Source organism: Artemia franciscana, chromosome 20 (assembly GCF_032884065.1).
Source record: "Artemia franciscana chromosome 20, ASM3288406v1, whole genome shotgun sequence".
Lineage (NCBI taxonomy): Eukaryota > Metazoa > Arthropoda > Branchiopoda > Anostraca > Artemiidae > Artemia > Artemia franciscana.
Window position 1 is genome coordinate 6485965 of NC_088882.1, and position 143809 is coordinate 6629773.

The window sequence follows — 143809 nt, forward strand, 5'->3', positions numbered from 1 at the left end:
CCCCTTAATGCCTAAATATAGCTCCTAAGTCATGTAAAAGATGGCTGTTTTTTTTCTTCGAATAGCTTGGTCTGGTATTATGAACCAAATATTGGTGTAAATAAAGCAGAATTAAGGCCAAACCAACAAAATTAGAAAATTTTCGAACATAATCTAGAGCTATATCTACATAATCTAGGCACTAAGGAGGCTGGGATGCAATTGTGACGGTAGAAATAACCATGTTTTGAGAGAACGTTGAGTGGGTAATCAAAGGGTATATTTATTTTTCCGCTAGCAAATTTTTGTGTCACACTACAATTTCACAGAAGATTTTGGAATCCTTCTCCTAGTGTGCATAACTCCCCTTAGACGGGGAAGGGGGGCGTCTTCATAGTTTCGATATCCCAGTTAGCAAGTACATAGAAGTTGAGATCGAAATAAAACTAGATAAACACTGCATAAGCACAATTTTCACTGGGTTTCGTCAACAAGAATACGCTTTTTTGCTGGGGAGCCTTCCTCTACTAAACTCTTGTCATTTTTTACAGGCGTCCTTTTGATTGGCTGCTTCGGTGGAGTAGGAGGGGCATGGTAACAAGATCGGCAAACTGCCATGTAGATATCAGATCCACCAATTACTTCCAACTAAACAAAAAAAAATTATATCACTTCATGGAACATAGGGCATCCTTAACAGGAACGTTTGAAATGTCCTACCACCCAAAGCGAAGCTCAAATTAATTGAAGAGCCCCAGGCAAAAATTCATAGTAGGAAATTATGTTTAAGGTTTCTAAAAACAGATTTTTGTGCTTCCCCTAGATATTGAAAATACTTTTTTGAGTGGTATCTTCATAGAAAAATGCCTTTTTTGTTTTTTCAATGAAAAATCCCAACATCTAGTGAGTTAATTATGTGTTTTAACCTAACGCTCGTGTTTTAACGACTTAACCACTAGTCGCCCGGCTTTCGAGCCAGTCTCGAAGTAGTTATCCTATTACCTGCACCCCCCCCCCCCGAAATCCCTGTATTCATTTGTATAATTCTAGAAAGGTTTGTCGTGCCAAGTTTTACGTCGAATCATACCCCACCAGGAATTGCTTTGCCATGGAAAAGTGTGTTTATAGTAGGAAGTGGTTGTCAATAGTTACCCGAAATTTTTTCAGTAGAAATGGAAAAACAAAAGAAAAGTAAACTAACTCAATGGGAAAGTCGTCAAACACATTTTGTTTACTAAGAGATGAATTGTAAAAGGGAAAAATATTTTCATTGACATTAAAATAAAACATGTAGCAATTGTAGGATGTAGCCTTACATGACTTTCCAGCATCAAGGAAAAAAGTCAAAATGTCAAGAAAAAGTCACAGAACCTATCCACAAGATTTTGCTAAATTCCAGAACTAGCTAGCTAGCTTTTCCAAAACTCTGGACAAAGAAAATAAGACAAAATCGCAAACAACGGGGAAGCAAAGAAGAATCTCAAACTAAATATTAGGAGACATAAATATAAATATTTAAGAGATATTTGAGATATCACATAAATATAAATAATTTATTTATAGAAAACAATTATTATATAATAATTTATATAGAATAGGAAAGATTTACTCTTTGCGAATTGATTCTTCTTATATTTTCCAGAATAATTCGTTTCTACGCTTTAATTCAGTGAAAAAATAGAACAAGATACTCTATAGAGGCGCACTATTTCTTTGCAAAACAAAGCATGTTGAGATGTAGAGTAAGTCAAAATCCCTTGTATCGGACTTAAAACGACTGCATTCATCCCGATGACAAATCAAATAGTAGTTTTTTGTTTTTTAGCAAAAATCTGAATTGATAGGCAGAATGCCTTGCTTTACTTACATGTCTACAAAACATGCCTGACTGTAGAATGTTGAAAGGGAAACATGTGCATCTACAGTCAGGCAAGGGAGAGCAGGGCGCCGCTATTTTACTGGCTCGATTTTTTGTTTTTTTATTCGAGTAAACGGCCTTATAGAAAACCAAAGAAAATGAAGGAAAATCAGGGATAGAAGGTCAGTCTCAGTCGGTCCAAATAAAAATAAAGTAATTTCCAGCAGTAATATCGTCCGAACAGCTGGTAAAAATGACCAGCCAGTCAGTAAGATCAAATACCCCTCCTCCCCCCAAAAAATCACAGTTAGTGACACCACTGCCTACAGACCTCAGTTTTACATCATTTTCTTATAAAAATCCTTAAAAACGTCTCATTTTTAACAGTTACATCCCTTTGAACATAACCTTCGACACAAATGTAAGTAAAATCGTAAATAATGTATAAAATAACATCAGTATAAAATAAAATCAGTAGCCAATCAAAATGAACACGTATCTAAAAGATATACAAGATTAACTGTAAAAACAGCAAATATTGCTGTAAGAAATTGTTCCAGTTTTAATCAATTCGAATAGTATGAATGGATAATCCTTTTTTTTGTTTCAATCTTCTTTCAAAATTTATTGTGTGATTTTAGTTTAAGTTTTCTCATTGTTATGTTTTGAGAAAGTTATTTTTTTATGTGTTTTATAATTATAATTCGCTGATGATTGCTGTTGGTTATATAGCCGAAATATTCGTTTGAGTTGTATTCACTGTGAGACCTATCGTATTCTTAATAATTTAATGGAGAAACATCGACCTAAAAAAAAATTCCGATGTCCAAGAATTCGTGTTGAAAGCAGACTCACGAGTAATCATTCACATTTAAGAGAGGATCTCTCCCTAAATTTATTCCTAATTGACATTCTCCACTGAAAAGTAAAAAAAAAACGAGCTCATTACACACTTTTCCAGGGATTTGACTGACCCCGTCATCCCTTTAACCCCCCCCCCCCCTAAGAGTTTTGCTCTTTACATATTTATGACCCTTTAAGATATCAAAGATTTGCTATTATCCATAATAGGTAAAATCTAAGGGTAGAGGATTTTTTTCAGTGAGAGAGGATTTAATGCATAAATAGATTCGTTTTATGCGAAAAATCGAATTTTGCATATTTTAACACTTTTTTCCTGCGAAGCCTCCTTAAAGCGTGGAGGAACCTTTGGATACTATAACCATGTTTATAATCATTAGATTTCAAAGGGTCAATAATAAACAATAGCAATGGCAAAAACCTTAAATATTTCACACACCTCTGTCTGGGCACCTTTCCTCTTCGTAAAAGAGTCTTCACCATAGCAGTGCATATTTTAACACTTTTTTCATACGAAGCCTCCTTAAAGCGTGGAGGAGCCTTTGGATACTATAACCGTTTTTGTAATAATTAGATTTCAAAAGGATCAATAATAAAACATTAGCAATGGCAAAAACCTCAAATATTTCACACACCTCAGTCTGGGCACCTTTCCTCTTCGTAAAAGAGGCTTCACCATAGCAGTGCATACAGACTGCATTTAACTTGACAACGCTTTCAGCCAATGGCACGAGATTTAAAATATCGCCAAAGCCTTGACGCTGATATGTGCCATCTAATGCCGCAACTATGACTGTCTTTCCAGCGTTTGCCATCTGCTCACAGAACGACACAGTGTCAGGAAACTAAAAGAAGAAGTTTACTCACAGTACCAAAGAAAATCTGCAGCATGAAATAGAGTGAATAGGTGGATATAAAATAGGGTGAATCCAGAAAGAGTAAGTTACGAATTATAGGGATTGCCATATACGTTCATAGAAGAAGCACTTTTCAGTTTTTGGTAATTAAACGAAACACACTCATGAATTACGCTTAGGTTAGATCTCAGAAAACCGGTTTCATAGCAAGAAAGACAAGTGACGGGTAATAGAAACTTCCCTTCTTGAGTGTGTTCCGTTTAATTAACAAGTACCAACATTTCTTGTAGAGGGTTTTTATCAATGGAAGGTCTCCAAAATCTACCATAGAATCGGTGCAGGTCAAATGACCTCAATCTGCAGTTTCTCAAATCAAACCCAAACTAAACTGGACCCACGCCTTCGTCCCCATATTTCAGATTCTGTTTTGACAACACTGACATTAAGTGACAAAAGTTTGATCTTATTCCACTTGGGATTAGAGGTTTGACAAACTTAAGAGTTTGATATTATCATGAATTAAAATTATTGGCCTAGGCTGTATTTCACATGTCTATACATATCCCTGTACAGTACAGGAGGTGTTTACTGCCTCTTCTTTACCAACCACTCCAGGAACGGGATCACTAGCAAAGGTCTTTTTAACGTGTTTGAACTATGCAAAACAAATCATAAGTAGGCAAGTCAGAAGCAGACGAATCAAAATTAACATAGAATCTGGAACATGAGCCGAATTTTGTTTTGAGAGGCGAAAGTTCGGGGTCGACACCAAAAACAAGGACATTAAAAAAACTAAGAGATTTTGAGAAACATCACGAGGTTAGACAGAGGAATTTGGGGCAATAGTGAAGATTCTTTAGCCATCCCAGAAGCAAACAACAACTAAATTTACTAATAAAGCAAAAAAGCTTAAATAAAAATTTGAGTTTATTTTACTAAAATTTAAGTGAACCAGAATAAGTATAAAATAAATAAATATTAATAAGTAAGATGAGTTTTCTTATATAAATAAGCAAGGCCGTATTCAGGTGCTAGGGGTAGGGGGTTTGAACCCCCCTCAAAAGGTGTGTGCTTCCTGCCAACCCCCCCCCCCCCCCCAGAAAAAGAGAGTTATTAGTGTTTTGCTGAAAACTATCTCCGACTCCTAAAAAACGTAACAAGAATGAATATAAACAAATTGTGGATGCGTTTAAGTTTTTTTTTGTAAAACCCCCAGAATTTTTTTTTAACCCCCCCCCCAAAACAAAATCCTGGATATGGCCCTGGAAATCAGTAAAAGAAAATAATTAATGAAATAACAATAAGTAAAAACAAAATATTTTTTGAACTTAAATTTAAAGTTTAATTTACTAATTATAAGCAAGATAAAACTAAATACTTACAAACTGTCCCTCATCAATCCCGATAACACTGTAATTTAAAGCTGTGTCAACTAAATCCGAGAGAACTGTGCTACAAGATGTGGCGGCCAGTGTTTGTCTATCATGAGTTGACAGGTTTTCAGTCGCTTCATAACGTGTATCTCGTGCATATTTTACGATCAGACATTTGTGGTTTGCCACTTGATATCTCTTCATACGTCTGATTAATTCAGTTGTCTTTCCAGAAAACATTGGGCCGAAAATCACCTGATAAATTGAATATGTAAATGCAGAAGTATAGTAGTTGGATATAATAAGTAACAATTAAGAATGGAAAAAAATAGAAATAAGCTTTTTAATGCTAGGGTTCTAGAAACAAAAATTGGCTTGGAGCCAGAGAATTGCAAGGAGAGGGTAAATTTCATCCTATTATTTCATGGTTCCACGAATGCTTATAGCCATACCTGAACCTTTTTACATAGAAGCCACTTACCCAAAGCAATATTTTGAAAGAAACATGAAAAAGTGAAAAATCGAATTGGAAAATTTAAAAAAGTAAAAATTGAGAAAAATCTATAAAACTTGGAAATCTAAAATCATGATATTTAGGCAAGAAGCCAAAATACTCAGTATCAATTCTCCAGGATATCGGGTATCAATTCTCCTGATGCCCCCTACCCAAGACCCAGACAGGTTTGCGTCATGTATATCTCCGAGCCCCCCTCCTCCTTTGCCGTACTTTTATACCCCTAATACTGATTAAAATAGCCCGAAATCGATTGTAATTATTACTAGGCTAAAGTATTTATTTTTTGAGCTAATGTAGGTGCCCATTGTAGGTGCGCATATACTGGAGCCCTTCCGTGCCTTTTTTGTCATAGAGCTACATTCCAACTCGCTGAACATCCATAGGAGGCAGATCTGCATCTGTCTCCCTATGAATCTGCACATTCATAGGAGGCAAACCTGCAGATTCATAGGAGGCATCTGCTGGAAGCAGAGCCAACAAACAGCTCTAGCCACGGAGGATAGTGTACTATCCCTTGCCTGCCCATCCCCCTCGAAGCCAGAAAACACAAAGCGGTCAATTACACTACCCTTTGAAATATTTGCAACATTTTTGATTTGTAGTATGAAAAAAGTAATGAGGCATGTTGTATCGACATGTTTTGGAAGCATACTGGCGTAAAGGAGGATGGTAGGATTGATCCATGATGCGGGTCCAAAAGGCCCACTAAACAACTTAAAAATTTCAAGGCAAAATATTCACCATTTCTACTTCCACCTGACCCTCCTCCCTCAGAAGTAATTTGATTTCCTTCCTCAAGGTTCGTGACAACGTGTACCTATATTTGGGAAGTTAGTGGAGTTTTTGAAACGAGAAGATCAGAAGAATAGCAAACACCAAAAAGTTTGAGAGTTTCAAATTAAAAACAAGGATCCGATCGGCATATTTTAGAAACGACTGTCGCCTGTCCTGCTTCTTTTTGATCACTACTGACAACAAAAAACTGAAATTTGTTAGAAGATTTACTGGCGAGAATGAACCAAATTAAAGAGCCAAATCACTCCTTCTTTTATTATTTCAATGTTATTTAATATAAAAATTGAAAAGGAGATTAAAAAGATTAAATTCTTTTCATTTTTCCTTTATCCGCAGACACAGGTATACACAGTCAAAAATCTACGAATGAAGGGCAAAGCATAGTATATCATACTATGCTTTGCCACAGCAAATGGGGCCAAAGACACAGCAAATTGTATTTTAAGATTGGAATTCCCAAGTTATTGGATCAAGATTAGGTAAAATTATAGCAAATCGTATAACTGGCTTTCGTAAAAAGTGAATATACCACTCGATGCCTTTTTTTATGCTCTTTACGAATATAATAATTGCTCCTACCTTAAATTTAAGCACTTTTTAAACTAGCCTAACCTAAACTAAACTTATTATAAAAAATTTTAGCACTGAGTACAAGTAGTATTATTTTGTCGAAAACGACGGAAAACTCGTACTTTGACTGAAAATTCGTCATTTTTAAGAGCTTAAAAAGTGCTTAAATTTGAACTTGTAGTAGAAGCGATTATTATATTCGTAAAGAACATAAAAAAAGGCATCAGTGGTATGTTTGCTTTATTGGTAAGTCAGTTATATGAACTGTCATAATTTTTTGAAAATTCATCATTTTTAAGAGCTAAAAAGAGCTTAAATTTAAATTTAAGGTAGAAGCGACTATTATATTCGTAAAGAGCATAAAAAAGGCATCAAGTGGTATATTCACTTTATACGAAAGCCAGTATTACGATTTGCTATAATTTAACCCAAGATTAAAGTTTGTGGGATACTGTGATGTGTACATCGGTACTGTGACGGATCGGAATAACACCAGCTTTCGGGGTTTGATCGCGCAATAAATTTTAATTTCATTCATTGCAGAAATAGCTGACAACGTTCGCTGCCTAAATTCAAAATAATTATTCATGTGGGTGCGTAAATATGGATGTGCTGCTACACAGATTAGTGGATTATATACAAGCAAAATATCCATTGATTTTCAATCAAATCCTAGAAGAACACTGGCATATATACGTTAGTAAGCCAGAGATAGAGGAACTCTCAGAACTAAGTAATATAGTATCTAAGATACTAATTTTAGATAACTCAGGGGCAATTCATACATTCAGTGAAGAGACATGTGGATATACTGATAAAAATTTTGACTTCAAATCATGCAGCATTGAATCAGAAGAAAAATATTATGTCAATGATGGGCAGCATTGCTCATTTATTTTTCTTCATTTAAATAGTGTCAGTGTAAACAGCAGTGAATTGGATGACCCAGCAGAGCGGTCTGAGATCCAAAACTCCATTTTTAGTAATAAGAAGATAAGAGCTAAAGTTTGTGGTTTTAAGAAAAAATTAGAGTCAGGGAATTCATCATTTACTGAAACATATGTTTTAGTTCAAGAATATGTTAACACAGTGGCCTTTAGTTTGAAAATTCTTGAAGCAAAACTAAGAAAGAATAAATGTGAATTATCATATAATGAGAAATTGAGGTTGGAAAAGACAATTTACAAGCTATTGCAACCAGAACTATTTGATAGTATTGTAGTTATCAACTCCAGAAAAGAAGAGTTACTTAACAAGATGAGAAAAAGTATATCACACCTAGATTTGGAACAAGTGCATGTGCAAGAAGAACTACATCAGAGAATAATACCAACAAGAAGCATATTGAATAAACTTCAAAATGCAGACAGTCCATTCAACAAAATTGCTATAATTTGTCAAGCTCTCAAATTGCTTACATCTTCCATTTTGCCTTTGCACAAGAATGCATTAACTGATGACATTTTAGCAGCATTTATATTTTGCATCCAATCCTCCAGTATAGTAAATTGGGCATCACAATTTGAAACTATGAGACACTTTATAACTGTTGAACTAGATAGCGAACAAGAGTATTATTTGTCAACCCTTGAAGCTTCCTTAGAATACCTAAATAACATACCAACAACATTGGTATCAACATTACCAAAAGAGCTCTTGAACTTTCAAGCTGAATGGTCTGGATGTGAAGAGTGTCATCCTCTATGTGTGTGTGAACTGAAGAGAAATGAAATGGAATTAATTATTCACTCCTTTCTAGGAAATGTTGAAAAAGTGCAAAACATGCTCATTAACAAGCAGCTTAATGTAAGATTTAGTGACAGCTGTGCAAGAACAGCTCTTCATTATGCTGCAAAAATGGGACATCAAAATGTTTTACTTATGCTTGCCTATGCAAGTTTTGACATAAATGCACTGGATGCAGAAAGATGGACTCCTCTCCATTATGCATCTGATATGGGGCATAAAAGTTGTGTTAAAGCACTTATTTACTATGCTGAAAGTGCTGCAAATCCTTTACAAGTAAATGTTATGACATATCAAGGGGAAACACCCTTACATTTAGCTGCAAAAGGGGGTTACACATCAATAGTGGAATGTTTATTGAAGCATGGCGCAAGCAACAAACTAAGAAATAGATCTGGAAAAACTGCAAGTGATCTTACTGTCTTTCCACACTTAAAACAGATATTAAAGACTCATGATCAAAAACAGTGCAGTCTTGAAAATTTTGAAATCATTTCTTACAATAAAAAACAAGACTTGCAAGTGATGCATGAACCTGACATAGAATCCAATGGAGATCAATTAAGCCAGGACAATCATGGTGAATTACATGCTTTAGATCATTGTGTCAAGAAAGCAATAAAAGATAATGATACCAATTTGTTGAAATATTACCTAAGCATTGATTGTGAAATTGAAACAGAATACCTGTGTGACAAAGAGCTAAAAGAGAAGAATAAATGTCATCCTTTGTGCCTCTGCCAAAATTGTTATGACCTTACTGTAGTTAGTAGATTAAGAGTGACCAGAAAACCAAATTACACTTTGTCTCAATCAAAAATAAATGAATGGATAGAATTTTGCAGACAGCTTGGAAAAAAAGACTTTGAATTGCTATTTCTCCAACTGTTGTGACAACAAACCATATTACAAATTTTCAATAACAATAAATGAATAATAACAATAACAATACATGAATGGATAGAATTTTGCAGACAGCTTAGAAAAAAAAGACTTTGAATTGCTATTTCTCCAACTGTTGTGACAACAAACCATATTACAAATTTTCAATAACAATAAATGAATAATAACAATAACAATAAATGAATGGGTAGAATTTTGCAGACAGCTTAGAAAAAAAGACTTTGAATTGCTATTTCTCCAACTGTTGTGACAACAAACCATATTACAAATTTTCAATAACAATAAATGAATAATAACAATAAATGAATGGATAGAATTTTGCAGACAGCTTGGAAAAAAAGACTTTGAACTGCTATTTCTCCAACTGTTGTGACAACAAACCATATTACAAATTTTCAATAACAATAAATGAATGGATAGAATTTTGCAGACAGCTTGGAAAAAAAGACTTTGAACTGCTATTTCTCCAACTGTTGTGACAACAAACCATATTACAAATTTTCAATAACAATAAATGAATAATAACAATAAATGAATGGATAGAATTTTGCAGACAGCTTGGAAAAAAAGACTTTGAATTGCTATTTCTCCAACTGTTGTGACAACAAACCATATTACAAATTTTCAATAACAATAAATGAATAATAACAATAACAATAAATGAATGGGTAGAATTTTGCAGACAGCTTAGAAAAAAAGACTTTGAATTGCTATTTCTCCAACTGTTGTGACAACAAACCATATTACAAGTTTTCCAAGTATTGCCATAAACATCTTAGGAATTTTTTTAGTAGCAGTTGCATTGTTTTTACTTTACCTGAACTGAATTTTTGGCAGCATTTTAACTGAAATTTTGTATTTTTTAGTCTCAAGTTGCATATCAGTTTAATTTCACTCATTACATAAAAAAAGACTTTGAACTTCTATTTCTCCAACTGTTGTGACAACAAACCATATTACAAGTTTTCCAAGTATTGCCATAAACATCTTAGGAATTTTTTTAGTAGCAGTTGCATTGTTTTTACTTTACCTGAACTGAATTTTTGGCAGCATTTTAACTGAATTTTTGGCAGCATTTTAACTGAAATTTTGTATTTTTTAGTCTCAAGTTGCATATCAGTTTAATTTCACTCATTACAGAAAAAAAGACTTTGAACTGCTATTTCTCCAACTGTTGTGACAACAAACCATATTACAAGTTTTCCAAGTATTGCCATAAACATCTTAGGAATTTTTTTAGTAGCAGTTGCATTGTTTTTACTTTACCTGAACTGAATTTTTGGCAGCATTTTAACTGAAATTTTGTATTTTTTAGTCTCAAGTTGCATATCAGTTTAATTTCACTCATTACCTTATATACGTGTTTGTTTTGTTTTTACATGGGTGCCATTTATTAAAAATTTTTAAGATTCCTTGCTATTGTGTTCAGACTATACAATTAGACACTCCTCTTTCAATTACAATTACTGACTCTCCCTTCCTTAATATTCAACATTCTTCTTTTCCCTTATACTAATCAGCAGAAAATTGAGACACAGTATATATATTTTTAACCTGAGGGATATGGTAATATTCTTTGTCTCTAGGTCCTTAGGCTCAAATATTTGTACTGAAAATTTTAATGTTATTTTGGAAATGATCTGTTCCACTAGGCTTTTAGAGAAGCAAGATATTATTTGGTATACATATGTAACTCAATAAAAACAGCAGTGGTTTAGAGTTGTACTGATAGCATTTGAATGTGCAGTAATGGTTGTACCCTCATGAATGTGGGATTCTGAGAGGAACCTTTAGGCTAGTGGATACTATAGAAAGCAGAAGTTTTTTTTTATATGCTAAAAATGGAAACTTCGAGATTCTTTACAAATTGGCATTCTCAATTTTTAATGCAGCTTCTATGACCTTACCAGTTTTATACCCATCAAGAATATATCCATGATACCCATTTTTATCCAGGAAAATACGCATGAGGTTAGTAATATAAATGAGTTTTATTTGGATACTGTAAGAAGCAATTAAATTTGCTAGATATAAAGCATAATATCCATAAGTATTTGGCGTGCTTAAGAAACCAAGAGCAGACACAGGTGTACTTTGACTATTGTAAATCCTACCATGGATGTAAACAACTGAATATGCTTGTTATATATCTAAAATTATGTTAGGACTGATTTTCATAGAATACTTTACACATTAGAAATGGGAGGGATTTAGATGTAAGAGCTGAGAAATGTAGATATGTTGCCTCTCTCCCTTGTTCTGGTCCTCATGTTTGGGTAGGTTCAACGTTTTGGAATTAATTACAAATAATCATTCTTTTGCCTTGTCTGAATTCCAGAAATATCCCCAACCATTTGAAGAATTTTGGCTTAAAATATGCTCTCTGGTACTTCAGAAAATGGCCATGCCTTCAAAATTCTGATAATCCCCTCTCCCATGATTTTAACAATGTGCATAAATAATAATAATATGTCCTCCATTTCCTGTTTATTAGCCAGTCGTGGGTATGCCAGTGTACTGTTCCTCTTCAATTTAGTATGCATAAATCCTCCATATATCTTTTTTTTTTAATCAACTCCAAACAATACTGAGTCCAAAGGTTTATGCTGCCTATATCTTCCTAAGATTCCCTGACAGAAAAATCTTTAATGTACTGAACTTGATTAGCTTTCTGCAGAAGATGGACATCTATAAATGTTACTGCCCTTTTACCTGTAGCCGCAGGATATCTTCCATGGATTTGAGTTTTTGTATTGACTAAAAAGTAAATTATAGGGGGTTTCTTGCTGCCCAATTGTTAGATAACAAATATTTGTTCAGATGGCAGGAACAGAATTGTTAGCTAACAGAAATAGTTGGCTAACAATTCACAAAAACATGATATTGGGCAGGAAATTCAAAGAAAAATTCTGACTGAGATAGTGTTGCAGCGAGTTTATCTTAGCTTAATAATACCCAACTGACGCCAAAGTTTTGAAATTCAAATAATATAATATTTCAAAGTGCTCATATCTTATAGAGAATAAAATGTAACTATTAATGCCATCAAGTGAAACAAAGCCACAAAGCATTTTATTAATTGGCAAAGTATAATGAATTTAGGCGAAAGTTAAAACACCAGTGCATAAGCTTTACTAAAGTACCTTTTTAAAGCATTTACATAAATTATCCACGTATGGAGGAAGTAGATCAACTTAGTAAAAGATTATAATTTGGTTGCATGAGCAAAATCGTCAGATTTTTGATCATATCAAATTGCTATGACTAGGTGTCAATTTTGCTCTTTTTCTAATTTTTCAAAGGAAGAATAGTTCTTGTTTTTTAATGACATTACCAGAAAAGATATGTCTAAAGAACTAGAAGGGGAAAGGAAGAAAAATACGAAATAGTAGCCGTCTTTGCTTCTCTATCAATATTGTGAGCATAAAAAGTTATTTTTGCTTATTTTTGAAAAAATTTGAAAAATTTTTGAAAAATTATTTTTGAAAAATTTATTATTGCTGCTTATTTTTGAATATTTCGCTTTAAATTTCCCAACAATTTCCTTCGCCAAGTATTTGATTTGTTAGAGAAAGCATCTAACAATGTTAGTTAACAGTTTTCTGTTGGACGGTGGAAAAAGCCCTTATCTAGCTACCTATGTCCCATCTGCCTTCTCAAAGGATATTACCCAACTTAACCCTTGATGTGAAGGCCTTCTATAAAACAAAAACTAGCCTAAAACCCTCCGAGGAGTATCATTATACACTTCAAATCACATAAATAATATCTAATGCCCCACTGCCTTTCCACTTACAAATAAAACAAATACATTACAAAATAAAAATAATTTTTCAGGTAAGAGAGTGGAAAAACCTTTTACCATTTTTTTTATATGTTCAGTTTAATCTAATTTTTTTCCATTGATAAAGACTTACAGACATGAAGCCAAAATATTTGGACCTACATTATTACTAAAAGTTTGTTGTTGCTACTGTCAGTGTTCTATTTGAAATATTATACCCAAATCACAAGTTTAAGTGATAAATGAATTTGTATGAAATTATTAAGACTATGCCATGTGGCTAGAAAAGGTCAAAATCCTATTTATAAGTAAAATGCAACAAGTCTTAATTACAACTTTTAGAAACAGCATCACCAAATTGGTCGGAATTCAAGGAAATTCACTCTGTGGGCTGCATCAGGAAAAAAAAATGTATGTATACTATATAATTAGCTATTTTGGTGAAGCCCTCAGATATACTAGACACCTAGACCAAAAATCCATTTTTAAATCCGGCTTTTTAAAATTTAAGTTAAACATAAAAATAACAATAATAAAACAAATATTCTTTTTTAATCAAAAATAGAGTAAGGTGAGACCTGTGTTGTTCTTAAAAAATTAAAAACAAAACAGAAATAAACTATAAATTCTACAGTCCAACACAGTTGTTGTATATCACTAAATATGATGTTGTCAATAAATACAGTAATTCTGATAACAACCTAAAAACAAACTTCACAATAAACAGAAAAAAGACAATCAAGAATTCGCTATCTATTTACCATTTGGTTAGATTATACCATTACAGTGGTTTGATGAATAAGATAGTTGTTCTAATAACACTCATGGGTAGAGTAGCTATTACAACTTGAAGTTCTGGGTAATTTAATATTCAGGTTGAGTGCCAATAAAACTTCAATGGACAACTTGGCATCAACACTTTCTATGAATGATCTTCATACGTTTGGTAAGAATCTAATAGTCACGGTGAAGATTATTTGACCCACACGGAGAACTTAATATTTTCAGAATTGAATTAGAACATCTTGGGTTTACCCTCTAAGGCCATATATCAAGGTTGGGCTATTTGGTTTTGTGAGCTGGAAAATTGGGTCACATGATTTTTCAGTTATCTCCCAACACGAGTGTTACAACAATCTGCTCAATTAAACCCCAATTAAATATTAGAGTGACTAATCATTCTAATTTGCACTTTGATGCAGACTATGGTCCTAAAGGATCTGTATGATGCTTGGTGACATTTGATTACACAATTGTAATTAAGTGTGAGGGCTTAATGAAATACCAAAATGCACCTCATAGCTAAATCAGTTGAAAATCAAAATCGATAAGTGAAATATTTTGAAAAAATTCAGTGGGTCAGGAAGGAGTCCTAATCACACTTGAAAAAAAATATCATTCTGCTCCTCATCAGGTCTTCTGTCAAAGACCTCAGCATTGAATTTTGTTGTTACTTAGTTATTGAGAATTTGTTATTGGTTTTCAGAATTTTGTTTGTTTTCAGTCGGACCCCAGTTATTGATGAAGTAAACTTGCCTGACTTTGGTTTTAACTGAGGATTTGTACAGTTCCCAACAATTTCCTCTACGATAATATTATTGGAAAAGGTCACAGAGCTAACTGTATTTTACAGTCTTTTCATGCAAGCATAGCATAGTGGGCCTTTGGCCAATCAGGCCACTGTCTACCAGGCTATATCTTATCAGTACTCTAATAGCTAAGTATCTTTTTGATTTTTTCACCTTTTAGAAAGGTGCTACAAATTTTGTTTATTTTCCTCGATTTCACAATTTGATAGACTTCTTTCATGAAATAACATCAGTCCTGGAATCTTGTCAATGTCTAAAATCATTCCCATAAAATCAAGTGTCAAGTAGTTAGAACCTAGCAAAAAAACAAGGCTAGTTTTAAATTTTTCAGGTATTTTTCTCGTTTTAATTAAATTATTGCTCAGACACCATAAATATTGTGCAGTTTATATAATAACTTTAGCAATCCTGAACTGAAAACTGAAATAAAAACAATTAATCTTTTTTATGAAAATCAACATTAAATCACACGCGAGGTAATTAGAACCTAACAAAAAATAAAACTAATATTGAAATTTTCAGGTATTTTCCTAGTTTTAATTAAAAAAATCAAAATTATTGCTGACACCACAAATATTTTAGCAGTTTACATAATAATTTTAGAAATTCTGAACTGAGAACTAAAATAAATGATCCTGTCAAAAGATAAACGAGAATAAATTTTCCATTCACTTATTATGTCGTATATGGTTACAACCTACAATTATAATCATCATTCATCAAGCTTGTACATAGAAGTGCAGTTTTTCCGTAAAAAGTGATTCTATTTTACAAACTATTTGTTTTTTTAATTACAAAAGGCACTAGATGTAGCAATTCCCTTTAAGATGAGTCATTAAACAGCTTTCTACGATTTTTCAGTGCCCAGCTATCTGAGTTAAAAAAAAAAGGAAAAAAGATACCCTTGATACAGAATATTGTGGTTTCAGCCACTTTTCTTGACTCTCAAACAAATATATGTTCCTTGTTACTCAAGCCAAGGGACACTTAGTTTCCTATACAGGGGTAATGGGTAAGACGTTCTACCAGTGAACTTCTTTTTTTGATCTGACTCTAGTTTTAGGAGTAATGGGCTATTTTGTTTTTTACTATGGGATGTGATCATCTCTTACTGGGTTTCTAGCTACTGCTGCAACCCTGATTAGAGCAATGTGAAGTATATGATGGAACTTCAAATGTGAATGTCGTAAATTTACAATTTTCTCAATGCTTAAACTTTGAAATGGTATTTTCTTGAACGGTAAATTTAATTTCATAGGATGGTAAATAGAAATAGTAAGTTTCTTGAATTTTAGTAGGCTATGAATTAACATATGTTAGATTAACAAGCTTCTTACTGCCCAGTAGCTGGTACACTACCTTTTGTCAAATTCCTGTTTCTACGTGATCCAATTAAGCAAGAGAGCGAGGGCCTTACTACCTTGATTCAGTCAAGGCAGAGGTGTCTTGCATGAGTAATATTTTCATACATTTGGTGTAAAATTGAGTCAGTAAAATTATGGTGCAAAGCTGCATCATTTTACATGTTTAATTTTTAATTAGGGAAATAGCCTGATGAAAGCAAATGACATAAAATCAATGGAAAGATTGGTAATAAAAATAGCAATAATAAAAAGGCAGTTTTAATAGCAAAATTGCTCAAGTCAGTCAATAAAAATTACCATCCAGTTGTGATGCCTCTGGGTCAAAACCCAAATGATTCAGAGTCAGTATTGAACAGTTGGTAATAAATAAATTGAAAAGTTGATTGTCAAAGAATTATATATTCTAGAGCATCAGTAAGGACAGATACATAGAACTATGTTCTTCTAAAGAAGAAACTACATTGAAGGTTCTCAGAAAGGAAGCAGGGGTGTAATTTGCTATTGGGAAAAGGCCCTAAGACCTCAGTTTGCCCCATCCCCCATGCAAAGTTTCCTCCAAGCTGAACTTAGGTTTCTACGGAAATCTTCTCATATATAAGGTTCCATAATTCAAGCACCTATGGAAACGGGTAAGTTTTTTTTAGTATATCTTAATCTTAGCCTTTTTGTTACAAAATGGCTCAGTTTTAAATTTTTGCTGTTATTTTCACTTGATTTGGAAAAATTGGCTCCATCTTTGCCCTTCCCCTCACACCTAGGATTGTGACGAAACAACACCAATGAGAGGAAGCAAGGCATTCACAAGATGACTCATAGAAACAGTTTGTAAGAACTCTAGTTTTTATTTTGCTAAAATACACAAAAGCAAAAATACAATATGCTAAGGGCTCTAGAAGCTTGTGCTTGTCTAAGGATGTTCATGAGGACACTAAAACAAATCCTACGAGTTACATAAAATGCAGAATGAAAAAAATTAAAAACGATCCTACTACTACTAACAACTCACTTGAGTACCAAGCCTCCTGAAGAGAAAAAGCAGCATATTCTCTTCCTCCATCACCCCAATCTATTCACTACTTTTCTCTTTCTCCCAAGAAGCTCTAATTTCTTTGAATGCTTACTTATGGCCCCTTCTCACTCAATTCAGGGACAACCTCCCTTTTGCTTGGCCCTTGTTGGATTGCCAAAATACAATCCAACTTCTTTGTTTACCTTCCAAGACCCAAATATACACAATCACAAAACTACACGTATTGGTTATAATACAATGATTTTGTAGTGGTTTTAAATAAAAAAAAGTATTGCCAAGGTTATATAAAAATTATAAAATTTACTGTCACAGAAATGAGTAGAGTCACAAATGAAATAGTTGGTTCTGTTCAGCTCATTGATTTAAAAAAGCTAGTTTTTTCAACTGAAAGTAAAGAGCAAAATTAAGAATTAAACGAACTGAAATTATAATGTATATTAGGGGGTTGTCCCCTCCTCAATACCTCACTCTGAAGTTTTTTAGTACTTTGATAAAAGCTTCTCATGGTTCAAAGTAAACAGCTCTTGTGTTTCAGGGGCTGTTCTAAAAAATTGGGACAAGAAGTCAGAATTTGAACAAGCATAGTGCTAAGAGGGAACCCTCCCCCCTTATTCATAATAATTTCTGTTCATTTCAAGTTTTAATGTTGCTCCTTATGCTCAAATGAAAACGCTCTTTTTTTATTCAGTTTCTGATTGTTTTTTGAACAATTTTGGTAAATCTAGGTCCCCCTTCAAGGAATTCCCTTCTCTTACAAAATATCCCACCATGGAAAGTTCCTCTTACATAAAATACCCCCTCTTACGTGAAGTATTCCCCCAGACTATTCAAATCTTACCAAAACAAATCCTTTGGAAAATTTCTTGTAGACAATTCTGTTTGAAAAATTCTTCTTAGCACACATTCATTTGAAAAAAAAAACTTTAATTTCTGATTGTTTATTAAATGATGCAAGAGGTTTCCCCTCCATGGAAAATTCCTCCCCAACCCAATGAGAAGATGCTCCGGCAGAAAATTCCCCCATGGAGAATTTCTCCCTTGGAAAATCCTACCCCTCCCCTGGACACATCCTCTAGAAAATTCCAATGAAAATTTCAACTGGACAATAACTTTTAAAATCTCCACATGTAGAACAGAGTTGGCAAAGAGAAAGCAAGACAAATAAAAAGAATTGTGTATAACAATTCTGGCAAATTCCTCCAGTGTACAATTTCCCCAAGAAAGTCAACCCCCCTCCCTGAGAACTCTCCCCTTGATAAATCCCCTAAGGAGAAAATTCTTCCCCCATGCCAAAAACTCCTGTATACTTGCCAATAACACAACAAATACAACACATAAACAATAGACAAATTTCATAACTGACAAACCATTCCTGGTAGTCTGTTAGAGGTCATGTTACCCCTAAAGTCACAGTTATTGGACCTTTCAACTATCCTGAACAAAATGCTTATCTCAAAGTTTTCATTGGGTGACTTTGGGGAATCTGCTTATACTACTACTTCTATGATGTGTACCCAAACTCCCAGTTGCAAATGCACAATGGAAAACAAAGCTGGCTTAGAAGGCCAAGAAGTAAAAATTGTTAAAAATATTGACTAATAAAGCAAGTTTTTAAGAGAGTCGAACCTTTTTTTTGTCCTAATCTATTCTCACAATAACTGGAGCTCAGTTGATTAACTGAAGTTCAGTTACAATTCTGCAGGCTATTCAAAAAATACTCTTTCATGAAGTTTCAATTATGTTTGAAAGCCACAGTGCAATATTTAAATTTTGGGGCTAAAAACTACTAGCCAGGAACATTTACTGCTAGCAGCTAGGATTTACTCTCCATGTCAAACCAATGTTCATCTTCCTACAAATATTAATCGAGAAAAGTCTAGTAGCTTTCTGCTAATTAATAAATATCAAGAAAAAAATAGGACAGCTTGCCAATACCACTTCATAGTATTGATCTCAAGGCTTGGAGGTTCTGCTAAATTTAATTAAGGTACTTGTATGATAAACCTCCTACCACTCAAGTTGTTAATTCATTAATGCATTGCAGAATTATTATTATTATTTTTTTTTTGTTAATTTCTTTCACTTAGCATGAGACAAGAGAAAGAGAAGTGACAGAATATATGAAAAAATATAAAACTTGGGCTATATATTTGCACATTGAGGAAGGGGGTAATTTATTTTAACAATATGAAGTTAGAAAACAATTCTTGCTACATAATGGAGAATAAATATACCTAAAACACTATGCATGCAGACCTGCTACACTTTTCTCTCCCCCCCCTAATTTGCAAATACATTGCCCAAATTTGTTTCTAAAGTATTATATTTTATCATATTTAGGCATATTACATTAGGATTGAGCTTAAGAGAAATGCATTTGAAGAATATCAGGTAGGGGTTATATCATGCAAGTACCTTAATTAACTAAAGAGGAGTAGGCAAACTTTTCCTGTTTTATTAACATCATTACCAAAAAGCTTGCCTACTCCTTTTTAATTAACTAAAGATAAAATAATTTCTAAACAAAACATAGAAAGTAAGGAAGCAAGTGAATAGGTTGCTTCTACTTTAGAAACTCCTTATCACTTTTTAACTTGCTTGGATAGGGATGGAATTGTTCTTTCATAAAACAAGATAAATTTGTCTATTACTATTAAGTTAACTAACGTTGATATTATTCCTTAATAGAAAATAAAATAAAAAGTAAATTGGAATGATACTTTTTTAATAATTTAGGTCTTCAGGTCATTGAATAAAACAAATGTCTGTCATTTTTCACATCCCTACTTGCCCTTTGTTCTGCTGCTTAACATTGAATAAAACAAATGTCTGTCATTTTTCACATCCCTACTTGCCCTTTGTTCTGCTGCTTAACCCAATCCTTTTAAGCTTTCCAACAAGATGTATATGTTGGTTGACATCTGGTCTGTTTTTTTTTTTTTTTTTTTTTTTTTTTTTTTTTTTTTTTTTTTTTTTTTTTTTTTTTTTTTTTTTTTTTTTTTAAGAAAACCTCATTCTGTGCTTTCTATGTTTTATCAAAGATTGATGTTACCTTTAATGAAATAAAAGTAAATAGAGAAACTTGCCTTGTTTTATTAAGAAACTATTCCTTTGCTGTCATGCCAAGTTGAGAAATGATTAGAACCTACAACAGTAGCAAGTTCTTATCAATCATTAACTTGGCTAGACAGGGAAAGAATCATTCCTTATTAAACAAAAAAGGTCTGCCTATCCTTCTTTAGTTAACTAAAGCTAATATTATTCTCTAATGCAACACAGATGGTGATAGGCTCTTAAATAATATAAAACAGGTCTTAAGCATTCCAATGGTGCTAATACTTCAGTATGGAACAATCAGGGTTGTCACACAAAAATTATACCTTATCTTGCTATTCACCCTGTTCTTTCTAGGTATTCTGAAAAGATGGATGTATTGCTATGGTTAACAATCTGATACAAGGCAATTGTCAGGATACAGATCAGATAGTGTGCTGCACAATGTTTCAACAACTTTTCTAACTCAGAACTATGGAATCTTGACATTTCCTTTTCCTTAAAAAAATATCACCATTTCATCTGCTGCATAAGAAACACCAAAAAATTCCCTGCAAGGCTGAAAAGTAATCCCACATCCTTAGGTAAAATTTTTGATGAGGGATTTTTGTCTATTGTGGAAAGTCATTCAGTTATGCAAAATAATTTCAGGACTGGAAGTAGAACTTAAATTATTCCCCTGGAAGATATTCTGCAGCTCCTAGTTCAACCCTCTCTTACTCCAAAAGTAGGTTCATTGCTGAAATAAAAATTATAAATGAAACTATCAGAGATATGACAAAACACAAATAAGGTCCAAAAGAAGCCTTATAAATCTTGTAGCTTTTTTAAAATCTGATTTATAAGGTTTTGAATAATTTGGAAAAATGTGCCCTTAAAAAAAAAGAAAAGAAACATGACTTAAAATCCCACTCAAACCATTGAAACTGAATTTTCAAAACCTACAGTCAAAGAAAAAGTACATCAAAACCAAAAGTAATGAAAAAAACACAGACTACTTATTTTCCCCCAAAGTCAAGATGGGTCTTCAGTGCAAATTTTTAAGCTTTAGAAATAGAGGAGTAAGGAATAGGAGGCAAAAATTTTCCTTCAACACTATAATAACAAAAGAGTAGGGTAGTTGGCAATGATTCTAAAAAAAAAAAAAAAATCAGCAAATTTAGTGTTTATCTAATACTAGGCTATTTCAAGGGATTAGGGGAGTAGGTGGGGCTTGGAAGAAGTTGAAACAAAGTGAAGAGGCTGTGAAAATCAATTAAAAGGGTTACTTCCAGATGAAGCAAGGATTTTTGGTAAATTTGCAGTTTACAACATAGACCAATTTAGCTGAAACAAAAGTGAATATATCACTAGATACCTTTTTTATTCTTTTCATAATTTGATAATTCCTTCTGGGGTACAGTACATTACATTGTGAGCCCTTAAGAGGCTAAAAGCCACCCATAGTAACCAAAATTTTAAAAACATGTTCTAAAAAAAGGCAAGAGAGAAAAAAATTGACATTTGTAGCTGACTCATGAACAGTAATTATTGTTTTCCATTTGATCAATAGTAAAATGTTATTTTGCAAACAAATTTGCAGGAATTTTAAGAGATAAAGCCCCCCACCCAAAAAAATGACTGCAGTTTCACTGCAATACCATCATCAAGGGATTTCAGGCTCTTTTTAGAAAATTCTTGCAAATTTGTTTTCAAAATAACACATTACTATTAAACCTAAAAAGAATAATTACCAGAGACATTTTTTGCAGGGGTGAAGAAGGGGGGGGGGGGCAATTGCCCCTAATAATTTGAAGAAACATTATCATATAGCCTAGGCTAGCCCATGCCCTTGATAATCTGGATATGGACTGCTCTTAACCCCCAATAAAAATGCTGGAGATTCACCCCTGATAACTAGAAGTTTTAACAGAAACATGTTTTTTTTAACTTTGGTTAGTACAGACTGTTTTAACTTTTAGAGCTAGTGTAAGGGTATAAGGTGGAATTTACTCAAAATGACTATAGAATTGTGACAGAGCATAAGAAAAGGTATCAAGTGATGGACTATATTTAATTTCCTCCAAGGCTAGCTAAATTAAGTTGAAAGCTGTATATTTGCTGAACCTTCTATTATAGAAGCTAGTTCAGACGAAATATTCTCTGGATAATATCACAATCGATTACGAAGGAGGAAGAGACAAATAGGCATTTTTAACCTGGCTAAAAGTAAAAATTACTAAGTGGCTTAGTTCAGTCCTAATAGTCAACTGGTTGCTATGAGCAATAAAATTTACCTGAATTTGGCCTTTCAGGTGAGAGTCAAACAGAGGAAGTGGTACAAAATGCATTTCAAAAACCAATAAGGTCTGCTTTTAAATCTATTGCAATTTTCTTTCCTTCGAAAGGAATATCGCGCCAAAATTATATTTTCAAAATTCACGGGTTCAAGTTTGCCACATAAATATAATCAACCATCAACATATCCTTCTAAAGGGTTTTGAAATATCGGCTACACCTGAAGAATGACAATAATTTTTAATTGTAGGAAAGTAATTCTGTAATCAACCAGGATTACGACCCATGATTATAGTTATTGATAGATATTGAGTAGCTCACATAAATAACCTAGGAATAAAGTGAACATATCACTCGATGTTTTTTCATGCTTTTTCCAATAATAATAATCATTTTTGTCGCAAATTCAATTTTAAGCCCTTTATGAACCCTCAAAGATGTAACCTTTTTCTGTTATTTTAGATACGGCTAATATACCTATGTTAGCATCAATGTTGTTAAACCGGTTTACTTCTAAATTGAATCGACGGCGACAAAATGGAAAATCAATAAATTTATGGAAATACATAATATGGGCTATATATGTGGGTAAGGCTAGAAAAGCTAGTTTAAAAGTGCATTTTTGAGAATAACGGTTATTTTATGAAAGAGTATAAAAAAATTAATTGGTCCAGTCACTTTATTCAAAGACCATTTATGTGAACTAATCAATGCTTACCTAGTTACGTAGCTGAATAATACATTAAGCTGCATTAAAGAATTCATTATGCTAATGATTTAATATAGTAACCTACGTTGAGTAGCTCACATGACAGGGTTTGTGAAACATGATGGGTCAACTAAAGGAATATAACAATCAGAGACTTGTTACAATTCATCGGACCTTGTATTAGTCAGCGCGATTGTTTCCTTTGAATTAGAAGGAAAAAAAACATCTGTAGGTGTTGCTTCACCGTCTGACTTGTTTCCTCAAAGTTGTCAATCCGGTTTCACTCTATGGATTTTCCCTTTTAATGACATTGTAAACTTCAATTTTTAAGCTATGAATAAAAAATACAAATTTGAACTTTAAAAACGACAAAAAAGCGATATTGATATTCCTTTAAATGCATCGAAAGTATGAGCATTGTCTATGCTATACTAAAAGCGAAATATTCCCCACTGTTCCTCTTTTAAAACTTAATATACATCATCCAAAAATATAAAAAGTATCATTGCACTAACAAGTTTGCTTCCTACAGAAACCGAGCTAATGACTCTATAGTTACCGCACTCACTCTTATCATCTTTCTTATAGAGGAGTTTAGTTAAAGTTTTTCTAAAATCAATAGGTACTTCCTCTTTTTCAAAAATCACTAGAATAATCTCAGTAATTCATTCTCAACTTCACATCCCTCCCTTCTGAAAAACTCACTTACCTCACTATCAGCCTCTGGGGCCTTATTATTTTTTATTCTTTTTAGTGCTGCCACTAATTTTTCCTCGCAAAATAAGTTTTCATTCACTTCAAAGTGTTACAAATGATTTTAGTTATATTCTTTATTTTCCTTGCTCTCAAAGAATTAACGTAAATATAATCATATTAAACATAAGCATATTAGATTAGTAAATAAATAATTTATGAGACCATACTGGCTAATCATGATAAAACGTAAAATTACGAAGAAATGAGAAAACGAGGACAATAACAGCCAATGCAAAAATTAAAAAATTATGCAAATATTTCTGTCAAGACCTTTACTTAACCGTCCTTATTGCAGAATAAAACCGATAAGAATATAAACAACAAACCTTAAAACAAAACACAAGATTAAAATAAAATGACCCTTTCTGAGTAACAGACCAAAAATTGTTGGCCAGAAGATTGCAAAATACGATCTTTGGTAGCCTGTGATCCTTCATCTCTAGAACATGTCTCAGTCATCTCAAATGTTCTCTCGTTATAGCCCTAAAAAGGGCTAACAGCGATGAATTATGACCAGGTATTTAAGTAACCAGATCTAATAAATTTAGCAAATGATTTACGTTAGTGAATTATTTTATGTTTATTTACTTGTGTAATTGATGCAATCTTGTATAATGCGTGGTGATTGTAAATGCCATGTTCCATATGGCCTGACTAGGGACACACGCAAATTCTGTACTTCAAAAGAAAAAGATAAAAATTTTAACCTGAGCCGGGCGAGATTGAAAAATTTCAAAGCGGGAAATTTGAAAACGCTTCTTTTAAAAATGTAAATGGCGATCCTTATAGTTTACAATTTGACTTTTAGATCAATGTTATGGCGCAATGCGTTTTTCATAAATAAAAAGGATTGTAAGAACAAGAAGTTTCATTTTTCAACAAAACTCCTCACGCACAACAGTCATAGCAAAAAATAAAGGTTTTTATATCACATTGGTTAAATCTACATGTTAAAGCAAAATCAGCAAAACTAGAAACACGGAATCGAATAGAATCATAGATTTATAAATTTAAATACTCTTGTATGAAACCGTTTGCTAAATCTGAGCGCGTCGGAAACAATCTTTGGTGGCAAAAACAACCGGGCACGTAGACATGACAGGGGTTGTGGTGATTTCTTCTTTGAAAAACGCATTGGCAATAGCAGTAATTTCTGCAATCTGGGTTTATACGAATAAAAGGGTAATGATGGTCTAGTCACAGATTTGGTTTCCTTGATGAAGTGCCAAAACTGTGTTTCTCTCAATATACTCCTAAAATCTCACTAAAGCTGCTCTGCACTGCTCTCCATTTTCTTTGGTTTCTCCCCTTAAAATATTTTTCAAGGATTATCAGTGACGAATGTCTTACATCCCTTTGTCGGCTTTACCAGCAAAAATGTCCGAAATACCTTCTTTTCTCCTTTGAGTGAGTCACTGTTACCAGTCAGCTTTTTCAGTTTAATGCAAGGTTTCTAATCCTTACAATCACGGTTTTTAAGTTAGGTTTTTAATCCATTTGTCGTAGTTATAATAATGTTTAGCCTAATTTAACCAAACCTAAATTAGCATAGCCAACCCAAACGCCGGGGGGGAGGGGTTAACGCCTAAAACCGGTAAAGAGTATGCGTAACTTATAAGAGTGGGAACTGGCACTAGTGTCGACAACAAAACTACGACATTTAGCGTTTGGCGACTCTTGAAATTTTTCCACCATAATAGCAAGAGTAATTAATTTAATTGTGCCATTGGTAAATAAGGGTCTAATCTCAGTACCAGACAGAAAAAAAAAAATAAAGCTAGAAAAAATGCCAAGTATCGCCAAACACTAGATGGTGCTGATAGTTTTTTATTCTTACTGTAATAACAACTCTTTACTGTAATAATTGCGAAATTATGTCACTCTGATACATTTTTGTTTATAATAGCGGTGTAACCGCAGTTTCAAAAATCTCCTTAGCCTCAAATGTATCAGAGTCGAATAATACGTACGTCACGCACCAGAGACTGCAAATACCTCATCGCTAAGAAGACATCGCTAATAATCAATTATTACTTATAAGTACTCACTTGCCTCAAAATTTGAACATGATCTTTTTTAAATGTGTGCCACAACACTAAAGTTGTCAGCTCCTCAATTTGTTAAAATGATGTATCACTTAAAGTTCCTCAATCTGGATGGCATTACCGTTGATAAGGCCCCCCTCATAGCTGCAGTTTAATCCCCCTGGAGGAGTAAATTTATGGTACTTTCTACGCCGCCGACCATGCGACAGGAGTCTTAAAATCAATTAAATCATGTCAAGCATCGCTTGAATAAATCTGTGTATGAAAAAACTAATCTCATATACTTTGATAAGAACCATCAATGACTTGAAATCAGCAAAAAAATTCTACTTGTCTTGATTCAAAAATTGATTTTCCTGCCACGAGCCAACTTTCTAATATATCCACTTTGAAAGCAGCAAAGGAAATCTTCAATTTCTTTGTGGAGTTGACCAGATAACGGTCATGCATCTAAAACACTTTTCAACTTGAAAAGAGAGCTTTTCGCTCGATAGAAAGGCTTTCGAGGTGAAAGCTTTCGAAAGAAAGCTTGTTGACGCATATATTCCTTCTGCCAAATAACTCCAATCCAACCGTAAAAGTGACTCAACCAAGACTTGGAAATCTACTGCCAAATTACAGACGAAACGTGTTGACTTTGGCTTAAAAAATGTCATTGCCCTTGACATATTGGCTTGTTTTGGCCAATAGCATTTCAAGACTCGAAAATCTGCATTAGACTTAAGTGTCTAAGATCTTAAGATCTATCATCATATCATAAGATAATATCATAAGATATTTATCATAAGACCGAAGATCTTCAGGACCCAGCTAGTCACAAATTACAAAAGAATCTCTTCCGTATTCGTCTACATGGCGTAAATGGAAACTGATTTTGGAGGAGCCCCAACTCACCTTATTTTTTTTTGGCTGGGGGGGGGGTAGCATTTTCTTCTCTGTAAATAAAAGATCCAAATATTACTTTGAACACTTTCTAGTTAAATAAATAATTTATGTTTTGGTTTTATTAAGATATGAGTTTTCTACCGTTTATGCTTTCGTTTTGTTTTTTCCTTTACTTTGATTTGCTTAATTATTTTTTTTCAGTGGTAGGCATGTTTTTGAATCGTATTTTGGTTTCCCACTATATTCAAAGGGCTTACATATCAGATAGACTATCCGATACAGCCTTACTGTATACTTATCTGCCTTAGGATGATAGACTATCACAAAAGTGAAATTAATCCTTTTGTATACCACTCTGAAAAAGTTATGCCAGGTTTCCCTCTCGTATAGACTAAATATCTTGACTTTACTCTAATTACATTTTGAAGTCTTTTATTACTTCGATTAACCTCTTACCTCTTTTACCTCTGACCTCTTTAATTACCTCGACAAAGCTGACACGAAGCTGAAATATTCGGACTTTTACAATTATTCGTGAAAAAGTTTTATTTGTTATTTTCCGCTTTCTTATTTGAAATGTTATTCCCATTTTCCATATTTTCATTTATTTTAGTGAAATCGGACCCACAATCATGTATCTTACCCATCAAAATGCACATACACGAAGACCTTCAGGAGCAGAACTCCGCCAATATAGCTTGATTTTTACGATAAATGCTATAATCATATATAGCTCTCATGTATTTTCTAAATTTTGATAGCCCCCCCCCCCCTAGGCAAACACAGAAAAACAAGAAAAAACACATAAAACCTACATAATACTCGAAATAATCGCTTTAATAGAGGAAACTCCGTCTATAAAAAATAGTACAAATGAGGAATAAGTTACAAAGAATCACAGCAAAACAAATAAACTATTACAAAGTATATTACACCCCAAATAGTACATACACCCCAAAAATATCCACAAAAAAACCCAAAGTTTTTAACAGCACAGGAACAAATATGGGTGTTTCCGTTAATATACTTCAGTAAATCTAAGAAAAAAGCGTAGAAATGACATTTTCATAACTTTATATTGAAGCATTTTTGTTGAAAAATAATTGGTGAACCTAGTTTTAGACAAGGAATTTGAAAGGTGATTGTTAAAATCGTGAAGGAATGAGAAAGGCTATATTCAAAGTATGATTTTGCTTCACAGAAAAAAAAATTGAAAAGTGACTCCCAGTAAATTATTGATTCAAACTGCAGTCGTATTTTGGAAAAAAGGAAACATAACAACATCAATTGATTCTGCGTAAAATGTTGCGAAAGAATAAAACAGCAATTTAGTTTAAGAACAAAATGACAATTAAATCATGAAATAATTAAAGAATCAAATAGCTTAAATAATGTAACTTCAATTCTTAGTTAGAACGAAAAGATTGTAACTTAGTGACCCAACCCAAAATCCCACAGAAGAAGCATATTTAAATAGGTACCAGCTTCAAAACAGACAGGAAGGGGGTCTAATCTTCCACCCCCCCCCATAATAATGCCGATGCATTTACGTTTCCTATAAAGACGTAAAAAGTGAAAAATACATGAACCCATTTGGTGAGAAATTTTATATTTATTATAATATTTTCTCAGTTCCTAAAAACGACCCTTTTTCAAGTTTACGATTGCAGTCATCACTAAAATAACACAGACCCACGAACTAATAGCAGCAATTGTGCATTTTGAACATTTTTATGCATTCTGTGCATTTTTATACACCACCAGCTCAAGGTTTTTAGATAATTATATTTCCCATGGGTTATATTGAAAAAAAAAATCCGAAATTAGTCAAGACAATACCCAAAGAAAAACTTAATTCTAAAATGGACTTATTTTAGTCAAATAAACCCCCAAAATAAACCTCATTTTAAACCCTAATAATGGCCATTCACAGCTTTCCCCTAAATCAGACCTCTGACGAAAAATGGTTATATGTAACTATGCCAATGCAAGCAGTAGCCCAAGCAATAACAAAAATAATCCAAAAATTCCCTCCAAACGGAGATCTGTATTTATTATCAACAATCTCCAAACGCAGCTTTCGTGAAAGAGTTCTCCTAGCAGAAAATACAAGAAAAGCGGGGATGAAATATTGAATCCCTGAACCTGCATAAGACCCAGTAATACCAATTAGTGTTTGCAGATTATGACTGCAAAAAGCGAGCATTAAAGGCGGCAAAAGGGCTAGCAAAGGAAAAAAATAAGTAACAAAGCCCTTGTTATAATGAATATCAGGTTTTTGCAAAAATAGCGACCTTAAATTATTTCTAAGCGTAATGGCAATAATAGGAAAACTTGCAGATAATGTAAACACTGGAAATAATGCCAGAAAATATCGAAAAACTTGATCGGCAACACTGGACGATCCAATATCACAACGACTAGGAATAAAATTCAACGTATACAAATCTTCAACAAACGGAAATGCAAATATCCCAGTTAAGGATAAAAGTAAATAAAAAAGCAAGATTAGCATATAGTCTATAGATAATAGAGAAAATATATGTTTTTTGTTTGAGATCGGAGTCACCAGAGAGGGTAGGCTATGGTGACACATGAAAGAGTAGACACAAACTCCAAATAAATTTGGGAGACCTTCCCAATTCACCATAGTGGGAGTGGGAGGTTTCTCTCCGGTTGGAGTATGAATTAATCGACGGATTGCCAAGACAATCATGCTGGCGAAAGCTATAATCAAAATAACAAAAATTAAAATAATACGCGATCCAGGAAAAAACTAAATGCAGAACAATGACTAAAGGCTATTACACTGTTAAGAAAAGAAACAATAACCAACTGTTTACTACGATTGAATTAATTGATTATAATAACCAAAAGCATGAAGCACAGTAAAATAATTAAATAGTAATTTATTCTTTCTACGCGTAATCTTATCTTGTTAAACGGACAATAACTACATATATGTAAATTTATCGATTTATCTGAAAAATTTCCTCGAATACAGAATAAAAATTTTTTCTGATAATTTTCACAATATGGCTTTTCGGTTGAAACAATCAAGATAGACCATAATTTAAAGAAAACTCTTTTAGGACCTTATTTTTGGAAGAATCTATTTGCTTTAATTTTTGGAACCAATAAATTCTTTTATAAATATAATCTTATCACCAGGCCAGGATTTACTAATATGCCCACAATACCCGAGCCTAAGGGTGCACAATGTCGGGGGGGGGAATAAATTATTCCTGAGTGATTTTTTCCTAACAAAAACTGAACTGATGTGATTTAGCACCAAAGTTCGCCACCGTGCTGCCTTCGCCACCGTGCTGCCTTCGTGCAGCACGAACCGTGCAGCACTTCGCCACCGTGCTGCCTATTCACATAAAAGGGATTTAAAAACAACACACGAATTTAGTGGCCACTTATAAACTATCAGATGTCTCCCAAGAATGGCAATTGACAATTTTGGTACCACCTCCCTCTTTCATTACTATTGGTTCATCAGTTATGTTCCCTTCACATCTTCAGCTACACCTGAATTTCGGGGATTTCCCCAAAAATTTCGCTAAAGGAAGCAGCAAATACGCTTGGGCCTAAAAGTGTCAAAGCTTTAAATCCGTCCGTGCTTATTACATATCACATAAATCAGATTGTTTCCAAACTGAACAATACTGCGACAGAATGCTAGGCCCAAAGGTCCGGTCAGCTTGGCTCAGCTTTAATTCCTGCCAAGATTAAATTATCCAGGAGTCCAAAAACTATTTTGACAGAATGCTGTGTTGTAAACAATTTTTCATAAGGATGTCACAAATGCTTGGAATAATTATAATAAATTTTTACTGAAGATCAGTATCTATGCCAATTATTTTAAATATTATTTAATTTGATTTAATTATTATTATTATTATTTAATATTATTTAATTTGATTATATAAAGATATAGATATAGAAAATTTTACTGAATGGCTACAATTTTACTGAATGAAATATATAGACAATTTTACTGAAGATCAGTATCTGTGCCAAATATTTTAAATATTATTTAATTTGGTTTAACTATTATTATTATTATTTTTTTATATTATTTAATTTGATTATATAAAGATATAGATATAGAAAATCTGTGCCAAATATTTTAAATATTATTTAATTTATTTAATTATTATTATTATTATTATTATTATTTAATTTGATTATATAAAGATATAGATATAGAAAATTTTACTGAATGGCTACAATTTTACTGAATGAAAGATATAGAAAATTTTACTAAAGATCAGTATCTGTGCCAAATATTTTAAATATTATTATTTATTATTATTTAATTTGATTGTCAAATATTATTTAATTTGTTGTTTCAAACATTTTCTTTTGGTTGTTTCAAAATTATGATTTCTACGGCAGTGTCACATTTTTGTCAGTCACCGCGCTAAACTGTGGACCTAAATAAGCTCAATTAGTTGTTCTAATTTGAGAAATATTATTTAATTTGATTGTCGATAGAACAGAATAATTTGTCGATATGGATATGCAAAAAGGCTTGCAAAATAAAATAAAGCAGAATTTAAGTGGTTTCGCGAAAGAAATTAAAAAAGTGTGTTTTCTTTTCATCGAGCGAAGCTCGGTTCCCTGGTACTTATACTAATCAAAACCATAAACACGACAAAATAATAAAATAAGGAATAATTAATTATTTCTAAGGGCATTAGCAATAATGGGATAAAATCATAGAACATAACTAACATACTAATATTCAACAACTTCATATACCACATACTTCTGATAATTTCATTTATTCTGATACCTTTATCTGTGTCAGGGGTATCGATTAATTTTTTTTAAAGGACAGAATATTCTTATTTTAAAGGGTAGAATATTCTTTGAAAATAGATTTGTAGCCCATAATTTAATTAGATATTTATAGCATCGATTTAAATCTAAAACATTAAAAATCAAATGACGATGATATTTAGTAACGATAAATTAGACCAGATGAAATTTAGTAACGATAAATTAGACCAGATGATATAAATTGCAGTCACTATTTATGTCACTTGGTAAATACCAAGTTCCATAAAAACTGGTCATTACAACATCCTAATACTTGCAATCTTTTCAAAGTACCAAGAAAATGGCCGTATCCGGAGGGGGGGGGTTACACAGTTTGATCTCCCTCCCCCCAAAATTCTTGTCCGACACATCGAAATTTACGAAAATGCATGGTAAGAAATTGTTGTTGCGCTTCGTAAAACGTATTTCTCTCCCCCCTCCCGGAACGAAAACAACCCTCCACCACTCCCAACAAAGTCTCGGATACGGTCCCGAACAAGGAAACGATAATAGAGCATTTTTTATCCCTTATAGCAATCTAAGGTTTATTCATGTCTGATAATGAAAAAAATGGCTAAGATTTTTCTTTTGGTTGTTGCAAAATTATGATTTCTACGGCAGTATCACACTTTCGTCAGTCACCGCGCTAAACTGTGGACATAAATTATCAAAATTAATTGTTCGATTTTGACAACGCCGTCCATAGAAATTCAAACACAAGCAACCTGTTGATTCCCACAGACAACTAAACCTTCAAAGGAAACTGCAACTTTTTAACCTGTTTGGTACCATACATTTTTAGCTAATTTTTTGCCGATTTTTCACCCGAGTATTTGGCACCTATTACCACCAGAAACAGCATAACTTCATGTGCAGCTCTTTATTAGTAAACATTGAATTTCTGATTTGTTCCTATTTTTAAAGATACATAGAAAAAAAGTTCCGGTACCGGGATTTGAAGGGAAGGTCTCTTTTTAGTACACACTGAATTTCCTAATTGTTCCTATTTTTAAAGATATATAGAAAAAAAAAGTTCCGGCGCGAATGGTCTTTATTTTTTGGAATGGTCTCATTCGAAGGAATGGTGTTTATTTTTCGTAAAAATTTGAATTTCCGGTTTGTTCCTAATTTTTATAGATATATAGAAAAAAAGTTCCGGTAACGGAATTCAAATGAAATGTCTTTTTCAGTTAACATTGAATTTCCGAAATATTTAAAATAAATTTTTGAGATACTATTTTTAAGATACATATGGCTATGTGAGTTTTCCTTTAACTAGTCTAAATAATTACACTCATTTTCATTGTACATAGTACTTTAAGCTTCCATGGGTCATCTGCAATATATTTATAATATCTTTTCAACAGCTAAGCGACATTATTTAATAAAATAATCATTAAAATAATTAGAAATAGATAAACAATTTTTAGCAGAACGCTGAGTAACAGAATACTGTTACAATTCCATAGCCTTATAGCTTTATATACTCTATCTATCTATTTATATATTTTATTTATACTGCACATATACTCTATATTTTATTATTCTGACATATGCTATTATACCTCCATAGCCTTATAGCTTTACATACTCTATCTATAATCCATATATACTCTATATTTTGTTATTCCGACATATGCTATTATACCTCCGTAACCTTAACAACATATACATTTCAATAGCCTTATCAGACATTTACTAGGATGAATAAATCATGTTTTATGATGCTGACATAGTTTCATTGGCAGAATGTAGCAATGCTGAGACTAACGCTGAATGATAACATAGTTGCATCGTGACATAATTGCAATGTTAAAACACTACCAAATCTTTATAATCATGTCGCATGCAAATGTCATTTTGGCCCCTCCTTTGACAATTTCATGCTGAATTTTTTAAGCCAAAAAGAAGCTCTAACACTTCTCTAATATTTATGGGCGAGTCTTGCAAAGAATAATAGACCCTACAAGTTAGCTACCGACCTCGTAAGGTTTGGCAGAATTAAGTAATTTTATGAAGCTGGCATATTTCCAACCTTAAAATACTATCATACCTTTAAACCATATCGCATGTAACACTTCGTTTTGTCACCTCCTTTTGAGTGAATAATGCAAATGAGTCACTCAAAAGAAGGAGACAATAAGGAGCGACTCGTGCAAAAGGAGGGCAGATAAGGAGTGACTCAACCAAAAGGAGGGGATAAAGGGAGTGACTCATGCGAATGAGCCACTCGACTTTATGAGTGATTCATACAAAGAACAGTAAGCCCTATCAATTAGTAACCAACCATACAAGGTTTGATAGATATTTGATAAAAAGCATGAGGTTTCACACTGTTGTCACATGTGCCAAAACCCTTTTCAGCCTCCATGAACAAATTGCAAATTATTTTTGATAAATTGAACATTTTTTTTCGACCCAAAAAGGAGACTTAAAACATCTCTAACGGTTTTAAGCGACTCTTACGAAGAATTATATACAAAATTAATTACCTGACCACCTCATGAGAAGCGTCATAACTTGTAGATATTTGGTTTTCTGCACATTGAAAAAAACAAATGGACCAAGAAGACCAACAAAAACTCCCTGAAAATATTTAGCAAAAATAAAATTTTGAGGCAAAAATGACAAAGAGTCTACCTAGAAAACATGGAGGTAGATTTGGTGGGGGGAGGGGTCAGAATACTGAAGAACACTTAAGGTCACGAACAAAAACAATACCCTTCTGATTTAGTCGCATTTATAGTCATTCATGAAAAACTCTAAAGGGCCATTTACACGAAGTCACGCCGAAATTCGAACCAAATATCTCAGGAGCGAAACTTAAATTTAAAAGAAAACAAAAGTCAAAATTTTCAGATGTTCAGATCAAAGCAGAAAAGGCCGTAACTCTATTCTTTTGTTTTCTATTTTTGTTATTTGTTATTCTTTTTTCTATTCTATTCTTTTTCTTACTCTATTATTCTTTAGAATATTTCAGTCAATTGCCTGAACATCAAACAATCCGTTTAAATCATCAACTTTGCACATATTTGCAAAACTCTTCTTTCTAAAATTTGTTTCTTTGAATTTGACATGGCCCAATAGCACTAATATTAAAATTCGATTTAAATATAAATACAAGAATAAATGCCCAATTAAATCAAGAAATGGAAAAACAGCCATTTTAAATAATTTATAGGTAAAATGTATTCCATTGGATTTGATTTTTCCCTGTTTTTAAATAGCTGTAACAAAAATAAGCATTTGATTTCAAGTATACTAGAGTGTTTGTTAAGTCGGGCGATCAAACGAGGAACGGGTAACCACCAATTTCAAATTATTTATTTACCAAATTCAATATTTGTACTAATATTAAAGCGTGGTTAATCTTTTAAACTGTTTGGCAAAATGACTGATCAAAACAAAGGTAAAATATTTTTTTTATTACATACTAATAAAATTTATATCTTTGAATATTATACAACCCATTTTGTCAAATAATACCAATATTAAATCTGTTTAAAACACTGTATCTATGCCATTTGGCAAAATGGCCGGCCAAGTCTATTAAAACATGGTCCATAAAAGGTCCTTAAAATATTAGTCGAGGGGGTATTCAAGTTCCTTTTAAATTAGTAATTACATGAACAGAGTGTATTTTGTTCTTTAACTATTTTCATAATTATTCTTTGAATTGGTGTTTTAATCAATTGGCTGAAGACAAATCCCTGATCGCCCTGACAAAAATAATTGCCATATCCCATAACACTGTTTGATATAGCACAGATAAAGCTATGCGATAAAGCAATATAGTTGATTAATGATAAAGCAAATGGTTGATAAAGCTGTGCGATAAAGCAAATGGTTGATTAGCAATAAAGCAAATGGTTGATAAAGCTGTACGATAAAGCAAATGGTTGACAAAGCTGTGCGATAAAGCAAATGGTTGATAAATTTGTGCGATAAAGCCAATGGTGAATTAACGATAAAGCAAATGGTTGATAAAGCTGTGCGATAAAGCAAATGGTTGATAAAGTTGTGCAATAAAGCAAATGGTTGATAAAGCTGTGCGATAAAACAAATGGTAGATTCAGGGCTAAATATTAGCCCTTAAAAATGCTCGTAATGAATGCGAGGGGTAACATTGAAGCTTTTCCTGAATTTTTACAAATTTCCCATAATTTTCGGTCATCCATTGTCTTGGAGCAATATTTATACCAAATAATTATTATTAATGATAATTGAGCAACAATAAACGTAATTTTAGCTTATTCGTGAGATTCTACAGACGTCCAATTTGTGTCTGTGTTCCAGAACTTAATCATAATTAATTCTGATATTACATTCAGCATAAAATGGCAGACAAGAATACATTCAGCCCTTCGAATACTTAGATACATAAAAAGGGGCTAGCATCACAGCCCCTTCTGAATTTATAGCAATGCAAATTTCCCATATTTTTGGTCATCCATTGTCTTGGAGCAATATTAATACCAAATAATTATTATTAATAATAATTAAGCAACAATAAACGTAAGTTTAGCATATTAGTGAGATTCTACAGACGTCCAATTGCGGGAAATTTGTACCAGTGTTCCAAAACTTAATCATAATTAATTCTGTCATTACATTGAGCATAAAATGGCAGATAACAATAAATTTAGCCCTTAAAATACTTGAGATGCATAAAAAGAGGCAAGCATCACAGCCCATTTTGACTTAATAGTAATACAAATTTCTTCTGTCATCTATTGTTTTGGATCGAAAACAATAGCAAATAATAATCATTAGTGATCGTTGAATTCTAGAACATACCCTATGTCTGGTGAAGTCACATTAAAGACAATCTTACTCGTAATTTAGCTCACTAGCCAGATTCCATAAATGTTAAATATTGTGAAATTTGCAGCTGCGTTCCAGGACTCAATTATTATTAATTATGTTATTATTCTCAGCACAAAATGGCAGATAACAAGAAATTTAGCCCTTAAAATACTTGAGATGCATAAAAAGGGGCTAGCATCATAGCCATTTTCAGCACAAAATGGGAAATAACAATAAATGTAGCCCCTATAATAGTTGGAATACATAAAGGGGATTGAGATTGCAGCTCGTTCTACATTTATAGTAACATAAATGTATGCTATATGTAATAAGTAATATGTAAATAAGGGGCTAAAATTGTCCCCCGTTCTGCATTATAGTATGTTAAGTTCCTACATTTTTTGTCTTCCATCGTCTTGGAACAAAAATAATAATAGATGATAAAAACTAATTTTGCGATTTTATTAATTATGATTAAGTTCCGGAATATACCCTATGTCTTGTGAAGTCACATAGAAAACCAATTCCCTATAATTCTCTCTCGCCCATTGTCTTTTAGGAAAAAGAATAGCAAAGGATAATTAATGATAATTTATTGCTTTCATCTGTAAGAACCTTAGTCCCTTTTCTACCTTCTTAACGAGATCATTATTTACTATTAGTCGCTGGATAATATTCATTTTTTTTTCATTTATTTATTCGTTTCTTTTCATTTTTACTACTTTCATTATTTACTATTATTATAATAGTGAGTAGTTTTATGCTTTTTCGGCTGTTTTTTAGGGCTTTTAATGTTTTCAATTTTTTAAATTCTGACTTTATCGGTTGTTATATTATTTTTTCCACATTGCAAGGTTGTTTCTTTATTCTTTCAATGTTTTTTGTTCTCCATGTTTTTTTTGTCTTTTTATTTTTATCTGGCTTCTATCGTTCGCCTTTTTCACTCAGAAAACGTCAACATGTTTCTTTGAGACTTTCTATTATGGCGCTGAAGAAGAGAAGCGGTTGTCCTCCCAAACCATCCGTTTTGTTTCATCCAGTAGCTTCTTTAACCTTGTAAAAGCCAATTCTGCTTGTTTTTCTCTTTTGCTTTTTATTCTTTGTCACGGCAGGCAAATACGAAATTACGGTTACGGTTTACGAAATTATCTGGATGATTTTGAGTTTGAATTATAAAAGCAGTTTAGCTTACCTGTGAGGTTCTATAAACATCATATCTAATGAAGCTAGTATGCTTGAAGCATCATCATTAGCAAATGCGTCATTATCACAGAAATCATTACCAAAATTAACTTACTTTTTAACGCAATTTAACTAGCCAATACATGGTATGTTGAAGAATAGGTAAAATCTTGTGAAGTAAGTATGTCTGAAGCATAGGGTATCATCTGACAGTTACATTGCAGGACCCAATCATCATATGTCAAACACAAATGTGCCATTATCACAGAAATTGTTAGGAAAATTAACTTACTATTTAACGCAATTTAACTTACCAGTGTATGGTATGGTGAAGAATAGGTCAAATCTTATGAAGCTAGTATGTTTGAAACATAGGTTATCATCAGACATAGTTACATTGCAGGACCATGTGTCATTTTCATAGAAATTGTTACCAAAATTAACTTACTATTTAACGCAATTTAACTTACCAGTGTATGGTATAGTGAAGAATAGATCAAATCTTATGAAGCTAGTATGTTTGAAGCATAGGTCATCATCAGACATAGTTACATTGCAGGACCCAATCGTTATATGTCAAACACAAATGTGCCATTATCACAGAAATTGTTAGAAAAATTAACTTACTATTTAACGCAATTTAACTTACCAGTGTATGGTATGGTGAAGAATAGGTCAAATCTTATGAAGCTAGTATGTTTGAAACATAGGTCATCATCAGACATAGTTACATTGCAGGACCCAATCGTTATATGTCAAACACAAATGTGCCATTATCACAGAAATTGTTAGGAAAATTAACTTACTATTTAACGCAATTTAACTTACCAGTGTATGGTATGGTGAAGAATAGGTCAAATCTTATGAAGCTAGTATGTTTGAAACATAGGTTATCATCAGACATAGTTACATTGCAGGACCATGTGTCATTTTCATAGAAATTGTTACCAAAATTAACTTACTATTTAACGCAATTTAACTTACCAGTGTATGGTATAGTGAAGAATAGATCAAATCTTATGAAGCTAGTATGTTTGAAGCATAGGTCATCATCAGACATAGTTACATTGCAGGACCCAATCGTTATATGTCAAACACAAATGTGTACCATTTGTGTTTGACTTACCATTTGTATTTGTGTAACTTACCAGTGTATGGTATGGTGAAGAATAGGTCATATCTTACGAAGCTAGTATGTTTGAAGCATAGGTCATCATCAGACATGTAACTTGCCGTTTTCATCTTCAACGGACGTACTAGTAGGCTTATATGGTTTATCCCTTTTTCTTTTTAGGAGCTGATACATCTTCCCGGTGTCGCATCTGGAGACAGTAGCTTCCATGTCTTCAGCGATTATCTCCCAGTACTGGTTCTTATCATTCTTAGCCGACTAGTGGCATTCTCTTCTCAGACGCTAGAACAACTCTGATTTTCTGTCTGATATCTCTTGCTTGTGCTCAGGCAGATGAACTGTGCACATTGACATCCATTGCATTTGGACGTTTCGTGGAAATACATTCAACCATACAGGTCTCCACTCCCTGGTGGCACCACCTGCGGTTTGGCCTAGCAAGAATTGGGATAGGCCATTCCGGTCGTTTCCACCTGACTACCACGATGAGGAGATCTCAGTAGGATTTCTCCTATGTTTAACTAAGGACTGAAGACTAGACAAACCCGATGGGGGAATCACGCCTTCCGAACCATCAGGTCCATCCGGTCTTTTCAAAAAATATCGTGATAAAGAGATATCGTGAAGAATAGGTCAAATCTTATGAAGCTAGTATGTTTGAAGCATAGGTCATCATCAGACATAGTTACATTGCAGGACCCAATCGTCATAAGTCAAACACAAATGTGTCGTTATCAAAAAAATTGTTACCAAAATTAATTTACTTTTTAACGCAATTTAACTTACCAGTGAGATTCTATAGACGTCGAACCTTGTTAAGCTAGTATGGTTGAAGCATAGTTCATCATCGGACATGGTTGCATTACAAGATCCATTTGTCATATGTGTGCTGTCACAGAAAAAGTTACTATAAGCTAGAGTATATCTTAATCACATAAAATTTAAATCTATAAAAGAAATTCATCTAGTGGTAGTATCTAGATATCAAAATCTGGTTCAGAGCAGTTTTATTTAATAATTTAATGAGCAATACTATACAGAATCTTAGAATTGATTTTGTGGCTGATCTAAGAAAGGTGCACCCTGTGAAACTTTAAATTTAACGTTATAAAACAGGGTAGGAAGGTGGCCAGAAAAGTTTTATATGAAGAAAGAATTTCTCAAAATGAGAGTCAAGACTTAAGCTCCAAATCGGGCGAAGAGAGGGGGAGTACAAAAAGCAGCATTGGTAAAAGACAGTACGAAGCTATAATGAGTAATTACAAGTAGTAGTACTAGTATGTCATAGTGAAGTTGTCTACCTCAACCAGGAAATTTTGTACATAATCCGTGACATAAAAACGTGGGGGGGATCTCACCCCTCTTTCCGAAATACTAGCCCTTTGTGAATTTCTGGGTAATTCTATTTTAAACTATCTTTTTTTTATTATTATCAACCTTCACCCCCCAAATAAAATCTTGCATGTAACTATGTATTTAGAATTAGTTTCCTATCTTAACTTGGACAAAAAATTAAAACATTTGTTATTACTTCAAGAAATAATAATTGCTTCTTATAGAACTTATTACGCTAAAATTCGAAAACACATTCGGAATTTTTCAATTAGCTTCATTTTTGCAGAACTAGCTCCAAAAAAAGCAATATTAGCTTCAATTAGCTCCAAAAAAATATTTTTTTGAAAAAATTTAGATTTTTCGAATTGATTATAGTAATGAATATTTATCTAGTAGAAAGGTTTTTCAGCAAAGTACCATATGCTGGATTCCAAAATGTAGTCGTATGTTTTAAGAATTCAAGGTTCTTTGCAAAATTGTTTGAATTCCATTTCGACTGAAATATCAAAAATTCATAGCATGGATATCATGGGTAAGAGAAGATAATCTAATTAAATTTTCCAACTCAGTATACAAAACTCCACAAGAAATTATTTCTAATTTATTTCATTTTGTTTTTATCCAAAACATCCAAATTTCACAACATAGAGCGAATTTTTATCATGATCTCTCAATCTCTCAACAGGGAGGTGGGAGAGATGGATGAACGTCAGCAAGGGACACTCCCTCTCCCCGGAAAAAGAAGGCATTAGAAAAAGAATTAAAACGGGAAAGTCAAATTTAAATCTCGGTAAAAAAACAAACAAGTTCATTGTAGCCCTTCGCAGTCCTCTCCCATTTCTGGCAAATTACCCAAGCGTTCCTCATAGATAGAACCACTGATTTTCAGCCCTAACACTATCATTGTAGTACAGTCAATCAGAAAAAACTTTCAATTATAAAAGACATCCTTCCTATTGAAAGTGATTCACTTTAAGAAACTTAGGAAGGAATTAAGATACATCTTTAAGGACTTAGGCATCAGAGCTTCGGGAGAATTTGCCCCCCCCCTTTCCGCTTCTCTTAATTCAATGCCTGTTACCCTGTCTAAGAAACGACACAAACTAACACTGAAGAAGGCAATTTTTAGTACTTTTGTTAAGGATTGTAGATATTTTTAAGTTTGTAAGTCGAGGGTCCCGGGGAGAATTTTTCATCTGGATGTCCTTGGTAGATTAAGAGACAAACAGAAAACTGTAACCAATCATAAAGGTCATTGATAACTACAGGACCTATGAGATTTGAAATGAAGACACACGCAGCTAGACACACTCCCCCTCTACCCACTTCTATTTAAAGCTTCATTATTTACACGTACCATGAAGGTTTAATTTCTTTTAAATCCTTCCTAATGACCCCTTCTCACTCTATTCAGGGACGACGTGCTTTTCGTTTGGCCCTAGATGGATGACCAACAAGGACGATCTTTGGCAATCTGCATTTTCGTATATAAAACAGGGCTTAGCTATCTTAATCTGTCTTGCTAAATAGCCATGGAAAACCAGGATTGAACAACATATTTCGTAGAGGTTATTGCTTGATATACGGTTAGTCAAAATGAGTCTAAAAAACAATCATTGGAAAATTCTTCCGGAACACGCTTAATAAATTTTTCTCATCCTTTTGAAGCACCCATCTTTTAGAACCATATTACCGTAGCTTTATTACCGTAGCTTTATCACCTAGTAGTGATAAAGTGATAAAGATACCACTTAGTAGTAGCTTTATCACTTGTAGCTTTATCATATTACCGTAGCTTTTACACTCTTATTACCGTAGCTTTCAATGTTCCGATCTTAGTTTGCGAACTTGTCTTACTACCCTTCTAGAATTTTTCAACTCTTAAAAAAACACTACGCCTTGGTTATTCTACTTTTTACATCTCCACGGCATTAACAACCCTTGGTAATAATACTACCCAGACAAGTAAATCCACTTCACCAATTTTTTCGTTACCCAAAATCATCTTTTCCCCCTCTTTTATTCCTAGTTTAAGCGACATAAGTTTCCTAACAATAATTTTCAAACCCTTCTTGCACAATGAACTCTCAAAATCTCCAGTCTGTTATAATAGAATTCGCCTTTTTCCTTAAGACAAATTAATAAAAATAATCCACATAAACTGGGATAGGACACAAACCTGCTCAACTCCTGATTACACACCAAACCAACAACTAAACTCACTTCCTACCTTAACCCATATTCTTGTATATCACAATGATTATCACAATGAAAAGTAGCTGGTACAAAACTGACACAGTCCACAAAAATTCGGTTCCTTAACTTAGGATTTTTGAACATATCTTCGTTTTTTGAATATATTTCAAATTTTTAAATCATAAACTTAGGAATTTTGAACATGATTCTGAAATTTCAGGTAGTAATTTTTATAGCGGACAGCAGCAGTGTTGAAAATTTGAAGGTAATTCTCCCCCTTCTTTTAGGATATAAGAGAAAAACTGATACAAAGTAAAGATAACGAAACTCACTAAAAAATAGCGGACAGCAGCAGTGTCCGCATCAGTGACAAACTGAGTATCAGTGACAAACTTTGTATTAGTGACAAACTGATACAAAGTAAAGATAAAGAAACTCACTAAAAAATAGCGGACAGCAGCAGTGTCCGCATCAGTGACAAACTGAGTATCAGTGACAAACTTTGACAAACTTTGTATTAGTGACAAACTGATACAAAGTAAAGATAACGAAACTCACTAAAAAATAGCGGACAGCAGCAGTGTTGAAAATTTTCTCTTATATCTTTTAGGATATAAGAGAAAAACTGATACAAAGTAAAGATAACGAAACTCACTAAAAAATAGCGGACAGCAGCAGTGTCCGCATCAGTGACAAACTGAGTATCAGTGACAATCAGTGACAAACTTTGTATCAGTGACAAACTGATACAAAGTAAAGATAACGAAACTCACTAAAAAATAGCGGACAGCAGCAGTGTCCGCATCAGTGACAAACTTTGTATCAGTGACAAACTGATACAAAGTAAAGATAACGAAACTCACTAAAAAATAGCGGACAGCAGCAGTGTTGAAAATTTTCTCTTATATCTTTTAGGATATAAGAGAAAAACTGATACAAAGTAAAGATAACGAAACTCACTAAAAAATAGCGGACAGCAGCAGTGTCCGCATCAGTGACAAACTGAGTATCAGTGACAATCAGTGACAAACTTTGTATCAGTGACAAACTGATACAAAGTAAAGATAACGAAACTCACTAAAAAATAGCGGACAGCAGCAGTGTCCGCATCAGTGACAAACTGAGCATCAGTGACAATCAGTGACAAACTTTTGTATCAGTGACAAACTGATACAAAGTAAAGATAACGAAACTCACTAAAAAATAGCGGACAGCAGCAGTGTCCGCATCAGTGACAAACTGAGTATCAGTGACAAACTTTGACAAACTTTGTATTAGTGACAAACTGATACAAAGTAAAGATAACGAAACTCACTAAAAAATAGCGGACAGCAGCAGTGTCCGCATCAGTGACAAACTGAGCATCAGTGACAATCAGTGACAAACTTTGTATCAGTGACAAACTGATACAAAGTAAAGATAACGAAACTCACTAAAAAATAGCGGACAGCAGCAGTGTCCGCATCAGTGACAAACTGAGTATCAGTGACAATCAGTGACAAACTTTGTATCAGTGACAAACTGACAACGATAACGAAACTCACTAAAAAATAGCGGACAGCAGCAGTGTCCGCATCAGTGACAAACTTTGTATCAGTGACAAACTGATACAAAGTAAAGATAACGAAACTCACTAAAAAATAGCGGACAGCAGCAGTGTCCGCATCAGTGACAAACTGAGTATCAGTGACAATCAGTGACAAACTTTGTATCAGTGACAAACTGACAACGATAACGAAACTCACTAAAAAATAGCGGACAGCAGCAGTGTTGAAAATTTGAAGGTAATTCTCCCCCTTCTTTTAGGATATAAGAGAAAAACTGATACAAAGTAAAGATAACGAAACTCACTAAAAAATAGGGGAAACTTTAAGATTCTATAGGTAAAGATAGGGATTTTGATGGAGGACGAATAGGATCTCTTTAACCTCCATTCAATGAAAAGAAATAGCATTCACCGCGTTCCTTAAGATAAATTAATAAAAATAATCCAGATGGGACAGAACACAACCCTGGTCAATTCCTGATTCCACACCAAACTAACAACTAGCCTCACTTCCTACCTTAACCATATTCTTGTATATCACAATGATAATCATGATAATCACAATCAAAACTGTAAGCTGGTACAAAACTGACATAGTCCACAGAAAATTCGGTTCCTTAACTTAGGATTTTTGAACATATCTTTGCTTTTTGAATATATTTCGAATTTTGAAAACATTAACTTAGGAATTTTGAACATGATTCTGGAAGTTCAGGTAGATTTTTATAGCAGAGAGCAGGAACGCTGAAAATTTGAAGGTAACCCTCCTCCCTCTTTTAGAATATAAGGGAAAAACTAATATACAGTAAAGATAACAAAACTCCCTAGAAAATAGAGGAAATATTAAGATTCTATAAGAAAAAGACAGGGATTTTTCTGGAAGACGAATAGGATCTTTCCGGATTGGACACGCTATTCTTGCCCGCCTGTTCTAGGTAATTTAGAGAGAAACTTAATAATGACCAAAGAAAATACAGCTCAATGAAAAATAGGCGAATTTTAGAGATTTTTACTAGTGATTTTCAAGAAGTAAAATAGGAATTAACACATTTTGGAAGTAAAGCGACTTTTCCTTCTCCTCCCAAAACTAGAAAATAAGAAGAAATTCAATATTAAGCAAAAAAATGGACTGACTGAAAAAAAGTGATTTAGCAATCTTAAAAGTAGAGACAGTATACAAAATTGCCTCCTCTCCTCCCTCCAATTTAGAAATAAGAAAAAAACTGATAATAATCAAACACAGTTCAACCCATCATAAACACAGGAAAATGTAGGAATTTTAGAAGTAAATATAGAGATTTTTCTGGCGGACAAATGGAATCTCTTAAATTCTGAAGTGTGAACACAGTTCCCTCTCCGTTTCGTAGAACAAACTCGAAAAAAGTGATACAAACCATATGACGTCTGTAATGGTTCTTGACATTGCTGCTCCATATATTGCTAAATCCCCGTAAAGATATATGCAGACGCACAGGAAGAAGAGAGAGGTCCCAATTCTATTGAAAAAAAGACGTGCCATTGTCCCCTATAAATTGAAATCAATTAATTTTATTAATTAATTAATTATTTTTTTATTAATCCGCAATTGTAATTTGGGTGACACTAGAAGTTAACCGTTTTGATAACAAACAGACAAATTTAATAATTTGGCAAAAATAATACCTTGATTATTTCGTGACAATATTAATTATTAATCAGACTACCAAACATGGTAGCCTATACAGTTCAAAATTTGGGCGAAAGTGGCAGTTCAATCGCGCAATAGGCGACACTGGATATTGGTAATCTTAAATGACACTGCCAAACGGGGCAAATGTTTTACTTTCTTCACTCTTGGGGGTGTATCCCTCTTTTTCGAAAATTTTCTCAGGCTCGTAGCTTTTGATGGGTACCATTAAATTTAATGAAATATAAATAATTTGAATCAGCATAAAAAGCTAATTAATATATGTATTGTTGTCAAAATTCCGTTGGTAGCGACCTAAGCAATACTCCAATAACGCCCATAGGGGGTATACCTGAAGTTGTTAGACATAGGTATTATTGATTATTGATCTATCAAGCACACTTAGTTGTTACATGAAACTTTAGGGGATGTTATGTCTCTGAGATGTCTTCTTCCTTAAGATGCTTTCGCTTTCCCCACTGGGCCGCTAGTCAAGTGGATAGCCCACCGGATGTAAAAAAAAAAATCATCCCGGTACCACCTACTCCAATGATTACTCATGTAGATGACATAGGTTTTTCGGTGGGGTTTAAATGAGACTATATTTGGATTCTCAAATTTGTTTTCAATGTTTCAAACAACAAAGGTATCCCGTTATGTGATCTAGACATATATTGAAGCTTAAATTTATTTTCAATGTTTTCAACAATAACAAAGGTATCTTGTTATGCAATATAATCACATATTGACCTTCAAATATGTAACAAACATCGGACACTTTCCTGTTATGTTGTTTTATTTATCCTCTTACCAGGTAATGAACTGGGTAATTCTTTTGTTCGATTAGAGTATAAATTTGCATGCAAAAATGAAAATTCATTAGCACACCTCAAGATGAACAGTGAAACAAGATATTTCAAGGATATGATCAGAGCCTACCAACAGGTGAGATTCTAAGTACACTAAGGATAACCCCTCTGCACTTCCCCTCAAAAAAATATGGTGCGAATACTTAAATAAGAGCTGATAAAATTCTCTACATAAAAATAATTAATAAAACCAATTTCTCTCCCTTATCATTGCATGATTCTCTAAATCAGTGGTTCTCAACCTTTTTTTTACCCATGGACCCCTTTTCTCCTCTTTTTATCTTGGTGGACCCCTTCATAGCTATTGGACACAAGATCAATTTTCTACTCTTCAGTAAACTAAATTAATTATCGAAGAAATAGTATACGATTAAGCTTTGTTTTTAAATGAAAACTAGTTTAAAACAAACAAATATTCTACTATAATAATAATAATTATTGTTATTATTATTACTATTATTGTGATAATAACTACAATATTACACTGTTTCTTCCATGGGCAAGCAACTCAAAATCATGGAGAGTAGAGCTCCTCAGGTAGTTCAATTCACTCCAACATTATTTTTGTAAACTGAATACAAAAAGGAGTTGAAATTAAGTGTGTGATTAAAAAAAGAAGGAAAAGGCATGTTTATTCAATGAGATCCCTGTGGTTGATGCTTCTCGGCGAGTTTCTTTATATTTGGTTCTATCGATGTTAATGATATTCGAAAGTCGCCCCTTTTCACAATGTCAAGTCTATTGCGAGCTTTTGATAACATTTGAGAAACACGACTAAATCCCGCTTCAACAAGATAAGATAGGAAAAGCAATAACGTAGAAGTGCGCTCTATCCCAGAGCAAAGGGTACTTTGTAGCAACGTCGGTTGTTTTCCATATATTATACTTTTCATCTTTGGATTTTGCACGCGTTATTTCATCACTTTGTAATTCGATGAGGGGCTCTTGCAAAGACAATTCTATTTCGGCAACATTAACTTCGAAAGGAATTGAAACCTAAATCGGTATATCCATCCCGGGTAGGTCGCTAAACCGAGTTTGCATATCTTCATGTATATTTTCCAAATATTCACCATATAATGCAAGATCTTCATCTTGCAAATCGCTGCTAACACAGGCCAAACAAGGAAACTGTTCAAATGCACGACGCCTGATATTATTCTTATACAGCTGTAGTTTTCTTAGAAAAGCAGCAATAGCACTTTTACTAGATATCAGATCTTTCCTTTGAGCTGTTTATTAAGTGTATTAAGTTTTTCAAATATATCTGATAAGTAAAACACATCATTTTTATTTGCAAGCAGTTTCGCTCCAAGTTGTGTGTCAGCAAGAAAGGAAACAATAAAATCCCAAAGTGCAATGAAACGCTTAAGACAATTCCCCTTTTATAGCCATCTCACCTCTGTATGTAATACAAGCCACTCAAACTCTTCTCCATTTTGCTTACAGAATTCACAAAAAGGCGGTCTTGAAGAGAATTTGATTTAATATGGTTTACTACTTTTATTACAACAGAAAGGGCATCATGCAGACGTGCACTCATTTTCTTTGTAACTAAGTGTTGACGGTGTATAACACAGTGAATACAATATACTTCTAGGACTGTTTTTTTTTAATGCGCAATAAAACCTTTGTATCTGCCTGTCATAGATGGTGCACCATCAGTAGCACAAGCAATTATATTTTAAGTGGGATGTTGTTTTCCTTGGAATAAGTAGCAACTTCATTAAAAATTGTTTCACCTTTTGTGTCTGTCGCAAGACTTCTAGCAAAAAGCATTTCCTCTTTGGGCCCTTCATTGTTAAATCTAACATATGCTAATAAAAGGGCCTCATGCTGATTCATCAAGTTGAAGGGCAAACTGTTTCACTTGCAAATGAGCTATCAATTGTTTTTCTACATCCTCTACCATTTCATCAATGCGTCGTGACACAGAAGAGTTGCTTAAAGGGATGGAATTAGTAATTTCAATTGCATTTTGTTTCATAACTGACGAAATTACAGCAGGAACTGCGGGTAGAATTACTGTTTTACCATTATGGGTTTTTCCGGCCATTATAATTATTTTGCTTATTTCATATGGTGCCAGGAAACCATCATTTCCTAAGATATGTTGAAAGATTATGATATTTGCTCTTGCCACTGATCAACGGGTAATAGATAAGTCATTGCAGATCTATGGTTAAGTACCAGGCATTGGGAAGGAAATATCTGCTTAAAAACAAAGATCAAAGCTCACCGCCTACTTCATGAGAGAAGTTAAAAGATTTTCACCTTCGCTTGTTCTTGCCAGGTTAGGCAATATTTGCTCTTGCCACTGATCAACGGGTAATAGATAAGTCATTGCAGATCTATGGTTAAGTACCAGGCATTGGGAAGGAAATATCTGCTTAAAAACAAATATCAAAGCTCACCGCCTACTTCATGAGAGAAGTTAAAAGATTTTCACCTTCGCTTGTTCTTGCCAGGTTAGGCAATATTTGCTCTTGCCGCTGATCAACGGGTAATAGATAAGTCATTGCAGATCTATGGTTAAGTACCAGGCATTGGGAAGGAAATATCTGCTTAAAAACAAAGATCAAAGCTCACCGCCAACTTCATGAGAGAAGTTAAAAGATTTTCACCTTCGCTTGTTCTTGCCACTGACTGATGAGTGAATATACAAGTCAAAAGAAAGTACAAAAAAATAATGAAAGAATTATTAATATATATTTTTCAAAATAATGTAAATTACAAATTGAATTTTTTAAAATAAAGAGCGTTCTGAGTTGGTTTTCTTCATGGACCCCCAATTTCTTGTGTTTTGCCTGTGGACCCCCAGGAATATTACATGAACCCCTAGGGTTCCATGTGGACCCCGGTTGAGAACCACTGCTCTAAATGATATAATCTTATTTCTCGCATCTCATGAAAAACTGTAAATTTTCCCGCTATTTTGAACCACATTGAAGAAACGCTAATCGTTGTTTAATCTGACACCTTGCTAAACGATTCAAAAACGTCAGCTATTTGGGTTGTCTTAATTATTATCTCTCAGCCATTTGTGTTACACATTTCTGTGGACAGGTAAAGGCACACATATCATCAACAAATTGCGAAAATAAGTTTGGTTTAATACTCCCCTTTGTAATTGAGTGAAAGGGCCTCTTTTCGCATTTTTCAGCCAAAACAATTATGTAGCAAGCTATTAAATACATTATTTGGCAGCTTGCTTCACAATTAAAACCCAGAGGCGCCATTTGGGGGGGGGGGGGTCAGGGGTGGGCAAATGCCCACCCCAGATTTTCCAGGGGGCTCAAGCTTCCACCACAAAGGGCCCTTTTCCGGACATAATTATCCATTATGTCCAACATAATCCATTCTGTTCAAATGATTTGAACTAACTGCACTTCTATTAGCCAAAGAGCGTAATTACCTGAGGACCCTTGGGGTAATTACGCTATTTACTATTAATCATTATAAATTTTGAAAGTAGGTTAGATTCATAATAAAAGTCTCAAGTTCTGTCAAATGCCCCATAATAATGAATTATAGTGTAAGATTAGCCCCCCTCCCTTATATAGCCTAAGCAAGAGAGGATATGCACTCATTTGGTTGGTATATAAGCACCGAATGTTTGGCTATGCGTGAGTTACTGGAGGTGAATGTAATACATGTTGAAACTATGATTTTAAAGAGCAATTATTTGGAAAGCTAAAATTTAACGTATATTTCACGAATTTTGATGAAGCACTTGCGACCTGGGTGGCAATGGGGATGATTTATTGGAGGTGAATTTAACGGGGCAAACAATATATGTTGAAGTTGGGAATTTTTAAGAGTCAAGTTACTTAGAAAACTAAAAATTTGATTTTTATTTCAGGAAAACTTTAGCCAGGAGGAGGCTCCTCTGACAAACAGGCCGAGGGTGGAAGCTGCTCCAACCTTGCAAAGTGGCAGAGATGCAAGACCTTCTGTCATCCCCCTACAAGGCAAAGTCGCAGGGGCTACATGGGCAACCATGCTTAGTGGCGGAGATGCAAGGCATTCTGTTCTCCTCCTGCAAAACCATGATGCCCAGATGGTTAGTCCTTTCGAAAGTAAAATCATAGTTATTTGACTCATAGATAGCAGAAACTAACGAATGTTGCCTATAAAAAGTTATATATGATATGCTGTTACGCATGGCGGGATGCTCAATAAGCAGTAGAATATCGAGAGGACCCTTGTTCGGGGCCTCTGGGATGGTGGTTTGAGGGCACTGCCTATCCTAAAAATAGTTACAATTTAATCATGATGGAGATAAAATATTCTTTTAGCAGTTAACTGTACCATTGCAAAAAGAAAATATGGTGTTAACGTCAACTCGAAAGCATCATAGTCTAAGCTTAATAATAATATTCTCTTCAAGGGATGAAATCATAAGTGTCTCAAGGGAAAAATAATTTGTTATTCTTTTTAAAGGTTCCCATTGGAATTATAGCAGAGTTGACCGAGTGATTTTGGTTGGATTGATCGATTGTTAGAGGATTTCTATGGCGGAGGAGCAACCAACACCCCGCAAATGGATACCCCTCCCATAAGTGCAATTATTTAAGACCCAAAACGAAATTTCAAAGCAGAGGGGATAACAAGCTTTTGGCGAACATTATTCGATGCTGGTGAGAGGGGAAGGAGCCCTCTAACCGTCAAAATGGAGTTATAGGTTTTGTTTTCAAGTTTGATCCTCAAAACCAGAGTTGTAGGTTTCTTTTTCAGATTATTAACTGAGACAACTGGATAGTTCTCGGAGGGTCTTTGTCCCTCAAAAAACTACAAAATAATAATATATTCTTTTTAAAGGTTAATGTATTTTTTTACAGGTTAAAACTGTAACTGTTCCAAAGGAAAAATAAGTTCTTATTATTTTAAAGTTCACCTAGCTGTACTATCGCCACCAGCTCGAAAAGGCAGCATTGATGGCATGGAGAAACTGTCCTGTCACCACCGTCGACATTCCGTGACAGTCTCTGCGTCAGTATGGGTCCCGAGGAAAGTGAACTAGAGGGGGTAAATTTATTTTGTGAGGGGTGACTTAGGATAGTGTAACTCCCCTCAATTTCAATCTAGATGCTTTTGTAGCCAATCTCAGCCCTGACCTCGAATTTTTAAATCACGTACTAGAGGAAGTAACAGCCAGAAAGATAGAGAGGCTATTAGAAGATCAGCGGGACAACGAAAAAGTGGAACAGATTCATCCCCTACATTGTCTGATTTTTATCTTATGTAATTCTGCTTTGCGCAATGTTTATGTCTTTAGGGCCGGGCCTGAGGACCCATGTAATACCCTTACAGTTGGTAGTAGTTTTGGGATCGTACACTCATATTGCACTCTCATATGTATCCAAGATTCAATTTCTTTTTAAACAACAAATTCGGGAGGCGGGTGGACGCGATAGCATCCACGCACAATTACGTCGCACAAAATGTGCGTCGCACATTTTAGCAAATGTGCGACGCACATTACGTACACGTAGCAAAATGTGCGACGCACATTACTTCGCACAATTAGCTCGCACAAAATGTGCGACGTAAAGCATACGTCGCACAATTTTTTATTTACATGAAGTTTAGTCAAGTGAACCCGCATTATACGCAAATCGAAATGCTGGCTTCACCCAGATTTACATAATTTTAAGAGCGTCTTTTCGGAATGGGTGGGGAGTATTTTAAATAAAGTAGATAATTACGATGAAAAAGGGAGTGGGTCAGTAGTTTTATTCATTTAAAGTTTAGACATTAATGTAACTAAATTTAAATCAGAATTTGTTTTTAGAAGCGGGAAGAGGCAAGGGGGTGTAAAATATAATGCAGATTTGAGGGGTTTTCAAGGTGTGGAACGCTTTCGTTTCGACACAGGCCTTCAGTGCTTCAAATATACGGTCCTTACCGCAGGCCATAAACCCCTGAAGATGAATAGTGTTAGTAAGATATATTTGGATGATTTGGCAGTTAATGGGAGTGGGGATGGGGCATTGTTTCCTAAAGTAGATTTTAACTGTTTAAAGGGACAAGATACTGTAAAACTTAAAAGAACAGATATTTTTAAGAGGGCTAACGAACATTTCAAGATTGGTGTTATAATTTTACAATACGATACAAAATTTGAAGAGGGGGAAGGTATAGATAAAAAGGGCGTAATCTATTAAGTGAAGGCTCCGTCCGCTGAATCGGTGTAGCAACGGGTATTTTTCTTTATGAACCTGCTAGTAGAGCCTGATTCAATCAGACATTTGTTCAAATAACTGACATTAGTCGAGTTCTTTGTGGGGTGAAAAATTTTTGGGTACTTGCTTTTATTATTCAATGTGTCTCACTAGATTCCATAGAGAGCTAAAACTAAAACATAACTTAAAGCACTGTAAGGGTCATGAGTACCCGTCTGTGGAGATTAAGATTAAGAATCAACACCATCTTGCAGATTAAGAATTTTTAGACTCTTGCACTGAAAAGATGACTTTAAATATCGAGTCCAAACCCACGGTGTGTACAATCGATTCAACTCGAAACATGTTAAACAGCACGAAGCCATGGCAATATCTTTGGCACATGCACAAAGAGATGGTAGTAATACCATTCAATTGGTAGAGGTTTTTGAGACATTGGGTGTGAAGATTGTGTGGGCGCGGCCATGGTTAAACTTATTAAAATAGCAAATAAGTGAATTTCACGGCTGCGTAATACAAATTACCCAATTCATCTATAATCAGAGGGCGAGTTGGCTATTAAAGAAAAGAAAATGTGTAGGGTATGTAAGGGGAAATTTGTTGAGGATAGTGGAGTTTCGCCAGTGTACGACCATGATCATTTAATTAATCCAATTTTATCAGAAGGGTGGGGGAGCAACTTTCGTGGACTAGCCCATAAATCTTGTAATTCAAACGTTAAGCAGCAATAGTTTCTACCTGTTTAAATAAGCAATTCCAACTATGATTTAAACTCATATTACCAGCGTTGGTGAGTCTACAAAAAGTTAAAGTTGTAGATGGTGCAAGGGTAGAGAATTCTTTTTCTTATAATATCATACCCAAATCATCTAAAAACGGGATGAATGTGTACAGTACAGACAGCATCTTGGTCTGGAGAAAAATTAATAGTAGGCGGGAGGAGGGTCAATCCCAACAGTTTTCTGTCAGTCCCTATCCCATAAGTGTTTTTGTATGTAGTAGTTTTATATGTTTATGCAAGGCGAATCGTTGCAGTTTATATACCTGTGTATTTTTTATACATATTTAAATAAAAAGTGGTTCATATTATGCTATATTTTCTTTACCAATGCTGCAGCCCCAGACCTCAGCACCCGTAGCCAAATCCCCCAGACTTTTGCCACCACAGCGGTCACCCGCGTCCTCCGGGAGATCCAGCCTTTGGCCTGCCACCTCGCCTCTTCCGGGGAGGACATTTCCCAAGTGTGTTGAATGTTTAAGTGCCTATTTTTTTAAATACGTTGTTTTCTCCCAGTGATTATTTTATATAAATATGTTGTTTAAAAAAAAACTCCAGTGCATTTATTGTATATAAAGAAGATATGTATTTTATTTTTTGTGTTTTTTTAACATTGGGAATTAGTATTTATTCAACAGATTGACGTTAGGTTACGTTAGTTGTACTTTGGCAGCGAGAAGAGAAATATGTATCAGTTTGGAAGTCCATTAAGATCATTTCTTTACGGACCATCAATGTCTGACAAAACGAAACTTTTGACAAAATAATTCAAAATCAGAATAAAATGTTTTAGAATTTCCAAACAACATCTATTATTGCTATAGCGTGAGGCAAGTGTCCTATGATGAAAGAAAGACTGTTGCACACAACACAAAATTCCTACAGGCACTTGAAGTGTTTAGTATTATTGAACCAAGCTCGTGATTGATTATTGATGGTTTAGCTGAATCCACTTCCACATTTCTTAACACATTACCACACATTTACAACACTGCAGGGCTCAACATTTTATTTCCACATTTTTTTTTTACCACATTACCACATATTTACTACACAGCAGGGGTCAACATTTTATTTCCAGATTTTTTACCACATTACCACGCATTTGCCACACTTCAGGGCTCAACATTTTATTTCTACATTTTTTACCACATAACCACATATTTACCACACTGCAAGGCTCAACATTTTATTTCAACATTTTTTCCACATTACCACACATTTACCACGCTGCAGGGCTCAACATTTTATTTCCACATTTTTTACCACATTACTACACTGCAGGGCTCAATATTTTATTTCCATTTTTTTTTAATACATTACCACACATTTACAACACTGCAGGGCCCAAGATCTTATTTCCACATTTTTTACCGCATTACCACATATTTACCAGACTGTAGGGCTCTAGATTTTATTTCCGAATTTTCTGCCACATTTACCACACAGTAGGGCTCAACATTTTATTCGAAATTTTTTACTACATTACCACACTGCATGGCTCAACATTTTATTTCCACATTTTTTACCACATTACCACACATTTACCACACTGCAGGGCTTAACATTTTATCTCCGCATTTTTTACCACATATTTACCACGCTGCAGGGCTAAAAATTTTATTTCCACATTTTTTACACACATCACCACACTGCAGGGTTCATCATTTTATTTCCACATTTTTTTCCACACTGAAGGGGTCGGCATTTTATTCCACATTTTTACCCCATCACCCCACATTTACCACACTGCAGGGCTCAACATTTTACTGCCACATTTTTAACAAATTACCAATGAGGCACTAATCATAAAATGAGGCACTGCAGGCCTCAACATTTTATTTCCACATTTTTTACCACATTACCACACTGCAGGGCTCAACATTTTATTTCCACATTTTTATCACATTACCACACTGCATTTACCACATTTTTCTTACGAAACTGCAGGACTTAACATTTTATTTCCACATTTTTTACAACATTACAACACATCTATCACACTGCGCGGCTCAAAGTTTTATTCCCACATTTTTTACCACATTACCACACTAAATTAACCACATTTTCTACCACACTGCAGGGCTCGACATTTTATTTTCACGTTTTTGTAACATTACCAGCTACCACACATTTACCCCACTGCCGGGCTCAAAATTTTATTTTCACATTACTACAACGCATTTACCACATTTTTTTTTTACCACACTGCAGGGCTCGACACTTTAGTTCCAAATTTTTTAACACATGAAAACACATTTACCGCATTTTTTTTACCACACTGAAGGGCTCGACATTTTATTTCCACATTTTTTACCACATTACAATATATTTACCACACTGCGGGCTCGACATTTTATTTCCACATTTTTTACGACATTACCCCACATTTACCACCCTGCAGGGCTCGAAATTTTATTTCCACATTTTTTACCACATTACCACACTGCATTTACCACGTTTTTTTACCATACTGCAAGGCTCGACATTTTATTTCCATATTTTGTACCACATTGCCACACATTTACTGCACTGCATTTACCACACTGCAGGGCTCGACATTTTATTTCCACCTTTTTTTTACCACATTACCACACATTTACAACACTGCATTTTTCACACTTCAGGGCTCAAGATTTTATTTCCACATTTTTACCACACTACCACATATCCAACGCACTGCGTTTACCACCTTTTTTACCACACTGCAGGGCTCGACATTTTATTTCCACATTTTTCACCACATTACCACACATTTACCACACTGCATTTACCACGCTGCAGGGCTCGACGTTTTATTTCCACTTTTTTACCACATTACCACACATTTACCACACTGCAGGACTCGACATTTCATTTCCACATTTTTTTACCAAATTACCACACATTTACCACACTGCAATTACCAAATTTTTTACCACACTGCAGTGCTCGACATTTAATTTCCACATTTTTACCAAATTACCACACATTTACTATATTTTTTACCCCACTGCAGTGGTTGACATTTAATTTCCACATTTTTACCAAATTACCACACTGCAGGGCTCGACATTTCATTCCAGTGATGAGATTAAGCAAAAGCATCTCCATTTTAATCCAAACAACAAGAAGAAGAAACCATTTGTGCATTTAGATAAGACGGGGATTATAAAACTACGACTTATTGTCAGCGTCAACAAGAAAATGAATATAAGATTACACAGAAAATAATGGCGGTAAAAACAAAACAATCAAACAAGACAGAGAACTAACCATTTCTACAGTATCAACAATTTCACAGATACTATCATCATGTTCTTCAGACAGGGCGTCACTTGCTAAAAGCGGCTCAACTTCATTCATATTAACAATGTTATGGCTTGCTGTCTCTACAATTGGTAGGTGTCTGGGTGAGCTTCCTGGCGATAAAGGCTTTTTTCTTGGTATTGCTTCAGTCTCATACTAAAAAAATGAGAACAAAAAATACCGATTCGAAATAAATTTCGACATATAGGATAAATAAACGCATCTCGGACGCGGTCACTTTCCAAACACCATTGCAAACATCTGCGAACAGCAGCTGTAGCAGGACTGGTATTGTATTATATCGAAGTAACGACACTTCTTGACTACCCAAGTCCTTGCGTCATCCCTAAAGCCTGCGGCTACAGTCGGGTTTGAACCCAGCGAACTGGGTTTCACAATACCGGTAAAATGAGGTCACCACATTAGAAAAAAGGAAAAAACCTATGATTCACCGTAACATGGTCCAAAGTGGGCACTATGTGAATTGTTAAATTAAACAGTGGTTTATTTCCAAAAGGTGTTAGAAATAAAAATTATACTATTTGGCTGAGTGATATGCCACTAAGCCAGTGGGGCGGCGAATATTGTCCAATAAGCGATTATTTATATTAATATTAGCAGTGGAATTTGAGTATGTCAAAACTGGTTTTCAGGTTCCTATTTGCACGTGTTCTTGTACCTAAACATAGTGCGAGGTTAGTAATCCCTGTCCTTTTTTCCTTCTTTCAAAAACTGAATCCTGGACAGGTAGGGCGTAAATACACTCAGGTAAAATGTGGGATGGGGTCTATGAGACCCCTAACACTTAAATTAGATGCCGGAATATTTATTTTTGTATGTATTTTGTTCATCTTTGTGAGTGAAAGGACCAACGTTAGGTGCATTTTGTTATTGTATTTATTGTCAGTGCAATACTTGTCTCAAAAGGCTACTATAAAAGTTACACAACTGGCTTACTAACATCAAATAAATCCAAACCCTCTCCCTTATATCTCCTTAACTCTATGCAAAACCACAATTACTACTAACAATTGACCGTAGCACCAAGCTGCCCGAGGCCAACACAGCCACACACGGTTCCTCTCCACCCCAATCTGTTCATTTTCTTTAAATATTTCCTTACGACATCCTACCACCCCAATTAGGGACGACCTGCTTTTCGTTTTGGCCGACAAGCACAATAATTGGTAACCTTTCATCGAAAGAGCGTGTCCCAGCCATCTCATCCTTTCTCCCTTACAGTCCTAGAAAGCAAGATCGAACCACGCTTTTTGTACAGCTTACTGTTTGAGATTCGGTCAGTTAGCTGGGTCCCCAAAGCAATCTGTATGCAATTTCTCTGGGAAACATGTAGCAAATCCTTCTCTCTTTTACAGAGTCACCCATAGCAACGTGTCCCAGCTATATCATCCTTTCTCCTATCACAGCTCAAGGAAGCAGGATTAAATCGCACTTTTTTATTATACAACTTACTGTTTGAGATACGGTGAGTCAAATATTTCGATTTCATTTCAGCTAATGCGAATTTCATTTCACCTAATACAGAAAATCCTGCTGTGTATTAACAAGATTTTGCGAAATGCAGCAATAATTCTAAAGCTTTATCTAACAAAACATCATATTCGCTATTATATACAGCCAAAATTGAATTAGAGATGAATTCTGAAATTTTTATTTTAAAGAAATATAACAAGATAGTTCAATCAAGTTTTCTTTGTAAGTACTTGTTAATTCAAATTCATCATTTTCTTCGTCGATAAATAGATTCTGTATACATAAAAATTCTATGAAATTGATATCAACAAAATAATTCGAGAAAGGAATTAGCAAACACAGTAAAACCCAAATCAGCAAAACCAATTGGTCCCCCAAAATAATCCGCAGGCGATTTCTCTGAAAAACATCTAGTAAAAGTGTCCTCCGTTTTACGGAGTACCCACGCTCCCAACTATACTTGATCACTGCTATCAGTGTAGCTTTCAATATTCTAGTTTTTGTTTACAGACTTATCTTCTTAATCTTGAAAAATTTTACCAACTGTGAAACAACACCTTGAGCCTCCGCTATTCTACTTTTATCATCATCACTGCGCCCACCGTCTTTAGTAATAGTGCTACCTTGGTAGCCAGGCTATCCACTTGATCGATCTTCTCGTTACCTAGCACCTATTCAGTTACACTTACTCCGAGTCTTCGCGACTTATTCTTGTTTGACATATAAAAATTAGATAAGATTTATTCACGATACATTACAAATACCATAAATATATAGTGCTAATCCCCATAAAGGCTCCTTGGCCTGTAGAGAAAGAAGATTCATAAGTTCATTAAACAATATGTACACTGACTCAGAAAGAGAGTTAAAAAATTATAGAGAGTAAAGAAAGTAATAACAAGAGACTAACAAGAGACAAAAAGGAATAAAAAAGAGAACAAAAAATTAAAGACTGTAGATAGTAGTAAAAGAGAGTAAGAGAAAGCGAAAAATAAGAAAAACAGATTAAGAAAAAGTAAATCTAAGCAATTTTACATTTCTGAACCAGCTAAATGAGTGCACCTTTGAGGTGATTCAGATATCATGTTCCATACAGTATGATTCGTAGTTATAGCAATGAAATCCTACTATATGGATGGAGTAAAATGAATTATAATAATATTTGTATTATGAACTCCAAATTCTTTGAGAATTCAAAAAACACTTTATCACAAAACAATCAAATTAATAATTTATAGTGAGGTTAGCTCGTGTGTTGGTTATACACTCAACAATGAATAAACAAACCTATCTCCAAACACTAGAATGAAAAGATGACTCTTCAACTCTCCACATGGTAACAATAAACAAATCGAATTTGAAATAACCACGGTAACAAAAAATTAAATAAATCAAAAATAGCCAAATAAAAATAAATAAAATGAGAAGCATCCACCCCAGAATTTAAAATAAATTATAGCTACTAATTAAATGAATAGTTAAACTTATTCTATTATATACCACGGATTCTTCTACAAAACTACGATTTTTTTCCTAATTTTATATACTGCTGTGCCGAGGCGAATCAAGCAATATTATATTGTTATTCTCATAGTTATCCATAGCGTTTCAAGTGACACGTGGCCGGATAAGTATTTGTTGTTATCATTTAGGGGTTAGACCCGGATAAGTGGAAAAGTAATCAGACAAGTAAAAGAACGGGACCTTTCAGATTTTATTAAAGGCTGACAAACTACAGAACTGCCACGAGCCAAATAAGGATGTAAAATCTGAATGTCATTCACAAAAATATATTATGCAAATAAAGATGACACTTATTGATAGTCTGATCAGAGGCAATAGGCGACAGACTACTAAAGGCCTCAGGGAGGTCACCTTAGAGCCGAAAAAAAGCAAAACGCTCACAAAAAGAATATAGTGATACAAGGTCAAGTAACCGGATAGCTCATGAACAATTGTTTTTTTAATGAGTCTACCTCTATGATAGAATTTAACAAGGGGTTTTGAAAGGAATCACCATATATTATTATTAGTAATTAATTATTTACTATCTATTATCATTAAGACATATATAAATATTATTAAACAGTAAGAAGGGTAACACTGGATCAAGCACCTTGTCAACCTGTCCTCTATAGCTTGTTTGTAGGCCAGAGTTCCTTTATCAGTTTCCTGAATTCTTTAAAGTCCTGGTAATACACTATACAAATTATTTTATTTGTGGAAATCTATATTATTTGTGATTTTTCAGGAAATTAGTAGATTTGCAATATTAGTTTTACAAAAATACTTAAAATATGTGATTTGTCACTTTGATCAAAGTTTATTCAATTTGTGATAAATACGATGTAGCAAAATTTTATACTGTTAGGGTAGTAAATAAAAAAAAATTCATGGTGACACATATTTTTGTTACAAAATTGCTAAAAAAACGTTTACAATTAACTTAGAGCCAAAAAATTTTTCTTTCCCTGAAAAAAAAAAAAATCTAAAGTATGACGTACCACGACGTCCTAACACAACCACTGAAATATTTTGACCTGAACAAAGTATGAATTTAGAATCTTGTCCTTCTCCCTTACTTTCTTTTACATGGTGAGCTACCTTAGTGAAAAAGAAGAAATTAGTCATATTCATAATAGTTGGCAATCATAAATATGTAAGAACTTTCAAAGAGTTTTGGAAATGGTTGGGTTAAAGCTTACCAAATCCTGAGGCTGCGATGTGCCAACACTGTTTACACTGGCCTGTGATTGTACAGCATCATCCTTTTCTTCTTCCAGGCGTCTTCTTTTTCTTAGAACTGCGTTTGCAACAGCCATAGACTCAATAACAAAGGTCAAGGTGACATAGCTGAAAAACATAAAAACTAAATCAAACTCTGTTGGGTTTTTCCGCTAAGAAATGGCTGCTTTTCAAGGAGGCACACTCGTGCCTCTATAAAGAGGCGACCCACGACAATGTTAAGCGATCTTCGGTTCCAGTGGTCGCAGAGGGATGGGGAGGGATGCATTTCGTAGCCCGAGCTCCAACTAAGAAACCTGCAAAATTTCATCCCCCTCCAACTTTTCCTTCATGGGGAAAATCTGGCCGAAAGTTTCGACCCGTCAACCCCAGCACCCCTTTAACGTTGTCCGATCGGGCTGAAATTCACAAGTTAAGGTCCCCTAGGGCGGAGGAGCTTATCCGCGAAATTTCAGCTCGATCCGATAACTCCTTCCCTATTTTCCAGAAACCACGCATAGCCACTTAAAATTCATTTTCTTTTTTTTTCTAGACGCCTACAGGTCACATCCGACATCGGATCTGGGTGTACGAAGACTCATTCGATGCGGAATTCTCCGAGTAAATTTCCTGGAAAGTTTCGTAGGAAAATCTTAACCCCCCGAAAGTTTCGACCCCCCGACCCCACCCCACCCCTTTTAACGTTGTCCGATCGGGCTGAAATTCACAAGTTAAGGTCCCCTACGGGCCAGGAGCTTATCCGCGAAATTTCAGCTCGATCCGATAACTCCTTCCCTGTTTTCCAGAAACCATGCATTAGCTACTTAATTAACGCATTTCTCTCCATAAGAGCCCACGTTAATTTGAAATTTTTAAAAGTTATTGAGAAGTTATATTTACACACATGCAAGTGATTAGCTCAGTCGGTAGAGCGTGGGACTTTTAATCCTTGGGTCAAGGGTTCAAGTCCCTAACGGGCGGTTTTTTTTTCACAACATCAAAAAAATTTTGATAACACCTGGACAGCTTATCATTTGAGAGATAACAGAATATTAGCTTCTTATGAGCAGAAAAAACATTTCGGTCATTCTATCTATTTTTTTTCTATTTTATACAATGATTTAAAAGCGGGGGGGGGGGGGTTCCTCTCCTAATTCCTGTACGAGGAGTACAGGAATTATTAAATTACATCCACCATGGATTGTAGAAAAACGTACAGAATTAATATGAAAAAAAATTAAACCTGTACAAAAGAGTCTTTAAAAGCGTGGGGTTTGCCTCTCCTAATAGTCTTGTTATAGTCCTAATAGTCTAATAGTCCCATGTTAATTTTTGAAATTCTTAAAAGTTACGAATATCAACATTCAAGTACATCAAAATAATCAGCTCGGCACGGCGAGAATGACTGCAAGCATCATAAAAATCCAGCTCCATTCCAGAAATGCACGAGTTGACTGGAGCTGTAAGATACATGTCCAAAAGAACTGACTTTTGACCCTGTTGGGGACTTTGCAACTGGGGCAATCCTCAGCGATGTCCGAAATAAGTGTGATATAAATGTGCTTTAAGTATATATTTTATAGCCTTTAAGTGCTCATTGCCAATTTTTAGGTGAATTTTCAAATGTTTTGAAGAAGTTTAAGTTTTTCTCGATTTAATGAAACGTGGATATTTACTTATTTTATATAAATAGTTGCTAAATAAGATAAATAATATATAATTTACTATAATTACCTAAAGATGTTTCCTATATGAGAAGGCATTTTTAGAATAAATTCTTTATTATAGGCTTTTGGACGTAGCGATCAAAATAAAAGTGTATAATTTTGTTAACACCTGGACTGCTTATCATTTGAGAGATAACAGAATATTATCTTCTTATGAGCAAAAGAAACATTTCGGTCATTCTATCTATTTTTTTCTCTATTTTATACAATGATTTAAAAGCGGGGGGGTTGGGGGGCGGCAGCCACCCAACTTCCTCTCCTAATTCCTCTACGAGGAGTACAGGAATTATTAAATTACATCCACCATGGATTGCAGAAAAACGTACAGAAATAGTATGAAACAAACTTCGTTTTCTTAAAGAGTTAAAGAGGCTGCGTCCCAAAGTCGAACCTTAAAACGTACAGGAATTAGAAGAGGCAGTTGGGGGGCTGCCGCCCCCCAAACCCCCAGCTTTTAAAGACTCTTTTGTACAGGTTTTTTTTTTGTGGGGGGACTTCATTGTTACTAATTACTAGTTTTGGCGCAATGGTTCTCCTGTCCTCTTGTGTTTAACATTTTTCGAAGTTATTCCATTATTCATTCATTTCAATTTTTTGTTAATTAAAAGAGGGCCTTTCCGAAGCCAAGAGCGGGGGGTTAGCAAAAAAACAAAAAACCTGTACAAAAGAGTCTTTAAAAGTTGGGGGTTTGGGGGGCGGCAGCCCCCCAACTGCCTCTTCTAATTCCTGTACGTTTTAAGGTTCGACTTTGGGACGCAGCCTCTTTAACTCTTTAAGAAAACGAAGTTTTTTTCATATTATTAATGTTAAAGGGCGAGCTTTAAATCCGAATCTGGCGAGGTACAAAAACTACAACGACATAAAGAGGTCATCACCTCCCTGAAATTCATGTTTTAAATATGACAGCATAATAAAACGCTTACTAATGCAAATGATACAATACAAGTTTAAAATAAACACTGCAATTTTCCAAATGCTCAAAAGCAATCTTTTGAGGATTTTAGTTTCCGCACCTTTATCGTAGCTTCGTGTACATAAGACTCTACTAGTTTACAATAAACACTGAAATTTTCCAAATGCTCAAAAGCAATCTTTTGAGCATGTTAGTTTCCATATTTTTATCGTAGCTCCGTGTACATAAGACTGAGGTTGCTTAATTTCGCAGCAGGGTACAAAGTGAAAAAGAACAGAAAAGTTTTTACACACAAAACATAGTTACAAATATTGCTTCACAACTGGAGCCCAAAAGTCAACATACTGCAATACTTCTCAAGGCGTCTGCATAGGCCTAATAGTTCTTTAAAGAGGGCAATAAAGTTGCACAAAAAAATCAATTAAAATTTTGAAACATGTTAGGTGAAGGCAGTGTAAACGGTAAAAATGATGACCACGAGTAAATGCTGGTTCTCTTTTTCCTTCAAGAAAAAAAAACAACTCAAGAAAACCCAAGGAAAGTCGAGGATATTTGCAAAATGGAATATGCAACTTTTCGCCCAAGAAACAAATAATAAATACTGTTTTCCAGCTGCGGCCCATATGCTACGTCAAAGTTTATGCAATACTCCACAGCTTATTGACAGTACTTGTCTGGTTATTTGTTATTGTTTTGACATCAGTTACTTAATCTAAAAATTAGCTAAAAGTTTGAAATATATTTTACGCTTTTATGGCAAATATGTGAGTTTATTGAATCTTGCCATTTTGACAACGTTGAGACTCAAATTATTGATTTGAGCAATTTTGCCAGAATTCAAATTTTGGTTGATTTGACCAGCTCCTGTGGCTCATTTTTTTAACTTTTGTTTTATTACTTTATTAAACCCCTTCTTCATAAAACTCGTGTTGACAAGTATGCCATTTTACTCTCACTTTCCACCAATGGCGGTTGAGATATGATAAAACCCTTCTACTTTATTCCCTGATGGTAAGATTTGGAACACCTCTCCCTCCCTCACAAAGTATGATCAGCTTCAAACCCCCAAAAGGTACTACTCTAACTTCCCACAAGATTAATTGAAATCGACCAAAATTTTTTGGCGGATACTATGAATCCAAGAACAAAAACTCCCTCTCTTCTTCGCAGCCACGCAGGGAGCAATTTTTTAGGGAGGCGCGAAGAAACAATGCAAAAATATTTGGTAGATTAATTAAAATGGCCCTGAAATTTGAAAAAAAAATCAGGGTCTGAGGGGAAGTCCTAAGACCCCCTTCTACGTTCGTCCCTGCATTTTCTCACAAAGGTCAACACTCAAAAAGGTTTCAATATAAGGAACAAAATTAAAAAAAAAATCATCAAGCTGGTACTTGGGATTTAATTTAACATCAAAGAAGAATAAAATGTAAAAAGAAAATAATACATAAAACAAGAAAATGTGCAGTTTAAGATGAAAACAAAAAAAAATCAGAAAGACAGAAGATGAAAACGAGGATGCAAAAGATCGAGGAAAGAAAGAAAATTGATAAGAGAGAAAGCAAAAAGCAGGGATATTATAGGGTTAAAACTAGCCATTACATTAGACCAAAAGAACGACCAAGGAACGTATAAGAGATGACCACGCTTATACATTTTGGGACTGAAGAACGCTAAAAACTGAATCAAAAACTTGTAAAATGTCACTATCGTAGACAAAAGGAACATCCTAACAGCTCTTGATGCTTCCAAAGATAGCAACCTGACCATACCTACATGTTCTGGGCCTTCAGATCGTTGAGAACTGCATCAGAAACTCGTATAATGCCACTGCGTTAGACTAAAGGAACATCCTAGCAGCCCTTGGTCCTTTCAAAGAAAGTAACCTGACCATACCTAGGGCCTAGATAACGTTGAAAACTGTGTCAGTCGTAAAATGCCACTGCGTTAGACCAAAGGAACATCCTAGCAGCCCTTGATCATTTCAAAGAAAGTAACTTGACCATACCTAGGGCCTAGATAACATTGAAAACTGAGTCAGAAACTCGTAAAATGCCACTGTGTTAGACCAAAGGAACATCCTAGCAGCCCTTGATCCTTTCAAAGAAAGTAACCTGACCATACCTAGGGCCTAGATAACGTTGAAAACTGAGTCAGAAACTCGTAAAATGCCACTGTGTTAGACCAAAGGAACATCCAAGCAGCCCTTAGTCCTTTCAAAGAAAGTAACCTGACCATACCTAGGGCCTAGATAACGTTGAAAACTGAGTCAGAAACTCGTAAAATGCCACTGTGTTAGACCAAAGGAACATCCTAGCAGCCCTTAGTCCTTTCAAAGAAAGTAACCTGACCATATCTAGGGCCTAGATAACGTTGAAAACTGAGTCAGAAACTCGTAAAATGCCACTGTGTTAGACCAAAGGAACATCCTAGCAGCCCTTAGTCCTTTCAAAGAAAGTAACCTGACCATACCTGGAGCCTAGAGAACATTGCAAACTTTGTCAAAAACTCGTAAAACACCACTGCGTTAGACCAAAGGAACATCCTAGCAGCCCTTGATCATTTCAAAGAAAGTAACTGGACCATACCTAGGGCCTAGATAACATTGAAAACTGAGTCAGAAACTCGTAAAATGCCACTGTGTTAGACCAAAGGAACATCCTAGCAGCCTTTGGTCCTTTCAAAGAAAGTAACCTGACCATACCTAGGGCCTATATAACGTTGAAAACTGAGTCAGAAACTCGTAAAATGCCACTGTGTTAGACCAAAGGAACATCATAGCAGCCTTTAGACCTTTCAAAGAAAGTAACCTGACCATACCTAGAGCCTAGAGAACATTGAAAACTTTGTCAAAAACTCGTAAAACACCACTGCGTTAGACCGAAGGAACATCCTAGCAGACCTTGATCATTTCAAAGAAAGTAACTTGACCATACCTAGGGCCTAGATAACATTGAAAACTGAGTCAGAAACTCGTAAAATGCCACTGTGTTAGACCAAAGGAACATCCTAGCAGCCCTTGGTCCTTTCAAAGAAAGTAACCTGACCATACCTAGGGCCTAGATAACGTTGAAAACTGTGTCAGAAAGTCGTAAAATGCCACTGCGTTAGACCAAAGGAACATCCTAGCAGCCCTTAGTCCTTTCAAAGAAAGTAACCTGACCATACCTAGGGCCTAGATAACGTTGAAAACTGAGTCAGAAACTCGTAAAATGCCACTGTGTTAGACCAAAGGAACATCCTAGCGGCCCTTAGTCCTTTCAAAGAAAGTAACCTGACTATACCTAGGGCCTAGATAACGTTGAAAACTGAGTCAGAAACTCGTAAAATGCCACTGTGTTAGACCAAAGGAACATCCTAGCAGCCTTTAGTCCTTTCAAAGAAAGTAACCTGACCATACCTAGAGCCTAGAGAACATTGCAAACTTTGTCAAAAACTCGTAAAACACCACTGCGTTGGACCAAAGGAACATCCTAGCAGCCCTTGGTCCTTTCAAAGAAAGTAACCTGACCATACCTAGAGCCTAGAGAACGTTACAAACTTTGCCAGAAACTCGTAAAATGCCACTGCGTTAGACCAAAGGAATATCCTAACAGCTTTTGGTCGTTCAGAATATTGCAAGACTTTTCCAAAGTTTTGTGTAATTTCAGTGTGTTAGACTGCAAATCTTGATTATACCAATTGCTCATGGTCCTTCACTATTTCCAAAATTGCATATTCTAAATAAAAAAAAAGTTAGCCCTGTTAGCACAATAGCAATTAAACTATACTGCCAGAAAAAACATAGATATTGGTAAGAAGGATACTTACCTCATAAATGCAAGAGCCAATATAGCTAGAACTGATAAGATCCAACCAGCACGTTGGAAAACAGCAGGTAGGGTTAGAGCACCAGTTCCAACAATTAGATTAAAGACAAAGATGAATCCAGTCTGAAAATCAAGAAACAAAATTATTAACAATGCTACATAACTCTAAATTTGTCATGGTTGCAGTAAAGAGCAAATCACAAGCGTTACAGATTAATTTGTTGTTGTTAGGCTTTGTACTTATTTTTTACTCCTAAATCAATGTTCTAGCTTTTTATGAGTGGTTTTTGTGTTTTCAGTGAAGCACTAGTTTTTTAATAATCCTACAGACGTAGGGAAATGTCATCAGTTGGTTAGATAGGCTGTGAACTAATACTTTTTGTTTGGTTAAAGTTTCAATTTCGCTCTTTGCTTCCTTCATAAAAGCTTTGTCTTCTTATATTAATTAAAGATTGAAATTAATCTTTGCCCCGTTTTTATTGTTTTGTGTTTTTAAACACCTCTCAATGATGTTCTGGTAACCCACTAGCCCTGCTATTGTTGCAGTAGCCTGCTAATCAGCAGATGATTTATGAAACTTACTCAGGGGACTGGGAGAGGGAGTACACGGGAGGGGTTTTGTAAACCTCCAGTTAAGGGTTTTGGACCATAATTATTACAATAGAACCATTTTATGCTTCCAAGCTTTTTCACTTAAGAAGTGGCATCAAAAGTGCCGTTCTAGTGCTATATGGCACTTTTGGATGGTAGAACAGATAAAAAGCACGTAGATATGAGCAACAGTTTTCAAATGAGCCATTAAACATCACTGCAAGAAGTCTTGGCAGCCTACTAGCCCCAGCTTCTTCAGTTCAGATATGGTTCCAAAAGTGTCATTTTAGTACCATTTGGCACTTGCAGATGGTAGAATATATATAAAGGAAGAACATAGATAGGAGCAATAGTGTAGATATGAGCTATTAGACATGTGTCTATGATGTTCAAATAGCTCGGTAGCCTCCCCTTGAGGAATGGCACAAAAAGTGCCATTTTTAATGCCATATGGTACTTGCAGATGGTGGAATTTATAAAAGCAAGTAGATATAAGAAATAGATTATTAATGAGCCATTGAACATCTCCTCTATGATGTTTTGGTAATTTCCTAGCCCTGAAAAAAAGAAAAAAAAAGACAAATCAGTGCTACCAATGCAATATTAATTTTCCTTGCTGTTGAAGGTGGGGGACTTTTATTCCCCTATTAAAGGTTTTAAACCATGCTGATTCCAATGGTGCATACTGATCTGAAGCCATTTTCGTGTGTTTCCGTCTTTTGTTTTGAAATTACCATAAATTTGCATTGCAATAAACTATCACTTTAAAGATGAACTGAAATAATAATTACCATTCCTGAATCAAAGTTGGATGGCAGTCTTTTCCTACTAGCCCATTTTTTTTTTCAAAATGCATTTGTAAACTTTAGGTTATTATAGGCTGCAGTTTGCACTTTAGTAGGTTGCAGCTACTGCTGCAATCATGATGAGCCAATGTTACTGTAAATGTCTCTCTGTAAATGTCCTAATGTTTACATTTACATATAAATGCACTAGAGTTGAGTTTTATATGTAAACTTATCTCTTCTTACATGAATCTTGTCATTTATAGCATGTGTGGTCTTACAATATATCTAAATCAAAAGAAAGTAAGTACATATAGCTTTTGGGAATTTCTCTTCTTATTTGTCACAAGTTCCTTGGCTTCAAAAATGTCCTGTACCTTGACTATTGAACTTTTTATACCTTCTGTACATCTCTACTTTCATAACCATAGCTTTTGGGGATTTCTCTTCTTATTTGTCACAATTTCCTTGGCTCCAAAAATGTCCTGTACCTTGACTATTGAACTATTTATATCTTCTGTACATTTGCCACATTTACTAATAATCCTATCAAGGTAGGCAAAGCTAGCCATCCTTGCCAAGTAGTTAAAATGCTAAATCTTTTGTCCATGAGGACAGTGGTACAAGTCCAAGTGTCTTTCCTCCAAAGGATATAGGTTCAATTCTGTTGTAGCCAGTTATTTGATTTGCAAAATATGTCAGAAGGATGACTTTGAAAGCTCAGTCAGAATTAACCCAGCTTTAAATGGTTACTTTGAGAATTTTGGGAAAGGTAAAAATAAAAGTTGTGCAAAAGCACAGGATGACTGGCCCTAGCCAGCTGCTGCTCTTCCTGGCTGAAGGGTCATGAACAGAGGTGTAATTTTGTCAATGGTTGGAGTTGGGGGGTTGGAGTCAAAATCAGATGTCAAATGAGCCATATAGTATGATAAAGACAAAGATACACTAACAAAAACTAATGCTTTTCTGCAGATGCTTGAATAATATGGGCTTTTCTTACTTTTGACAAGATTTACAAATAAACTAAATTTCAGCTAGAGCTAGGGGGCAAACTAGGGTCTGTGAAGGGACTGCCCCATTGTAAATTATGCCCTTGCCCAATAGCAAATTACATCCCCTGCCATAAAATAGAGATTAGCACTGCCAGTAAGCATTATAAAGTCCTGTTTTGTATTCCTTACCTTGACCAAGTGAATCTATTCATTGGTAAATATATAGAAGATTCCACAAATGAGGTGAGGAAAAGATAAGCAAACTACTTGATGCTTTTTTTTAATGTTCTTTTTAATTATGAAGTCATTGGCAAGTCATTTTACTTGCAAATCCAATCTGAAGCCTTTTAATGGACTGTAAAGTACCAAACAATTCCTTAATTTAGCACAATGAATAGATGAAGAAAACATTTCTAACAATTGTAAACCTCTTTTTCTAATCATATATTCAATAGGTATTGATTAGAAAATAATCAAATTTGAAGAATCATCATTTTGGACAATAAGCCATTTGGTAATGCTTTGTTTCAATGTGGATGATTTTAACCAGTTAAAAGTCAATAAATCTGATTGTATAAGCATTTAAAATTTGTTTGATATCATTTCAAAATGACCTATAAATACAGAAAACATGAAAGTAAATGTGATAATATGATTTATAAAGCATGCTGCATATTATTAAGAACAAATTATGTTGTTTAAAAGTGTTCTTTGTACCTTTACATAATAGTGTGTTATAAAAGTGTATAATAAACATGTTTCATATAAATACAACTATATCCAAAGGCTATAGGTGATCATTAGGAGGGAAGGTTATTTAAGAATAAAAAATTATTACATTTGGAAAGAGTATAGACTAAAAAAAGGCATTGAGCAGTGTGTTTGTTGCCTCATTTATGGAATCTGGTATATATTTACTAATCCACTTGATTAACTTTTTCAGTATCTAGCACCAGCAAACCATCCTAGTTTTAAATAACATGGTCTTCTTGATATTGACTTTTAAACATAGCCTACTCTTGGCACCATGATCTCTCAAAACCTCCAAAAACTTATTCATTTTGCTAGTACTTTTATCTGAAGATAATCAAATAATCTGAGCCAAGGAAAGTTTTTAATATAGGCTATAATTATTAAGTAAATTTTTAGTTTTGTCACAAACTGTCTAAACTAGAAATTAAGCTGCTTTGCAGCATAGTTTCCATACCTTATTTGAGGGCTTTTTTTAGTTTTATCACCCTTTGTTGAATAAATATTGAATGCTGCCTTGTTGAATAAATATTGAAAATCTGCTGCCTACAGGGCTCATGGACTAATATCCTTTGCTCTATAGGTAATTTGACCTGTAACCAAGCCCACTTAATGCAATTTTAGCTTCATTGGAGGGGAATTTTAGAAAGCTAGAAAATGGATGTGCTTCTCTAATAATAAAACAATATGCAATCATCAGAATTTTGCTAGGCTATATGCAGTAATTTGCACTTTAGACAGCCTATGATGAAACTAAACATTTACTAATGATCTGTTGGTAAAATTCTAGTTTATTGACTTTTGGCTATCTTGGATAGGGGTTAGGTTCAGAAAATGAAACTTTCAGGGATGGGTCTACAGGCTAAAGTATATCCCAGGAATGTATTTTGATGTACTCCACTCTTTATCCCTCTAAAGGGCCCTGAAATTTGCCTATATGACATATAGCCTATAAGCTATAATTACTTCAAAATACCTTCCTAGGATATATTTTAGCCTTTAGACCCATCCTTGAAAGATTCATTTTCCTAACCTAACCCCTTTCTTGAGATAGCCAAAAGTCAATAAACTAGAATTTCACCAAATGTATTTGCATATCTTTAAAACCTTATAAATTAGGATTGAGCTATTTTGTTGTACTTCCTTCAAGAAGAAAATCTATTTGCAAGGTTTCAATTTATAACACACATATTTTTAAAGGTCAGGGCCCTCTAGAGGGAGAAGGAATGGTGGTGGGTAGTTCAAAATACCTTCCCAGGACATACTTTAACCTTTAGACTCATCCCTGAAAGTTTCATTGTCCTAACCTAACCCCTTCCCGAGATAGCCAAAATTCAATCAACTAGAATATTACTATAATTTTTAAGAACTTACGAACTGGCTGTAGCCTTCTGTTGATAAAGCCAACATGTTGGTTTGGTTGTGGAGGGATTCACATGTGCAACATTTGAAATTCAATGATACAATTACCAGTGTTGCCGATGGTAAAGAAAGGCCTACAGTGGTATTGTTTTTATGCCTTCACAATATCAAGATACAAAAGGAATCGAGACTGATTCTATCGAGCCGTATTACGTGAGGGGGGCTCAAATTATGACTTGACATATACCAAAATCTCAATCAGTAGATACAGTGATTTTAAAAACTCGTAATCACTAGACCATATTGGATGGTGCAACGATTTTATAGACGTGGCCAAAATTTTCCTTTCGATTAAATAGAATATATGACAATACTGACATGACATCTAAGGCCTTTTTTCGCGTCAACCAGCTGGTTTAACCAATGACAGCTTTGGTTTAACCAGCTTGTATGTTTAACGCAAAAACGGAAAAAATTACATATGGTTGAGCTCAAACAAAACTGGTTCGCGAAAACACTTTTTACTTGTCGGTTTGGGCAAAAAATTTCAAACATAAAACATCCGTATAGTGTTAAGAGTGTCATTCTATTATAATTAAATGATTTAGCACTGGCTTAATTTCCTCCGGATTTGACATATTTCACATTAGTTTGAGGTCAGAGAGAATTGAAAAATGATCTAGCATACTCTCTGGTATATTTGAAGAGATAGGAAGGGTCAGAATTAGTGGAATCTTGGGTTAAATTGTTCAGGTAATATATTGGAAAATGTTGTATTCATACTGTAAAAGCATCTATAAAAAAGTCCTAAATGATAAGACTTTAGCTTTGTTGAGCTACCCTAAACAGAGGATAAAATTCTAGTTTGACTTCTTTTTGTTTTGATTTGGAATTCTACTAGCCTACCAGGCTATAGATTAAATTTCCAGTCAAATTCCACTTTAGCTACTTTTTGCTATCTTTGATTGGGGTTATGTTAGGTGAATGAATCTTTCAGTGATTAATCCATAGCTAAAAACATACTCTGAGAAGCTATTGCTAAGCTTATGTGATAACCCTCTTCTGTTTTAAATCTTGGAATTTTGTGTATTGGACTGGTCTGTAACTATTAAAATTTTGGTAAAACAACATCTTACCTTAATTTTCAGCTAGCAGTTTCTGTTTCTCTGGTTTTAGCTCTAAAAATGCAATTCTTGTTATTTGAGTAGAATTTTAAGCCATATCAGTGTTTTGTATTTAAATATAGGGAAATGTATATCCTGAAAGTTTCCTCATTTTCCTAACCTAAACCTTTTTCAAGATAATACAAATTTATCTAAAATAGAATTTTACCAAACAGAAGTTTAACCTAATAATTTGTAATAACATATTGTTCAGGCTAGCCTTTGCAATCCCTACAAATTTTGGCTCTTCACAATAAAGCACTATTACAGGCTTAGCCTAACAAAAGAAAGTAGCAAACTGCTTAATCTTAATAAAAAAAAATCCAAAGGACTTTATATTTCTTCAATACAAAATATATATTAATTTTTGTTTTCAGTAGAATACTAGTTAAGTACAAACCAGCAAATGTTTAAGAATTTTTTGAGGGGGGACAGCTGCCTAAAATTAACAAAATATTTCTGATAAGCACAAAAATATAACAAATTAAGCTAAACTAGGCAAATAGTTTTTTTCTCACTCAACAGTTACCATAACACATAATGTGTTGTAAGATTTGTGCAGTACTTGTGCATTATAGCCACCACATTCAAGTTCTATTGAGAAGTTTAGTTTGGCTAATGTTAATGACATAAAATAAAATATGATGAATATATAAAACTTTATCAACAAAATTATGAAAACTACAACAAAGAATCCTGGAATTTGTAAATCAGCATCATATCTAAATATACTGTATCTTACATTGTGATAGATTGTTTTAACGCCCTACTGTACAGGGGTAAATATTTAAATTATGTATCATAGGCAATTATCTGAAGAGTAATCTATTAAAAGTCTCCTGAGCTAACTAGGGAAGTTTTTTCTTTTTTTTTTACTTGCTTTAGCCTGTATCCAGTTCCTGATTGCCATATAAATTCCATATTCATAGTTAAATAACATAAGCCTTTGTATATAGACTATACCTTGTTGCTAATTTTTCTGGGCATAGAATGTTTGATTTGGTAAAGCCCTAGAGAAGGACCTGAAGAGAAAGAAACATAATAAAAAAAAATTCATGCTTCATAATTTTTAGAATAATAGCTGGTAACACATTTTATATTCAACTTTGCTCTACTTTACCCCTCAATCCTCCCAATATAAAAATGTATCGCTGAAATTTCCTATTTTCCATTTGTTTTGTCAATCTGTTGCTCTAACTTCATCCCATGTAGCTGTAAATTAAACAAATGTGACAAACAATAACTAGAAAAACAGGTGACAGGAGGTTAAATGCATTGAAAATATGAAATTTGAGCCATATTTCTGCACATTGGGAGGGGGATTCAGATAAAGCATAGCCTAACTTAATGATTTTCTCTTGCTATGTAGGGTAATTGGAAAGTCACTTGTATATCATGCTGTCCTTTTCAGTTTTAGTTGGATAGAAAAAATCCAAAGAAAGTCCCCTTTGAAAAGATAGGAGCCACAAAGTGAGATTGTATTTGTCAAAGCTTGGAGGTTTGTCCCTTCTGTCTGTTTAAACAAAACAGAATCTTAATTGAAGCTTTGTTCATTTCTATCTTAAGGGTGCACAACAATTATGATATAAGGTACTTTTCTTTATTCAATTGTCTTCTTTGTTGTCTAAAAGACTTTTTTTTAATCTAGATGTTTCATAAATTGCTCATTTTTACCAGAAGTTCATTTGACCTACTTTAAAATCCCTGGTCTTAAAATTACATTTGACTTTGTTAAAGCTAGGAGACATAGACCTTGTGTTTGTTTAAAGAAAGTGAATAAACATTAGTAATTTGTATTGCACTAAAGCCCTAGGGCCATCACAATTCCAAACAAAAAAGAAACTTCACTTTAGAATATTCAATATTGTCTAACATAACAGAAACAAAGAAAAAAAATTACCAAATTTTACTTCTGCACTCTACTGTCAACACGAGACATTGTCCAAAATTTTAAAATCTTGCAAAACATTCATCCCTCATCACATTCACCAGCCATCTCTCATCAAGCCTACACTTCATTTCTCATCTCAATCAATCCTACAAATGCATCAAATAACCCACTCTCTCATTAGTGCTTCCATGGATATGGTCAAAGTAAGAGCCATCTTGCTTACATTTTATTATATCTAGAGGTTTTCTGTAGCTAAGTCAGTACTTAAATATTTCATACACCTTTGTAAACAACCTTAAGATGGTAAAATAGGTTGGATTATCCAAATTTTCAGTTGCCACAATATATTTCAATCATTATTGTAATATAAAGGGCAGCCAATAGTAAAGGACCTGAATAAATATTTTAAGGTAATTAAAAAGGTTTATTACTCAAAAACTTGATAAAACTAAAAGGGACTTTTTAATGATTGATTACTTTAAAATATCTACATTATACACAACAATAAACCTTTGCTATAAAGGGAAAGTCAGTAAGGCCCAAAAACTATTCAATACCAATTGTGGTTTGAGACAGTTTGCTGAATGTCTAAATGATTTTAGATAGTAATGAAGATAAAATGTGGTCAAACTCAACACCAATATGCAAGTAAGTAAGTATGGCAGCACTGACACATCAAGGTCTAAACTGGCAGTGCTAATTTCCACTTTGTGACCCTTTGGCTAAGAATTGCAATTAAGGGCTGGGGGCCAGAAATCTTGTGCTTTTGTACACCCTCCCTGCTTACCTTTTGCATATTTCTCCATTTGCCTATTTAGAGCTGGTTTAGATCTGTCTAACATCACTGACCCCCATTTAAAACAAATAAACAGGCAATACTAGGAATCAAACCTGTACCCCATGGACAAAGGATTTCTTACTAAGAGTGCTTTCCACTTAGCCAAGAACATTATTACAACCAGAGTAGAACAACTATTAAAAAAAAATATTGAAAAAAAACAAGATGGATTTACAGCCATTTTCACTAATCTTCAATACACATTGTATTTTACTTAGACAAGTTATTGTAAGGCAGGTGTCAACAAAGCTCCAGCAGGAATTGCTTTACTTAAAATGCAAACTAGCATGGTGAATACTTAGCTGGTAAAAACCAAATACACTAGCAATGCCAGGAATTAAACCTGTACCCCTTGGACAAAGGATTCCCAAACCAGAGTGCCAACAACTTAGCAAGGAACACAAATGTGACCAGAGAACTATTATTTGAAAAAAGAAATATTGAAAAAAACTCAATTCATGGTTGTTGCTTTTCTCTACTGTCCCATAAACAATATATTTTATTTAGACAAATTAATTTTAAGACAGGTATCAACAAAACTCCATCAGGGATTGTATTTACTTAAGATACAACAAGCAATGTGATTGCATAGCTTTGTGATATTCTAGTCTTAAATAATGATAAAAAAGCAAATTTACATTTGCTATTTGTTTTCCAAACCATTTTAAGCAAAACCATTTGCAACAGCAATATGTCCATGGTTAGATTAGTGTCTATCCAAAATGCTTTACAACAGAAGGGACACATTTCTTGCAAAGCAAATACTCAGCTTTAATGCTATTCTGTGTCATCTCTAAAAAATTAAACTGTATCAGGTGTATTTTGATATAAGATACTTCCAAGACTTTTAGCAAGGGGGCAGGCATTTCTTCACAATTTATACAATGTGTAAAAGAGCACCAGGGGGTGAGATTGAAAAAAAAAACTTTCAGGGATGGGTCTAAAGGCTAAAGTATGTTCTGAGAAGGTCTGCTTACATGGAGTACAAAGAAACTGTTTCACAGCTTTCCTCAATCCACTTTATAAGGTTTTAAAGATATGCAGACATTTCCTAAATTTTGAAAAAAAAAATATTGATATGGCTTAAAATGCTACTCAAATAAAAGGAATTGCATTTTAAGAGCTAAAGCCAGAGTAAAAGAAACTGATAATTAAAAATTAAGGTAAATCTTGTTTTGTCAAAATTTCAATAGTATAGGTATAGACCTTTTGAGTAAGCAATTATCTAAGACTTAGAAATCAGAAAAGGGTTGACATAGAAGCCTGGCAGTACCTTCCCAGAGTGTTTTTGACCCTGGATTAATTACTGAGTTTCATTCTTGTAACCTATTCCCTTTCCAAGATAATGAAAATTAGCTAAACTAGAATTTTACGTATTTTTTGCTTTGGATTCATTACTGGAAGTTCTATTTTCCTGACTTAACCCATTTCTAAGATAGCAAACAGTAGCCAAACTAGAGTTTGACCTGAAAATTTATCCATGGCCCTATAGGGTAAGGCTGAAATGTAAAGAGTTCTGACAAAGATGCAACATATCTTGAAGCATCTAGTAAGAATAGTAATTGGATTAACAATGCTTTATAACCACTAGGGTCTTGCTTCATCAAGGTTTTATCTCTGAAGCCAAATTACCGAGCTAAGGTCAAGTCTAGGGCATCAAAAGGATGAAACAAAGATTTCCAAGTATCTACATAAGTTTTCAAAAGCATATTCAAACTCTTGACTTCCTGTATTAAGGCCTATGTGAATCAAATTGCAGGATATAACCCAACATTTATCCAAATAGCCCTAATACGAAAAAAAACAAAATTAAACCTTACTTTCGCGTGGCTAGAATTCTATTTGTCAGCTTATAATTCTTATTTTATATAGACTTATTTATAGCCTACGAATTCTTCTTTTCGAAATCTACGCCTGAAAAGGTCAACCAACAATTATGAATGGTAGAACCCTACGGTTAAAAACAATGACAGTTCTGGTTAAATTAGAGTTCAACCAGTCAATTGTTTCACGCAAAATCACTTTTCATGACAACCTGGTTTGTCACTGTTTCACGCGAAAACAGCGGTTGAGCTCAACCACACCGAGTGGTTGAGCTCAAACAGTCTCTTTGGTTGACGCGAAAAAAGGCCTCTATTGAAATCTCAATTTGGTAAGTAAATGCAGTAGTTTTACCGACTCGTGTCGTGAATTTGCGGACGGTGCCAAAATTTCTCATTTGGTTAAATACTATTAATACCTTAACAATTTACCACAGCACCAAGACGCTTGAGACCTACACAGCTACGGACGCTCTTTCTCCACCCCAATCTATTTAAACCCTCCCTTCTTTCATCATCCCAGGAAGTTCTTGTTTTGCTTGAGTACTTTTTTGCGATATCCTCCCATCCAAACAAAGGATGCCTTGCTTCGAAAAAACGTGGCTTAGTCATCTCAACCTTTTTCTAATTATGGCTAATGGTCTTTTTTGTTCCCACCCAATTTCTGAAACAGATTCTAAGAATCTTAATCACGCCACTGCTAGTATCTGTTCGATAGCAAACCCGTTTATGAGACTTGACAAAAACATAATTAGTCTGTATGTTTTTACATAATGTTAATCCAGTGGGAGAAAAAAACAAAAGATGTTTATCAAACAGTTCGTGGTAACGAACTGTAGTAAGGAGCGACCCGGCTCAATAGTAAACGAAACTCTAGAAAACGGAATTTCGATACTAAAAGATATATCAAAAGAATCGGATTTTTATGCTGATTTTAAATATATAAGTTTCATCAAATTTAGTCTTTGTCATCAAAAGTTACGAGCCTGAGAAAATTTGCCTTATTTTGAAAAATAGGGGGTAACACCCCCTAAAAGTCATAGGATCTTAACGAAAATTACACCATCGCATTCAGCATATCAGAGAACCCTATAGAAAAAATTCCAAGGTCTAATCTACAAAAATGTGGAATTTCGTATTTTTTGCCAGAAGACAAATCACGGGTGCGTGTTTATTTGTTTTTTTGTTTTTTGTTTTTTTTCCCCAGGGGTCATCATATCGACCAAGTGGTCCTAGAGTGTTGCAAGAGGGCTCATTCTAGCGGAAATGAAAAGTTCTAGTGCCCTTTTTAAGTGACCAAAAAAATTGGAGGGCACCTAGGCCCCCTCCCGCGCTCATTTTTTTCCCAAAGTCAACGGATCAAAATTTTTAGATAGCCATTTTGTTCCGCATAGTCGAAAACCATAATAACTATGTCTTTGGGGATGACTTACCCCCCACAGTCCCTGGGGGAGGGGCTGCAAGTTACAAACTTTGACCAATGTTTACATACAGTAATGGTTACTGGGAAGTGTACCGACGTTATCAGGGGGATTTTTTTGGTTGGGGTGTGGGGTTCAGGGGAGGGGGCTATATGGGAGGATCTTTCCTTGGAGGAGTATTTCATGGGGGAAGATAAATTCAATGAAAAGGGCGCAGGACTTTCTAGCATTACTATAAAAAAAAAACAATGAAAATATAAACATGAAAAAGTTTTTTCAATTGAAAGTAAGGAGAAGCATTAAAACTTAAAACGAACAGAGATTATTACGCATATGAAGGGTTCTAAAAATACTTTAGCATAAAAAGCGAGGTATTTAGGAGGAGATAAATACTTCGCTCTTTATGCTAAAAATTTTTTAAATAATTTCAACTATTTATTCTACGGCCTTTCTGATTCAGGGGTCATTCTTAAAGAATTGGGATAAAACGTAACGTAAGTTACGTAAGTTATGTACGTTTGTTACGTAAGTTAATTCTTAAGTTACGTTTTTTTTTACCAATAAAAACGTTCGTTAAAAAATAAAAGATCTAGTTGCCTTTTTGAGTAACCGAAAAATTGGAGGGCAACTAGACCTTCTTCCCCACCCCTTATTTCTCAAAATCGTCTGATCAAAACTAAGAGAAAGCCATTTAGCCAAAAAAAGAATTAATATGCAAATTTCATTTTAGTAATTTATGTACGGAGAGCCAAAATTAGACATGCATTAATTCAAAAACTTTCAGAAATTAAATAAAAAAAAACAAGTTTTTTTTAATGAAAGTAAGGAGCGACATTAAAACTTAAAACGAACAGAAATTACTCCGTATATGAAAGGGGCTTTTCCTCCTCGACATCCCGCTCCTTGCGCTAAAGTTTGATTCTTTCTCGCAACTCTACTTTTTAAAACAATAAAAAACTTTAGCGTAAGGAGCGGGGTGTCGAGGAGGAAAAGCCCCTTTCATATACGGAGTAATTTCTGTTCGTTTTAAGTTTTAATGTCGCTCCTTACTTTCATTAAAAAAAACTTGTTTTTTTTATTTAATTTAGTTAAAGCACGTTAGATTGTACGAAGATTAATTTAGATGAACAGGTTATGTAAAAGAAAATATACCCACTGCTGAGCTAAAAATAGTGTTTTCTTTTGCACATCAATTTAAAGGGTAATCCTATATTTTTTCGCTCAGAGACTTTGATTCGATGTGCATTGAATGCAAATGGTAGAACTTGTACGAAAAGTAGACAATTCTTTTATTTTCGAGATGGGTGTCTGTTTTGAAACGTAAAGCGTGAACCCTCCCAAACCTCAACCGAGACCGAGTCCGTTGGGAAATGAAAATTGTTAGGCTATTGGGAGAACCCTTGGATATTGGGAATTGCAAGCAGTTAGCCAGGTGGGTGAAACACCCACCTGGCTATTTTCTTTTAATCTTCAGTTCTCGAAGTCCACCAGTCCCCAAACTTAAACCTCGTCATGTTTTAAACACGTGCAGGGGAAAATTATTCCACCGATCTTCTAGTTTACTATTCACGGTCAATTCACCAATCTTAAGACAGCCAGAATCACATTTTGTGTGGTTTCCGAAAACATGGTACGGACCTCTTTTCAACAAGATTTTCAATTCTTCTGCTGTTCCATTATTTTCAGAATTTGTTTTTATCGCACCCTGTAAATTTTTTGTCAGTTGCTGGATAATTCCTCGGGGAAGACATTTTGTGTACAAATCTTTTTTATTTTTGCACAAATTATATAAATGGGCTGTATAGTTTTTTGTGACGTGATTTGCACATTCATGTTTCCGTATGTTGGAACCGTAGGAAACACTTTGTTTTAACTTATAAAAAACACTAGAATCACCGTCACCGATAAACTCTAAAAACTGTAATCCGTGCATCTCCTCACTGGAACGAAAGCCTTCAACTAGAATATCTGTTTCCATGCTCCTTGAATTTCCGTTATAATTCAGAAAGCAGAAATGATCTTTGGCAATTTCTTTGGCGTTTGCAGAAGAAAAACATATATAACAGTATTTATTTTTTATGCCAACATATAACAGTTTTCTCGTAAATGCATCTATGATAACTGCAACACATCCTTTGGCTGAATAATCGTGTCCTTTGCTACGCTTATTCCAGCCTCCATCACATATCACTTTTGTCCATATGAGTCCTCCTTATACTTATCATCATGAATGGCTGATTTTAAGGCCTCTCGTCCATTTTCTAGCAAAATTTACGATAAACTATTCATCCAAGCATTACCATGTTGCCTTTCAATACGGGAATAAACTATTTGTGACATTGGTTTCACTCCAAGCACCCTGAAGAATTCACACAGTGTAGAATACCCTCCTCCACTACCCATGGCTCCCCAAACAGCCTTCGAATTCAAGTAGCCTTTAAGACTTGATTTTTTTCGGAAAAAGCAACCTGTGTCTGGTCCGTAAAACTTGAAAGATATTCTTTTACGCTTGTTGCTGGACATTCTGGTTCACCTTTAATCCTCTCTTCCCAGTTACACTTATTACAGTTTTTTAACTTTCAGTTCAGTTTTCAGGCCTTTCTTTTCTAATTGCTTTATAATCAATTTTCCGTGATCGCAACTGATCTTGTTTCTGAATGCTGAAATTACTTCAGCAAGGAAATACCTTAGATTCACAATGCAGTTTCCATCTGGAATTCCAGATAAGTCTATCTCAGTATTGGTATCGGGGCAATCAACACCGAAAGAACCACCACCGTTTCCCAATTTATTTGAATTGTCTATGAGAGGATTTGCTTATCTTGTTCTCCAAGCAGCACCTTTCTAAAAAAAAAATGAAAAGAACCATAGAAAAATAAACAGCGACCCGGCTCAATAGTAAACGGAAGTCTAAAAAACGGAATTTTGATACTAATAAATACGTCAAAAGAATCAGATTTTAATTAATTTAGTCCTACCCATCAAAAGATATGAGTCTGAGAAAATTTGCCTTATTTTGGAAAAAAGGGGGAAACACGCCCTAAAAGTCATAGAATTTTTTGCCATAAGATTGATCAAGGGTGCGTGTTTATTTGTTTTTTGTTTTCTTTTTCCCAGGGGTGACCGTATCGACCCATTGGTCCTAGGGTGTCGCAAGAGGTCTCATTTTAATGAAAATGAAAAGTTCTAGTACCCTTTGGAAGTGACTACAAAATTGGAGGGCATCTAGGCCCCCTCCCACTTTCATTTTTTTCTCAAAGTCAACAGATCAAAATTTTGAGATAGCCATTTTCTTAAGCATAGTCGAAAAACATAACAAGATGTCTTTGGGGACGAATTACTTCCCCAAAGTTCCCGGGGGAGGGGCTACAAGTTATAAACTTTGACCAGTGTTTACCTTGACCTGATGCCCACTTAATTGGACAATCCGTCTTGGCTTTTTCTACAATTGGCCATGACTTGACTTTTCCCACAACTATTCCCTTTTTTAATTAAAAGTCAACGGTTGAGGGGTTCTGGTTGAGGGGGGGGAGTTTGAGGGGAGAGAGCTATGTTGAAGGATCTTTACTTAGAGGAATTTGTCACGGGGGAAAAGAAATTCAATGAAGAGGCATAGGATTTTCTAGCATTATTTAAAAAAAACACTAAAAAAATAATAATGAAGAAGTTTTTCAACTGAAAGTAAGGAGCAGCATTAAAACTTAAAACGAACATAAATTATTACGCATATGAGGGGATCATCTCCTCCTAAATACCTCGCTCTTTCCGCTAAAGTAATTTCAACTATATATTCTACGGACTTGGTGATTCTAGGGTCATTCTTAAAGAACCGGGACAAAATTTAAGCTTTAGTGTAAAGAGCGAGGTATTGACGAGGGGGCAAACCCCCTCATATATGTAATACAAATATACAAAGTTCTAGGTGCTTTTATAAGTTACCAAAAATTGGAGGGCAACTAGACCTCCTCCCCCACCCCATTTTCTATCAAAATCGTCAGAACAAAAATATGAGAAAGCCATTTAGACAAAAAAAGACATGCAAATTTCGTTGTGCGGCGAGCCAAAATCATAACATGCATTAATTTAAAAACGTTCAGAAATTACATAAAAAAAACAAGTTTTTTTAACTTCAAGTAAGGAGCGACATTAAAACTTAAAACGAACAGAAATTATTCCGTATATGAAAGGGGTAGTCCCCTCCTCAACGCCTCGCTCTTTACGCTAAAGTTTCTTATTGTTTTAAAAAGTATAGTTGTGAGAAAGAGTCAAACTTTAGCGTAGAGTGCGGGACGTTGAGGAGGGGACTATCCCTTTCATAAACGGAATAATTTTTGTTTGTTTTAATGTCGTTCCTTACATGCAGTTAAAAAACAAGAGCTAAGAGCTCATATGGCACTTGTGACGAGCCGAGAAGAGCTAAGAGCCGAGAGCTCATATGGTATGAGCTCTAACAAAATTCTATGAATCAATAGATTGATTTAAAAAGGAAAATAAGAGGCTTAATACCGGTCAAGATTTAAAATAAGAGCTCTGAGTCACAAAGTCCTTCTAAATATCAAAATTCATTAAGATCCTATCACCCACTCGTAAGTTATAAATACCTAATTTTTTCTAATTTTTCCTCTCCCTTTTGCCCCCCCGATGGTCGAATCTGGGAAAACGACTTTATCAAGTCAAATTGTGCAGCTCCCTCAAACGCCTACCAATTTTCATCGCTCTAGCACGTCCAGAAGCAGCGAACTCGCCAAATCACTGAACCGCTCCCCCCAACTCCCCCAAAGAGAGCGAATCCAGTACAATTCTGTCAATCACGTATCAAGGACATATGTTTAATCTATCCACCAAGCTTCATCCCGATTCCTACACTCCAAGTGTTTTTCCAAGATTTCCCCCTCCAAATCCCCACAATGTCAAAAGATCTGGTCGGGATTTGAAATAAGAGCTCTGAGACATGAATTCCTTCTAAAAATCAAATTTCATTACGATCCGATCATCTATTCGTAAGATATAAATACTCCAATTTTCATGTTTTCCGAGAATTCCGGTTCCCCCCTCCAACTCCCCGAATGTCACAGGATCTGGTCGGAATTTGAAATTAGAACTTTAAAGCACAAGATCCTTCTAAATATCAAATTTCATTAAGATCTGGTCACCCTTTCGTAAGTTACAAATACCTCAATTTTCAAAATTACCCCCCCCCCCCAATTCCACCAAAGAGAGCAGATCCGGTCCAGTTATGTCAGTCACGTATCTTAGACAGGTTTCTATTCTTCCCATCCAGTTTCATCCAGATCTCACCGCTTTAAGTATTTTCTAAGATTTCCGGTCCCCCCAACTGCCCCTCCCAATTACGCTTGATCTGGTTGAGATTTAAAATAAGATATCGGAGTTACGAGGTCCTTCTAAATATGAAGTTTCATGAAGATCCAATTACTCCTTCGTAAGTTAAAAATACGTCATTTTTCTTATTTTTCAGAATTACCCCCCCCCCCGCAATTGAGCGGATCCGTTCTAATTATGTAAATCACGTATGCAAGACTTCTGCTTATTTTTCCAACCAAGTTTCATCCCAATCCCTCCAATCTAAGCGTTTCCCATCATTTTAGGTCTCCCCACCCCAAACTTCCCCCAATGTCACCAGATCCGGCCAGGATTGAAAATAAGAGCTTTGAGACACGATATCCTTCTAAAAATCAAATTTCATGGAGATCCAATCACCCGTTCGTAAGTTAAAAATACCTCATTTTTTCTAATTTTTCAGAATTACCCCCCCCCCCCCAACTACCCCAAAGAGAGCGGATCAGTTGTGGTTATGTCAATCATGTATCTAGGACTCGTGTTTTTTTTCCACCAAGTTTCATCCCGATCCCTCCACTCTAAGTGTTTTCCAATTTTTAGGTTTCTCCCTCCCAACTCCCCCCCCCAATGTCACCAGATCCGGTCGGGTTTAAAATAAGAGCTCTGAGCCACGATATCCTTCTAAATATCAAATTTCATTGAGATCTGATCACCCGTTCGTAAGTTAAAAATACCTCATTTTTTTTATTTTTTCAGAAATACCCCCCCCCCCCCCGACTACCCAAAAGAGAGCGGATCAGTTCCGTTTATGTCAATCATCTATCTAGGACTTGTGTTTATTTTTCCCACCATGTTTCATCCCGATCCCTCCACTCTAAGTGTTTTCCAAGTTTTAGGTTTCACCCTTGCAACTCCCCGCCCCCATCACCAGATCCGGTCGGGATTTAAAATAAGAGCTCTAAGACACGATATCCTTCTAAACATCAAATTTCATTGACATCCGATCACCCGTTCGTAAGTTGAAAATACCTCATTTTTCTAATTTTTAAGAATTACTCCCCCCCCCAACTACCCCAAAGAGAGCAAATCAGTTCCGATTATGTCAATCATGTATCTGGGACTTGCGCTTATTTTTCCCATCAAGTTTCATCCCGATACCTCTACTCTAAGTGTTTTCCAAGATTTTAGGTTTCCCCCCTCCAACTCCCCCCAATGTCATCAGACCCAGTCGGGATTTAAAATAAGAGCTCTGAGACACAATATCATTCCAAACATCAAATTTCATTAAGATCCAATCACCCACTGATAAGTTAAAAATACTTCATTTTTTCTATTTTTTGCGAATTAACCGGGCCCCCACTCCCCCCCCCAGATGGTCGAATCGGAAAAACGACTATTTCTAATTTAATCTGGTCCGGTCCTTGATACGCTTGCCAAATTTCATCGTCCTAGCTTACCTGGAAGTGCCTAAAGTAGCAAAACCGGGACCGACAGACAGACCGACAGACCGACAGAATTGGCGACTGCTATATGTTCATACAAATGCCATAAAAACTTGTTTTTTTATTTAATGGACAAGAGGGAATGAAACTTGTATATGTAATTTTTACTTACCGGTATTTTAAATTCAGCCACCTTTTGTTGATAATTTTCTTCCTCATAGCTCAAATGTCTTATTGACTTCAGTTGACAATTCAACAGTTTTAATCAGAGACACAATGCCTTTTAGGCATAATGTCTAAAATTGGATAAGAATCCAACCTTTTTTTCTATTGGCAGATGAACAACGCTATTAAGCCGGAAACAAGGGTAAAATAAGTAAAAAGTAAGCAAATTTTGAAATTGTATTTTTCTGATTTTGCTTTCAAACTATTTGTGATAGACATCAGAAATTTTCTGTAATGGTTGTAGATTATAAAATCTACATATAATCCAAAATTCTACCCTCTGGAGCCAATTTCATACCTTCTAGCAAGAAAAATGTTGAAAATTAAAATAATTTTTTGCACCGTTAAAAATAAAAATATAACAATTCTGCAACGAACATTTTTTTTTAATCCTGGCAGAATGAACTAAAAAAAAAATCTACTGTTATTTCCCATCCACTAAATTTTTATTCACCAAACTAAAATAACTTTGATGTCTTTTTTTTGCACAGTAGGTAAAGCATATACAGAAAAAGTAAAACCAACATTTTTTCCTTTTTAGCTCGAGATTCATCAAAAAAAAAAAAAAAAAAAAAAAACAGCTAAAAATCGTTAGAATCGCAGAAGTTATTCAAGATTTTCTATCATAGGAAAAACAGCATTGGACACAAATTAAGACCATTAGCCTTATACCCCTATAAAGTGGAACTGAACCACTCTTTTTGTACACCTTAGTGTTTAAAACATGGTCAGCCAGTGGGGTACGTAAAACAATTCATAGGCGATTTATCTAGAAAAAAAATAATAAATTGTCTTCCATTTTTCAGAAAACCATGCTTCAAAATCCTATTTTACCATTGTAATCACTATTTGGCTAAATAAAGAATATAAAAATACTGAAATGACGTTTACTGTAGTCTTTATTGGTAAATGTAGTGGTTGCACCTGCAGTGCTTTTACATTCTTCAACACACTATTCTTTACCTTAGACCCCAGATCTTCTTATGCCGCCACAGGCACCCAGAGCTACACGAAGGTCCGCCAGTCACCCCGCATGTGCGACACCACAAAAGCATCTTTCTATCGGCGTTGTATCGTTGTGTGAATATTTGGCAGGTTACGTCTATATCTGCAACGTAAGGGGTTTTTTGGTTGACCTCTCCTGTGGTTTCCTTGAGGTTGCCATTCCAAGATCTGTCCTAGGATCCTATTATCTTTCATACGGATTACATGCCCAAGGTATCACCACCTTCGTTGCCGAATGATGTTTCCAACCATGGGCTGGCCTGATAGATCGGACTTTCTGGTTTGTGGTGTAATCTCTACTGTCAATATTGAGAATTCTCCGAAGGCAATTGTTTTCGAAGCAAAAATCCATCTCTCTTGTTTTCGACTTAAATTACAGCACTCACTGCTGTAAATTAATGCAGAATGAACATTGCTATTAAATAGCCTCACTTTGAATTTTGTAGAATACTTTTTCGATTACCATACTAGTTTTATTTTGTTAAAAGGTCTACTGGCTTGCCTTATCCTCAACTGCAGGTCCCCCTCGCTTGACCCTGAATTTTCCACTGCGTTGCAAATGTAACTGAAGTCTACAACCTACTCGAAGTTGAATCTCCACACTTTATATTCAGGGGGGGAATTAGTTGCTGCTATGCTTTTTGTTTCCTTTGTTATGCTTTGCCTATTGTTGATTATTGTTGATATCCTTTTTTTGTTATGCTTTATGCTTTTGCTTTGCTTTTCATGTTATGCTTTTGCTTAGTTTTGAGGAGATCATTGACGCCTAGCTGCTTACCTTCTTTATTTGAATGCCCATCCCAGTACAATCAAAAAATATGCAGGCGACAACGAGGATAAAGGAAAAGAACACAGCCCTGTTTTACGCCGGACATGATACAGAAATATCTAGTTCTTCCTTGTATGGGTCCAAACATATTAGTGGGATTGGTAATTTCTTTAAAACGTCACCAATTCTCAAGCCTGTATTATTATTCAAGAATAAATTATCCAATTGTTCAAGACATCCATAAAAAATATAAAAGATGAAGCTTGTTCCATTTATAACACTATGATTAAGCAACGACTGTAATTATTTAAAAATTGAGCGATTGAACATGGAAAAGATTGGATAGATTATAATCAAAGAGAGTTAAACGTTGTGAAATCTCTAAAAGATATAGTTTCAAATAACAAGAGATTTTTCAATAAACATCTTGATGAATATTATATATTCATCACTGCCATATATAAACGTTTCTTTTTAATATAATTTGATGTACAACGCCTCTTAAAAGACATTTAATATCTTGAGAAAATCCAAATATACGTGATAATGGCAAATAAATACTTACCCCGTGACTTTCTTTTGTTTTATTCAATCTGTGAAGTACACCACTATTAAAAGCGTTATTTCTTTTTGTTGTAATGATTACTACTGCAACAGCTGTAAAAGTACTTTCAATCTCGGTTTCTTCTTTAAAGGAGTAGACGGATTGGGTTTTATCTTCAGACCAAAACATATTAGTAGCTGCGCTTCGACTATAGTCGTCTGAAAATTCTCATAAATTTTTAACAATAGTCGTTATGCCTACATAATCAATACTTTCAATATATTTTCCATTGAAAATAAATTCAGCATTTCTGAACAAATTACAATTATTTGTGAAAGTAGCCTCATCATTGCTTCACATTTTTGTTCCATCCTATCGTGTTTTTTTTTACTTTCCTGGAAGAATACAAGATACCACATCTTTTTGAATGGAATTATCATTTAATTGTTGAAAAATATTTGTATATATTTTAACAAGGGTAAAACCAAAAGTTTGAAGCTTAGTAGATATCGTTGTTAGAAATTATTCTCGTATACGGAATAATTTATGTTAATATTAACATCAATCTTATTCCTTACGTTCAGTTGAATAAATAGTTTGCACATTTTAAATATTAAAAATAAGTGCTCCTTAATAAGATTAAGGACCAAGATTAGGATTTAAACAAAGATAAATTACTCCATTTATAGAACAGGTATAACCCCACCCTAGCCTTTCACCTATTGCAGTAAATTCGTAAGTTTCTTTATAATTACTTCTTATTCTGATTTAATTTCGTACGTTTCAAAAATTTGTTCTTAAGCAATTGTGAGAAAAAGTCAAACTTTAGTGTAAAGAACCAGGGGTAACACGTGAAATCCTTTTTGTAATTTTCTGATGTTTTGAGAGGAGTTTGACAGTTTGGGCATTAGTTTGTGCTCTTTTAAGTATATGACATCCTTCCAACACAATGGCCAATCCCCCTTTCCTTTCTTAATAATGGCTGATTACACATTACTAAACAGAATTAGATGTAGACGATAATTTTTTAAACCACATTGGCGTGCCATAATATAACGAAAGAAACGATCAAAATTGGGATTTTTAAGGCCAAATTAAAATGCTAGAAAAAACACACAAAACATTTATTTTGAGACGACAACCGCCTCTTTTCTTGAGTGCGAACATAAATATATTCAAGGAAATTGCCAAAAAAGACAAAGAAACAAACTAAAGCAAACGCGGGAAGTCAATGTAGAAAAAACAACAAACAAATTAAAAGATTGACAAAATTCAACAAAAGCCAAAATTTGAACAGTTAAAATCAAATAATAGATGTTAGGTACTTGGTTTTAATTCTTCAATTTTTGGCTTCTATTGAATTTTTCCAATCTTCAAATTTTTGGTTTTTATTGGTGTCGTTTTTTTTTTCAAATTGCCTTTCCTCGTTTACTTTTGGTTTTTCTTTGTCTTAAAAAATGAATCTACTGGACAATATCACCAATGTTTCGGACTTTTGCTCTGTAAACTTCGGAAAAAAAAGGTTTGAAAATTGTCCTTGAACATCCACTCCGTGGCACATAAAATAAAAGAAAAAAAATATGGCTAAAAATGGATCCCCTGGAAAGCCTCACAAATATTTCTGACTTCGCCCTTGAAACTTCGGAAAAAAGGGTAGATAATCGTCCTTGAATTTTTATTTTTAATTTTTAAGGCCAAATGAAAATACTAAAAAAACACACAAAACAAACATTTTGAGACGACAACCGCCTCTTTTCTTCAGTGCGAGCATAAATATATTCAAGGAAATTGCCAAAAAAGACAAAGAAAAAAACTAAAGCAAACATGGAAAGTCAATGTAAAAACTAACAACAACAAAAATTAAAAGATTGACCTCATTGATTGAAATGCTTCAAAGATTGAAACATTTTTGCTCAGCAGCCTTCAGATTATTTAGATGTTTTATGTTACACTCATGTAGATGTTAGGATATGGATGACAACAGGGATTTTCAAGTGAATATATACTTTTATTCCTGTGAACCTTAGTGAGTGAGGCTTATATAAGACGGGCAATTGTAATAGCATTTGATAAAGCGCATCTTTCCATAGTTACAAGACGTAAATACCACCATCCTAGTTGCTTAACTTGATAAATGTGGATGTATTCGTTATGCAAAAGTGTTATCCTGCTTATTTGTCTTTTGGTGGTTTTTCTTAGAGAAAATGGGTATTTTGTTTTGCATTTAATGGCAACACTGGACATGTGTTCCAGGAGCTAGAACCAGTCCCTTATCAAATGTTTTAGGAAGGAGTCAATTTATGAAAAAGAAAGTAAATGACATTACTGATAAACAGAACATCCAGTGAACAAAAAAGAAAAAAAAAGTGATTTTACTTCCCTGAAACCAATTTTACAATGGAAGTTAATCTTTTTGTGTTTATTTTTGCAAGTGTGGCTATTGTGAAAAACTCTCTTGTGCTTTGCATTAATATTGCAGTACAAATGTTTTATTTTGTATATTTTATCACTATGAAGTTTCTTTTCATATTTCATGCAAGAAGAATCCATTCCAGCAGACCTTTAAAGGAATGTTCATGCTGTCAAAAAATTAAACTCCCAGGAGAATGTAAAGCCAGACCGTTTTTACAGGCTTCAGAAAAGAAGTTGTTTGAACTAATCACGAATCAGAATTCTGTCCTTGACATTGAAAACCTGTTTGTCTTCCCTGAGGTTATTACTAAAATTGGACACCAGGAAGAGCATGGTTTTAAGGCTGAATATAGAGTTTATGAGGAGCTGAAAAAGTCGAAGCTACATGCGTATATGTTTTACAGTCCTACAATGAAAAAAAAAGAGCTAGGTGATTTTTTATTCATATCAAAATCGTCAGTAATTATTGTAGAAGTGAAGGCTTTTAAACTAAAAGACAACCCAACGAAAGAAAATTATGAAACATTGAAAAAGAAACTATCAGATTATAAGAAGCAAGAAAATCGTGTTATTCGGGATATTAAAGTTTTTTTGACCAGACACAACTGCAACTACAATGTGGATTTATTTCACTCCTTTATCGTATTTCCAAACACAAAGCGAAGCCAAATACCCAAGGAAACAGAATGGATACCCAAGAATGTGCTTTTCCAAGAGGATTATCCCAAGAGGCTATTCCAAGAAGAGTATTCTAATTGGCTATTCCAATTATTGAATAAAGTTAAGAAAATGATTTTAAAAAATAAGGAGTCTAGATTGGCTGATGAAAACAACCAATACACACTGAGAACTATCTTAGCCTGGTTAGTAAGCTTTTACTTTTGTCTTTTTAAATCAATTAAAGGATAGTTTCAACTTCTGTTCGGAAAATTACAAGCATAGGTAACCAACTATTGCTTAGATTCTTGAAAGGGTTGATACAATGTTTCTTTAAAAAAAAAAAAAAAAAAAAAATAAACAGCTTAAAACACTGCTCATGGATGGTCAGTTTAATAGACATATGCTAACATTTATTTCTTATAGTTTTTTAACAGTTTGTTATTTATTAAATTTGAAAATATGAAAACATTCCAACTGTATTTTGTTTTCAGTACGTTGCTTCTTGTACAAACAAACAGAAAAAAAGAAGCGTGTGATTTTTTTCTTGTGTCAAAATCATCAGCAATTATTTTAGATGCGAAGGCGGTAAAATTATAGCAGTTCATATAACTGGCTTTCCTATAAAGTGAAGATACCACTCGATGCTTTTTTTATGCTCTTTATGAATATAATAATCACTTCTACATTAAATTGAGATTTAAGCATTTTTTGAGTTCTTAAAAATGACGAATTTTATTCAATTATGGCTTTTCGCTCGTTTTCTACAAAATAATGCTACGTTTTCTCAGCGTCATCTTTTCCATCAATTTTGAAAAATAATGCTACATTTTCTCAGTGCTAAAATTATTTATAATAAGGTTAGTTTAGGTTAGGTTATGCTAGGTTAAAAAGTGCTTAAATTTGAATTTAAATTGGTAGACGCGATTATCATATTCATAAAGAGGATAAAAAAAGGCATCAAGTAAAATGTTTACTTTATTGGTAAGCCTGTTATATGAACAGCTATAATTTTACCGTAATGGCTAATAAATTAAAAGATTATCCAAAGAAAAAGGATTATGAAACATCGTAAAATATAGTATCAGCTTATAAGGAACAAGAAAGTGTGTTATTTAGCGTATTAAAGATTTTTTGACCAGACACAACTGCAACTACGATTCCAATTTGTTTCACTAATTTATCATATTTCTAAAAACAAATCGAAGCCCGGGGAAACAGAATGGATACCTAAGAATTTGCTTTCCAGGAGGATTATTCCGAGAGGCTATTCCAAGAGGAGTATTCCAAATTGGCTATTCCAATTATTAAATAAAGTTAAAAATGATTTTGAAAAAAGAAGAGTCTAGCTCTAGCTCAGGAGTCAGTTATAGGTTAACAAAAGTTTGTAATACTAATTTAAATTATGTAAGCATAAGTGTAACTTAGGATTTATAAGATAGGAGGGGGGGGGCGGCAGGCCTGGGCAGCCAACTAGCTGTCAGAAAGTCACAATATGGTGTCAAATTTTAGTAATCCTGTTCAGGATTTATCACATATCTTTTGAAGTTGACATGCTTTGGAAGTTATCAAACAATTTAATAATAGTTGTTAAAATGATTTGAATTTTTTTTTGAAAAAAGAGGAATCTAGATTGGCTGATGAAAACAGTCAATACACACGAAGTTGAAAAGTTTTGGAAGTTATCAAGCAATTTAATAAAAGTTGTTAAAGTGATTTGAAATATTTTTTTGAAAAAAGAGGAATCTAGATTGGCTGATGAAAACAGTCAATTCAAACGAAGTTGCAGACACAACTGCGACTACAATGCTGATTTTTTTTTTCAAAAGTTATCAAGCAATTTAATAAAAGTTGTTGAAGTGACACTTCTTTATACTTTTGTTCCTACCCTCAAACAAACTGCGATGCCTTCCTAAGATCTGCAGTTACGTTCACAATTGAATTTCATATTAGGCAAGCTGACATGTTGATGATCTCATTTTAGATATCTGGACTGCAATAATTCAAATATTTTCCAAAGTACACAACAAAATTCCGGTCACACTTTGAGAAGCGTCAACATGTTTCCAAGATATTACCCCTAGTTTTGGAATGGGGAGTCCTCTTGATCTCGTCTTGAAGGAAACCCTGAGAGACAAGTGCCCATATCATATCTAATAACTTTATTTAAAAAATCTTTATTTTCAATAGAATCCTATTCTTGTTTTATTTAACTTGCTGGTATACACCACCAGTTTTTGGAGCCATAACATTATTTTTTGGCACTTTTAAAATAGTGTGAAAATTCTACACTTTTTTTTAGCCCTTTGCTTAGTGTGTTCTGGTTGTTACATCTTATTTTCACAAATTTTTCGCGTTGGTCAAGAAATCCCTCCTTAATGAAGTGCCTGCCCACAATTCAGTACTTCGTGTCTATGTATCCCAACCAATTAAATTGTTGACTGTATTTACACAAAAAACCTTTCAAGCTGCAGTAGAGGGCACAAGTTCATCCTTTTATGTTATCAACATTTCCTGATAAATCAAACGTAACTACTTAAGATACTACACATAAGACATCTGTTAGCCCTTTGGCGATTGGATGGAGACATTATACATGTACTCACGCTTCTGCTGCCTCTATTTCTGTTTTGGGGGGATATTTTTCCGATATGCTTGGTGTTGCTCAAGGCTAGGTCTTTCTAAAAAAAAAAACAAGTAGTGAAGCTTACGGTTTGATTAACTCGACATCTTTCACACAGAGGTATCAGATAAAATGATATATAGATTATCGTTCAGCTCATCCTTTGCTTCTAAATATTATTAACTAAAATTGAAATATTATTGTCCATTCCGTATACTCATACATTCCTATATCATTTTATAGTAAGTAGTTTACAATTCCTTTCCAATTCCTTCAAAGCAAAGCAACAGACTCTAACAGATCAAACAGTTCTTGGTAACGATCTGTAGTAAGGAGCGACCCGGCTCAATAGTAACCAAAACTCTAAAAAACGGAACTTTTATAACAACAGTTACATCAAAAGAATTACATCTTACTTATAATTTTAAATATATAAATTCCATTAAGTTTAGTCTCACCCATCAAAAGTTACGAGCCTGAGAAAATTTGCTTAATTTTAGAAAATAAGGGGAAACACCCCTTAAAAGTCATAGAATCTTAACAAAAATCATACCGTCAGATTCAGCGTATTAAAGAATCCTACAGGAGAAGTTTCAAGCTCATATCTACAAAAATGTGGAATTTTGCATTTTTTGCCTCAAGACAGATCACGGACACGTGTTTATTTGTTTGTTATTTTGTTTTTTTCCCCAGAGGTGATCGTATCAACCCAGTGGTCCTAGAATGTCGTGAGAGGGCTCATTCTAACGAAAAATTGAAAGTTCTAGTACCCTTTTTAAGTGACCAAAAAAATCTGAGGGCACCTAGCCCCCTCCCACGCTCATATTTTCCCCAAAGTCACCAGATCAAAATTCCAAGATAGCCGTTTTATTCAACATAGTCAAAAAACCTAATAACTATGTCTTTGGGGACGACTTACTCCCCCACAGTCCCAGTGGGATGGGCTGCAAGTTACAAGTCTTAACCAGTGTTTACGTATAGTAATAGTTATTGGGAAGCGCACAGACACTTTCAGGGGGAGTTTTTGGCTGGGGGAGGGGTTGAGGAGACGGGGTTATGCGGGGGGAACTTTCCATGGAGGAATTTGTCATGGGGAAAGACAACAAACTCAGCTAGTTGGTAAATTCCGAGTGTTTCAGTTGCTGACTGAGTACACAAAATTTAATGAAAACAGTTTTCAGTACAACAAGCTCAACCATTAGAAAAATTTCAAGTGTTTTAGCTGGTGATTGAATATCAACAGTTTAACAAAAACTTTTGAGTACAACAACTCAACTAGTTGAAAATTTGATGAAAGCGCTTTTAAGCGCAACAATCTCAGCTACTTGACAAATTCCGAGCGTTTAAGTTATGGCCTAAGTACAAAAAACTTAATAAAAGTACTTATTTAATAAAGTTAATTTTCTAACTTTTAATAAAAGTTGGAAAACTCTGAGTTTTCTAGCTGATGACTAAATATTAATAATTTAGCGAAAGTACTTTTGAGTCCAACAACTCGACTAGTTGATAGATTCCGTGTGTGCCGCCATCTGCTCATTTACAGCAATGCATAGCACTATTTTGTACTACCCCGAGTGCTGCCATTTATTCGACTATATTTATAGATGGCAGCATCCCTGCACACTTACTGAACCCAAACGAACCTATCCCAAAATTCTTTAACATAATTTAACCTAGACAAAAAATTAGTTGTGCCACCATTTATAGCATTAGTGGAATAAATGGCAGAACTTGTGGGAAGTCAGAAAATAAGGTCATATATGACTGTAAATGAACAGATGGCAGAACACACGGAATTTTTCAACTAGCTGTGATGTTGTACTCAAAACTACTTTTATTAAATGTTGAATATTGAATCAGCAGCTAAAAAACTAAACTAGTTGGAATTTTCCAACTAGTTATGTTCGTTGTACTGAAAATTGTTTTCATTAAATTCTTTTATTAAATTTTTCGTACTCAGCCTGCAATATTCCGAATGTTCTAGTTGCTGATTTAGCAACAGAAATTTGATGAAAGCACTTTTGAGCAAGCAATTTTGAGTAGAACAAATAGTTTACCTACTGTTTACCAGCAGGTAAACACTTGGAATTTTAGAACTAGCTGAGTTTATTGTACACAAAATTACTTTTATGAAATTTTTGCTGCTCAACCATCAATGAAATTTATCAATTAGCTGCGTTTGCAGTACTCTTATGTACTTTTATTGAATTTTTTGTGACACAGTCAGCAACTAAAACACTCGAAATTTACCAAATAGCTGGGTTTCCTGCACTCACAAGTGCTATTACTAAATTTTTTAACCCCACTTGTTAACTAAAATACCCGGAATATTTCAACTATCTGAGCTTGTTGCACTCAAAATTGATTTCACTAAGTTTCTTGGTGCTCAAACAGCAACCAAAACACTCTTATTTATCAACTAGCTGAGTTTGTTGTACTCAAAAGTGCTTTCATTAGATTTTTGTTACTCAGTCAGCATCTAAAACACTCGAAATTTACCAACTAGCCGAGTTTATTGTGCTCAAAAATTCTTTTATTAAATTTGTTGACACTCAGTCGGTAGCTAAAACACTTATAATTTACGAACTAGTTGAGTTTATTTTACTCAAAAGCGCTTTTAATAATTTTTTTGATAGCAAGTCGGTAACTAAAACATTCGGAATTTATTATCTAGCTGATTTTGTTCTACTCAAAAGTACATTTATCATATTTTTGTTACTCAGCCAGTAAATAAAACACATGGAATTTATCAGAAAAGAGAGTCTTATTTTCTAGATCTAGAGAGAGAGAGAGAGAGAGGGAGAAGTAATCGAGTGATATCACAATTCTACAGAATCTATTTGAAAAAAATCTTCTACATTATCAATTTATTCGTTATTCTGTTGAAAAATCATTTGGATAGAGCCTAAGTACATCATTGAATTTCTAAGGTAGTCTTCAACAGAAAATCCACAATAGCATTCTGTTTTTGTTTCGATTAGTATGTCAATAAATTGAGTAAATGTGTTTGGGCCACGACGTAAAAGTATTATAAAATAAATCAAAGACGGAGAATCATTTCTCCGTCATAAGCATTCTCTGAGAAAATATTTTGCTTTGAAGAGATAACTCTAGAAAATCATCATCTAGAATCATACATTTTTCCACAATCACAAGATTCTACATGTTTTTTCTCAAGTCTATTCGATTTTAAATCCTAGCACTCTCACAGCTGACTACAGACTAACTAAGTTTATTTCTACTACAGGAATATTCATAGAGGAACAGTAACCTACTAAAAATATCTAACAAGAAAAAAAAATCGATTTAGAAATTTTTTGTTACATAATTACAGTTATGTCTAATCATTTTTCAGTTATTGATTCAACTTGATGTATTCAATACATTTCACTACTGCATTTAAAGCAGCTTGAAGTTTATGCATAAGTATTAGATTTAGTTTTGCTGCAAAATATAACTGCTATTCTAATTTGAAATTGCTCAATGATATCATATATAATATATACATATCATCCCATTAAAGGCTAAGTCCAGATCCTCTTGCAATTTGTCCTGCTATGTTTGGTACTCTTGTGTTTGCATCATTGCTGCTGTTACCAGCTCTACTATCAACTTCTCGTAGTAACAAACCACTCATTTTTGCTAGTATATCTTTTCAAATGAAATTTGATGATAAAGAGTATATTCAAACTGTTATCTCTCTTAATTCTACTTTCTTACTACTATGAAATACGTAGAAAATCCAGCCTTATATCTGGTCGGGTTGCTATGGCTGGCTGCTAGGGCCTCATGGCTATTTGTAAATGAAATTCTCTTGGAAGTATGCAAAAGAGATGTACCTGTAGTTTTATCTGACATTTCAGTAGGATAAGCCTCAGGTGTAGAGTATGTGGTATAGGCAAGCTTTAGTGCCCAAATTAGGGTGTAATTTTAGTATATAGGCAAGCCTTTGTGCAAAACTTAGGATTTAAGATCACCGTCTACTATAGAATCACTGCTTTCGATTTAGTTGCATACAGTTTCAGTACATTCCTATTTTTCCCTTATTACTCTTATTATTAATAGCAGCAGTAATAGTAGTAGCAGTACAACTAACAGTAGCAACCTTAGCTCTAGTTGAATTAGCAGTAGTAGAAGCAGTAATAATAGTAGTATCAAACGTAGTATAAGCAAAAGCAGTAGCACTAGGATGCAAATATTTCATTTCGTTTAGTTTAACATCCCCCATTTTAAACCGGGTTAGTTTCAACATCACACAAACAACTATTCCTATATTTATATGTTCCGTCGTATTCAAAACCTACATAGAGAGGATGTGTTGTGATTAAATTCACTTCCATCACCCCCCTCCCAAAAAGAAGAAGAAAATTTTGCATTCGTACCCTTAGCCATAATTCTAATAGTGGTCACAGTAGTAAAATTGGTGCTACTAGTAGCAGTAATTAATTGTATTAGCAGTAGTCCTAGTAGTAGCAGTAGTAATAATGTAATGACTTTTGGTCAGTTGAACATTCTTCTCATAAAGTTCTGAAAGTTTCAACTTAATACAACATTACCGATATGTCCTTTTCATAACCAGTTTCTTAATATGCCGCATGAAACCTTCGTCTCAATGCTCTTAGCCTTACAAGTAATTGCAATAGAAGTAATGGTTGAAGTAGCAGTAGTAGTAGTAGTAGTAGTAGTAGTAGTAGTAGAAAATACAGCATAGCATTAGCAGTAGCGTGTACATATTGCATTTTGGTCAGAAAATCTTTCCCTTTAAGTATTCTCTGAAAGTTCAAACTTAATACCCAAATCAATTTTTGAGATGTGCTCTTTTGACAATGTACATGTGCATGTCGTCTTTTGATTTAGCTCAAATTTCAGCTTAGCACTGTAAATATAGTAGTGTGGTTGCAATAGTGGTAGTAGTAGTAGTTTTGGTAGTTGTAGTAGTAGTGGTAACAAGAAAATATTGCCTTTTTGATCACCTCCCTTATTATTGCCTGAAAGTTCTAAGTCAGTATACCCAGACATTACTGCGTTACGCCCTTTCGACAAACCATATACATAACATGTTTTGATTTAGTTCAACACTCTACTTGCTATTCTATGAAAAGCTCGCCTAAATTCCCCTCGTCTTTTTGGAAATTATTTTGGAGAATCATTTTGGAGAATGATTGATTTGGAGGGGGGGATGGCTTTCCTCCATTCCCTTTTGACTCTTGAAAAGGGCAATCGAACTTTTGCTATCTAATCGTAAGAGCCCCATCTAATCCAAAGTTTATACGAGCACCCGTTCCATAAAAACCTTATATGCCCCAGGGCGTATCTTACAACCCTTGACCTTGGGCTATAGGGAGTTACGTCAACCCTGAAAACATTGTTTTTCAACTATTTTGAAAACAATTTGCGATCTCACAATTTAGATTGTACAAGTTTGGAGGTAAGAGAACGTCAGGAAGGGGGTTGCCCATCACCACTTTTGGCACTTAAAGGAGAACTAGAACATACATTTCCAAAAAATGAGCCTCCTCTAAAGTTCAAACAATCACTCTTTTCAAAAGAACTTTATATGCATCGGGGCATAGCTAACAACCCTTGTCCGCAGACTCTGGGGGTTGTGTCAACCCCAAAAGCCTTGCTATGTGATCATTCGTGTGATTCCTCGGCACACTTTCTATTGGCATTATCTCTTTGAGCCGCAAGCCTATTTTCAATTTGTTCTTGTGATTCCTTGGCATGATTTTTTTCGGTAATTTCTCTTTGAGCCGCAAGCCTGTTTTCAAGTTGCTCTTGTGATTCCTCGGCACGTTTTCTTTTGGTAATTTCTCTTTGAGCCGCAAGCCTGTTTTCACGTTACTCTTGTGATTCCTCGGCACGTTTTTTTGGTAATTTCTCTTTGAGCCGCAAGCCTGTTTTCACGTTGTTCTTGTGATTCCTCGGCACGCTTTCTTTTCTTACTTTCTCTTTTAGCCGCAAACCTTTTGGTATTATCTCTTTGAGCCCCTTCCTCGGCTATTTCTTCTGCCATTGTAGGATTTATACTAAAATTTCTCGCACGATTTGATTCCTCGGCTGTTTCTTCTGCCATTGTAGTATTTACACTAAATATTCTCTTTGAAACGCAAGCCTTATATACTTATAATGACGTCATATACAAAGCCTTATATACTTATAATGAAGTCAATTAGTATTAGTATGGTAATAAACCATATATATATGGTTTATTAAATTTTCTAAAAATATATTTTTGCTACCCGCAATTTTTAAAAGATCCTTAAAGATAAAAATATGTTTTGCGATAACTATATTTCCAATACTACAATTTCCTTATTCACAAACCTTAAATAATTGAGTGGGGAAACTGTAAAATGACCAAGTACAATATTTCTTAATTTCTAAGTGTAAAATCAATCCATCAAGGCTAAGTGAAGAAAAAGCCAAGACAGATAGTGTGAGCGAGAGGCACTGCCGGCATAAGCCTTCTTGAAGAATGTATACAAAATCATGTCATTTTGACTTGTTGATAGATAGTGAATCATCTATGCATCTATCTTAATTTTAAGATGAAGCCATCGTGCAAGACGGTATTTATCTGATAAAAAGGGCCAAAGGTCCCAGCACCTCCCTCTTAAGAAAAGTTACCACCAACACGTCATTGGTCGGAGCATAAAAACATAAAATATATAAAACCGACTTCAAAATCACAAAACTTGTTTATCTTCTCTTCCTTCTTCGTTTTTACTTCTCCACTGAAGATAACCGTTGGCTTATGAATCCACAACTATACGATCGGCTTAGCTTAGTTCAAATGCTAATCATAAACTTTTTCAAACCAATGAAAGCTATTGTCTGTAAAACCAGCGTCTTAGTTTGAGATTTTAAAGAAGAAAGAATCCACGAGATTTGTGGAGCTTAATCGTGTTAAGCATGATTAAATCTAAAAAAAAATCCTCGCTCTCATGGAATTTACACTTCAAAGAAGTGTAGAATCAGGTTCTGGCACATTTGATGATGCCAATCATCAAGACATATTGGCTAAACTAGCCTCTTAGTCGTTGGAAACAACGACAAGTTTCAATTAAAACATTGCCCTTTGGAATTGCCCTTTGGAATAATTTGAAATCATGTCTGACCGAAAATACAAAGACCAGTGAAAACAATATGGGTTCAGGGACATAGATATAGTTACAGGATATAGTTTAGATAAGGTGGTATATCACAATCCATACACAGGATGTTTTCTTTCTTGTAATGCATTATCTCTCTTCAAAAATATAGTCAAATTTTTAATTAATACGAAGTTGCACACGATTCTTGTTGGCAATATCTCTTAATTAATCAGTCAATCACGGAAAGTTTAACAATTGTCACCCACAAAAATTATGACTTGTAATTACAATTGTGCCCCGGGTAGCCCCCGGGATCAGCCCCGGGTAGTAACAACTTAATTCACAGAAATCAAATTTTATACAAGTGGAATATATATCTCTGAAAAGTGAAATACCAGGAGTTGGACTAGAAAGTAAAGCATATGAAATAAAAGTACATTTGCAAAACTGCCCCTTTGTGAAGGCTGTACCGATTGATTTATAGCAGTAGACTTAAATCTCTCAATACCTTTCTGGCATCCATGCAAACACAACAAAAGGACGTAAAATTTCCTTAGAAAACCTGTTTCTAGTAAAACGCCAGCCAGAAGTTACTCAACGATTAAACTAATAAAGAAGAAGAGAATAGTGGCTATGGACGTTATAAAAAGCCTTACTGATATACTAGGCTACTTATAAGGTGATTACATTTGGCTCCTTACTCTATGTTTTTTTTTCCTGATTACATGGTCATTTATTAAGGCTTTTCCCCTGATTGGTAATATTTACCAGCAACACTACTAGCACCTAAAAAAATCGATTGCAGAACCAGGCTGCCATGCATTTTCCCTTGTTATATCCTCCCACCCTATTTGGAGAGGACAAGCCTTTTGCCTGGCCTCAGATTTTAGGCTGACAAGGACGATCTTTTGCAGCCTGTCATTCTTCATTCGCAGAACTTTCCTAGCAATGTCAATATTTCTTTCATTATAGCCATTGACAGCGGAATTGAGTCATATTTTCCGCACAGTTTACATATTAAAATAAATTCTGTCAGATGAGTGTAGCAGATAAATCATAGACAAATTATTTGAAAAGCATCCTACAAATTCTCCTCTATTTTTTTTTGTCCAAGCTCTGGAACTCGACTTAACCAGAGTATCTTAAAATTTGATTGGATGTGATTGGGGAAATGATTAGCGCATGGGGGGGAGGGGCTAGTTAGCATCCAAATACTTTTGACTGTTAAAAAGGGCCCTATCCCTCTCAATTCCCAATCGAATTAGCTCTTTTTGAAGTTTTTAGGACAACGCCTTCAATACGAAGTGCCCTGCTCTAAAAAATATGGTTCAAGGTGTTTACTCACCCCCCGGCATTAACCCCCCCCCCCCAAAAAAAAATACCCACCACAGAAAATACCACTCAGAAAGTACCCCCCCCCCCAAAAAAAAAAAACCACTGCAGAAAATACCCCTCAGAAAGTAACCCCTACCCAACCCGTGGAAAATACCTCCCAGAGAATACCCCCCCCCCTGAGCAGTACACCCCCCGTGGAGAAATCCCACATAAAATATCCCCCTGGCAAATGCCTTCCCCAGAAAATATCTTCCCATGGAAAATGCTCCCCCACGGAAAATACCCCCCCACCCAGAAAATGCCCCTATGGAAAATTAGGCTTTCCAAATTTGAGAGTTTTATTTGAGTTTTTTTTATTTCCCCTAGGGGGAAGGGATTTTGGTACTTGTGTATAATACGCCACTCACTCTTTGTAAAGCGATTTACGGTTTGTAAAACTCGAGACCAAGCCAGTTTCTTCGTTAGTTTCTTTCAGCTTAGCGTGAGATAAGACAAAGATAAGTGACAGAATAGATGGGAAATATATAATTTGGGCTAAATATTTGCACATAAGGGAGGGGTGAGAGAAAAGTATTTGGACAGTTTGAAGTCAGAAAATAATTCTTAGTTCGTGACATTCTGAATAGTCTTACCGAACAAAATTTGCATGCACAATTTACACCCCCACCACCTAATGTGCAAATATATAGCTCAAATCTGTATCTAAAGTACCGGATAGATTACCCGGGGACATTTTCCAGAGGGTATTTTTTGGGGGGTGGTGTTTTCCACAGAGAAGGATATTTTCCCAGGGGTGGGGGGGGGGGTGTTTTCTGGGGGAAGTTTCCACGGAGAGAATTTTCTGGGGGGGGGGGGTAAACTCCGGCTAACAAAGAATATGCATTGTGCCCACACTTATCTTTACTTAAGCAGCGCTATAGTACTGTCTATGCTTAAATATAGAAAAACATTAATTTTATTAAATTCTATTAAATAAATCTATTAAATAAAAAAACATTAATTCTATTAAATATAAAAATTTTGAAGGGAATAATTATTATTCAACTGACAGCAAGGAGGAATATTAAAGCTCAAAACGAGAAGAAAAAATTGCGTACATGAAGGTGTTGCCCTCCTCCCTTTATTTACGGTTAGCCACTTTTTGTCAGGCTCGCAATTTTTGATGAGGAACACTAAACTTGATATATAATGTGTATATGGAATCAGTGTCATACGCTGATTTTTTGACATATCTATTGATATCTAAATTACGTGATAAAATACGTGATGTATTACGTCACGTTACGTTACATGACGTTATCAATTGCTGTAAGCAGCTAACTATGAATGGACAAAATGTCAATTTTTGTGTTTGTTCTTTTTTTTAGTCAGAATTTCATGTTTGGCCGAGGACTGAATACTTCACCGAGAAGCTTCATAATTATATATCTTGAATTCACGATGTTTCCTTTTAATTTTACTTAATCATTTCAGTATTAATTTCCAGGTGTTACGGCTCATATCTTAGTTCCTTAAGCACACCCATAGAATACCAAGCATGCCAATGGAATATTTGGAGAGAGCTCGAGAAGTGTTTAAATAAAGAGTATAGAGTTAGTAAGACAGAGATAGATGGAATATTCTTAACCCCCATGCAGAAATTGATTGTGGAGTGTGATCATCCCTTTTTGGAAATCACAGGTATGCCAGGGACTGGTAAAACTTACTGTTTGATATTAAAAATGGTCCGTGTGTTCATTGAGCTATGGCAGTTACACAGAGAACAAAATCACAAGGAAAAAGAATTAATCATAGTTTATCATAGAAACGAGAGGACAATACGATTCATTAAAGAAATGTTTCAGCGACTCGTCGAGAACCAAATGGGACGGATAGACAATATGAAAGAAATTCAAAAATTCATAATATTTCTTGGTGGCAAGAATTGTCAGGATATTGATACAGAAGAAATTTTTGAAGTTCGTCAATATGATACCAGAAAAAGATTTAAAATATTTTTTGATGATGTAAATTGGGACTATTTTTCACCATTTTATGGCGAGGCTGGAGCAACAGGAATGCTCTACATACTCCGCCAGTCCAATTTCTGCTGGTATACCTCGTATAATAACATATGTGCACTTATGAATCAGTTTAGACCTAAAGAAATGCGGGCCTATCAGTATTGGCCCAGCATATATCACCGAGTACATCTTACTGATAGTCTGAGATATACAGGCAACATACACACCCTTTTAAATCAACTTCATGCTAGAAGCCGTGGTTTCAGTCCAGGATTTAGTCCAGGAACTAGAATTGTTGGAGAAAAACCACATTTTGTAAGTGTAAGAGACTGCAGGGCCATGGAAGTTAAAGTACATGAATTACTTAAAAAATTTGACAAAGAGGAAATTAAGAGAGATGAAATAGCAGTCATCAAAACTGAATCATGGATGAACATGGTAAAGGATGAACTGAGAATGGATATGAATAGGTAAGCAAATATAATAACTATTATGCTAATTTAACCTTTGAGGTTCTACAAGAAAGAAAAATAATTTTACATAAATCATAATGGTCAAGGGATGCATCAATAATTTTGTAACAAGTCTTGCTTTCTAACAGTGTTTTCAAGCTTAAATTCTTGTTTCTGTAAATTTCGAGTAGTTGCTATTTTCTTACTTGGGGTACAAAAAATTCCAAATAAGTAATTAATGCCCTTTCAAACGGTTTTTGAAACGGATTTATTTGCAGAAAAAAAAATCTAGCCTACTAACATAAACTCCATAGTCTTCAAATACATACAATACATTTCTTTTGCAAAAATAATTTTTGTATGTTTTTTTATATTGCAATAATTTCATTTTCCAAATAAAAAAAAAATTTGAGCATAAATATAGGCAATATAATATTACAAGAAATAAGTCTAATCTAAAACAAAATAAATTACAAAGGAAGTTATATAAGGTCTCTTGCTACTAATTCTACCTCCTTGTTTGGGTCTCAAGCTATTGATTCCACCAAATTTTTTGGGTCTTCAGGTACTGATTCTACAACCTTATTTGGGCACTAGTTCTTACTAATACTACTGAGGATATATCTTGTTTGGGCACTATACTTTGCCTATACTAAAGAAAACACACCCGAAGTAGGTCCTACTTAAATTACAAAAGTTAAAAAACAAGAATTTCGGAAGTGGTTCAGCAAATCATTTTTTTGGAAGTAATAATGAGTAACATTGTAAGAAAACGATAACAAAATTTCCTCTGATCCTATTAATTGAAAATTCGATGGTCAAGTAAATCAGACACTTAATTTTGATACTCTGCTACTTAATAATGTCAAATATGATATTTCAGAATAAAAGAGATGATCATATATATAAAATAAAATATTGACATAGTGATTATCATCCCACGAAAAGCGTTAAAAATGCTTACAAGGCTAATCTAGAAAATTTAAATCTGACTTACACACTACTAATATTTTATATATTTATATGCAAGTTTAGTGTATATATATATATATATATATATATATATATATATATATATATATATATATATATATATATATATATATATATAATATATATATATATATATATATATATATATATATATATATATATATATATATATATATATATATATATATATATATATATATATATATATATATATATATATATATATATATATATATATATACTAGCTGTTGGGGGTGCTTCGACCCCCCCCCCCCCCAAGCCCTCCCCTCGCGCGTAAGTCGTTACGCCCCATATTAGTTACTAGTTACGCGCCATTGTAGTTGTGTCCCTGTGTCCCACCTGTGAATATAGATAGATATATAAATATATGTTTTAACTACGTAAAACTTGCGAATATAAAACATTCTTCGCTGTCCAATTGTCTGTACATATAAATAGATTCTCAGGTTTACCGACTCTTGAACATGCGACATATAATTGTCCATGGGAAAAACAATTCGTATTCAGATCTATACCTCATTATTCTAATGATTGCCCTTGAGCTTTGTTGATGGTGATTACTAATCAAACATTCCCTGTGTCCCCATCGTCATTTATATATCCCCCTTTGCCCCCCGGCGTCCCCGTTGTAGTTGTGTCCCTGTGTCCCAGTCGTCATTTATAGTCGATAAACATGACGTCAGTCGACACAGACGTCCCAGTCGTCATTTGTGTCTAGGTGTACCAGTCTGTAATTTCTCTTTGAGTGTCCCAGTCGTCTTTTTTTTCTTTTTTCTCTTAATTTTTTTTTCGTAGTTTTTACCTTTTTTAAGTTTTTTACTTTTTTTATTTTATTTTTTTAGTTTTCTTTTTCTCCTTTATTTTTCGGTTTTTTTCCTTTTTTTCTTTTTTTTCTTTTTCAGTTTTTAGTTTTTTTAGTTTTTTTATTAGTTTTTAGTTTTTTTTCTTTTTACCTTTTTTTTAGTTTTTTTTAGTTTTTTTTCTTTTTTAGATTTTTTTTTGTAGTTTTTTTCTTTTTTAGTTTTTTTCTTCTATTGTATTAATGCTAAAGCCAAGGTTCGAACCTGGAACCTCTCGCACCTAGAACCTGGAACATAACGCTTTACCAACTCAGCTACTTCGGCTTGAATACATTTACCTTTATATTTTTTTTTGTTTTCTTTTTCTCCTTTATTTTTCAGTTTTTATTTCCTTTTTTTAGTTTTTTTTCTTTTTCAGTTTTTAGTTTTTTTTAGTTTTTTTAGTTATTTATTAGTTTTTGTTTTTTTTTGTTTTTAGTTTTTTCTCTAGTTTTTACCTTTTTCTTAGTTTTTTTAGTTTTTTTCTTTTTTAGTTTTTAGTTTTTTACCTTTATATATATATATATATATATATATATATATATATATATATATATATATATATATATATATATATATATATATATATATATATATATATATATATATATATATATATATATATATAGCTGTTGGGGTTGCGCTTCGCCCACCCCCCAAGCCCCCCCCCCCCGTGTGCACAAGTCGTTACGCGCCATATTAGTTACGCGCCATTGTAGTTGTGTCCCTGTGTCCCACCTGTGAATATAGATATATATATATATTTTTAACTACATAAAACTTGCGAATGTACAACATTCTTGGCTGTCCCATTGTCTGTGCATATAAATAGATTATCAGGTTTACCGACTCTTGAACATGCAACATATAATTGTCCATGGGAAAAACAATCTGTATTCAGATCTATACCTCATTATTCTAATGATTGCCCTTGAGCTTTGTTGATGGTGATTGCTAATAAAACATTCCCTGTGTCCCTATCGTCATTTATATATCCCCCTGTGCCCCCTGGCGTCCCCGTTGTTGTTGTTTCCCTGTGTCCCGGTCGTAATTTGTGTCCCAGTGTCCCAGTCTGTAATTTCTCTTTGACTGTCGCGGTCGTCATTTATATTCCCTGTTTTGCGGTGTCCTGGTCGTTATTTTTGTCCAGGTTGTCATTTGTGTTCCGGTGTAACGGCGTGTAATTTCTCTTTGAGTGTCCTGGTCGTCATTTATATTCCCTGTGTCCCGGTCGTCATTTGTGTCCCGGTGCTTTGTTGATGATGATTGCTAATCGAACATTCCTTGTGTCCCGATCGCTTTCTCTTTGAGTGTCCCGGTCGTCATTTATATTCCCTACTAGCTGTTGGGGTGGTGTTTCGCGCCACCCCAACACCTAGTTGTTGGGGGTGCTTCGCCCCCCCCCCCCAAGCCCCCCCCCCGTGCGCGCAAGTCGTTACGTGCCATATTAGTTACGCGCCATTGTAGTTTTGTCCCTGTTACCTCATTATTCTAATGATTGCCCTTGAGCTTTGTTGATGGTGATTGCTAATCGAACATTCCCTGTGTTCCTGTAGTCATTTATATATCCCCCTGTGCCCCCCGGCGTCCCCGTTGTTGTTGTTTCCCTGTGTCGCGGTCGTAATTTGTGTCCCGGTGTCCAAGTCTGTAATTTCTCTTTGAGTGTCGCGGTCGTCATTTATATTTCCTGTGTAGCGGTGTTCTTTATTTTTCAGCGTCACTATGAAGTACATATCGCCGAACCTTTGTTTTTTTTAACTTAAATCTGGTAGGCATTGATGACCTTATCCAAGTCAAAATCCCAAACCCAATCATCATCGGTATCATTTTCAGTTTTGATATGTTTTGACTCTCGCTGTCCAGGTGGATTTTCATCTAACTGCGTGGTTTTGCGTTCTTTAGCCGCAAGCCTGTTTTCTTGCTGTTCTTGTGATTCCTCGGCACACTTTCTTTTCTTGCTTTCTCTATCAGCCGTAAGCCTGTTTTCTTGCTGTTCTTGTGATTCCTCGGCACGCTTTCTTTTCTTACTTTCTCTATCAGCAGCAAGTTTTTTGGCATAGACTCTTTGAGCAGCTTCCTCGGCAGTTGCCATTGTAGGTTCTTCAGTCATTTTACAATTAAACATTTTTCCGTCAACAAATGTCTTAAATACCTTTAATGAAATTAACCGCCTCATTTGGTTCCAAAACTGTGTCGACTGACTTGTAAAGGACTGCCTCGTCTCGATTCTTGGTCAAAATAATATTGTTGATTTCGTGGACGTCTTTATTCTTGGCTACAAATATCGCTCGTTTACTGAGCCATTTATGATTTCTGTAATTGGTTAGAATATTCGAAAATACTTTTTAAACCAATTCATTTTCGGACGTCACTGGATTACAGAGTTCAGCAGGTAGTTGGTTGCGTCCTGAAATTGAGTCTGCTGGGAGCTTTCTGTTTCCAATTGCACAGCAATGGATCTGAAAATATTTCACCAGAGTCATCGTTTTGCAATCGGACATGCATATTTATAGATAATTTTGATGTCTTTACATGTGCCTATAAATTATAATTTTTCAGGCAAGCATTCATTTCGTCCGCAGGGGTTGGTCTAGGTATTATAGGTAATGTTTGCCTGAAATCTTCCGCAAGCAATATTAATGTGCTGCCAAAGGGTTTCGAATTTCCTCACAAATCTCGTATTGCTTGCTCCAGAGCTTCAAGTGATATTTTGTGTGCCATTATGAACTCGTCCCGAATAATAAGTTTGCATTGCTGTAATGCTTTACCCATCCCAGATGATTTGGAAATATTGCATGTGGGAGTTTAAGTAGAATGCAAATTCAGAGGCAATTTCAAAGCGGAATGAGCAGTTCTTCTACCAGGTAACAACATTGCGGCAATTCTGGACGACGCAATTGCCAACACTATGTCATGTTTTGATCGAATTGATTCCAGAATCAATTTTATCGCAAACGGTTTACCAGTACCTCCTGGAGCATCCAAAACGAAGATTTATCCAACGTTGTTATCTACACAATGCATTATCTTATCATAAATGTTTTTTTGCTCAGACGATAACCTAGAAATATTATTTTTTACATACGACAACAGATCACTCGTGTTGTAACTTTTTTCAAAATCCAATTCTACATATGTTGAAACAGCAGCGTTACAATTAGGTGAAGGCATTCCCAAATCCAGAAGAGGTTTGTTTACCATACATACACACAAATCTTCAATAATAGCTAAAGTGTAGTTATAAATTTCTGATGTAAAATCAAAAGTCATATCTGACGTCTCTAACCGTTTTCGATGGAGTATATCGTCAGCCATTTTCGATTTATATTTCTCCCATAACTCTGTAGGAGCTGAAGGAGAGCACAATGTTAGTATGATTCCAAACAATGCACGAATTTGACTTGGAGTTGACGGTCGCACGCGTCATTGATACAGTTATCCCAGTGTTGGTCATTCTCCAATAAATTCAGAGCTCTGCATGCACTACGGTAAGTGTCATGTATAGTACCGTTTACAGTTCTCAAATACTCAAAGGACGTCGGACCGGGTACATTGACAAAAAGCAGGCGGAGAAAAAAGCATTCATGCTGATTCGGGTGAATGGTATAGTCTTCCTATCGCAGTATTTCCGAAGATGGTAGGTTGGCCGTCGACTGAATTACCCGGTTTTCGACGTTCAAATTATTTCTTTTTAGTATTCCACGTGTAATACGAAGGTACCTCAGTATAAAGCAGTTTTTTACAAGAGAATCATTTTGACATAACGAACAGAAAACACTTAACGTTGTATCCGGTGGATTCAGGGCTCTTTGGCGCACGTTGGATTCCAAAAATAAACACGTTGTCCATTCTGTAAATGTACTGCTAAGTGAACAACAGCTTGACTTCATTCATGTATCGGAAATGAAAGAAATTGCCAAACAGCTTCATTACTGCTTATGTATCTTCCAGCCTGATATTATATGATTTCATCGATATTACTGATTTCGGACTGCAAGCCAAAAACTGCCATGTCGCTGCCTATGTTGACGTATTTACATATGTGTTTGATTGCCTTTTCCGAGTTATAGAATTCAACATTATGTGAGTATTAAAAGTTTTTGATAATAAAGGTGAATATGTAACAACCCACTGGTTATCTACTTCGATGGTGGTACCATTATACTTCTTTATTATTGCTGTTTTACAGCCATCTTCAGTAGATATTCTTCTATTTAGTGGGTAACCATCATTGCCGGTAATTGTGTTGGGTATTAAAAGTTGAGGACATTGCTTTGTGCACCTTCCTTTGGCCATGCATGGTGATTTTTCATTCAGTGCACCACAAGGTGCACTGAATTAATGAAGCCCTTATCGAAATTTTCATCAGGTATTTTTGCGGAAATCACATCGTCGATTTCATTAGAAGTAATTTTATCATCTAGCCAGATTAAAATATGTGCGTCTGGCAATCCTCGTTTTTGCCATTCCACTGAGTGCATCCAGTATCGCACTGACCCAAACACTTCAAGTTTTACTATGTAGTTTATCAGTGATTTCAACTTTTGCTGGAAGACACGGGCCGTAATGTCAAGTCTATGAACCATCGATTGTCCTTGAAGTAAAAGCAGCTGTATCTCGTCCCAAGATTGATTACATGTAAATGTAGTAAATAAATCTGGACGACCATAGAGACGAAGATGCGCAAGAGCATGATGGGGACTGCCAGCATATGACGATGATAAAATCGTTAATTTTCCAACGTTAGTGGTATTACCGTCATTTACAACAGCATCTCCCAAATGAATGTATTGTTCAGAGCGAAGCTTGGTTTGATTCAGACGGATAAATAGCAAACGTTCTGATTCAATCTTTGCATACATATCAACGATGTATTGGTGAAATAATTGACGGCATTTTAAAATATAATTTTCTTCATCGTGACGAATAACTAGTTGATAGGAATAATAATTTATTGCACTGCATTTCTTATTGGTTTGTTTGCTAGTGGATGGATCTATCAATTTATTATTAAAGTGATAGCCGTCGGCTCCATCCCAAAAAATAATAGGATATTGTAGGGTAACGTAGCATCGATGAGTTTCAGCAATTCTTACCAACTGAGGGCTTCGCTTATGAAGAATAATATTTCGAGGTAAAAACTGATCACCGACCATAACGATTGCCACTTCGTCGATAATTGGAGCAGTGTATATACCCACATGTTTGCCAATAGGCGTTTTGTCAGCGGACATAAAAAAAATTGCGTATCAGTAGGTATCAAATCGATAGCTGTTTTGAACAGACGCACTAAATCATTATTTTCTTGGAAAAGATGTTGCAATTGGGAAATGATAGTCCTTTCAACATCGGGAGAAATTTTGCAACGTGCATTCAATTTAGAATTGCTATCACTGATGAAGCACAGTTGTAAAAATTTATTGTTCTCACATGAGAATGGTAGAAGAAACAATCACATCAGAAAATATAACTCATGTTTTGAAATGACATCGTTTGGTGGCCAAATCGAAAACAAGATCAATTTATGCCTACTTTCAAAGTAAAAGGGTAAATTGATCATAAAGCAGGGTCCCTTCTACCTTTCTCAGGCGAGAATCATAAATTATTACAACTGTACTTCATCAGTGATAGAAATTCTGAATTGAATGCACGATCTGAAATTTCTCCCAACGTTGAAAAGACTATCGCTTCCCAATTGCAACATCTTTTCCATGAAAATAATAATTTATTGCGTCTGTTCAAAACAGCAATCGGTTTGATGCCTACTGATACGCATAAAATTGTTATTTCCGCTGACAAAACGGCTACTTGCCAACATGTGCGTGGATACAATGCTCCAACTATCGAAAATGGCAATCGTTATGGTTGGTGATCAGTTTTAACCTCGAGATATTATTTTTCAAAAGCGAAACGCTCAGTTGATAAGAATTGCTGAAACTCATCGATGCTACGGTGCCCTATAACATCCTATCATTTTTTGGGATGGAGCTCAGGGTATTTTTAATTTACGAAGGAGTGATCAGATCTTAAAAAAAATTTGATGTTTTGAAGGACATCGTATCGCAGAGCTCTTACCTTAAATTCGGAATGGATCTGGCGAAGTGAAGTTGGGGGGGGGGACGAAGCCTAAACTCTTCGAAAACGCCTAGAGTGGAGGGATCGGGATGAAACTTGGTGGGAAAAATAAGCACAAGCTCTAGATAAGAGATTGACATAACCGGAACGGATCTGCTCTCTTTGGGGGAGTTGCGGGGAGGGTTGATTCTAAAAAGTTAGAAAAAAGGAGGTATTTTTGACTTACGAAAGAGTTATCGTGTTTTAGTGAAATTTCATATTTAGAAGGACATCGAAACTCAGATCTCTTATTTTGAATCCCGACCAAATCTATTGTCATTAGGGGGGGGGGTTGGGTGGAAATCTTCGAAAACGATTAAAGCGGAGAGATCAGGATGAAACTTGGTGGAAAGAATAAGCACAAGTCCAAGATAGGTGACTGGCATAACCGGACCGGATCCACTCTCTTTGGTGGAGCCTGGGGTGGGGAGTAATTCGAAAGAATTAGAAAAAAATGATGTATTTGTAACTTACGAAAGGGTGATAAGTTCTTAGTGAAATTTGATTTCTAGAAGGATCTTGTTCTTTAAAACTCTCATTTTAAATGTAGACCAGATCCGGTCACATTGAAGGGAGTTAGAGGGGAAAACCCGGAATTCTTGGAAATCATGGAAATCGAGGTATCTTACGAATGGGTGATAGGATCTTAATGAAACTTAATGTATAGAAGAATCTTATTTCTCATATGCTCTATTCTCAATTCGGGGACATAGAGGGCTGGAGGGGGAAAACAGAAATCTTGGAAAACGTGGAGTGATCGGAACGAAACTTAATAGGAAGAATAAGCACAGGTTATAGATACGAGATTGAAATAATTGGTACGGGTCCGTTCTCTTTGAGGGAACTTGGGGTTGTTAATTTGAAAAAATCAGAAAAATTGAGGTATTTTTAAACTAAGAACGGGGGAACGGATCTTAATGAAATTTGATACGTAGATGGATCTCATGACTCAGAGTTCTTATTTCAAATCCTTGCCTGATCTTTGGACATTGGGAAAGTTGGAGGGGGAAACCATAAATCTTGAAAATCGCTTATAAATGTCATAGATACATGATTGACGTAACCGGACTGGATCCGCTCTCTTTGGTGGAGTTTCAGTGCTTTGGCTAGTTTGGGGCTTCTGGACGTGCTAGGACGACGAAAATTGGTAGATGTGTCAGGGAGCTGAACAAATTGACTTGATAAAATCGTTTTTCCCGATTCGTTCATTTGGAGGGCTGAAGGGAGAGGAAAAATTAGAAAAATTGAGGTATTTTTAACTTACGACTGGGTGATCGGATCTTAATGAATTTTAATATTTAGAAGGACCTCGTGACTCAGAGCTCTTATTTTCAATCACGACTGGCATTAAGCTTCTGATTTCCTTTTTAAGGCAATCTATTGATTCTTAGAATTTTGCCAGAGCTCATACCATATGAGCTCTTGGTTCTTCTGACCTCGTTACAAGTGCCATATGAGCTCTTAGCTCTTGTTTTCCTTTCAAGAGTTTTTGCGTGTTGATGATTGTTTTACTTACGAATTTAATTCGACTTTCATGTAAGGATAAACAGTTTCTTTTTTCAAATTAAATTATGAAAATATTAAGTCCGTCAAATTATGTGTCAATGCTTTATTTCTATTAAAAAAAGAAAATACATAAAAAAAAAGAAATACATACTCAAGAAAAAGAAAATAAAGAAACACAGGCTTTTTAGTGCTTTGGTAATTTGTTAGTAGTAGCAGTAGTAGTTATGTACAAAATGGGTTACGTGAAAACTTAACTTCTATTTTTTTTCCTTTCAATAGTTTTTGCGTGTTGATAGTTGTTTTACTTGCGAATTTAATTCGACTTTCAGGCAAGGATAAACAGTTTTTTTTTCAAATTAATTGATGAAAATATTTAAACAGTCAAATTATGTGTCAATGCTTTATTTCTACTTAAAAAAAGAAATCTGAAAAATTTAAATACATTTTGCTGTTAAACAACTTTAACTGAAGAATAATTGAAGCCTGGAAAAGAGGATAATACTACGCATTTGAAACTATGGTATATATGTTGCATAAGAGTTTACATAAATCTTTATGCTTAACTTTTCTGTTCTAGGGCTAGAAAAAAATTCATTGATTTCAAAAATGAAGCAGCCAGCCTACTGTGTGCTTTAGGAATTTCTTATGATCACCTAGAAATTGAAGATGCTCATTCTCTAAGTTTTTTCCGTGAAATTGACTCTAAAATGAATGACTTTAATTCAAAGGAAAACACAAAGTTTTCACTAAGAGGAATGGAATTTCGTCATGTAATCCTGTGTGTTACCCCAAAACCGAAATCATTTTCAGACGAAGACAGGCTAGTATCTATCAAAGAAGAATTGAAAAACAAAGGCTTGAATGAGACACACAAGTTTATTCAAATGCTGGAAAATGAATCGAAAAGATGGGAAATGTATAGAAGCCTTGACCTTGTAGAAGCAATAAGCAGGGCGATAGCAAGTGTTACCATTGTTTATACTGATGGGGACGTGTTGCTCAGTGAAATAGCAGAACAGATAGAAAATGCTTCTCCAGAAATTTGTCCAAAAAATACTTACAATAAAACATATGAAATGGGTGAAATAATTAAAGAAGGTAGTATATGTGAAGCAATAAACATGCGGTGTCTGGCAGATTATTGGCGAAATTTTCGAGATTTAACTATTTAATCATTTAATCATAATCATTTAAGTTTATAAAACCGAAATCATTTTCAGACGAAGAGAAGCTAGTATCTATCATAGAAGAATTGAAAAACAAAGGCTTGAATGAGACACATAAGTTTATTCAAATATTAGGAGATGAATCGAAAAGATGGGAAATGTATAGAAGCCTTGACCTTGCAGAAGCAATAAGTAGGGCGATAGCAAGTGTTACCATTGTTTATACTGAAAAGGACGTGCTGCTCAGTGAAATAGCAGAACAGATCGAAAATGCTTCTCCAGAAATTTGTCCAAGTAATACTTACAATAAAACATATGAAATGGGTGAAATAATTAAAAAAAGTGATGCTATGATGTAGCTCCAAATGTGTACCTGGAGAAATCTAGGAGAAATGTGGTCCCAGCCACACAATGCACTCCCAGCCAATGGCATAGAATAAGAGATAAATTGCTGTGCAACCCAGGCCATTTGTGTGCCTACTTAATTTTAATCGCCAGGCCGTGTCCAACCGCGTAAAGAGATGGTAATTTGATAGCCACTGAGAATAGTTGAACAATGTTTCTCCAGAATGTTTTCCAAATATACTTATAATGAATTATATAAAAAGGAATTAGTAAGATTTATTAAAGTATGTAAAGCAATAAACTCTCCAATGTCAATCAAGAAGCGTCGAGGGCCTGACGCCATGCTGCCGAGAAAAATTGCTGGTTCAAAATGTAAAACCGGTATCGTGGATGCGTTTTAAGTTAAATAAAGATCAAACTTCAGTTTTTCGACTCTTTGTACTTATCTATCATACATATGGCTATATATTTGCACAAGGGGGGGGGAGTAAAGTGTGGCCAGTCTGCATGCAAAATGTATTGGCTATAATTATTCTGCATATTATAAAGTAAGAATTGTTTTCTAACTTCACTTTGTCCATATACTTTACCCCTCCCCCGTCTTAAATGTGCCAATATATAGCCCAAATTATAGGAGTCCGATATCTATATATATATATATATATATATATATATATATATATATATATATATATATATATATATATATATATATATATATATATAGCCCAAATTATAGAAGTCCGATATATATATATATATATATATATATATATATATATATATATATATATATATATATATATATATATATATATATATATATATATATATATATATATATATATATATATATATATATATATATATATATATATATATATATATACATCCGCCACTTGTTTTCATAGAGCGTAACCTAATTGTGTTTCAATACATAGAGATAAAACCTGTTGTTTCTCGAGTTTTAACCAGATTGCCGCTATCAAGGAGGCACACTCGTGCCTCTATAAAGAGGCGACCCACGACAATGTTAAGCGATCTTCGGTTCCAGTGGTCGCAGAGGGATGGGGAGGGATGCATTTTGTAGCCCAAGCTCCAACTAAGAAACCTGCCAAATTTCATCCCCCTCCCACTTTTCCTTCATGGGGAAAATCTGGCCGAAAGTTTCGACCCGTAAACCCCAGCCCCCCTTTAACGTTGTCCGATCGGGCTGAAATTCACAAGTTAAGGTCCCCTAGGGCCCAGGAGCTGATCCGCGAAATTTCAGCTCGATCCGATAACTCCTTCCCTGTTTTCCAGAAACCACGCATAGCCACTTAAAATTCATTTTCTTTTTTTTTCTAGACGCCTACAGGTCACAGCCGACATCGGATCTGGGTGTACGAAGACTCATTCGATGCGGAATTCTCCGAGTAATTTTCCTGGAAACTTTCGTAGGAAAATCTTAGCCCCCCGAAAGTTTCGACCCCCGAACCCCCCCCCCCCTTTTAACGTTGTCTGATCGGGCTGAAATTCACAAGTTAAGGTCCCCTATGGCCCAGGAGCTTGTCCGCGAAATTTCAGCTCGATCCGATATCTCCTTCCCTGTTTTCCAGAAACCACGCATTAGCTACTTAATTAACGCATTTCTCTCCATAAGAGCCCATGTTAATTTGAAATTTTTAAAAGTTATTGAGAAGTTATATTTACACACATGCAAGTGATTAGCTCAGTCGGTAGAGCGTGGGACTTTTAATCCTCGGGTTAAGGGTTCAAGTCCCTTACGGGCGGTTTTTTTCACAACATCAAAATAAAAGTGTATAATTTTGATAACACCTGGACAGCTTATCAATTGAGAGATAACAGAATATTAGCTTCTTATGAGCAAAAGAAACATTTCGGTCATTCTATCTATTTTTTTTCTATTTTATACAATGATTTAAAAGCGGGGGGGGGGCGGCAGCCACCCAAGTTCCTCTCCTAATTCCTGTACGAGGAGTACAGGAATTATTAAATTTTATCCACCATGGATTGTAGAAAAAAGGACAGAAATAATATGAAAAAAACTTCGTTTTCTTAAAGAGTTAAAGAGGCTGCGTCCCAAAGTCGAACCTTAAAACGTACAGGAATTAGAAGAGGCAGTTGGGGGGCTGCCGCCCCCCAAACCCCCAGCTTTTAAAGACTCTTTTGTACAGGTTTTTTGTTTTTATGCTAACCCCCCGCTCTTGGCTTCGGAAAGGCCCTCTTTTAATTAAAAAAAAATTGAAATGAATGAATAATGGAATAACTTCGAAAAATGTTAAACACAAGAGGACAGGAGAACCATTGCGCCGAAACTAGTAATTAGTAACAATGAAATCCCCCCACAAAAAAAAACCTGTACAAAAGAGTCTTTAAAAGCTGGGGGTTTGGGGGGCGGCAGCCCCCCAACTGCCTCTTCTAATTCCTGTACGTTTTAAGGTTCGACTTTGGGACGCAGCCTCTTTAACTCTTTAAGAAAACGAAGTTTTTTTCATATTATAGCACATAAGTACCGATGTTTTTACTTCATTGTTGGGTTTGTCTCTTTTGGCATTTTGTGTAAAACTATTATTTGGTAGGATTTTTTAAACTAAAATCCAACCAAATAAAAGTGGAAGTTTCTTAGTGCTCATATTTAATAATAGTGGAATATTCTAACATTTTATTTCTGTTTCATTTGTTGTATCTTTGTTTTCATTTTCAGATTTTTTTTTTACTGTAATATAGGATATTATTTTGCTATGGAAAATTTCTTTAAATTAATATTTAGTTTTAAAATAACTATTGATATTACCATTAATAGTTGAAAATTTGTCCTTGGGTTTGATTTATTCAAAGTAAGTTAGAGCAATATTCACAGTAGTTCGTTCAAGATTGAAACCAACTTCAAGTAGACCTACGTTGCCCGGGCAACGTGAAGTGTTGCAGCAACCTTTTTTCGGCTTCGCCGACTAAAGTGTTGCGAGAGCAACACTTTGGTTTTGTTTCTTCAGTATCTGTTAAACGTTGAGGTTGTCAACCAATCTCAATTTTAAAAATGGTATGTTCTTTGGCAACCGTGACGACGTTAGTCTTCTCCTTGGTCCGTTGACGTAATCAACTCAGCGATCTGATTGGCCGTGCATTAGAGAGAATGAAGTAAAGGTCTATTTTGCTTATTCTAGTTATTACAATGCGCACTAAGGAAAAGAGAAATCTGTACTAAACGTTATATGCTGTATTACATATTTGACCAATGTTTCAGGGAACTTGTAAGTAAGAACCGGCTGTTAGGCTCGGTGATAAGGGGCTTGTAAATTTTACTAGTTGGTGTAGCCCGACCTTGAAGATTTTTGTCCCTGATTTCAGACTTCCATTTTCTTGAAAATGGATCTCGAAGGTGAACGTAGATCAAACATGGCTTATAGTGCTGAATGTTGGATGTTTCAGATTTCGCATGTTTGAAAGGTGTCATGGAGGCAACGCGATCGAGAGACACAATAAATATACAAATACATACATACATACATACATATATTTATTTCCCATCAATAGAAACAGATGGAGTATAAGATAAAAAAGCACAAACAAACTCAGTACAAAAGAATACACAACACATAAGAAAAATAAAGAACAAATGGGTATCTAACTACAAAAAACAAAAACCTATTGCCTCAAAACAATTGCCCAAGGATGAGTAACAATATTATATCTGGTGATCCGTGCTAATATTGCTTCATTAAGGTCGATAATCCCATACCGACTTATCACAATACGGTTACTTGTCCATGATGGAAGCCGTAAGAGGTACTTTGCATATTTATAATATGTAGACCGCAATTCTTTCTTATCTTCCTTTTGGAAAATCCTCCAAAAGGGACTTAGATACAGATAATGGGATAGTGCCATTGCATTATATAGATGGGCCAAAATCCGCCGATCAAACTGACGCTTATAAACTACAACATGGCTATACGCTAAAGAGATCCGCTTCTGCAGATGACTCTGCAAAAGATGACGTGTTTCAAGCATAGACCGACCAATAGGGATCCCCAAATAAACCATTTTCTCTCTCTCTCTCTCTCTCTCTCTCTCTCTCTTTCTCCATGGGACCAATAGTCAATCATCTTAAAGAGGTACCCAAACTATGGAACTAAAGGATATTTTTCGAGAGTGTCGGCTGGTTTGAAACTGGCAGTGTGATAGTCAATATTGAAAATGAATGAAGTTGATAGACAAAAAATTACAGGAGACCTTGATATTTTTGATAAATGGTTAAATTTAAATCGAGAATTTCAAATTTGTCTGAAAAAAAGGTAATTTTTTTACTCAAAAAATAATTGACGATATAATGAAATATGAATCTCCAGCTTTCGATTATTGCATGCAACTTATGTGTTATGGACAAAATTGTTTGTTTAATTTATGGATATGTTAATCGAGACAAAACAGAGTAATTTTACACATTTATTTGAAGATGGTCAAGAGAAACAATTAATCTTCCCATTTCATTACGTGGGATGGAGGAGGGGGAGCACCAATAGGCAATCAGATTTAAGGTTTTTATTGGTGGTAAAGGAGAATTTTTCCTGAATGGAGATAGGTTTTTCTTTGGCAGTGTGCGAGTCAACTGAGAAAAGATTTTTTATACATGTCCAACATGTTTTTAGACATCAAATGCAATATTTATCAACCAAAAGCTTTGGTTTTCATACACTATTATATTTTTTTCGTGTCGTGGATATACTTACAGTAAATTTCTTAGCATTATGGTGGCATTCCTCACTTGAATGACTTTCTAGTTGAAAATACTCTTCCCTAGCTGTATAATATAAATTTCGGTACCCTAAGATTAAAAAAAAGAAAAAAGGATGCAGTACTAGACCCTTAAGGTCTGAGCCAGTGGTGCTGATTTGCGGATCAAGGTCCTTCAGCCAGGAAATGCAACGAGGGGATGAAGGCCAGCCATCTTGTGCTTTTGCACACCCTTTCTGTTACCAAGTGTGAAGTACTTTAAAATCTTTGTAATTTTTTATTCATAAAACTTGTTTGTATAAGAATCTATGTCTTCTAGATTTTTTTCCACGTATATGTAATGGTTGAAAATAATAAGTAGAACCAGCTCGTCAGGATTCAACTTGTATTCATCTTGGTATGGACACTCAGTCTCACAATTTCTACAATATAATGTAACTTGATTTTTTTATATTTCTTCGTAAAGTCAATAGTACTATTTCGATTCATATTATTCTGATTTAAATCAAAATCACACAAAAAATTCTCATATGAAGAATCACTTTCTATAACAGCCAAATAAAAATAAGTAGGTTTATAATCATAGCAGCTGGTATCTTCACAGTGATGTCTTACAAACTACAATCGCTTATTATTCCATCAAATGATGAGTAGACCAGGTTTTCCTTCCAAAAAACTTTTATAACCTTGACGATACCGGTCGTGGTATCGTCTCTTAAAAATAAACTGCAATCACGTTTAGAGTTTTTAAAATCATATCAAGATAAGTATCTTCCTATTGATCAATTTATCACAGCGACACCTGGGGCATAGAAAACCTCTAATGTTTAACTCACAAATATCTTCTAGTCTGGAATTACAGTCTTTAACTTGCACTGCATATCCTCTATGCAATTTGTTTCAATTTACTTATTTAATCATAGTCATAAAAAATTACAAGTGTCACAGGATGACCAGCTGCCTAACATATACAAATATAATGGACATGTGTAAAACATTTTTTGATGTTGACTGTCTCATTTTCAAAAAGAAACTGATAGAGAAAATCTAAGTCATGTAGGAGGAGGGGCGGTGTAATTTTTTCGGACAAGATTTTTCAAATTGTTTATTTTTGCCTTGCAAAGTGACTGTCTATGTATTTGTTAAGTGGAAATCTACAACTTTATTTCGTTTTGTTTCAATTGATATACCAATCAAATGAGTAAATGCATCTGGGTCATGACGCAATAGTGTCATAAAATAATCCATAGATTCAGATTAGTTTCTCATTATATTGTTAAAAATTCCTTGAGAAGATACTTTCCTTTGAAAAATAGCACTAGAAAATCATGATCTAGAATCAAATATGTTTCCAAAGTCACTAGATTTCATATGATATTTTGACTATCAAATCCACTCATTTTTAATCCTTACACACTCACTAACGATTAGAGACTAGAATTAGATCTCGCTAATAACATACTTAATCATTTTTTATAAATTTATTTAGATCGTCGTCTTCAATATATTTCACTTATGCATTTAATCCGTCTAGTAATCTTTGTAAATGTATTATATTAACTTTTGCTTCAAAAGCGTAACTAATCGTCTGCCTTGAATTTGCTTATGGATGTAACATATCGTGCAAACATCTCGTCCCGTTCTAGGGCAAGCCTAATTTCCACTTCAGCATTAGGCACTCTAGGTTTCATTTCGCTATTGTTAGTGCTTTTAATATTCAATAGAGTAAACCCATGCATTATTAAGATATCCTTGATCTTGACACACTGGACACTTTAATCAATCCTTTTATAATACATTTTTTTAATACTGAAGCAACTCCCACAAGATTGTGTCACCCTCACCTCCTACGATTTAAGAGATAGATGCACTCTACAAGCCTGTTATTGCTTCAGAATTAAGAGTGTATAGTGCCGTCTTGAGGGACTATTAACTCTATTAGCTTATCCCCTATGGCTGCGCTCAAAACTTGCAATAGGATACTAATAGCTCAAACCACTCGACTAGGACGACCCAGTTTGAATAGGGCGCTGTTAAAAAACATAAAAACTACGATCAGATTCTGTTGAAATATAAAATCATTTTAAAAGGCCTAAATCTGTCTGAATACAATGATAGATTGTCTGAATACAATGATAGATTGTATCAGTGAATAGACTGATAGATTTATTCACACGAAAGCCCAAATGGGCCATGGTGACATTCACAAAACAAGCAAAAAAATACAGCAACAAAACATAGACTGAAAAGATGCTAAAACTTTTATGTAAGAAAATCATCATGATATCTCAAGCCTACCCGGACAAACTTTCTAGTATTATTTATACTCAAGTAACACTTACTTCTCAAAATTTCATAAATCCAATCTCTCCCCCAGCCTCCCTAAAAAAGATTTCCAAGGACAACTCCCTACAATCCCCTAAAAAATGTCGCAAGGACACATCCATCTCTCCAGACATAGGGCAACTGCAAGGACAATCCCTCAATCTATTTTTCCCTAAACATTTCCTACGTTCTCTAAGAGGCATAAAGTTCCCCCTTACAAACACTACCTGTTTCAAATCTTCTGGAGCCAATCCTATTTTTAGGTAAATTTCTTCGCCCCAGTTCTCCTTGACCCCTGCATATATCTCATGGGACGGCGAGGTGGCTTTCTCATCTTGCCAAACCTAAACTTCCTGAGATTGTAGCCCAGTAGCAACTAACCTAGATACAGTCCCTACTATCTCTCCTATCCCCTTTCCCTCATTCCAGCTATGAAATAACCCTGCACAATCCAATATATTCTTCACTTGATTTGGCCACGAATCCTTCCACCTATCTTGACAAATCATTAAAAATGCTTGTTTAACCAGCCTATTATCTTTTATCGATAATACCCTTTCCCAATATTTAACCATACCAGTTAACCTACTCTGTCTCATACACTTTATTCCTATATCTCCTCTCAGTGCTAACCCATAAAACATAATATCAAGGCCTAACATATGCTTAAAAACCTAACTGCATTATTTCTAGATTTAACCCCTTATTAAACCCCCAAAGCTCCACCCCGTAATTCAAAGCTGATGTAACCCTAGCATTAAAAATATACTTTAGCTGTACTATATCCCTAATTTTCTTAATCCTACTTTTAGTTAACAATCCTAATAGTCTATTGCCCTTACTTTCTACCATCTTGAGATGTTTCTTCCGTTTCCCATCTGACGAAAGCCTACATCCTAAGTACTGAAATTCATCTACATAATCTAGTGTCCTACCTTCATAGGCAAACTGACACTGCGAATCTATCAGTTCTCCACTTTTCCTAAGAACTATTACAATTGGCATCTTTAAGTTTAATACATATTTCTTATTCTTAAAGAAGAAGATAAGAGATCTAGCGGATTTAGCAAATGATCTTTACTTTCTGCTACTAATGCTACATCATTTGCAAAAGTAATGCCATAGCGCTTGCACTTGAAAGCTTATTATTGGGGTACCTCTGCCTATCAGATATTCATCAAAATCATTAATATACAATGAAAACAGCCTTGGGAAAATTGTAACTCCCTGCTTAACACCAAGTCTTCTCCTAATAACCAGATAGAAATCCTTGCCCCCGTACTACAATCTTAACTATATTATACATATATGCTATAATCTTAACAAATACACTTGGTAGCCCTAGTGCTAACAACTACTCTATCATGAAACTTCTATCCACTCCATCAGACGCCCCTTTTAAATCCAAAACTGCATAAACTAGCCTTCCCTGTTTTCTCCTAACCTGTTTAGGTTAGGAGATTAACAGGTTCCTAACCTGTTATTGAATTAAAATCTGATCTATAAGAAAATAGCCTTTTCTGAACCCTGCCTGCGAATCTGATAAAATTCAATTTTGGTCTATCCAGTTGTCTTTCCTACGACATAATATCTTAACAAAACCCATTCTAAGCACAAAACTTAGGCTTATAACTCTATAATTTACATAGTGTAATTTATCCCCCTTTATAAATAACGGCACTAGAATAGACGTAGAACAAGACAATGGCCATTCCGCCCTATTCTATATACTGGAAAACCTCCCTACTATACCAGGCGAAAGCCATACCCATCCCCACTTCAAAAGTGCAGTTGGTATTCCATCTGTACCTGGAGAATTCCTGCCTTTCATTCTTTTCATTGTCTCCCAGACTTGACATACTTGGATGGGAGTAACCAAATCGTTATCACATTCTTTCATTGGCCTATCAACTACATCACGTATTGCAGATACGTCAAACTAGTTCCTCCTTTGTCCCTAATCACTTCATTTTCTCTCTCCTCTAAATATCTACGCCAAGAATCTACAGCTGGAATAACATCATAAACTTTTATACCTCCTATAGAATTGTTAATAATACGCCAAAAGGTCCTAATATCTTCTTTTCTCTAATCTTTTCTTAGTTGCTCTCCTGTCCTGATTTCATGAACTTTTTTCTTAATCTTCAGCATTTTCTTATACTTATTCCGAATCAACTTATAATCCATACACAATCTAATATTTTCCCTACTGCCTATGCTCGCTCTCCGCAGTGCATCTAAAACATCCTGACGTTTTCTGTCATAATCATTATCAAAATATTAATTCTCAATATCATTCTTAGCTCTGCAATTTAACTTTGAACCTACCTCATATACAACATCAATAACAAATGCTAACGACTCCTCTATTTTTCGATCACCTAGTAAAACCAAACATTTCTCTAATTCCTGCTGAGCTTTTTCACTCGTCATCATACTCTGAAAATTTTTCTCTTTATCTCCTGTTACTTTCAGTGACTTTCTAATCTCTAAATCCTAATTTTCTCTGTGTTTTTCTTCCTATCACTATTAGCCGCTAGTTTCTTAGAACTAAACCATTCAAAATAGCCCTAACAGGCAAGTGATCCGAACCTTAATATAATCTTGGCAGGTTCTTGCAAATTAGGAGACAAATTTGTATTTGAACACGTTTTTTCTTCAACCAAGCTCCAGCCAAAGAGTGTTTTCAAAAGTAGAGTTAAGGCAAATTACACTAATAAAAATGAGCTCAGTGATTTTCAACCAAGTGTATTAACAAAGTTCCAGCAAAAAAGTTCCAACAAAAAAAACGTGATATGCAAACATTTTAATCATAATCGTTGTAAATTTAGTAAGCAGTGCAAATTTTTACATATATGTCGTAAATTTATTTCATGTAATTGTGGTTACGTTAAGTGCAGTTTAGACCATGTGAAGCTTTGTCCAGTTTTAGCTTGTAATAACAAATAATGTAGTTTTGCCCATGCACCAACAGTAGATGATGTTAATTCTCCTCCCTGGGGCCCTGTTCCAGTGTCCCTGTCCAAAGAAAAAAATTTTAAGAGCCACTCATCTCCCTTCTGCCGTCCTTTTTTAGCGCACCGCACTCAAGAAAAAATTTCTCATGAAAATTCATCAGGCACAGCTCAAAAATTGACAAAACCTTCCCGATCCCGAACTCTCCTCCCTTATCCTTTGCTACCTCCTCCCCCTCCCCGCATACAGAAGTCGTATTTCCTCCCCCCTCACAGTATGCTGCCCTATACCCTCCCTACTCTGCCACAAACCAGCAATTTCTTGACGAACATGAATCACTATTCCCAACCAGCCCCCCTTTCCCAGCACCTTACGAAACCCCACCCCCAGCCCATTCGTTTTATCCCTCGTGCCTACCCTGTCAACGTCACTCAGGTCTGAGACTTTTTGCATTCAATAATTGTCTTGTAATGAATCCTAATTGTTCTCCTCGTGCTTCATCCATATCATTGCCCGTCCCCCAACCCCCAAATCCCCAAGAAAAATCCTTCTCTTACTCTAATAATTCATCTATCGATGTTGACTCTAATAGTCATCCCATAAAAGTCAAATGTGCTCCCTCAGTCCCTTGTTCTGACTACATTAATCTGGCCCCCGCTAAGAATCCCACCACACCCCCTGTACCCATTTGTAATTTAAATAAAGTTAAGTATAAAAATGGTACCTTTGCAGGTCGTTTTAAATTTCCCACACTTTTGTTAAGCAACGCTGAAAGTCTTAATTTTGAAAAACTTAATTAATTAGACTCCTTTTCTAAAATATATAGATCAGACATAATCGCTATACTGAAGTACACGCTCAAAATACACACATGTTAAAAATAAATAATTTCACCCAGTTTATTAAACTCAGACCCAAAACCCACCCTCTGGGTAAGAAAGGGGGTGGAATTTTTTTCTTTGTCCGTAATGATTTTTATCCTTCAGAAATATTAGTTCCTTGTCTTACTCCCTTTGATGAAATTTTGTGGGTTTGTGTTCGACCTAAGGTCTTACCACGTCCTTTCAATTTGATTGTCCTGTGTTGTTTTTACTACTCTCCTGGGCAGAGAACGGCTGAAAAATTAATTTTATTGAAAAATTGCATGGCAATACTGACTATGTACTATGTAAATACCCAAATGCTGGAATTTTCCTCTTAAGTGATGGAAATGAATTAAAACTTGAGTCTACATGTAATACTTTTAGTCTGATACAAAATGTAAAAGTCCCTACTACCAAAGGCAATTCTAATCTTGATTTAATATGCACCAATATGTCAAATTTCTACAGACCCGTCACCATTCTTCCCCCTCTCGGAGGTAGTTACCACTTTAGCCTATTCCTATCCCCACTAGCTACAGTTAAACCTTCTTTTACTATTGCTGAAACCGTCTTTAGACCTCTAATTGACTCAGGACTCTACAATTTTGGCTCTTTGATCACTAGTGAAAATTGGTCCCCTGTTTACTAAAGAAATGATGTCGATTCCAAGGCTTTGTCCCTCCAAAATTTATTGAAGAGTAATTATGAAGCCCATTTTCCGGTGAAAAAAAATTAAAATATGCTCTACCGATAAACCTTACATTACTGCGACTTTTAAAAAACTAATAAGGAAAAAAATCAATTTGTTCAAGCAAGGACATATCACACAGGCTAATAATCTAAGAAAGTTCCTGAAGAGAAAATTGAAAAAAAAGGACCTTCTAAGTATTACAATAGTAAGGTTAAGGATTTGTATTCTAACAAACCCAAACAATGGTACAGGAAAATTAAAGAGATTTGCGGAAAAACCCTGTTGAAGTTAATTGTCATCTCCCTGAGCCCCCTTACAAGATAGCCAACGATTTGAACCTGCATATTGCGTCCAAAGTACAAAGTCTCCCCCCTTTTACTGGCTCAGGTCAAACTATTCCTCCCTCCACCTCTTTCCACCAAATTTCTCCCTCTGATGTTATAAATAAGATCCGAAAGCTCAAAAAATCAAGTACTCGCCCATTAGACATCCCAATTGACTTGATTAAAGCCTTTTCAGGCACAATTGCCGGACCTTTATCTGATATTTTTAACAAAATTACAAAATCTGGTAAATTCCCAAGCTGCTGGAAACTAGGTTTTATAACACCCATCCCAAAGAAATCTTCCAGTCTGACTATAACCAACATGCGTCCTATTACACTCACTCCGGTTTTTTCTAAGCTTTACGAAGGGTTCCTTTGTGACTGGCTTAAAATTAAAATTATACCACGCATTGACATCCGACAGTTTGGTAATTTAAGAAAAACCTCCACCACCCAATACCTTGTACACTTGATTCACACGATCCTAAGTGAACTAGAGAAACCAAAAGTTTGGCTAAACCTGGTTTTAGTCAATTTCCAAAAAGCGTTTGACTTAGTTGACGACACTATCCTAATTCGTTTACTACATGATAACTTTGAAATTGACCCACTTTTAGTAAATATTGTTATATCGTCTCTTTCAGACAGATCAAAAGTTGTAAAATACAAAAATACCTTCTCTAGCCACCTCCCTAGGTACTGTGAAATACCTCAAGGAACCTTATTGGGGCCACCATTATTTCTTGTCATGATTAACGAAATTTGCAAGGAATTCCCCAGAGATGGAAATATGTGGAAGATTTGTCTATCCTTGAAGTATGTCACAGGAATATTAAAAGTGACCCTGTTGAAATCCTAACCCAATGTTCGGATGAATCTAAGAATCTAAATATGACAGTGTATCCCACTAAATCACAGATAAGGACGATCAACTTCTTGAAATCTACTCCTGCTTTTTGCGACCCGATCCCACACGATATGCTATTGAAACATGTTAAGCTTCTTGGTGTCACAATTTCTATGATCTTAAGTGGGACACACATGTTTCCAACATTGTTAAAAAAACAAATGTTTCACTATCCATTTTTAAGCTGCTAAACATATTTAATTGTCCTAAGATAAATTCCCTCCGTTTTTACTTCTCCTTTATCAGGCCGTTATTGCAATATGCATGTCTGGTCTGGCATTCGCAACTTTCAAATGAACTTAGTGACAAAATCGAGTCGGTCCAAAAACGTTCACTCAGGATCATTTACAAAGAAGGCAAAATTCCATACTCCTTCCTCCTTAAAGCTGCACGCATTACCACCTTAAAAGAAAGGAGGGAAAAAATTTTCCTGCTTTTCGCTAAATCAGTCATTTCCAATCCCCGTACTGAGGACTTACTCCCTGATTTTCACAATCCCATTAGAGCTTGACTTCCCCGGTCAGCCTCCTTAGCAATCCCAACTTACTCTCCGATCCATTGTGTTACAGAAAGGTTTCATAAAAGTTTTATACCCTTTATTCTGGAACACCTTAATAACAATTCGTGATTATGTACTTGCCAAATTCCCCTTTTCCTCTATGGCCGTTTTTATTCTTTTTTGATTTACTGCAATGTTTTTGTAATTTAAGTGTTAAGTTTACTGATTTGCCCTTTATCTTTGATGATTTTGCTTTTTTAATTCCTTTTAATTTTAAGTGTTTGACTTAATGTACTGTTTTGAATATTTTTTTCTTAGCTTTTACTGACATATGAAGCGGATTCGGCTCTATAGAGCTTGTGATAGTCTTTTGAAAATAAATATTATCTTATCTTACCTACTACTGCCATTACCTCGAAATCCGCACATAGACGCCAAAGAGGAATATCGACCTAAATGTAATCAGTTCCAATTGGAGGAACCCAAGAAAAACAAATGAAATACATCTACAACACCTCCATCCTTTCCAACCTTTCCATTCAAAATAACAATATTTTCTTTACCACAAAAATCTAAAATTTTATTGCCCCAATAATTCTTTCGTCTACTATGGTCCTTACTTGCCTTCTTAGGACGATGGATTACTAAATACTCCCAAACCTTCAAAGTAGGTTCATTCATAAAGGCAAGAGGTGACATCAAAACGTCCGGAGTAACCCCAGCAAAACCGTGAAAGTCCCCCATAAGACAAAACGAATCTGAAAGAAACTGAATAGAAAATTAAGGTTTTTACATCCTCTAATATACACCACGTATCCTCATTTTTGTATGAGCTCGACTCTGGAGAGATGAAACCTGCACAAAAAATAATAAACCGTCCATCAGCTTTGACTCTTAACCATATAAAATTACAAAAACCACTCTACAGCCGTTTGACCTTATGCATGGACAAAAATATTAGATACCAAAAATTGCTAGTTCTTCATAAGTTCGTTCATCCTTAGATTTTTTACTATGTACACCGAAATACCGAAACCTTTCAAACTAAATTTCATTTTCCAGCCAAGTTTCTGATAATACTACTATATCAAACATACATTGCGATATAGAATATTAATTCTCATTTCACTCCATCCTTGAATGTCCCAATGCACTATATTTATTCTTTCCTGTGCAACACCATGGCCTTCGTCTCCCTACTCTTTCAGCTGATCGCTTTGACCTTCGAAAGAAAACTTACGATGTACGATCTGTCTTTAATTTATTGTGGCCCTACCTCCAAGAAAAGGTGTCTGTGTTGTATTCTCCGTACTATCATTGGGGCTAATAATTTTATAATTTCATCTTTTTGGAGGACCGTTTTCAACTGGTGGTGCAGCAACATACAAGGGTGTCTTATGCACTTCGATCGCATTTATCAATTGTACAGAATCACTAAATGAGCTACCGAATGACTGCATAAATGTGACATTTGATTTCGATAACTGAGAATCAGCTCTCAGTCTTCCACCATCTTCCTTTCAACAGCTGATATCTGGTCTGAACTAGCAACTCCCCTTCCATATTCACTGCCAGGTACTGTCCGACCCCATATCACATCAGTTTCAAAATTGTACCTATAACTGTTCTTTAGAAACAGTTTCATACCACGCAACATCGCCTCTTTTCCCGCTGATTTCGCTGCCTCAAGAGTAAATCTCATTTTTTTCGCAAACAATTCTCGTGTTGTGTAGTCAGGTGTAATCCAAATTCTTACGAGTTTAAAATGTTGACCTATTTCAAAACAAGATCGCAGCAAAAAGCGCTCGTAAACTTAACTAAAATGGGGCGGGGATTTTGATTACACTTAATACGGAGCACGTCTTTTATGTCACTAAAATGTATTGAGAAACTGGTTAAAAGTGGCAACTATATCTTTAAGTAATCTCTGTGCTCGTGTTTACAGATCAAAGTTATACAAATTCACATTTGTTCTTTTTGAATCAGCCTCCATATTACTCATTTTAAGTCACGTCTTCTGTTCTCTGTTCTCACTGTTCTTTCTGTTCTGTTCTCAGAAAATCCACTTCTCGCTGGGTATTTATATTTTATGCTTTAACTTTAGCAATCGCTCCCTCAAACTTAGTTGATAAGTGGGCCAGTACCTCATTTATTTTTGCTATTTCTGATGATATTTGGTCTATTTTCGCCATTTGACCATTCATTAGGGTGAGCATTGCCATTATTCGAGCTTCTGCATCGTTAGAGATAAGACTATCCCCTGGGTTCTGGCCTTGTGTACTCCTTAGAATAAAATAAACAAATTCAAAGCTCTGCTTGTCACAGGTCTTGCCAATATGACTGCAATTATGTGTCAAGATAATCCTTATTATTGCAAAAGTGGCATACCGTTCTTTGATTTTGTATAAAATTATCTAATTTTAATAATGTCAAAAGTTCAATTTATACGGCAGAGAAAAACTTCAGTCAATTCAATTTATTCAGTGAAGTCACATATTCCACTTGGATACAGATACTGTATAAATAATTTTAAATGTTTATAAGACGTAAAAGTGTTCTCACTATTTCGTAACTGCTGAAAGAATTCATTGTCTAATTAATTCAAAATAAAAGTCCTTTATCAACAGCTGGTTCGAAACTGAGATTAATCCTTTTTAAAAGAATAGATAGATCTAAACAGTTCAACAACTGAATAACGAGTGAATGTTCCAAATGATATAGATAAAAACTGAATAGATAAAAGAAAGAATAATATATTATTTTTTAACAGGTAAAGTTTAGGGTGATATAATTTTTTGGCGAACTCCCAAGTGAAATGAAATATGTGGTAGATATCTTGTATCATTGAACTTGTTCAAATTAGAAGAACAGCTATTTATGCAGCAAAGGCGAACATAATGCATAAATCTATCCTACAAGGAAAAATTTTCTTTGGCAAGGGAAGTTTTCGGGAATGAACTTTCAACAAGAATTTCTTAAAAGGGGGATTGCAAGAATTCTTGTATGAAATTATTTTCATATGTCTTAGTTTTTCTTTGCTGACTCAATTGTATATTGAAATATGTTAGGGGTAATTTACAAGGGGAAGCTTTATATGACTTAAAATTGCCTGAGGAATGTATCCTTGTAATGGGAGGATTTTTTTGGAGTAGATTTTCCGCTGGAGAAATTACCACAAAACAAACTTGTCATTTGAGGCCTGATTCCGTTAAGAAATTTCTACAGAACAGGTATTTGTATCATTTTCGTATACTTTCAAAAATTAAACAAAAACAAATCTTTTTTCAAATGATAGTAGGCTACGGAGAATCTTCCAAGCAGAATTTTCCAAATGAAATTTTCTAACAGAATTTTTTAAGCGGATATTTAATTGTCCAAGGAAGGAGATTTCACGTGGAAGAAACCTTTGACGAAGTAATTTTCTTAGGAGAATTGTTTTATGGAGAGCTGATTTCCAATCATTATTTGAAAAATAATCAGAAATTAAATTAATAATAAGTTTTTTCAAGAACAAAATAAACTAGTTCACGTCCAAAACAAACCTGGATCAGAGTCCAAATACTTAAGTTTTAGACCTCCAGTTGTAAAGGATTATGCATCATTCGTTATCGCTATTAGCCAGTTTCACCCAAAGTAAACCAACACAGCAATACTTTCATTGACATATCACCAAAACTATTGAGCGATTTACAACTGGCATACTATGGCACCAACCAACCACCTATTATGGTAAAAATCTAGGAACGAGTAACATCTATTGTCATTACTTATCAACCACCAAAGAATGCCTGAAAAACCACACAACTGATATTTCCCACTCCGTAATTATCAATGAAGACATTAATGCCTCAATAATCCTTGTCACAAAGAAGAAAATTCCAACTATAATTGTTTTATAATCAGCTTCAATTCCATTCTTAATACGAAGACAGCAAGACTAAGTTGACCTAAGAAGAAAGCGTATACAGCTGAAAATATACACGAATTAATATCGAACTGATATTAAGTAAAACCTGAAGCGGTAAATTGAAGAAATAAAACACGACTATACATAAGGTATTACTCCAACAAGAACCATGAGCAAATCAACAGATTGGCTGCAACTCAAACTATACACTAACCCAAAATTGGCAACATCATCAGTAATCAAGAAATTAAGAAATGCACGACATAAGCTCCAATGTTATAACTTATGAATCGACATAACAAAGTAAGGTTTTGAAAACCTTCTGAATCAAACAACCTTTCAAATTAAAATTAGGAGAAACTCTATAGACAATATAACAATTTTTTAAAAACATTATGAATTTTAACGAAATAGTAAAGAATTTAAACATTAAAGGTAATATGAGGTGAAGAGCTAAAAACTTATATTAGTTTGGACGAACAATAAATGACCAAGTCAAAAAGTTAAATGGGCAGAGACATGACAAAATTTTGGCATAGATGTGAAAAAAAGAGACATAAAAGACTTATTGATGAGTTATAAAAAGAATGTGCCAGTAGTGATTACAAAATATTAAAAAGTTTTGTTAATAAAAAATTATGAGAAACTTGCCATAGTAATTTTCACAATATAAAACAATTGAAACTAGGTGTTCAGTTTGTAAGCCTGTAAGTTTTGTTCAAGTGTATTATATTAATATATGCTATAGGATTATATAAATATATATATATATATATATATATATATATATATATATATATATATATATATATATATGTATATATATATATATATATATATATATATATATATATATATATATATATATATATATATATAATATATATATATATATATATATATATATATATATATATATTTAAAACCCACTTAATAGTAGAGTAAACACATGCGAAAATCAACATAAACATTACAAAAAAAGACAACAATAAATCACTAAAAATAAATAAACGACAATCCCATTAAGCAAATAATTTTAATAAAAAAAAATGAATTCAGCCATGATGAGGTGACAATCGCCGATCCACTGTTTCCGGAATCTTTTTGTGTAAACCAGTCAGCTTTTTAGTAATATTTGGGAGGTGAAGCTTACTTATTAATTTTCTATTCCTATACCGAATAGGAAGATAAAAATTATCTACAAAAGCCAAAATAGGCCACACGAATATCAGTAAAATCCTTATTCCTAAGTATAGGATAAAGCCCAAAAAGGTAAAGAACAGAATGATCTGAAAAATTAGAATACAGCTTTCCAAGGGCAATGCGATTATATTCACCTCGGTTAGCTACAATTTTAGAGTAACCAGCCTGGATCTTCATTTTAGCATCCCGGAAGGCACGTAAACGAAAAGTTTTTAAATTTTTGGTAAATGTAATGCTCAATCACAGCATCGTATCTACATGAGGGATGGAAAATAGTTTAGAGCTTAGAGGTTTAGGAGGGAATGGGGAATTGAAAGAAAGATGCTCACATTTACCAACGTTAAGAGAAAGACCAATTTTGATACAAGAATAAGAAACTATATTAACCATCAGCGATAGTCTGAGTTTAGACTGGCTAATTAGAAGAATATCATCAGTATAATTAAGGTATGAAATATCAATTAACCCAATAAAACACACAGAACATATATTCTAAAGAATACTAGAAATACAAAATTTTAAAATAATTGGAGATAATACTCCGCCCTGCCATACACCCTGACGAATAAGGAGAACAAAAGAAGAAATAGTATCATTAGTTTAATTCGAAGATAGGATTTAGAATACCAGAACTTAAGCAGCAAAATAAACGAAAGATTAATGCCATGACTATAGAGAGAATAAGAAGCCTGACCGTATACAATGCTATCAAAAGTCTTAGAAAGATCAAGAGCACAAATATGAAGACCATACCCTTTAGTAGAAGCATCTTTAAAAATGCAAGCCAGAGCACTCTGAGTGTGCTGGCGACCGATGCCAGACTGAAAACCAAGCTTGGTCTTCCCAAAATTAGCATTCAAATTTATGAAAGGAAGTAGGATATATTCAAGGATTCTACCAAAAATATCAAGTGACCATGATTGGCATGTAAGAAGAACAATACAACGGACTCTTACCTCGCTTAAGAACGAAAGTGACAGTTCCACACAAAAAGCTATCAGGAACAAGAGAACAACAAATACACATTTGGAAAGGCAACTGTAAATGGAAAAACAAGGATGGGTAATTTACTCTAAGATGATAAACATTAATTCCATGAACATCAACAGAGCTTGATTTCAATTTCTCAACAGATGCAATTATATCTTCTACAGAAACGGGTAGAGCTTGTGGCTTAGTCAAGGAAGACGGGAGAACCGAATCAAGCAACTTTGAGTAAAACGCTTGCGGTGCATAATTCACTTTTGAAAATATAGCTGAATTAATATAACTGCGTTAGACCATGCAGCTGGGGAGATGCGGCAATTACGATTTGCTGGTTTTTCTAATTTAGATGAATTAATCACTTTGTCCCATTCATTTTTGTTGGTGGGGCAATCTAACCGATTATACTGGCTTAATTGCAAACATTTTTTAAGCACACGCTTAGTTTTTAGTTTTATTTCAAATACATTTCTGGATTGTGCTCGACCATTATCAATTCATATCTGCAGCCAATATTTGGCTTTATATTTCACGATTCTCAGTTCAGGGACACGTGACCATACTGGTTTCTCTTTAATTCCTTTCACTTTGTCCTGAGGGACAGAAACCTCCTTAGCATATTTTAAACACCACACAATTTGGTTGTAGTACTGATTCAATTCATAATTGCTTTATGTAGAGCGAATTTTTAGCTGGAGTAAATGAAAGGGGGCACGTAAAGAACCAAGGAGTATGGCCAGGTTTGAAGCATATAGTGAAATATTAGCATTTTTCCAGTTACTCCGAACAAACCATTTAGAAACAGGGGAATCTGCCTGGGCTTTACTATTTGGTCTAATTGAAAAGTAGAGTGATATTGAAAGGTGATCAATATTCTGCTCATCTTCGTGGACCTACACTTTTGAAGATGTAATAAACGAGGAACAAATTGCTTGGTCCATATCCGATAGGTTGCAAGAATTATGGACGTACGAAAAAGATAGATCCTTCGTAATTATTCTGTAATTAGGAAGACTATCAAGATGGCTCATAGAACGCACAGAATCAAGCTTTATGCCAGTGTTCATATCACCAATAATAATAAATTCACAAAAATACTTGCTTATTCTATGGAGGAGAGTTTTTAAACTTGCACATGTTTTGGAGAATTTATTCATAGGTGCCATATTCTTCTGATCAGGAGGCATATATGTGTTAATTTAAACAGTTTTGCCGAGTCGAATAGCTAGAAAATGCTCGTCAGAAAAATAACAAGACCGAGACAAAAATCTGAGCTTATTTATAATCCATGCTAAGCCCCTAGTATTTGTTATAAAAGTACAGTGATTAGCCCTGCGGCACAGGAAATTAACAGTCGTTCTTGTAAAAAGATGTTTCTGTAAGCAAACAATGTCAAACGTACAGTAAAGTTAATCAAAGGTAAGATCCTTGTTTTTTTCTCCCATGAATACTAAAAGAAACGACTGATACTGATACATACATTAATTAGTTTTAAGCAAATTACGACTTGCAATTGCTTTCAGTTTAGGACATGCAAAGCAGTACAAAACATCCATGCATACTATGAATATAAGGCTTATGGCGTTAAATTGTCATTAATATTAATTAATTATCATAGTTCTATGTGTAAGAATAAAAATAATAAACACAAACAAATATAGTACGGTCAATGGAGATCAATAGCCATTCCGTGATGAAGGAAACACAAAGATGCATTTTAAAACATTAATAAACAATATCAGTCTTCATTGTTTTTTAAAAACTCAAAATAAACTATCATAAGAATGCGATATTATTCTGCTTGATGAGGACATCATTCTGTGACGGTAAGGGGGATATTTGACATACAGCCCTATAATTCTCCCTACAAAATCTAAAGTTTTGAAATTTGTTACTTTTCTAATCCGATTTTTAAATAGTGAAAACACCCCCTTTCTTTAATTATTCGATACACTATCCAATGGATAAATGAAAAATTGCTTTTTAAAGTCAGCCAACTTTTTATGACTTTAGTGCAATTCTTAAGAAAAACTATAACCAAGATGAAGAGCAAAATCGTGACTTAAAGCAAAAAATCGCAAATGGATAAGTGTTGTTAATTCTATAAAAGAATAGCATCTTATCAAGATGCTAAATACCAGAATTATTTCGAATGCATGATATCATCTTAGGGAGTGGTCAGAAATCGCCAAAGATCAGGATATAGGTACGTCAAACAGAAATACTTTGGGATAATCAAGTTTTAGAAGTGTGTAAGTGAAGTACTAGTCTTAATAGGATTTTGAAATAATATAGACTTGTCTCTAAGCTTGAGTTTATGCGTGTTTCAATACACAATTTTGTCAAAGTATATTTACCGGTCAATTTGTATGTAAGTACTGAAATCAGACCATTGTTTGTTAACTGTTTTTGCTTACGTATCCAGACATCAGGTATCATTCCAGTGGTTTTAGGAACCCTCTCTAAGGGATATCTCCGATAAAGTAAGACTCACCCACCCCTAAGATGATTCTATTGCTGAAAATATTGGAAATTATCTAGGGCATACCTCTATTTTAATCTTTTACCCATTTATTTCCCGTAACATCACCACTTTAAGTGAAACCCCCGTAATAATTGGGAAGGCCTTATTTAAATTAATATCTCCCCCCTCATAATTCTACTTTTTAAAACAAAAAAAAACTTTAGCATAAAGAGTGGGGCGTTGAGAATGGAACAGACCTTTCATATACGAAATAACTTCTCTTCACTTTATGTTTTAATGTCACTCCTTTCTTGCAGTTGAAAAAACTTGTTTTCTTATTATTTGATAATACAGATGAAACGGCTTTTACAACTGCATATAGAATCCCTAAAATCATTGTGGCGAAACGTTAGGAAAGTTACTTCAGCCGACATAGATGAAACAGTCATTGTCGGATGATGCTGCTGCAGACAGTATGGCTTTTAATGTCTAGAAGTCCGTAGCACAGACTCTCTCTTTTATTAAAAGCCTCCCAGTATTTACCCCCCCCCATTCCTCTTTCCAGCCGTGTAACTGAGCTTAAACTGCTTACTTAAAGTGGGAAAAACAGACGAAAATGATGCTGTGGAGAGCTAATGCAAGTATTAGCTCTCAGAAGCTGTTGTCTCGACAAAGAATTCCTTCAGATCACCTTTAGTGAGTCTAGCGAGTATACTGTCTTGCTTTGAATACTGTTCCCCCATTTGGTATTATGACCTAATACAGAAGGCAGTGAGACATAATTGAGAGAGTTCCCGCAATAACCGTCCTTGAACAGTTAGGTCAAGATTCCCTTGCTAGTCGTCGACAACAATTCTCGCTTTATTTTGGTACAGAGGTGCTGAACAGCAAATGTTATTTAATTCATACAGCCCCCTGATTTCTAACCACACCGAGAAACGCCCACAAGAACTGTGGCAGAAACTTTACCTCCAATACAGCCTGTACATGTGTCTCGTAACATATTTTAAAAGTTTTTTTTCCTTCGGTGGTCAAATTTTTAACGTTACTGCTAGTAAGCAAGAACAACTACAGCTTCAGTTTGTTAGTTATGTTACACTTTGACTAATCAGTTATTGTGTACTGATTTCAAGTGGAAGATTGGATTTATTTAAAATTATCTCATAAGTGTTGACTATGGATTTTGACAACTAACAAAAGGATTTGTGTTTTGACAACTAAAACGAATATTCGGCTTGTCTGCTGCTTTAATTTGTTAGTTATATTTTATTATATTTTGAAAGTTCTTAAGCCAAACTGACCAAACATGACAATAAATAACTAAGAGTGATAGAACTCTACAAAAAGAAAACTTCAAACGAGACGACGGCTAGTAGAGAGGAAAGACTAAAACAACGCGGACATTCCGCCTGTATCCAAACAAGACGTCCTCAGCACAAGATAAAAAATTAAAAGAAAACTAATCTAAAAACAAATAAAAACCACCACCAATAATAATAAATACAATTGTCGCTACTTATCCACGTAGGGAAAAGCGGCTATTTGAGTTACTTCAATGAGAATCAAACAGCAACTAAATCAAAGAGCAACACCAATATACGACTCAAAAAGTATTTTTTTTAACTGATTTCATCTAATTATCATTTGCTCAAATACTATAATCTAATGTTTGACATAGTCTCCCTTTTCTCTTTATCTCCTCCTTTATATCTCGACTTCCTCCTCTACCCCCTTATCTTTGTCTCTTTTTCTCTATATCTTTCCCTATACCTATGCTTCCCTTTCCCAGTCCATATTTCAAAAGAATTTCATCTTCTCGGAAATGCACTTGAAAAAAAATATTTGATAATGATTTGTTTTGTCTCACTTTTCTCTCTATATTCTCCTTTATTATTCTGCTCTTCTCTCTTCTTCCGTCTCTCTCTCTCTCTCTCTCTCTCTCTCTCTCTCTCTCTTATTCTCTAAGCCCATCTCTCTCTTTCTCTCTTTATTTCTTTCTCTCTCTCCCCCCCCTTCTCTCTCTCTTTTTCTCTCTTTGTCTTTCCCTTTATCCCTCTATATCTCTCTTTTTCCCATTTGGTCTTTTTCTCCTAAAGCTTCGAAATGTAGATTTTGCATTAAAAAGAAGAGTCCATATTTTATTTTCCAACATCCACCCATACTCATTCAAAATATTTTCAGCGGCTCAGAGATACGTTTTAACAAAATCTTCGCTCCCTCAGAATGAAAAAAATTACCTCGACGAGAGATCTTCTTGCTTTTAAGAAGAATATAATAGATGGTAGAAGTGCTGGACTCCCAGTGGGATGAATCGTTTCATTTCTGAAGACAATATACCTGGACAGTTTTCTCAAACTTTTCCTTGGACAGTTGTAAATTTCTCATTAATTCCCTTTATGAAAACATTGAGAATTGGTAATAATAATGTCCTTGTCCTACGTATTCATAAGCTAAAAACTACTTATGATCATATTCATCTATAAAACATAAAGTGACTCCAACATATTCCTGTAAACGCTTCATATTTGGAGCCCTCTATGGACAAAATTAAGAATAGAATTATCAGACTCCCTGGCAATAGAAAGATGTTTGGCTGTGGTCATATTTTATTTTCACCCCATTCAACGAAAACGAGATTTGCAATTGACAAAATACGTTTGTTTGTCCTAATAATGATTGGCCTGTCCCTACTCTTAGACCACAATAATAGGGTCAAGGAAACGAATATTACAACTTTTATTCGTCTATGAAACACTATGGTCTTTGCAATTGGTTTTCTAAGCTGCTTTGTTCTGAACTACCCTTGACAAAAATCATATTGTCCTGATTGTCACAAATTTTGTATCCTCCGCACTACAAGATTTGGCTCTGGAAAAGTTTTTAAAGAAAGTATATAACAAAATCTAAGCTTTGGTGCACGTTCACTTGGCGAGAGATAGAATTCAAGAGAAATTGGCGAAGGTTAAAAAAGGTCAGGAAATGGTTCATCTCTCATCAGTTTCTACTCAGGTTAGAAGCGTGAGACATTACTCTTGTCGTCATGGAACAGCAAAAACAAGAAGAAAAAAGGAATCCCACAAGGAATCCCACCCCTGTGTCACCTTATTTTTAAATCTATTCAATGCAGAAAATGTTGATTTGTGTGCGAAATATGGCTACTATAAATAGTTTACCCCACAATAACTACTCTCTGAAAACGTTCATTTTCAAAATTTATCCCAATAAAGACTTTTTCATGGATTTCATTTCTACATTTATAGATTTACATAGGATAGTTAAAAAATATAAAATGAAATACCAAGTGCTGCCAACTGATTATCCTATTAAAAATTGTGTACTAAAGAGTTTGTTTAAACAATTCAATTTCTATATAACTGAATATTAGTGTGAATACTAACAATCTATTTGATTATACGAGACACATAAAATTCATGTTAATGATTCTAGAAGCCTAAATGAGATTGAGGGACTTAGCCAATGGATTTGAATATAAAACGGATACCGAATCTACAAATTGACTACAAGAGGGGACACTTAATGATTTGTATTTAGATGAGACGTAAATGATGGAATATTAAATATGCCTCAATTGTTACCGCCGATTGTCAAAACACCTGATAATTTATCGACGGTGAAGTTCCTTCAGAGCTGCTTGGGACTTACAAAAGTGGCAGTGCTATAGCATTATTGACAAGTCCACCACATAATTTTGAAATGCTTAGGCGTGCCTGTTTTGTTTGGAAATTAAATGGAATTCCACTATACAATTTATTTTTTGGTGAATTCTTTAGGACTCTGTATGAATTGACAACTCAATCTCTAAATCAGGATTCAAATTATTTGCAAATGGAATAAAAAATGCAGCGTTTGCAAAAAGTCAAGGGATCATTGTATTAGACTGTTTTGTTATTCAAAAGAATAGACGTTCAAATAATGATAAATATTTAGACTCTGAAAACATGTCCAATGTTTAAAAATATTTGCATCACAAATATAGGGATTGTCATCAGTAGAAATACCAGGATTTGAGTAAACACGACTATTTCTATTGATGACGATTGCTGTATGTGATTGAAAATTTTTCAAACTCTTGTACCTGCTTTTGCTATCTAAATACATTAATTTATCCCCATTTGAAAGTTTATTTGTTCATCTTAGAAAGGCAGTGTGGTCTAGAAAATAATATTTAATTTCAGATGTTACGTCGAAAATACGTCTAGTACTCAAGATATGAGGAGTGTCCAAACAGGACTTTTACGTTTATATTGTATCTTAGCTGAGCTATTGGTGGAAAGGGTGATATGAATCTCGGTAAATCAATGTTTCGATTTTGATAAATCAAATTGATTTGATGAATGTTTGATAAATCAATTATTCTCGATCGTAGTGTTCTACTAGACCTCACAACACGAATACTAATCAAATAATTAATGTGTTTATTTTAGATCCGCAAAAGTCCAAATATATATCCTATTGCTTACCCTCTAATTTTCTTGATTATATTAATAGTGTTAGCAGTAAAATTACCATTGTTAATTGTAGTCCATCATATGCAAAGACGGGTTTTTGGCTATGCATCTGTCAAATATATAAGAATAAAGAATTTTAGACCCTTTTAGCCTGTTATATGCATTCTTTACCCCAATATAAAAGATTTTCTTGTCGAGAGGTTTTTACCCTTTCCTAACGGTAAAAAATTGATTTCAGTGGGATAAGTATAAAGTTTTCCAATAATGTTCTTTCTAAATTAGTTTTTTAATAAATAATATATCTATGAAAAAGTGTTGTCCGTTTTTTTCGATTATATTTCTCTTTTATAATTCTTCTTTTTCTTCTTCATGTAGTGAGTCATCGAGGAAGGTTAGTGAAGGTAAATCATTTGGATTCAACTTGTACTGATCTTGGTGAAAAGAAAAGTAAGGGTCACATTTACTAAAATACAATGTGACTTGATTTTTACTATATTTCTTTGTAAATTAAACCATAATATTTATGTTAATACTGAAAAATTCACTTTTTTCAATTCACTTATTTGAAGCAAATTGATTTCAGTGCCATAAGTATAAAGTTTTCCAATAATGTTTTTTTTTAAATTAGTTTTTTAATAAATAATATATCTACAAAAAAATGTTGTCCCTTTTTAGTCCCTTTAGAGTATTCCCAAATGAAAGATCACTTTTTGTATCAACCAAATAAAAATTATTAGATTTATAGTCATAATTGCCACTTTCTTTACAACAGTGACGTAGAAATCCCATTCTCTTTGTTATTCCAACAGTTAATAGGTATACCAGGTTCTTTCTCTAAAAAAATAGAAAGGAAAGGCACTACCACTACCCAAGAAGTAAACTAAAGTTATGTCTTTTTCCAATCAATCCAGGGTAAGTATTTTCGAATAATCACATTTATCGTAGTGAAAATTAGAAATTAGGCAACCTCTTCAAGACATAAACCTTCTTAACCTCTTCTAGACAGGAATGAAAACCTATAAATTTTACAGTATATCCTCTACACAGTCAACAAGGTTAGCATAATCTACAGTTTTCATCATATTCATCTACACTAGTCTAATTTTCACATGACAAGCAGCTGCCCAATGTCCACAAACATGTCGAATATGTGTAGAAAATTCCTTGACTGTCGACTCGCACTCTGCCAAATAAAAACCTACCAACATTCAAGAAAAATACACCTTTACAACCAACATGAACCTTAAAACTGATTGCCAATCGGCTCTCCTCCTCCTCCATCCCACGTAGAAAAATGGGAAGATTATTTGTTTCTCTTGGTCATCTTCAAATAAATGTGCAATATCACTCTGTTTTGTCTCGATTAGCACATCAATAAATTAAACAAATATGTTTTTCAAAAAAAAAGAAGTTGCATGCTATAATCGAAAGCTGGAGATTCATATTTCATTATATCGTCAATAATTCTTTGAATCAAAATATTCTTTTTTACAGACAAATTTGAAACTCTCCATTTAAATTTAACCATTGATCCAAAATACGAAGGTTTCCTGTAATCTTTTGTCTATCAACTTCATTCATTTTTCACTATT

At 34.6% G+C, this 143809-nt stretch overlaps 4 protein-coding genes across 4 annotated transcripts; 2 read left to right on the forward strand and 2 right to left on the reverse strand.

Moving 5' to 3' along the window:
* Positions 1 to 242: 242 nt before the first annotated feature.
* Positions 243 to 22709, reverse strand: LOC136040373 (thymidine kinase, cytosolic-like). The gene is made up of 4 exons (XM_065724633.1): positions 22557 to 22709; positions 4938 to 5183; positions 3334 to 3543; positions 243 to 627 (listed from the first exon to the last, which is right to left on the reverse strand). The coding sequence occupies exons 1-4, from the start codon at positions 22608 to 22610 to the stop codon at positions 454 to 456; spliced, it is 684 nt and encodes a 227-aa protein (XP_065580705.1). The 5' UTR covers positions 22611 to 22709; the 3' UTR covers positions 243 to 453.
* On the forward strand, positions 7380 to 10871 carry LOC136040371 (ankyrin repeat domain-containing protein 27-like). The gene has a single exon (XM_065724631.1). The coding sequence runs from the start codon at positions 7414 to 7416 to the stop codon at positions 9448 to 9450; it is 2037 nt and encodes a 678-aa protein (XP_065580703.1). The 5' UTR covers positions 7380 to 7413; the 3' UTR covers positions 9451 to 10871.
* A 5059-nt stretch (positions 22710 to 27768) lies between the features above and the next one.
* Positions 27769 to 72029, reverse strand: LOC136040372 (transmembrane protein 104-like). The gene is made up of 8 exons (XM_065724632.1): positions 71922 to 72029; positions 67431 to 67552; positions 60965 to 61112; positions 56733 to 56921; positions 45374 to 45504; positions 39689 to 39791; positions 34275 to 34368; positions 27769 to 29679 (listed from the first exon to the last, which is right to left on the reverse strand). Exons 1-8 carry the CDS (start codon positions 71955 to 71957, stop codon positions 28898 to 28900), a joined length of 1605 nt encoding a protein of 534 aa, XP_065580704.1. The 5' UTR covers positions 71958 to 72029; the 3' UTR covers positions 27769 to 28897.
* An 18309-nt stretch (positions 72030 to 90338) lies between these two features.
* Positions 90339 to 116139, forward strand: LOC136040374 (uncharacterized). Its single transcript, XM_065724634.1, has 3 exons — positions 90339 to 91600; positions 103936 to 104922; positions 114955 to 116139. The coding sequence occupies exons 1-3, from the start codon at positions 90723 to 90725 to the stop codon at positions 115547 to 115549; spliced, it is 2460 nt and encodes an 819-aa protein (XP_065580706.1). The 5' UTR covers positions 90339 to 90722; the 3' UTR covers positions 115550 to 116139.
* The last annotated feature ends 27670 nt before the right edge of the window (positions 116140 to 143809 follow it).

Excerpts from the sequence above, each read along its gene's own strand:
- LOC136040371 (XM_065724631.1), top strand. The coding sequence starts at position 7,414 with ATGGATGTGCTGCTACACAGATTAGTGGATTATATACAAGCAAAATAT.
- LOC136040374 (XM_065724634.1), top strand. The coding sequence starts at position 90,723 with ATGGAAGTTAATCTTTTTGTGTTTATTTTTGCAAGTGTGGCTATTGTG. Across the intron at positions 91,601-103,935 it reads CTGAGAACTATCTTAGCCTG|GTGTTACGGCTCATATCTTA; the intron begins GTTAGTAAGCTT and ends ATTAATTTCCAG. Across the intron at positions 104,923-114,954 it reads CTGAGAATGGATATGAATAG|GGCTAGAAAAAAATTCATTG; the intron begins GTAAGCAAATAT and ends TTTCTGTTCTAG.
- LOC136040372 (XM_065724632.1), bottom strand. The coding sequence starts at position 71,957 with ATGTTGGCTTTATCAACAGAAGGCTACAGCCAGTTC. Across the intron at positions 61,113-67,430 it reads TTGGCTCTTGCATTTATGAG|CTATGTCACCTTGACCTTTG; the intron begins GTAAGTATCCTT and ends TATGTTTTTCAG. Across the intron at positions 56,922-60,964 it reads CATCGCAGCCTCAGGATTTG|TATGAGACTGAAGCAATACC; the intron begins GTAAGCTTTAAC and ends TCATTTTTTTAG.
- LOC136040373 (XM_065724633.1), bottom strand. The coding sequence starts at position 22,610 with ATGCATTTTGTACCACTTCCTCTGTTTGACTCTCACCTGAAAGGCCAA. Across the intron at positions 3,544-4,937 it reads GGATTGATGAGGGACAGTTT|TTTCCTGACACTGTGTCGTT; the intron begins GTAAGTATTTAG and ends TTCTTCTTTTAG. Across the intron at positions 628-3,333 it reads GGAAAGGTGCCCAGACTGAG|TTGGAAGTAATTGGTGGATC; the intron begins GTGTGTGAAATA and ends TTTTTTGTTTAG.